Source organism: Thermobia domestica, chromosome 17 (genome assembly GCF_964235325.1).
Source record: "Thermobia domestica chromosome 17, izTheDome1.hap1.1, whole genome shotgun sequence".
Taxonomy (NCBI): domain Eukaryota; kingdom Metazoa; phylum Arthropoda; class Insecta; order Zygentoma; family Lepismatidae; genus Thermobia; species Thermobia domestica.
Window position 1 is genome coordinate 146193484 of NC_137470.1, and position 131367 is coordinate 146324850.

At 35.8% G+C, this 131367-nt stretch overlaps 1 protein-coding gene across 3 annotated transcripts; it reads right to left on the bottom strand.

The window, feature by feature from the left end:
• Positions 1-7086: 7086 nt before the first annotated feature.
• Positions 7087-97858, bottom strand: LOC145674391 (uncharacterized). 3 transcript variants are annotated; one of them, XM_081744381.1, is made up of 6 exons: positions 97734-97858; positions 93222-93409; positions 41547-43346; positions 35450-35618; positions 30103-30301; positions 7087-25684 (listed from the first exon to the last, which is right to left on the bottom strand). In XM_081744381.1, exons 2-6 carry the CDS (start codon positions 93351-93353, stop codon positions 25462-25464), a joined length of 2523 nt encoding a protein of 840 aa, XP_081600507.1. In that variant the 5' UTR covers positions 93354-93409; positions 97734-97858; the 3' UTR covers positions 7087-25461. The 3 variants fall into 3 exon arrangements, with proteins under 3 accessions (XP_081600507.1, XP_081600506.1, XP_081600508.1); XM_081744380.1 differs by lacking the exon at positions 97734-97858 and adding an exon at positions 97568-97723; XM_081744382.1 differs by lacking the exons at positions 93222-93409; positions 97734-97858 and adding an exon at positions 67733-68915.
• Between the last annotated feature and the right edge of the window lie 33509 nt (positions 97859-131367).

Sequence of the window (131367 nt, forward strand, 5' to 3'; positions counted from 1 at the left end):
TTTCTGTGAAAAGTTCCTCTAAAACCAGCTTTTTCTGTAAAAAGCATAAATTGACTGTGAGCTGCAGCACTACTGTTTTCCATTAGTATGCTGATAGGTGTTGTTGTGGGAGAAGTGCTTAAGTTTGTGTCTATGATTTAGAGAATTTAAAATTAAGATAGCCCTGTATTCGTTTTTATTTGTTTCTTTGAAATAGTAATACAGTGTATGTGTGATATTCGAGTATCGCATATGTAAGGAAACCGTATATGTAAGGGAAATATGAAGCAGAACTACTTTATACTTTTTCTTGCATTGTATGAAAAATCTATTGCATGAATTAGCATTTTTCTGTCAAACATTACAGCCAGGTCCGTAGTCAGAACACTAAGACTTGATCGTTTAAATAAGAGCGAGATAGTTTCTTTTTTTTTTTTTTGGGGGGGGGGCGCAACTTGAATTCACTTTACAATCATATATACATACAACAAACAATTGCAAGTTACAGGGGACTTTGCCCCTCCTAGCCACCCTCTAGCTACGAATCTAATTTCAGCCTACCTATTTCAAAACTTCACGCTACGTTACTGTGCATATCCTAAATGTTTATTTACTTACAATATGTCTTATGCGAGCAAATATGTTGGAAAAATATTTACTATAGAGAGCCCACATACTTTTACACCGCTAAACTGTTTACATTTATATGTTAGTGAATTTTCTAAACTTGGTCCTAGTACTGATATTATAAACATATTAATTATTTAAATGTTATAAAGAAATTAAGTAACTGCCAGAAAATATACGTAGTCTATCGAAAAATTCGCAAGGTTGCCAGTGTATGGAAGGGCATATATCGTGTGATTTGAGATACACTGTGCTTTGTTGCTGTGTTCTTATTGTGTTATTAAATCTCTAATTTAAGAAGATAGGCTACTTCGAACAATATTTAGAGTATTACAAAAATTCTCCAACAACGCTTGGTATATGCACACACACGTAGAAAGAAGCAAACAAATCCTAATTAACACAGGTCCGGAAGGACCAGTACAAATGAAACATCGTGAGAAGGAACCCTAATTTTGATACATAAATATTACATTTTAAATGTAAATGTATTTACAACTACATACATTCCTTTATTCAATGTCTGATTCTTCCTTACAGAGCGAAATTCGAGTCTGAGACAACAAATAGACTAACATCTATTACTAACGGTAGTTCGGGGTGTATTGATAATACTTCACCTCTATGTCTACATAATTTCTAGATTACTTTAAAAACTGATTCCTTTTCATCATTTGTAAATTAGTACTTTACTACTTTTTAGTGCAAATGGAAATGGAACTTAAAAAATCATATCATTATTTATATAAAGTACAGTCAATGAATTTTATTCTTTGTAAGTGGATATTTTCGATCCACTTACTTGTAATAAATTAACTATGTAAAAGTATCTGGTTTATAGTTTTTAAGTTCATTAAATTCCAGGCCTGGATAATTATTTAAGTGCTTATATATTTATATAGTTTATAAGGAGTTCTAATGTTTATATAATTTGTATAACTTATCTGTATATAATTTGTATCATAATTATATATATATATATATATATATATATATATATATATATATATATATATATATATATATATATATATATATATTTAATATTTCATATAACCTTAGAGAGATTGCCTTTAAAGATTTACTTCTTAGATAGAAACACTGTTACATTTGCTTCCATAGTTTAAGAATCGGATACGTGCTTCTTAACTGTTAGAACTTCACGGGGGGAGGTTGGTAGCGTCGGTTTTTTCAAATTGGTAACGAACTTTCTTTATTTTAGCTGGAGATCTTTTCGTTCTTGGATGCTGTCACTTGTGAGCCGAACCGTATATATACCGAGTTGTTTCGCTTGGTAGGGGTTCTTCTGACGCTCTGGACCACATGGTTACGTTCGACCGACGGTCCTAATGTTTGTTGGATCAACCACTTTTTTTTTTTTTTTTTTTTTTTTTTTTTTGCTATGTTGTTTAGGGCTGGCAGGATAGTAGGCCTATGGTCTCCTCGGAATGACCAAGGATAGGAAATAGGAGTTTTTTTCGTAAATAACTAAAGAAGTTTTCTGGGGAGAATTCTTTTTTGTTTGATAGGTTAATTTTAATCACGCCGAGGACGTGGGGATATGTATTAAATAGGTTTTTATATTTTGAGATATGTTTTAATCTCTTGGACAGGCCTGTTAAGGAATTCTAATTTTGAACTACAATGGTGTTGGGTTCGAGGCCCCTCTGGATTGAGAACTTTGTTTCTCGAGTTAAAGTTTATTGTTTTCTTTTTGCTTCCCTGATCCTAATCCTGTGTTAGTGATTATCTCTTGTAAAAGAGATAAGTTCCTGGTCTCTATTAGAGCGAGACCTTTATTAGGGCAAGGCCTAATTTTTGGTGGCCAGTTTATTGTCTCGAAGAGAGAGACTTGGTTAGGGCAAGGTCTAATTTTTGGTGGCCAGTTTATTGTCTCGAAGAGAGAGACTTTGTTAGGGCAAGAACCATAATAAGGGCCAGTTTATAGTCTCGAGAAAGAGACTTGTTTCATACCTTAACTTAGCCTTTTACCTTTATTGTTATTTAGCCAGGGTTTCCTTTTCGCAGGTTCTCTAGATTAAAAAAAAAACTGCACTTTAGATTGAAAACATCATATTTGGAGATGGTTTTCCCTCTTACATTTTGTTTTACCTCTGATAATAACAGAGTTACCCAATGTCAGGGGACTTTTGAGGCATCCTGTATATGTATATTGTGGGTTTGCACGCATAGCCTACATGGTGCACCGATTTTAATCTTTTTCCCTTTATCGAAAATGTTCATAGCCACAATACAAAACGAGGCAATGACATGTTTGCGATGCATCGAAAATATGCTAAATTAAGCAAAACCGTGTGTATGTGAATTGTGTTAGGTTATATAATAAACTTCCTATGTACTTAAAGAATATGACTAATGTTTCCGCTTTTCATACGAAGTTATTTAACCTACTTGCTGTAAAGTGCTATTATACTATTAAGAAATGTTTAAATGATTCATTAAATGAAGAATTGGCAACAGAACCCTACTCAGTATGTTCTCGGAATTCGTTGGAATGCTTAGTTATTAAGTCTTGAGGAACGCCAGTGAGTTCTTTTTCTAATTCCAAGTTTCAGTTTGCAGGACCTAAACAAAGGCTTCTCAATGTTGTGTTTTCGGTTCCAAACAAATGCCGGTCATACAGTGTTGTTAATTCTATATTCAAAATTTTCCATTTCCCTGCGCCACCCTGTATTATTCCTAGCACTTCAGTATACTAATCAAGTATTTAAGAGCCGCGGTAGCGCTGTCAGTAAGGCTTCTATCTGTCAACTGGGCGGGCCGGGTTTGATCCTCGGTAGAGATTTTTTTCCTTCCCTCGTTCCAATGTGGGTTTGTGGTTCACCCGGGCGCTCTGAAATTTGTACCGGGTGCAACCTACGGAAGTAAACGGGACGGCCCGTGATGCACACTACATACTTCCACGAGTATCGAAGTCAAAGTGCAGAGAATTAACCTGCTCGTGCAGTCCTTGGGTCTTCATGTCCTGTTCCAAAAGACAAGGGAAGGGGAATGACCTTTACTTTATAATTGTTTAACACCTTTGCTCCTGGGCTTTTATAGCAAATACCATCTTCCTCTCAATTTAATTCATACATATCAGGCAACACAAAAAGGTACACATGCGAAATACATGGCGAATGAATCTTTAAACACAATTTTAAGCTGAATGCAACATTTATTAGTATTGTTGGGTAGTATTGCCATGAGCGTCAATACCAACGGGACATGTCCCCCCAATATTTGTAAAATGGTTATCGTCCCCCCTCCCATATTACAAGTATCTTAGGTCAACTGTGACTCAAAAGAGGCCCAACCATGTAGCAGTTTTCTACGTTCATAAAACAGTTAGACAAAGTGGGTATGAAAAAAAAATGAAATGAAATCTTTGAGTTTTACGTCCCGCGATTATGCCGGTGAGGCTAAAGGAGACGATGATTATGAGAAATGAATGAAAATGGTGGAATGAAGAATGTGGGAGGAAACGGGAGATCCCCGAGAAAACCCACGCACACAGTGTTTGTCCACCACAAAGTTCACTTGGCAGAGGCTGGGATTTATGCCGGTTAGGCTAAAGGAGACTGTGATGATGAGTAATGAGTGAAATGGTGGAATGAACAAAGTGGGAGGAAACGGGAGAACCCCGAGAAAACCTACGCACATGGTATTTGTCCACCACAAAGTTCACGTGGCGGGGGCTGGGATCGAACCCGGGACCACAAGCACCAGAGGTGAACGCTCTACCACTGAGCCACAGCGGCCCTGGTATGAAAAAATGTAGCCAATTGTGGAAAAAAGGCCGTGTTTTTTTGGACCTATGAAGCTGAAGCTGAAGGTGAAGTAAAATGTAAAGTAACGAACTGCTTTTGTTTAGATAGCGAGCAGCAAAGCAAGTTCAGTTTAGCTAAAGAAACATATTTTTGATCCCCATTATTATTAGTTCTAGGCTTGTGGGCCTGAAACCTGTTTCCAAAATTTTATCGTTTCTGAGTATTTACTTCAGACTATCCTTTATCATTATTTTGTTTTTTACATACTTGGTATCATTTAACTAAAATTGTTTGAATAAAAACCAAACTGTACAAAAAACTGGACTATCAAAGGTAAAAATAAAACACATTTTTAAAGTTTTTGAGTACAAAATGTTTTAAAACGCAATGTACGAAGACTATATATATTTTTTTTTCGGGGAAGGTATTCTAGCGGGTATTCCATATACCTCAGTCAATCTGCTAGTCTGTTCACCCCAAAGTTTATATGCTGCTGACGCCAATGAGTATTGCTACAACATTACTAAACTCATCAGTTTGGCCGGGCTTAGGACCGAAAGTATTAAGGAAAGTTTGCATTTATACTCTTGAGTATTTAACCAACTTCTGGAAAGCCCAAGAATGTAATTTATAGTAGTTCTATCCGCTCGAATTGATGAAAATGATTTTTTAAATTTTAAGGTCGCACGTTTTGGCCTTTAGGCTAAAGGAGACGGAAGATTAATGAAAGAAAATGAATAAGAACGAATTAATGGAATGAGAATGTGGAAGGAAACTTGAGAGCTCCGAGGAGACTCATGGATATGGTGTTGTCCACTACAAGCGCAGTGGCTGGGGTCGTACTAGGGACCCCTCCCACCACAGATGAACGCTTTACTACTGAACCAACGAGACGCCCTCATTCGAATTGATAATACTAGGAATACCTACTAGAGCTTTTCTATTTCAAGTGTGCCCTCGGAAAATATATGAAACATACTTCGGCCCCACCTCCGCCGCCCTTCTATGTAGGAAATCTTCCCTTTGCTTTGGGGAAAGAAGTGAATGTTACCTCGGCTGTGTTGCCAATTCGTGATTCAGTTGTTTGGTCTTGACGAGTGAAGATCGTAGGCAACTTAGAATGCTTAACAAGACAGTGCACAGAGAAGTCTGTGAAATAACGTATTGTGGGAACCTTGTCCGCATCCAACAATAGAAAGATCTCGGCCACAGGATTTGTCCCTCCCCTTTCGAAGCAAGTAACGGAAAACACATCGACAGAGGCACACTTGAAATATTGTATTTGTGTTTTGAGTGTAACGTTCCTTTCAGCAGCGAGGCTATAGGAGACGTGGACCTACTGATTAACTTGAAATCCGAACCACATGTGCTCCCGCCGGGAATTGAATCCGGGTCTCCCAAGCCAAAGGCGCGTATGCTAACCGCTTAGCCACGAAGGAGCTTCCAATTGAAATAGAAAGACTCTAGTTACACTGAAAACTAGATATAAACAGAACGAAAAGACTGGACTATTTCTGAATATGCCTTATGATAAATATTATTTTCACAATGGCTTTGAGAACCGTGAGATCTTCTCTCAGACAAGGAAAATATATAGTTTGTCTTTTTAATAAAATCTTCGAAGTTGAACGTTAAGTCCTTTAGACTAAAGGAGACGATGCTTAAATGATTGTGAAAGAATTAATGGAATGACAACGTAGGAGAAAATGGGAGAACCCACCGATACAATGTTTACTGTCAACTGAAACAGCCTGGAATCGTACCAGGGACAACTTACATCAGAAATGAGCGCACTACCATCACTGAGCGACTGTTACCGTCTGTCTTTTCAATGTACGAGGCGCGTTCGGAAAGTAACCTTCGATTGGTCATTGTGCGTGAAGTAGAAGGGACAGTGCTACCAACTTTGCACAGACGTGTGCGGTACATCAGTCTGCATCCAGCCGTGGTAGAATGAAGATTGTCTGATCACTAGTTCCACTTTTGTAGCGTCTCAAAACGTGAGCTGCAAAAGAAAACCCCGTCAAGTGCGAGGTGTGAGTGTTATACGTTTTCTTACGGCAAAACAATATTCGGCAGCAAGCTATTCATCGGGAACTTTGTACCACGTATGGACCAAGTGTGAGGGGTGACGGAGTTGGCTGTGAATGGATTCGTTCATTTAAAAGTGGACGAAAAAACATTCATGACGAAGAGAGGAGGGGTAGGCCATCGGTGGTCACTGATGAACTTGGTCAAAAAATTGATGGAAAAGTTCGTGAAAACCGACGTTTCACAATCTCAGAGTTTTCCGATGAATTTCCACAAATTTCCAGGTCCTCGTCATTACAGATCTCAGCGTTTTGATGATGACGAGGAGCTGAAAGATGCGGTCAAATGCTAGCTCCAGGCACAAGCGGCAGATTTTTATGCTGATGGAATTTCTAAACCAGTACAGAGATATGATATGTGCTTGAATGTTTACGGAAATTATGTTGAAAAATAGAGCACAGAAGTAGTTTTCAGATGTATATAATAAGTTCTTCTTACTTACTTTGGTGTTTCTTTTTTAACCAATCGGAGGTTACTTTCCGAACGGCCCTCGTACTATAATTAGTTACTTCTAAAATTATAGCAAAGAGAACGTTAACTATACACATTAAATCGAAAACACATTTCAGACACGAATTTAATAATGAGACAAGGGATCTCGAAATAAAAAGACCATAACTTGTTTTTAACATGCTTTATCAAAACATTAGTGTATTTTTCATAGGGTTATGTACAACTGTCAAGACATTATTTTTAAAAATATCTAGAACTGTTTTTATCTTTTATGTCTGGTTTGTTATTTCTACATGGAGCTTGAAATGAAGTTCAAATCAGAAATATGGAACAGTGAATATGAATCTGTTCAAGTACTGGTTGTGTCAATATATTGAATTGAATTACATGCAGGAATATCAGACTATGTTAGGATGCTGAATTCTATGGAAATTACACAGAAAAAACGATTACTATGAAACGTTCTTATGCAAGTAAGCTCTTCAGTCAGTATATTATCACATTAGTTCCTTTGCTCTTTTTTAAAAAATGTTTTTTTTTTTAAACCTTTTTTTATTTCTAAAGCATGTTGTTCTTATCACTGTGTTCTCTATTGGGCTAAATACCCCATACCACCACACACATTTCACAGATTCACCTCTCACAATCACATGCACATCTTTTCTAGAAATTTATTTACCGATTATGAGAAATCTAAAAGGTGTATTTTGGAGCCAGCTCCGTTACAGATTTCTTTAAATGTTGATGATGAATTAAATACAAAAATCTTAACTTCGTTAGTTCACAAAAATCAGAAATCTATTCTTGATATCTCAAGATGATATTAACTGTATATTCTGGTTAGCTTTTAAACTTTAAGCTAAGTATGCTGAGACATGTTTCGTCAGTTGAATGCGATCATTACATTTCATTATCTTTACAACTAGCAGTGCAACATTCTAATACAGCTTGTAACTTGTTGTCTGTATATTTTGTGCGAAGTTCAACCTGCACCACTTTATTTTTTAGTTGAAAACTATGTAAGTCTTTAGTTTCAACATATTTCAGTGACTTACATCACAGAGAAACTCGAGACATAAAGTCCATTGGGGAAAAGTTCGATACCTTCAAACAGTATAATAAATAAAACAGATAGCGAGAGTGAAATAAATATCACATGCCGTAACACTGTCGCCATCTATTGTTCATTAACAGAGACATTTTGGTGGTAGCAAACTTTATTCCCTGACCAAAATCGTATTATGTCCTTGTTTTCTTTGTGTTATGATTTCATTCGTGTGTTCTATTGCTAAAAAAAGTGTACGTTACGCTTTTGTAGTTTCGTTTATCATGATACCCTCTCAGCTAATGAAATCCATAACAAACGCTCACTGCAAAAATACACCTGCAATAACCAATTCTTTGTAATGCGGAAAGTAAGAACTACACATTTTTCTTCATAAAGTACTCTCTCTGTGATATTAAGAATGTCTCTTTTTTTTTGTTTTTAGAAAATTATTTTTAAGGCATTAACCTTACATTTCTTTTTTTACACATACAAATTATATTTGATAATTCAATATTACATAAGAATACCTGCGTTCAATTTTCAGTAATCTAGAACGTATTTCAAATACTCAATACCCTTCTCTTAGCTTAGATGGTGTGGTGGTCAAAAACAAGTGAATACAAACCGAAATAATCATAAAGTTTATTTAAAAATAAATATATAATTACTAATGACTGAAAAAAATAACACATGTTCTATACAAGAAAACAATTATTAGCGTAATGAAAGTAAACTGATGCACTATACAGTACTTTTTTAAATTACATTAACAATGTGAAATACAAATATAACTAACACACGCCTTAAAATACAATTTTAACTGCTCTAAGATTTACTGAACATCAATGAGTCATTATGTTCAAGTAAAAAAAAAAAAAAAAAAAAAAAAAAAAAAAAAAAAAAAAAAAAAAAAAAAAAAAAAAACGCAAGGTGGCACAAAAATTTGTCACAATACTTTGCGAATAGATTCCTCACATCAAAATAAGAAAAAAAAAAACTTCATATGGGCTTGTGGTCGGTAATGCATAGCTTCGTAATTGTAGGGTGCCGAAAACATGAAAAAATGAACTTTAAAGGTCCATAGTTCCACTATTATAGGATCACTGAAGAACTAGTACGTGAACTATCAAATTTATCCAACTTTCAGAACCTCCGGTACTTGCACAATCATTTTTAGAGAGTCTGTTTGGTTCAGGAGTACTTGTTCACTCCACCTACCTCTCTACAAATTGGTGTGGAAATGCTGGAGCAGTCTTAAACATGGATATATGGATAGTTCACATATCCAGTTCCTCAGTGATGTCTTGATCTGACTACGATAGGTCCTATAGTAGTGGAACTATGGACCTTTAAAGTTCATTTTTTCACGTTTTCGGCACCCTTTAATTACGAAACTATCCACTTTTGAGCACTGGTTCATATAAACATTTTTTTCTTATTTTGATGTAAGGAATCTGTTCTCAAAGTATTCTGATACATTTCTGTAACACCCTGTATTTTTTTAAGATGTTATTTTACAAGTGCTAACAATGGGAAGCTACATTGAAAATAATTTAATTTTTCTAAGTACTTCCGAATTACTGAGCCGATTTCTGCAGTTTTCTGTAATTTACAAACAAACTGATGACGCACAATGTTATATTCTGCTTTCACTTGCCAATTAATTTTTGAGTTATTGACAGAAAAATTATTCATTAAAATTTTTTTTTTAAAAATTGAATGCGTCTGTACATCACAATACTGCTAAAATGTTCCAACAAAAGTAAATATCGAAATTAAATAGTACAGCAGCTAACAAAAGTATTTTCGCACCTCTAGATTTCCTTGTCGGCCAGTCTTCCACATGACAGAAAAAATTACATTGCCTGTGCAGTAGTCAAATTGACGTTAACAGCTCCAAAGCTATTGACAAAGCATAAGCATGTATTTTTTTATTGGCCAAAGGAAACTACTGCATCTCTTTCTTTTTTTTTCTGGCGATTGTACATAATTCTTGGGTTAAAGAAAACAGAGTCTGTTAGACATCAATCTCTACCAATATAATCGGCTCAAAATTTTAACTGAGATATAATAATACCAAATGGTAATTAGTTCCCATTTAACAACATCCCAGACTGGAATTTTTGTAAGTTATCACAAATAACAAGGTTAAAACAGAATACAAGAATATCCAAGCATAATAGGACTGAAAATGTGAATTTTATAACACTTATTGATACTGTGGTTTGCTTAACATTTTCAAATCAAATATTAGGAGAACTTATGACGTCAAATTTTCTTTTTTTTTGACACTGATAAGTACTGCATAGTACACACATTACTTTCAAAACTGGGAAACAATGTGTGTTCAAAACTAATTATTATGCAAAATTCCCTACAGAGTTAATGTACACTACAAACAAGCTTCAAATATGTTAATGATGATTTAAGGAACATGCCACCTTATACTATATAATTAAAACATGAGCGATATTTTCATTAACTTCGTAATGCAGTATTAAATAAAGATATTAAAATAACATTATAAACATTTTTATATATATAATTAAACATATTCTACGATATACGTACAAAGATAAAACAAAATATCTCAATTCAAACTTGCACCGACTTTGGTAAATCCACGACTTAAACCACGAAATATTTAGAAAATATCATAAAATCTATTATGACTATATCACCACACGTACAGATATTATCAGTGCCGCATCATACACTCATCTCAGATATACAGACCACATACTCACACGAATCAACACAGTCACACAAAGCAACATCTCAAGAGTTAACTTTTTATTACTCAGACACTCTTGCAAAGGTAATTCTATTAACTGCCGGAAGCATTACTCAATTTGAGCACTCCAGTCTCATAGAAGATTCCTGAGCCAATTAAATTAAGTTTACTCTCTTCGTTCACTGGTCCACTTTCATGAAACATCCATTACTAACCCGAAATATTACACATCGGTGATTACAACGAAAAGGATTCCGTTATGCAGGAACTAACAGCAAGGATCACCAATTCTACAGCTGTAGCACCATTTCTCAACCGAAGTTATAAAGATCCGCGAATAACTTAGATTTAAATTTATACAAAATAAACTTGTAGAATAGATATACATTCTTTCCTATATTCCCAATAGTATTTACCGTATTAACTCACCTCATAACATCTTTCTGTACAATAAATAGGCTCTGCTTAAATTTTGAAATTTAAAAAAAAGATAAATTTTATAGTTCCAATGATGTTATCATAACTAGTATTTTTTTAAAATTTTTTTCGTGAGTCACGTTTGCGTAGGTAAGTGTGTGTTTAAAAGCTAAGCAATTTCATTAAACGTCAGAGTGAGACGCGGATATTCGCAAACAAACTGGGAAAAAATATATGAGCATATATTATATCAGGTTCAAACTTATTATTATTATTATTATTATTATTATTATTATTATTATTATTGAGAATACTGAGGGGGAAAAATACCAGCTTACAGAGTTAAATTGCTACGAAATTCTGCGAAGTTATAAAACAAATAAGAAGAAAAGTATTTTTTTCACAGTTCATATTCCGTATTTTCTTCTTCCATTGCTATCGACTCGAACAGTTGAAGAAAATGAATTTTTAGTACATTTGGATACACTACAATTGTAAAACTAGGCCATATTGGGAAATGAGGTTATAGAAAAATCTATTACACTATTAATTTTTTTTCACTTTCTCTCTCTCTCAACTTGCGGAGCACGGCGGGAGAGCGCTTACCTCTCGTGCGTGGGTTTCCTGATTCAATCCCCGGCCAAGTAAGTTTGTGGCTACTGCTCTTCCTCAGGCCTTCTTACTCCAGCAATTCTTCCATCATCATTCACTTGCTTTAATCATCTGCCTCCCTTAGTTTAACGGCCATGATCGTCACTCGTTAAACTGGAAGGTTTCAGTTTTCTCTCTGAACAAAGAGGTGCTAGAGTTGACTAGAGTTGAAAGGCTTTTTAGTCAATAAAAATGGAAGAAATATTTGAGTTTTACGTCCCATGGTTATGCAGGCTAGGCTAAAGGAGACGGTGATAATGGGAAATGAATAAAATGGTAGAATGAAGGAGTGGAAGGAAACGGGAGAACCCCGAGAAAAAACACGCACACGGTGTTTGTCCACCACAAAGTTCACTTGACGCGAGCTGGAGTCGAATCAAGACCCAAAGCACGACAGGTGAACGCTCTATCACTGAACCACCGCGGCCCCTTTTTAGTCAGCCGATCAACTAATCCGCTGTTTAAAAAAAAAGCGTGGTAGAAGGTCTCACTGGATTATTATTTACCATAAAGACCTTATAAAGCTAAAAGAAGTTAAATGTCAACTGTTGTTCAAATATCGTGTCTAATACTGCCCTTGAATCAAGAATCAAAAAATTAAATTTCTCGCTAGTTATCACGAAATCATCTTCAGACTTGTTCTAACTATGCTTGAGAAATCGTGCTACAGTGATCACAACTTTATTAGATCCTGCATAAGTCCTATATACATACAATTATACATGATACAGAAGCTCTAAATCAAGCATGTCCATATTTGGGAACAAAATTTTTTGTTTAAAAAATATTCTAGGCATTATTAGTGCATTTTACATTACAATGTTCTTGATGCTATTGTTAAGTTCCATTTTAAACAAACGGAGCATTTTTTGTTTTACTACATTCAATGATTACATGTAAAGCTATGTTTAAGCATGTATACAGCTTGTGTTTTCTCTTGTCCAAGATTTCGACTATTTCCAAACTATCATTTACAGAAATATCTAAGTTATCAACATTTCCACAAAATTTGAACCAGTGGTTCAAAAAATTCTTTTCTTGGAAAATATACACATTGATAATGCTTTTCATGTTTATAATATTATTTATTATTATTATTATTAGTTACAAAAAATACAGAGCTGTGCTTACGATATGTGCATTCGAAAACAGGCAGCAATAGCGTTCGTTGATGGAACAACATATGTTTCAAGCAACATGAGAAAAGCATTAAGAGAAGTGACACAATAAATACAGGATTTTTTTCACTCTTAATTATCTGAGCAATCTGAATCTCTGCCCGAGTTACAAATATCGATGTGAATTCCTTAAAAAATCAGATTTTTAACACTTCCCGTGCCCTAATCTTACAACTACGAGTTTATACGATTTATCCAATTCTTGCCAAAGCAGTAACCCTCATTTGTATTAATACAGGGTGTTTCAAATCAACACCGACAACGTCTAGGAGGTGATTCCTGACACCAAGATAAGACAAAAATTAAAGACTAACCTGGGTGCACAAATGCCTCCTTTCGGAGTTATAAGCTGCCGAAAACATTAAAAAAAAAAAAAAAAAAAAAAAAAAAAAAAAAAAAAAAAAAAAAAGTCCACAACTCCGAAACAATAGGACCTACCGTAGTCGGGTAAAGACTTCACTTAAGAACTGATATGTGCCCTATCCAAATATCCAAGTTTCAGAATTCTAAGATACTCACGCAACGATTTTTAAACAGGAGGTTTGCCTATAGGCATTTAATTTGAAGTACTCACCAAATACCCCTATACAAATTGTTGCGTGAGAACCACAGAATTCTGAAACATGGATATTTGGATAGGACACATATTAGTTCCTACCTGAAGTCTTAACCCGACTACGGTAGGTCCATAGTTTTGGAGCGATGGGACTTTAAAGTTCATTTTTTCATGTTTTCGACAGCCTATAACTGGGAAGGGAAGCATTTAAGCACCCATGTAGTTCTATAGTTTTTGTCTTATCTTGGTGTCAGGAATCACCTCCTAAAAGTTGTCGGTGTTGTTTTGAAACACCCTGTGTTACTTGTTTCGTATATCGTTTGGCCTTGAATATTCATTCCTACTACTGATAATCATGAATAGGATTCCGTTTATGTTCCTATGTATGCACGTACGACCCACGTACCTTTCAGTACGAAATAACGCCACCATGTAGCGTTATCGATATATACATATACATTAAAAAAAGATACGTAAGAAAACGGCAGTAATACACTCCAAGTTATAGATATTAACAGATTTCTATTTATTTATTTATTTTTAATTGTCAGAAAACAAGATAAAACTATTGCATTAATCCACAAAGAACAGTGGATTTTAAAAAGAAGATTTGGTTCTTTGAGATCAAATTTACAACCGTAATTTCAGCGGAAGCCATGGAAAGTTTGACAAGTGAAGAAATGTTCTGTATTGGGGAAAAGATGTTTTCTAACTTTTGGTACGGAAAGTGTTAAAAAGATAATAACTGTCCCATCTATTCATATTTTTTTTTCTTTTAAAACCGGGATATAGATTTGTTCTTTGTATCCATCGGTAAGATTTCTTTTCGTTTAAGGCCTTGTTATTAAAGCATTTTCACTTCAAAAATTAAACCCAACTAGATAAGGAAACTCCGTTAAATTAAAAATCTCTTAATTTCCGATTCCCAATCTTACCAGATCACAGACCACTGCTGCGAATCAGTGCTGTGATTACTTAATTAAACCTGTAACATTAAAAAAAGTACGAGTGGAGTGTTTCAAGAATTGTTGAAGCAACTTCCTGGTAAATATGCCTAATATTCGCAAAAGTTATTATAATCTTTCATGGCATTATTACTCAAGATTAATTTACTTAAAGTACTGGCCCGAACATCACACAGCCTGAAATATAAATCGTCCACGAATTTCTTAAGGTAGTTTACACAACATCTTCAAAATAACAGACAATACTATGTTACTGATGTTCGACAATAAAAACCAATTAATTGACCTAAACATTATTTTTTTCAGATAAAACTAAACAAACAAGTTTTTTTTTCTTCTGACGTAAATGTTAGGGTATAAATTACATTAAGGTTATATTAGAAACACATATTTTTTTTTAATATATTAGGCTGGATAAGACGAATATTGTTTTCTGAAGATGTTAACGAAATAAATATAAATAAAAAAAAGTTAAATTCGGACCAATATAATAACTACAACTAATTAAACCAGATAAAAGTTTCAAGATGCATTGTGAACATCAGTTTTGAAATACATTTGAGAAAAAGTTGTCACAAAATTAAAGTTGGAAATTATTATTTATCATTGCACGGTACTAATATTTGTTTCTAGATAGTAATAACTGGGTAGGAATACGTTCGTACACGATTAAGAACACAACTGTAAGGCTTATTCGCAAGTAAAAGGAAAGATCTGGGTCAGATAATTCGACACAAAGCAATTTGCAACAAGCTTCAGCAAATGTTATAAAACGAAGGAAGTATTTTTTATTTTATTTTGGAACGTATTTTTTTTGCTTTTTCCTTAAAGCCTGGTTCAAATAGGCCTCTAAAACCAAGACGGTCATATGTGGACGGATAGACTTGATAAGAAAAAAAAAAAGTGTTACGAAAGGTCTGAAAAAGATAAGATTCCTCAATTTCAGTGTACAGTCGAGATTTATATAGTTTTCCGTAAAATGCGTACAGCAACAATCCCTAAAAGCGAGTTTATGACGTATATTACCTTCAGGCTAACATCTTTTAACCTTCTGTGATCAGAGTGTGTTAATCTTCATTTTCAACGTAGCAATAATCGTTATTCCCAAGCAACCGTGTGCCATGTTTTATGTTTCGCAGAGAAGCCACCTCTACTAGAATTTACACTCAATTTTATTGAATTCATGTCCATTGGTGGCTCAAGTGGCTTAGAAGAGTAAGGTGCGTATACCACGAGTAGCATAAGTGGCCCACAAGAGGTTCGGTGTATCCATCGGTGGTACATGCGGCAACGAGTGTTAGTGTACTGTGTTTACTTTTGTACAATTGTTAGCAAAACACAATTACCACCTTTAATATGTTCTGTCACTAACTTCGGAACGAATGGTCCAATTTGGGCAATTTCCGGCAGCTTACAGAAAGTTAGGTTCTGTCATCAGCATGAAAAACTGTACCCACGTTAGCACATTCATTTCAAAGATATTGACAAAGAGAGCATATATGGGGTGATAATGAGCGGTTGCTAACGATTGGACATTAGTGCAAAATCTTGTACGAACATAAAATGAACCTGAGAATCATTTTAAAAGTCCAGTTAATACATCAAGAAATTCTCGTTAAATCCAGCGAGACTACACATGGAATGCAAAATAAGGCAATTATTATTATAATTATTTTAGTTCAGGCTTCTTTTTCTATATTCCCAAATTACGAAGCTTGATAATAATAATAATAATAATAATAATAATAATAATAATAATAATAATAATAATAATAATAATAATAATAATAATAATAATAATAATAATAATAATAATAATGAGCTTAGATGGAAATGAATAAACGCCTTCAGCAAGGTTTCAACTTTAAGTTTCGAGTTCGATTAGAGTTCACCCTTTAAACAAAATGAACAAAACGCCACAACGCTGGGTCAAACTGTTAATGTTTATAAAGTTTGAGCAAGGATCACTGTGCTACTACGATAAAAGGAAAAATAAAAGTAAAAAAAAAGTATTTATAAAACTCCTACAACGTACAGAAGTACTAAACAAACAAACAAACAAACACAAAGGGCAAAAATTTGGGTGCATTGCAGTCTTACATTCAGTATCACTACGACCTGTATAAATGGATATCTCCATTCGATGCCCCCAGCACTACAAGACTTATTTTAATATGACGCAAGTGATTTCAACGTTGCCTTCTGTGATCACAGAAAGCTTCGTTCCTATCTTTCCTACCATACTATTAACACTAATCTTGCTCAACTGGAAGCGTCGAATAGACTCATGCAGTCAAATATAGTGGAAGCCATATTCAATGCATTATCTATGTGCTTAATTCTGTTGATATATTTTAAGATATGTATAAAAGAATATAACAAGGTTATGCAGTGTAGGAATAACTAAACGGCATGTTATACAGGGTGTTCCAAAATTTGTCACAAAATTTTGGGAATAAATCCCTCACATCAAAATAAGAAAAAAAAGCTCATATGAACCTGTGGTCGGAAGTGCATAGTTTTGTAGTTAAAGGGTGCCGAAAATGTGAAAAAAAAGAAATTTAAAGGTAAATAGTTTCACTCCTATAGGGCCGATGAATTTTTTTCTTATTTTGATGTGAGGAATCTATTCCCAAAATATTGTGAAAATTTTTTGTAATAACCTGTATATTCATTTTTTAAAAAATAAAAAATAATTATTTTTTTATTTTACTTATTTCTTTTTATTTTCTTTTTCCCTAAAAACTTTTATAGTACGAGGGCAAGATTTAGGCCTAGGCAAGTAATGAACGGGCAAACATTTCATTTTCAAGCAAATTCAAACCATATTTTTTAAGTTTCTGGTAAAATGTCTGTAAAGTTATCGTTTAACGTTATTTTGGGGCCGAATTTCTTTATTTTTTTTTATCTCGTCGTCTTAATTCAGAATTGGATGATGTTATACTTCCAGTAAATTTAATGAACTCTGTAAGAATTTTCAATTTTGTGTAAATTTGTGCTACATACTGTGTAATTACAAGAGACAAAGGAAAATTAAAGAGAATAATTACCTTTTCCGAATTGAAAATTATTTCCGGTTAAATAAGAGAACCCGAAAGGCAATATACTTTGTTAACAAATGTTAAAGTTTTGTTCTTTGGCTATCTACGTGATCAACTGCGAAATTTGCTCAAGACTTGTAATTAGGAGCGAAACCTGCTTGGGACCAAACTTCTATTACAAAATGGCAAGACTGAAGATTGGATGTAAACCTCCGCTTTCAGCAAATTCATGTAACGGTCCCAAGTTTGCTGCAAATTGGAAGTTCTCCACTTTTGGCAATTCTGCCATGCAAGGACTTGCCGGGACATATTTGCCCGTTTTATCCAGAATAATTAAGAAACATCTTGACTCTTTTGACAACCCCACATTTCTGGAACGAACAGTAATACAAGAACGTACTACATCTCAATGCAAAAATTCCTGCCACAAGGCACAACTCGGTAACTGAATCAATTGGCAACATCGACAGGTGCTCGGGCAACTCAAAAACTTTTTTATTCCAAAACGCGTTCTTCACCTGCATCATTTAGTGGTATTTCCTCGAATTTTCAGCCACAAGCAACACGAAATGACAGTTACTTCCACTCAAGAGTCAGTGCGTTTCTTTACTACCATTTATTACAAAAATATGACATTGCAAAAGCATGAAGATATTTTAGAATCAACCTGGATAATTATGTACAAGTAGCCAGCAAAACTGCCATCCTCCTCAAGCATATTATGTTGCCACTACTTTGCAAACAAAGAAAGCAATTTCACTACGGTTTCCTATTATTGCAGAGGTGTGTCTGGACATACCTGCGTCTTTTACGTCAGACACACCTGCGTTCAAATTGTACGGGAAATACATGATTTAGGAAGGAAAAAAAATAAAAAAGGAGAGAGGGAGAGTTTGGGTATCATACTTGGGCTTCTCTTTTGGTTCAAAAGTTTTGAAGTCATAAAAAAAAAAAAAAAAAAAGAAAAAGGACGTATGCACCTTCGCTGGGAACTGTACCATTTTCTAACACTGCAGATTCTGCTCCTAACAACTGCATAAATTTATCAACTTCATGTAGATTTTTTTTTTTTTTTTTTTAAATCAGCAAGCTCATTTGTATCATTTAAAGACAAGAAAAGCACAGTGATACTTGCTTAAGATGCAATTGATTGGACCAATACTCTACTACTTACTGTGCAAGGTTTGATTTTATGCAACTTCTATTCAACTTCTGTTTATATTTAATTCCTCCTTACACAATTACTGTGTTGGAAAGATTAGCCTATGTTATATAAGTAAAAGGAACAGTGTTGCGAAGAATAACGCAATGCAAAAAACTTCTGTTTTGACATTTCTGCTTTTAACGAATTTATAGTAACAAAACCATTAGCTCTGTCTCCCCTCGAACTTGTTTGTTGAATACGCTTTCCTGTATTATGTAATTAACAAGAATTTTAGGAATGATCGAAAAAAATGGAACAAAAGATTGCGATCTTGGCCAATAATTAGTTTTTTTGACCAGGGGCCACAAAATGTTTGAACGGTTCCTAAATCGAGTTTTTGTATTTTCTACGGAATAAGCACATCATACTGAGTTAAGTGATAGTTTGGGTTTGGCTACATTATATGTAGTTCTCCACACATAGCCTACAAGAAAGGTTTTGATTGAAATATATTGGATCTTTAGATCCTAAAGAGAGAGAGAGAGAAAAAAAGAACTTAACTGAAGGCGTAATATGCTGGACTCAAAATACTGCTAGTATCAGAAATTAACAGCCAAATTCCACTTGAAGCAAATCTATCTCAAAATGGCGAATGAGTTGCTGGGACATGAAAATTTCCATTTTCAGACAAGTTACGCTGTATTTTTACAAGTGATCTGACTGGTGTGCATCCAGATACACGTTCTGAACTGGTAAGTTACTCTGTTTGAATACGACTGTACAAGAGTAGAGAAATATCCAGAATTGTGGCTGAAGACTCAACATATTGGTCACCAACAGTTAAAATATTTTTTTAGGTAGTCCTTCAGCGCTCGACAACCCAACACCAAGGAGTTTCTATTATTTTTATTGCTGCCAGGCTCTGTGTCTAAAGAGCTTACGAAATACCGGTTTATTCGTACAAAAACAGACACGAAGACACGAATCCACGTACTGGATAAAAATACAATAAAAAAGGTAATATTTATTGTGTCACTAACAGCGACGATGCAACACTGTACAATGTTAGTCTCAATGATCATTACTTATCTTTTTAAAGTACACATTACATGCTCGAAACTGCGATGCTGCAGACCGGTTACACTAGGTATCAAAAGCCATTTTTGAGTTATTAAAAAAGTGTTTGCTACACACAATTTGAAACCATGACACTTGTGAGACCTGTCCATGCTTGTCACATACCTTTCACATTTAAAATAAATAAATAAATGTTAGTGCCGTTAAAAAAGTGAGCAGATAATGTACTTTTCCTTTCGACTCGGCTCACCTACAGAAAACAGCCACATGAAGAAGAAATTACAGAGAAAATATATTGTGCATTTGGACGGAGCTGGAAACAAGTCGCAACATGCCCAATCAAGTAAAACAGAATAATTTCTTTAGAAAGGCCACTCTGGAAAACTTTCACAAAAACAAAGATGGAACACAAGTAGTAATTAAGACTGATGTCATTGAAAACTTCGAACAAATTGGATGATTTCTATTCATTTTGGAGAATATCAGATTTAATTTTGTAAGTAATAAAATAAGTTTCCACTTAACGCTCCGTGGAAAAAGGCTAAGGGTTAAATAGTGACACATAAAAATTTCGGAAATGACCGGTATTAGTGTTAAATCATTGGTGGTAGTCCTGGTGCCTTTTAAGTCCAAGCTCAGCCTCCATTAGCACCAAGAAGGTCGAGGAAGGGGGGGGGGGGGTTAAATTGTGTCAAGTAAAAATAACTTGAAAATGACAAATATTATTAATGTCAAATTCATAGTTTTCGCTGTCGTTGAAATGAATAGTGACGCTCCAAATGGGTGGTTTTAAGTCCAAGTTTATCCCCATTTACAGAGAGTAGGCGAGGGAGGTGAAAATGTCAAAAATGACTGAGGTTTTTGTCAAATTCATACTTGTCCGGGTCGGGAAAACGTCTGCCTTGTTTGGAATGACTTTTGGCAGAGAGTTTAGTATCCATTTCAAGCTGGCTATTTTAATTATATCAATTTGATTAGAGACGCATTCTGTGGAGTTAGAGTGTTTTAATATGTACGCCAAAAGTAGAGTATCTTCTGTGTTTTATCATTTCATTTTCATTGCAAGAAATGTTCTGAGGAGGAAGAAAATTCAAATATTTCAAATAAACCTATTCTCCCTGTGCGAAGAACGGGAATTTCAGTTGGTTGTTTTTATTGAAACGAAATACTTTTTTATATAATTACTAGCGTCATGGGTTAAAATAATAAAAAATTAGTAAAATGTTCCGTTAGTCAGTAACTTTTTACTATTACTGAAGCGCGCTCAAATCCATAGAAACAAAGAAAATATAATGAAAAATCAGAAAATAATACGTAATCTTTATAAATAAAACTTAAAAATTACTATTGTGGGCTGAATTTGGATTTAAACGGCATCGGAAGTGTCACTGTTTAATCTTAACGACCTCGAAAACTATGGATTCAGCACTAATATCGGTCATTTTCGATCATTTATATAGGTATATCTCCTCCTCCCCTAAGTTGCACCGTCGAAGTGCAATGACAAAAACCATTTCAGGCCAGAGCCTCATCTATGTTGAAAATTTGTTCGAGATCGGTTGGTTGGTTTAAGAGGTATGATGTCACAAACATAGTGACTTTCCTTTTTATTTATATAGGTTATTACATTTGGATGTAGGAAGAAACTTATACTTAGAAAGCACGATACAGTCCTAATCGTTAAACTTACCCCTATTTTTTTTTTTTCAGAATTATAGTGAATAACTTGAAAAAATAATTTTTTTAAAAAAATAAGTGAGCAGACAGTGGTATCTACAAAATGGTATTTACAATCCCTATAGAACAGCAATTCGGATGCGCAGTTTATGGCATGATTCTTGGGAACCCAAATACTATACGAAAGGCCTTTAGTGGCCCCGCGTAGCATAGTCGTTAACGCCCTCGTCTTTGGTGCGAGCGGTCCCGGGTTCGATTCCCGTTGGGGACACTTGGTCGAAAAACTGTAAAAGCTTTTTCAGAGCAGCCATCCTGAGTGAGGTTTTTCTGAGTTTTCCCTCATTCACACCACGCAAATGCCGGGATGGTACCTAACATATAGGTCCCAGGCCGCTTCTTTCTCCAATCCTTTCTTTCCTCCCTTTCCTCAGGAAGTGTGATCGCCGAGGGATGTCATCCCTCAAACGTAACGGGCTAACATGGCCACACACACGATCAGGAATATTACTAATCATCTCGTTTCTAATTTTAAGGATTATTCAGGAATTAAACTTTCACGTACTTTCAAGTAATCCATATTGTAGACATTTCATTTTAGGTATAGCTAAGGTAACAATTTATTATACTACTTTCGTAATTCTGTAAATTCATGGATTAAGTCAACCACTTTGAGTTTTCAACGTCAGTGCCTCTAGTTGCTTTACGCAAAGTTTAACTTCCCTTTTCAGGAACAAGACTATATGAGACGTAAACCCCACAGCTTAATGTGGGAATCGAATACTTATCTCCCGCGTCGAAGACTTCTATACTGACCACATAACCACGGAAAAACTTGTTAATATCTGAATAAAGTTCCTTGACCTACGCTTACTAAGATTCTTGTTCTTTTCCTTTTGCTGATTTTGGTATGAGCTACTCACTCATCCATTTTCAAACATCACCGTGTAAACATCCTATACAATAATGTAATACAAATAACTTATTGAAAACCATTGATATATATATATATATATATATATATATATATATATTTTAATTCTACAGAAATAAGCGACATTAACCAATACTTGTGAAAGATAGTGTGTAACAGGAATGTCAGGTCTCACCGTGCCATAATCTCTTTCTAAACGATGCTCTCTTAACATTAGGTTTGTTCAACGGAATGCTGATTGTCCCGGTTCCCTTAAATTTTACATGTACACCAGCACAATTATTTTCAGTACAAAACTAAATGTCTTTACTCTGCTTCAAGATTTCAAAACTAGATATGAAGACTTTTTTTTTTTATTAATGATTTTTTTCTCTTTAATTACATACAAATTGGTACTCCAAATAGTAATTGCGAATACGTCAATTAATTTCTTCTGCCATTAAAAATATTGCGATTAATACATTTTTAATCTTTTTTACTTTTAAATGCAATTCTCAAAAGGCAATAAATCTTAATTTCTAAATTCACCCTCGTCACTTTCTGTCTAATGATATATAATATATATATTTATATATGTCTATAAATAAAGTTTTGTCAAACGTTATTAATATTTACATAACATGTAGATTATATATGTTGAGAGCAACTTCTACATCTTCGAAAGTAGATTACATGAACTGAATGTGAATGTCCAACAAAACATAAATGATAAAGTTTTTAATTTACTACATTAGAAAGTAAATAAGAATACTACTATAAAAAGCTTGTACAGGATAACTAAAGTAAATGGTCTAGTGCAAGTTGGAACAGGGAGTGGGCCAACCACATACGACTTACCGGCATCGGAGGCCATACGAAACAATGTACATTTTTCACAAGAATTGAATAGCAATATCCTAACTATATATAAAACTACACGAACTGACATAAATTAAAGGAGTACTTCCAGTTGACGTGGAAATTTGGCATGATTGTAGTTTTCCGGGACTAACCCACAGGAAAATTGCCAAAAGTGAATATTTTTAATTTTTAGGGGGTCTAAAAGGGAATGAAGAGATTTCCCATGTTATTTCAATGAGTTTTGTTTGGACCTATAGTCTCATATTTTAGGTATTTGTAAAAGGAATAAAAACTTGAAATTCGGTATGCTTGTACGTTTTCGTTAGCTTTACCTCAGTAAATCACAAAATAAATAAATAAATAAAATTTAAAAAAAAAATCGAAATTTAGTGTGGTTTTATAGAGAACTGAAAAATCTTTCTCATGTTATTTATATGGGACATCTACACGCCAAAATGTTTAGGCACTTCCGGCAGGATCAAAACGATGAAATTTGACATGACTGTAGCCTTCTGGTACTAATCCACAGGAAAATTGCCAAAAGTGAAACTTTTTAGTTTTTAAGAGGTCTATAGAGGGGATGAAGAAATTCTCATGTTATTTAATTGGGCGTTTTCTTGGGATACAAGATCTTATCTTTTTGTAATCAAAATATTTACTTACTAAAGAAAAGCAGAAAAATCTATTTATTTACCATTTTAGTGGAATACTTGACCAGTCTGCCAATGTTCAGTGGTACATTCTGCATTGGTTTTTCCAACGCGGAGAATATTTTCAAAGCCACTTCGAGGACAATCAGTTATGCATGTAAAAGTTTCAGCTCAGTTTAAGAGATTACGTAAGGAATTCACTTTCAATAATGGGTAAGGCGGGCCGGATTAAAGGGCTCAGTGGGCCGGCTGTTGCAAATGGCTGGTCTAGCTTCTATCACTGGAAGAATATATCCAACTTGATACAACATTCACTTGGAATATCAACCCTATACTGCCAAGATCCGATCAGATGCGACGTTATATTATACATATAAGCTTCAAGTATGAGGTAAGTGGAATTTCAACTTGAAAGCATAAGGATTAACCTTTGTTCTCTGAAGAGTTGATGGCGTTAAGAGGATTGTAGAGAAAATGTTTAGTAGGTGGTCATATTGCATATTTTCAAGGTAGGTGAACTTGTTACACAAGTATTATTAATATATATTTGGTGCTTTGGCCAGTATTGTTTTATTAATACTGTGAATATCTCGAAAACTGTAACAAACAAGATACAAATCTAATAGCCTTTTTGATTTTCGATTCATGGTGCTGAATTTTTAAAGGGTGAAAATGTATCAACATTTTTGACTGTTTTGTAAGAACGCCTGGCCTGCACACAATCAACATTACATTTTGGTGTTGCGTGCTTGCATAACAACAGGATAAAAACTCGGGGAATGGAATAGTTTATGAATTAAGACGGAGAAACGACAGGTGATTACATCCAGTAAATAAAGTAATTTTGCAACACAAAATTCTGCATAACGCTTAACAAATGAAAATATCTTAATTCGGGTTTTCTCTCAGACAAATCATATTCAGTTCATGTTCTCTACTAATGGCATCAAGGCATTCTGAGCATCTGCCAAAAATTAACACCATTATCCATGTTCTTAAAACATTTCGGTGCAGCAGCTGATTTACATTAAAAAGAACAATCTTAATGGCTTACTACGGATAATGTCCTTAGAATGAATGCACTAGGAATAGTGTATTATCTTTTCAACGTTATTGGATATTAGTAACTTCTTTTTTAATATGTATTATACACATTTAGTGACTACCAGATTGATAAAACACGGATTGACAAAAGAACAGTTTGATGTAAAACAGATCATCTCATTTCACAACGATATGCAATTCCTGTTGTACAATCAATTCAGAAAAATGCCTACCCTGTGACGCAATTTCTTCTTGCATTTTCGGAACTGATTCCAACAAATTTACCAATTACTTACGATAGCAACGAGGCATTTAATTTTTAAATCCCAGGGAAAGCCGTTTCTGATGTTACTGTACAAACGCTACACGACCAGTATAAACTAATGCTTGACTGCGACGACAGACTTACCCCAATCTTCTCTTCCTATTTTTCCATTTCCCCAACTGAACTTTTCCACTACCTTCCACATACAAAGAAGATTTATCGTTGGTTAAGGAATGCAGTGGACTTTGTTCGCAACAGGGTGAATGGCAAAAGCTCGATGATGGTCCTAGAAATTTTAAAACAGCTCCTAGCGTGTGTATTTCTCAGGATAATGTATCCTGGTTATGAGTAACAACTGCCTCTACATGTTCGGAATGCCTGCTGTTATGACTGCTTGCTTGCGAATGAGAAGGACTGGATGAACTTCTTTCTTCCTCGATTACGTGCTCCAGGTAGTAATGTGGAGTGCTCAAGTAGTCGATCAGTCGGCGGGGTAGAGGAAGGGTTGAAATTAAGTCGCGGCGAACCAACTTGAGAATTACAAACCTGCAAAACAAAGTTCAGTAAAAACATGGTGCCACTGTCTTTTTTATTATTATTATTTATTTTTATTTTAGGTGTTCTGTGCCAAAATAATATACTAGTATAACTGAAATTTGAAGGGCCTCCAAAAATACTTGTTATGGCCAAATTTCGTTATAAAAAAAAGTCGATTCTCAAGAACTCACCTCTTGTTATATCTACTGAAAGATACTTCAACATGAATTTACAGAAAAAAAATAATATTTATTAAACGAAAGAAAAACTAGTATAGGGTGGACACAAAGTTCCTTTCCCCAAAACAAGTATTTCTTCACATATTGGAGAAAGTGACTTTGTGCCCTATATATATATTTCAGTATATCAAATTTAAAAACCTCGAAATAATTGAAAATATTTAAACTTTTGTAAAAATCTATGTAAACAATTCAAGACTGGCTTGAGTACAAAATATCAACTGTCTGAGTTGAATAAATTAAGCCAGGATTGTTTCCAAAATCTAATCCGGTTTGTTGAAATGAGCCCAAAACTTATTTTATTCTATCATACATACACGTGGAATTTTCCAAACACGGAAATATGATAGACATGCGGATTGCATTCCCTAATTTTATATAAAAGAACCATCTATGTTCACTCAACACACACTTCAAGTCTACACTTCAGCTCTAGACTAGACTTGCCATTCGCCTACAAGTCACATAAGTTACGTACGTCAAGAAGAGGCGGAGCCTTCGAATTTTACTCCAAATACCATAACGAACACAATGTAAGTGCCTTTTCATATGAACGTTTGCTGATAGTTTTAGATTCCTTGCTTCGTATCACAGGTACAGCCTTTGTACAGGTTATGAACAAGTAATGAAATTAAAAACTATCATTCAAGTATCAGTTTCATATTGTCTTATTCATGTTTCTCTCTATCTCTTGCAATATTCTGTGAGAAATCAGCTTAAGATTTAGATAGAGCCCACGATCAAAAGTCCCCTGACATAGGGCAACTCTGTAATTATCAGTTACAACAAAATGTAAGAGGGGAAACCGTCTCCAAATATGATGTTTTCAATCTCAAGTGAAGGAATTGTTTAAATCTGACGAGCCGTTTGGGCTGTACACTCTTTATGCGCCCAATGTTAAATGAAAATGCAACATTGCCATTCACCTGGACCCACAATGTAAGTGAATTAAATTACTGTTTGAAATGGGGCCTGGCCACCGACACGCTAGCGTAAAAGACAGTAAATTTATTCATTTATGTTGTTGGTCCAGGTAAATGGCAACGTAGCATGTTCATTATATCGCGGTTTCGGATTCTACGTCAAAGAATTGTAAAGTTTTTTTCTGAAACATTTTTGTTAAAAAAAAAATCGACTGCTTCCTGATTCGACTTTTTTAAAAACATTTTTTTTTTTAAGGTAAAAGTTACTAGCTGTTCCGCCAGAGCTTTTGTCTTGCTCTATATTAGAAGTTAAAAGAGTTAAAATTACGTTTACATAAAAGCTGTAATTGTTTACATGTCATTTGTTAAAAAGTGTAATTTTCCCAGTTCCAATTACTCAAGGACTGTTGCATTCAACATTGTGTTGAGGTAAATAATATAACGGATAATACATTTTAATGTTGTCTAGAGGTGTATATTGAGAGTTTTCAATAAACGAACACAGCATTTAACAAATTAACACCAACGTGCTCAATATTTGTCGTTATGCTTTGTTAATTGTCATAGCAAACTATGTTGAACTCCAAATACAAATTGCTGAGCAAAGCAACATTTATTTGAAAATAATTAATGTGCAACAGTTTCGCCAACTAACTGAACATATTGGCTTCATCAGACACTGTAAAAAGAAGTGGGAGTTGCATCGAAATATAACAATCCGAGAAAGTGGTTCCGAACGCTGATTGGCTGATCAGAACGGATTCAACCAATCATAACACAAGTTGACAAAGTGAAACTAAACACCACAAGTCCCTTTACCTCCCTGATCCGGCAGAAAACTAAGCTACAAATTAAGTCTTTCCAATAATTTGCCCCATTGTTCGTCGTCAATTTTAAGTCCTGCATTCCAATTCATAACACAGCTTTCCTCTTTCTCAATGAATCTGGCCTCCTTCCACTTTCTTATTAACGTCCTTTGTTCCCGTGCTAACACTTCAATCTCGCACCAATTAATATTATGTCCCCTGTCTCTCACTTGTTTAAAAATGACATTTCTTTCTCTTTGTAATCTTGCATCGTCTTTGTGTTGTTTTAACCGTTCTTTTAGGTTTTTCTCCGTTTTTGGAATCCTGTTATATTTAGATGCAACTCCCTCTTGTTTTTACAATGTCTGATGAAGGCAATATGTTCAGTTATGTGGCGGAACTGTTGCACATTTATTATTTTATAATATACGAGGGTCATTCGGAAAGTAAAGAACGTTTTGCGCTAGCGCGTGTTCCCCCACCCCCGCTGCCGCTGAGTTATTGACCTGGGCATGCTTTAGCCTCAGTCTGACACCAGCTGCGATCCGCTACGGTCCGTTATTGCTTCGCTGTGCGACTGTAAAATGTGCGATACAATTACTGATCCCGCCAAGTGTGAGGTTCGTAGTGTGATAAGATTTTTGAATGCAAGAAAAGTGCGTCCGATAGAAATTTATAGACAAATCACTGAGGTGTATGGAAATGTAATGAATGAAGCATCAGTTCGTAAGTAGTGCATTATGTTTAATGACGGACGGACGAATGTGCACGATGAGGAACGCTCGGGCCGGCTTTCTGTTTTGACTGACGAACTCAAAGGAAGAATTGAGCGGAAAATTCAAGAGGATAGGCGATTCACTATTGATGGGCTGCACGAATTCTTTCCTGAAATTTCAAGAACTTAAAGAAGCTGTTAGTGATTGGTTCAACAGTTTGGCGGCAACTGTGTATGCCGAAGGCATAGAAAAACTTGTACCACGGTATGACAAGTGTTTAAATTTACACGGCGACTATGCCGAAAAGTAACTTAAGTATCACATAGTATGTAACACAAATTTCGCCTTTGTATATCAGTTATTAAAGTGTTTATACAAAAACGTTCTTTACTTTCCGAATGATCCTCGTACGTTGCTTTCGTCAGTGATCTGTAAGACTAGTTTAAGTTATTTAAGCCAACCAAGTTAATATGAACCAGTGAGCAAACAGGTGGCTTGAAGGAAAATTGTAATCGTTTAAAATGAGAAAGGTACTGTACACTAAATGGCATCAATGTAGAGTAAATTCGATTGCCAAACAGTTCCTGTCTTTTTTTGAGCTTCAATTGAGCGGAGATTAAAATGCTTTTATAATTAATCTTGTTACGTAACAAAGATCAAATGACGGATTAAGATTCCTTAACAACAAATAATAAAGCCGGTCTAGCGTAAACTATGACCCCAAATAATAAACTGAGAGCCACAATGATGTTCAATATCGCCATTATCCAGTTTGAAATAATTTAATTAAAAGAACAAAGAGGTCATAAATCCCGCCAACCCCTGCCAGATTCTCACGAAATTAAGGTGCACAAATACATAACAATGATGATTTATGACGTTTGTTTGTGTTAGCTTTTGTTAGGTTAGATTTCGTTTACCGTGGTGGCGTTTAACAGAATTTAACCCGAACACAGTTTAAGTAAATATAAATTGTTACAAGTAGCAACGTGTAACAGGCGGCCCGCGGGTGGACCCCATCCCACTATACCCTTTCTTCCGATGCGCCTAACTGGTTATTGAAAATATATTTCTTACACAATCTCTTAAACTGAATTGAAAATAGCGGCGTACGACCCTCTAAGCCAGAACGTCCTCTGTGACTGGTTCACCTCCTATTCCAACTTAGACATTCACCGCACACCACAGAAGAACGCTCTATCACTGAGGCACCGCGGACCCGATATTTTACTTGAAAAAGTACCAAATGTGTATACGTAGATATTTGCCTCCCCCTCCTCAGTAGCATAAGCACCAGTGCTACAAAAGCCCAATGAGAAAGAAAATAGAGAATTTTTCACCGCCCCCCCCCCCAATGTTGTTAATGAGGAACACTGCTCTTACATGGTCAATTATAATTAGGAGTATTTCTCGGAAAGACTAATTTGTAGTAGTTGCGTTGAAATATCTTCCAACAGACCAAGAAACCACAAAGAAAACTAACTTTCGCAGAACTAGGGAAATAAATCTAAATTTCACTGTCCCCTGTTGACGAAGATCCCAACTATCTACACAAGTAATCCGCAAGTCACATATATGAATACTGTACGAAAGCAGTAATGCCGATTAAACCATCACCGAAGTTATCGTTCGTTCGTGCGTATAACGCAATAGAAACCGGTGCTGATTGTAAGCAGCAAGGCCAAATAAAGGGTTAAAGTCACTTACTGTATATTTGGAAAGTATAAAACGTGATCACCATACCTGCACATATGTTGTAAACTTTGAACTTGCTTAAAGCGAGAAACTGGATGTAAAAGTTGCACTCTCATTGGCCCAAGGACAGGACGTCGATGAAGAAAGAAGAGATATCTTCCACTGCGAGAATGTTCAACTGCATTTTCTATGAATTCGACAATGGTGTGACTCTTAAATTTTGTGCAGCTTCCAAAACTAAAATTACCTAGATGAGTAGATAATAAAACAAGCATAAGTGAACATAGTACTACGACTAAAGTATAATTAGCAATAATAATAATAATAAAGAAAGTAGAAACTATTCTACTAGTATAAACAGTCACTCAACGGTTATGGACTACCAAAAAGCTTTTCGATGGGTGATGGTGGTCAGTACATCTGCTTCCATCGCCTTAATTCTGGCTCTGTACGAATATTTACAAGGTAAGACCAAAAAGTACGATGAATGTAGTCGCACAGTGCCATCTATCGATGTTATATCCATTTCAACTACTAAGCCCAGTAGCCTGAACCTTTGGTACAGTCAATGTCGAGTTTGAACGAGTTGTGACATGTTAAGTTGGCTTCCATAGGCAGAAGAGTAAGGACGTGTTAAAGAGTGTCTGTGGCGCGCCAACATTAAGTTTTATAACTTGCAAAAAAGTACCAAAACAGCTCATGAAATGTCAAAATCAGTGTATGGCGATGAAGCGGTGGTATTAAAGACTGTTTACAAGTGGTATTAGCAATTCAAAAGCGGCAAGGAGTCAGTTCAAAACGAGCAACGATCAAGATGTCCTTCGACGTCAAAAACACATGAAAACGTGCACAAAGCGTCACAAATGATTTGTTCAAACAGGCGAATGACTATTAGAGAGCTTTCCGAAGAATTAAATATCTCGTATGGGTTCGTTAAAAGCATTTTAACCGCCGACTAAATGGGCAAATGGCTTCCTTCTTCACCATGGAAACGTGCTGTGCCACACCTTGCTTTTGATCCGCGAGTTTTTGGCTGAAAAAATATTCTTGTCTGTCCACATTCGTCGTACTCTTCAGACATAGCACCATATGACTTCTGGCTCTTCCCAAAAATTAAAACAATGCTTAAAGGAAAACTCTTTTGACACCATTCCTGACATTAAGAGGACCACGATTGAGCAGCTGAACGCCCTTCCAAGAGAAGTCTTCCAGATATGCTTTCAGTCATGGATCCAACGTTGGGATAAGTGCATTGATAGCCAAGGACAGTACTTTGAACGAGATTAAATCAAATTTCATATAAGCTTAATTACTTTGTTTTCAATAAAATTATTCACTGTATTCTTTCATCACACACCTTTAAGCTCCCCAATTGCCCTATAACGTTCAATCAACACCAAAAACTATGCAACGTCACCGGAAATCGAACCCTAGATTATGCACCCTGAGCAAAGTTGTCAAGGAGACAATAGACTCATTTTCTATAACGCTTAAAGCTACATAAACTAAATGACTCACAGACATAAAATCATAGATAGGTGCTTTCGTGGAAAGTTGAAATTTGACATGCTTATAGCCATTTAGGAGATAAAACCAACAGAAAAACTGTTAAAAGTATATATATATATATATATATATATATATATATATATATATATATATATATATATATATTACATGTTCAAGAAGTGAAAAGGAGGATGACGACATTCCCATGTTATGTAAATTAGCGTTAGTCTGAACGTTAAACGTCATGTTTACGGTAAATGACACTGGAAGAACAACTTGAAATTTGGTATGTTTGTACGTTTCTGATAGCGTTATGTAAGTAAATCACAATAAATAAATAAAAATGAAAATCTAACTTTGGTGGGGTTTTACTCTAGTCTGAAAAATCTACCCCACGTTATTTATTCGGTACACCTTTCACACTGCATAATTATTAGACGCTTCCAGTAGGCTATAAGGATGATATCTGTCATATTTGAAGCCTCACGGGACTAATCCACATAAAAACTGCCAAAAGTGAATATTTTTAGATTCTAGGGGTTCTAAAAGGAAGAAGAAAAAATTCCCCATGTTATTCATTTAAATGGATTAATTTTAGAATGGAAAAGTTAAAAGTTTGGGCATTTCTACTTGGAATAGAAAACTCAAAACTTGATATGTTAGTAGGTTTTTGAAACTAATAAACAAGAAAATCGTAAAAAATAAAAGAAGTCTGTTTTCAGGGATTTCTATGGAGGTATCACAATTCGACCCCATGTATTTTAAATGGGTCTACTTCCACACTTCAAAATGTGTATATACTTCCCGCAGCTGCAGTATCTTGAAATTTTGTGGAGTTTTAGGCTTTATGGTGTAACCAACAAGAAAAGCCCGAATTATCAGAGTTTTGGTATATAAGGAGGGAGGGGAATGTGATAGAAAATTCACTAAAACAGACTAAATACACTAACAGGGAAATTACAGTCAAATATAAATAAATGTAGCTATGAGTACGCTCGAACCTGCATTTCCCCCTCTTGCGCTCGAGGCAATATTAACAGAAACGGCGTTGTATACGAAGTCAAATAACAACATTGTGGACAAAATACAATGGCTAATCTTTTTCAAAATATTTGGCAAGTATCATTTGTGACTTACACACAAAGAACGACGCCGTCTAAAATGGGTGAGGCTAACAGATTTATAACTCTAGTGAAAATTTTAATCTTTTCATAAGCGAAAAGCGCTCTCTGGCGTCCTTAGGTTGTGCTTAGCCGGCCCTGACCGTATATATGGGTATAATGAATCTTCTTGACACGCTAGCGTTTGCAATTTTGATCATACCCAGATTATACATTTTACGTATTTACTTGGTTTCAATTAGGGTCAGCTACATCCGTTATCTTGATTCAAAATGGCGGGCATCTGAAAATATAAAAGGTCCGTAACAGGGATCTCTACAACTCTTATTTCGATCATTTTTTCATACGCCATCTTGTTTCAAAATGGCGGCAGTTTTAAAATTTAAAACATTTATAACTTCCTTATTATTTATCGTAGAGAAAACATGAAAAAGTGTTTTTAACAAAAAGCAGAAATGAAAAAAAAAAAAAAAAAAAAAGTGCGAAGCCCCCAGCTAGCCGAAAACAAATCTTAAACTTGCAGAATGACGAGGATATTATCAAGGCATTACACAGCGCGTAACAAAATACACATTACAACGCTTGGGAGATTCTATACATGAAATCAGAGAAATATGTTTATGCGACACACGGTGAAAGTAGGTGTCATGCCCGAGTTACAAGATGTCGCAAACGTAGGAAAGTGACATGTGTGACATCGAATTACGGACAAACGAGAAGCGCGACATGAAGCGGTCTCAAACATTTTGAAGGAAGTAATACCTGAAGACGTAATGGTGTCGGAAACAATGTGATAGGGACAAGGCGCAAGAAATTTCACACAGGGAGGACAGAGGTCCAAAATCTCTGTGCACTGACGTGGACAGACTGGTATCCAAGAAGTGGACAAAAAAACATGCAAGCGCAGCATATAACGATCGAACATGTTGCTTGGCGCTATTACAGGATGAAAGGACCGTTCATGGTGCATTTTCCACACCTAGGCTCGAAATAAGCACTAAGTTATTCCAACCGACATTTCGTCCTCGAATGTGGCCGCGCGTAGCGTAGTCGCTAACGCTCTCGCCTTTGGTGCCAGCAGTCCTAGGTTCGATTCCCGGTGGGAACACTATCCTGACTGAGGTTTTCCTCATACATACCACGAAAATGCTGGGATGGTATCTTACACAATAACTTCAAGCCGTTTTCTTCCTTCCCCACTCTTTTCTTCCTCTCCAATTCCCTGGGCAGTGCGATCGCCGAGGGACATCATCCCTCATATGTGTGACGGGTTACCATGGCCATAGATACCAAAAGCCCAGAAATCTAACTCTTAATCCTTATCGAGTTATGACCATTTTGTCGTTCTGCTTAATCTTCGATGGACTATAGCTCCGGAATGACGCATTTATGCACCAATATTGGTCTATATTTCTTTCATGCTTTCGTGTAAGGATTCCTTTGGTGATCTTTCCCAACACTCTCTACATTCAACTACTTTCAACATTTTGTTAGCAGTGGAGCCATACCGTGTTTTTCTCAAAAGTAAGACCAAGTTTTATATTAACTTTTTTTTTCCTTCAAGAGAGGCTCTTATTTTATCAAGTACAACAATCTACAAATTGCTCTGTACTGGTAACAATGAATTTCTTACATTTTAATCAAGGATTATTCGTCATTCCATGTCACTCAAAGCGAAACGCGGATTTAACCTGCAAAATGCGACACATTTGGCAACTTGGAGCGCAACCGCTATTAATATGCTCTCTGACTGTAACGAAAAGATGCAAAGTAAGTTTTGTTGAAAGGTTAATCGGGATAATAACAATGAAAGTATGGTATAACCAATAGTAACATACAGATAAAAATGTGACTTTGTAGTAGCTAACTCCACATAGAAAAAGAACTAACGTACTATTAGGTAATTCAATTTGAGCCCTTCAACCACTGGGTGTTTCCGGGATAGGGCTTATATTAGTAAAATTATGCTAGGGCTTATTTTCAGAGATACACGGTATTACTCCTATACAGCAGTTTGGGCTAATTTACGGAGTAACACAGTACTACACAGCCTGCATACACCAATTTGGGGAAACTATAGAAAAAGTCGAAAGTTAATACAGATACTGTATGTAACGGAACACGCCAATTTTGTTGTATCTGTGAGCCATAGAAAACTGTTTCACAAAACAAAGAGGAAGGGGACGCGTTTCTGTATCATACTAGGACAGGAGATGAAACGTGGGTTTATCACAGCAAGACAGAATTGAATCAAGAATCACTTCAATGTAGCACACGCTTTCTCCCCTCAATCAAAAAATTCAAAATAAGCATGATACAGGATTCGGACACTGGTACAGATATTGAATAAAATGTGGATGCTGGCGACGACTATGTGAAAAAAAAAAAAAAAAATGTCCTACATTCTGTATCCTTACACATATTGTTGAAAAATAAATAATTGGTACATATTGTATGAACGATCGGGAGAAACTTAACTACCGAACATGTCTCGCATTTTACTTGAAGAAATATTTATAACACTTGCAATTTCTACAAAACGGGCCTCTGAGAACCAACAGATCAAATGTTTGGCACAAAACACACACACACACATGACATTCCGTAGATGATTTTCAGTAATTTTTAAACCAACCAAATTATGATCCTGTTAATAAAATATGAAATAATGTATTCGAGAAGAATTTTTCCACCTGAAACAAATGCCAGAGTGAAAAACAAAACAATCATGGTCTGGCTAAACGTATGAAATAAAATGCTCTTACCCTGATCATGTTCAATTCTCACATGTCTCACACATCCATTTAATTTAAACGTGAGAGAAAATATATAATGGTCATCACTGCTATCACGAACAATAAAAGAACCATCTGGCTCATTGGACAGAACCTTCTCTGCGGCTTCTCCTGATATTGGACCCCAGTACCAGCCATACTAGAACACAAAGTACAATGCATTCGTTAGTACGCAAATAAGTTCTAAATACTTCAATCTATTAAAAATATGTTTACATTTGGATTTGTATGTAGTGTCGGGTCCAATTATGCTAGTTTAGAAGTGACAGAATACATTAGTTAAAAAAAAAAAAAAAAAAAAAAAATTACTCGAATGACTAGAAAGTGCTTCAACTAACAACAGTGTGGACTACACTGTTGGGGAACAGGTAGAATTTTAAAGACACTACTTAAAGGCATTTGCCAAAAAGAAATACAGTATCTTTCTTTATCCATAAGATACTGCTACCGTAAAGTATTGAGGAAAAAAAAACTGCATTTGAAAACTCTAATTAGGTTTGACAAAGTACTGCTACAGCAATATTTTTTCCTAGTGAGTTTGAGGACTCCCTTGTGGTCATGCAAGGCGCATTCAAGTTACAATACCTCCATTTCCTTTTTCTTACGACTGGTAACAGATAGAGACGTGCTGTTTGTTTTAAAATACACGAGCTCTAGTTGTCAATGCGTGACAGAGATGGCAACACCGTACAGCACACAGAACTCTAGCGGCAGCAGTGAGAGTGATGACTGTTTTTGATACTCGTAAAATGGCGACGTTTTCATTACAAGAACAGCGTACAATCATTTGTTTTCTCCATTTACGTGGTGTGACACCGCTTGAAATTCATCGCCAGTTGAGTGGAACATGTGATGATAGTGTCATGGATGTTTCTAATGTGCGTTCGTGTGTGCGACAGTTCAAAGAAGGTAGAACGTCGAACGTCGTACGACAACGAACCAGGACAATCTCGACCTCGCACAAGCCGGTCTGACGACGTGATCGAACAAGTGGAGAAAGTTGTTTTGGAGGATCGCCGAGTGAGCGTGGAACACGTCGACTCCAAAGTTTCCGTGGGATCTGTACACACTGTCGTTAGATCGGCTTGTGCAAGGCCAGGATTGTCTTGGATTGTAGTCACACGACGTTCTGCCTTCTTTGAACTGTCGCACCCACGAACGCACATTAGACACATCCATGACACTATCATCACATGTTCCACTCAACTGGCGATGAATTTCTAACGGTGTCACACCACGTAAATGGAGAAAACAAATGATTGTACGCTGTTCTTGTAATGAAAACGTCGCCATTTTACGAGTATCAAAAACAGTCATCACTCTCACTGCTGCCGCTAGAGTTCTGTGTGCTGTACGGTGTTGCCATCTCTGTCATGCATTGACAACGAGCGCTCGCATATTTTAAAATAAACAGCACATTTCTATATGTTACCAGTCTTTAAAAAAAAAAAAAAAAAAAGTTGGAGATATTATACCTTGAATGGACCTCGTATTGTTACCTTACACGTCTCTGAGGCGGAAGACCCGAGTTCGATTCCCGGTAGGAGCTCATGTAGTTCGGACCCCATGTTAAGCTGTAGGTCCAAGTCTCATATAGTCTCGCTATTAAAAGTATTATACATATAACACTACATTCAAATCCAACAAATCCAATGAGCTTATGACCTTCTCCCTTCTTACTTCTTATTCAAATTAATTTCATTACTAGGCTTGTAAATAATTCATTTTATAAATAATGATTAATCAGTTAAATTTTTTTTTAAAAAAGGATTAATTACTGTAAGAAATGCTCCATATTTATGTATATTGTAATAGTACCAATCTTAAATTTTATTTTCAAATTAAATCTAATTCTCATTTTTAGTTTATAAAATTAAAAAAAATACAAAAATAAGTTCACTTATAAACAACTGTATCTAAAAAAATTAGATCACCATGTAAAATCTGTTATACAATCATGTCTGTGAATTTGTGTTATGCGCTCTACTTACATAATTTAACTTACAAAGAAAGGCACAAACATACTTCTATCTTTTTAAATTCCAAAATTTGTTCTAAAACTTTTGGAACCCGAACTCAAAATACTTTTATTACTGCACCTGGTTTTACGTCACGTCCACGAGCTTTTAAATTATAAATTTCAGCAAAGGTCCTAATATAAAATATTAGGTAATTTCAAAAAAAAAGGCAGTGCAATTTAAATATTCATGCAATTTAAAAACAATCATAGAGTTAGTTCAGCACAGGAATACTTAAATATAAAATCTCTGTCCATGGTCATCATGGACGTAACAAAAAACGTCTCTACTCCTTACAAGTTTGACATCGCCGAAACAGTAAGTGTTCAGCATAACCACTATACGACTAGTAAAAAATTACTAGTCATCAGTACTCTGTCTTCGAGGTAATAATTCACCACCAACTAAAACTATATCAAGGCCAATCATCATCATCATCATCATCATAGGTATTCTGCCTTTATTGGCAGGTCACTTGCCGCAGCTGAGAAGCTTCCATGCTCCACGGTCCTCCGCTAACTTCTTCGTCTTCGCGTATGATCTTTCTGCTTTTATATCATCCATTAATTATAGTCTCCTTCGCCCCCTCCCTCTCTTTCCCGCCAACATACCCTCTAGGACGTCTCTCATGATACAATCTCTTCTTAGGCAATGTCCCAACCAGTTTACTTCCTCTTCCTAATAATATCTAAAAGTTTCTTTTTTCACCCACCATTTCTAACACTCTCTCATTCGTTTTCCGCTCGACCTAACTAATTCTTTCCATTCTTCTCCACACCCACATTTCGAAGGCTTCCAGTCGATTTTCATCACCTTTACGTAATGTCCACGTTTCCGCCCCGTACAGTACAACACTCCACACGAAGCATTTTATGAGTCTTTTTCTCAACTCTTTATTCAGGGTCCCACAAAAGAGACTTTTCTTCCTCCTAAAGGCTTCTTTCGCCATTCCTATCCTTGCTTTTATTTCACGTTCGCACTTCATGTTATTACTAAGAATACTACCCAAATATCGAAAACTATTCACTTGTTCTATTTTCTCCCCTCCTACTTTCATATTTGACACAGACCAAATCAAGGCCAAAGTTAAGCAATAATCAAAAACATAAAATTAAAAAATTCAACCTCATTAAAACTTACCAGGTATGTGTCAAAAAAATCTGTTTGTGCTAAGCTTTCCAAGTGCATAAAACAATTCGTTAACAAACACAAACAGTAAATTCACACTCTAAATTAAGCTGTCAAAACTCTTTTAATTCATAAAATTTAATTATTAAATCTCTCGCAATGCGCCCCCAAATTAAAACCTTAAAAATTAAAATAATCTCATATATCAACATGGTGCATCAAAAATATGATGTTTCACAGACTCTGGTAATGAAACTAGCAACGTAACTTGAACGTAAAATTCAACATAAGCACATTACTCTTACACCTTTCCTTACAAGGATTTTAGTCTCTGTTTTCCATGGCATAGAAAAATGGAAAGAGGAGAAAGTTGTTGGAAAATAAGTTGCTTTCAATCTAAAATGGTGGATTTATTCCAATCGTACCAGCCGTTTGGGCTCTACACTGGTAAGGTGCCATATGGTAAATAACAATAATAATAATAATAATAAAAAAAATAAATTTAAAAAATTGCGAGTTTATCAGGCTATTCCCTTGGGCCCTTACCATACCAACAACACAGCATTGCTGGGATGCGGATTTCAAGTTTCCTAGGATCCCAGACACAACAATGAGCATGTTCACCGTGTTATTTTTGGGTGCACTTACGTTCGGTTCAAACAGCCTCTTAAGCTGGAAACGTTGCTTTTTCATTAAACGTAGAGTGTCTTACCAGTGTGGAACCCAAATAGGAAATGCGATTAGAAAAATTCCGACCTCTTAGATTAAAAACCATCTATTTCCTACAATTTTCTCTCTTTGTATTTTCTCGTATCTTTATTTGTGAGCAAATTGCTCTATTGCCCCGGACTTTTGATACGCCCTGTATGAGATGCACCCCATACTCTGTATTCAATTTTAAGGAAAAAATATTTTAACTGCATCTTATAAACTATTTTTTGTGAATATTTGTAACAAATAATCGTTACAACATTCACAATAGCATTTTGTACATTCTTGTATATTTCTGTGTAATCTCTGGTATACGTTGCCTTCTGAGTCATCGTCGTCTTCTTTTTGAAAGCAAGCGACTTTTTTTTTTTTTTTTTTTTTTTTTAAAGCAGAATACTCACCCCCTGCACGCAGTAGGGAAACAAGGAATACATCAAACAACACAGAATCGGGAACATTATTGAAATTGAAATAATTAATATCTGTGTATCTGTACTTAAGACGCATCCCACTTTCATACTTATTCTCAACAGAAAAAATTGTCATGAATATACCAGGGGTCATAGTGGTTTGGTCTCTTCTAATAGTTGAAAAGTGACCAAAGACATAAAAAAGTGACCAAAATCTCATCAAAAAGTAAATTTTTATGCCAAACTTGGACATAAATTGAATATTATACTTTTCTTTCAACCAAAATAGGGCTGGATCATAGCTGAAATAAGTAATGTTTTAACATGTTAAGATTAAAAGTTATTTTACTTAAGTTTGTCAGCTAATAAAAAAACTGAATTACTTGTGTTTTGATACATACTTTGCACGGTTTTGTATTTCAACTTGATCTGGATGGGGTAAGGCAAATTTCTATATTTTCATTATGTCCAAAAAGTAAAACAAAATTAAAGTAATGTAATTAATATGTAGCATCTACATTACCATTAACAGGTAATAAAATATTGGCTTGTAAATTGGTTTGTTACAAATTCTGTCTTGGAACCACATGATTGGTTGGCCTTCTTCCAACATTCCGCATACAATGAAAAGTAAACTTTGAACAGGTAGACAGAAAGGGAAGTGTAAAAAGGGATAAAAGTAAACTGTAAACAGAAGGGCTTTCAAACCCACCTTGAGAGCTTAAGCACCCACCAACAACCCACTGGGCTTTAGAAAGAATAAAAGGCTGAAGTGAGAATAAAACTGACTTGGTTTACATGTGGGAGCGCAACTGCACATGGCACGTACTGACGTTTTCAAAAGAGTAATAAGTTTCTGCCTTTTTCCATTTTTATAATATATTTCTTAGAAAATTGCCAATGTAAAACACAAATCACATGAAAAAAATGACTTTAACCCCCCAAAAAGTAACTTTTAGTGACAAACTTAAAAAAAGAACTTTCAGTTAAAAAAAATGACACTATGAACCCTGATATACGGAATTACGATAATTAAATTTAAACTTTGGTATATGCCAATACTTTTATATAATTTCCAGAATTTTCAATGGAAACTTTCATCGTCATCAGTGGTGATATTCTTTTCTCAAAACATCTACTGCTGTATTAATCCTATCACAATGATAATTATATTCTGAGAACTACCGATACAAATTAAACAACGTAATTGCCTCAATGGATGGTTTCTAACAAATATAAAAATTAAGAATATTTGAATGTTTGATAATATTGTACCCTTTTCTTGAGAGTTAGAAATAGCGTTCAACTTGAAATTGCTGGTAACTTAAACAAAATGGTGCAGATTTACTGAGCTGTAACCTTTTTTATGTAATGTTTAAGATGACATGCACAATTCAATTTGTTTTTGTTTATGGCAGAATGCTCCCGGTAAGTATTTCTATACTAGTAAGGTTTTCAAACTTAATGGCATGAGACGTGATTAATACTGCAGTGGATGTTCTGAGAGAAGAATCGCTGCTGTTGATGATAGCCGTTTCTCTTGAAAGTTTATTTATTTATTTTTTAATGAACATATTGACTTATACTAAACTTTATATTAATATTTTTAATCATGTCAATTTAGTTACCGAAATGAATCAGCTTGGCCCTCCGAGACTTGCCAGTAATATGATACCCCACCTACACTCGCAAAAAGCTCAACCAGTAAACGCCGACTACTGGATAGTCCAAATTTTATACAGAAAGTACTACGTATACAGCATTTGTTTACAGTTCCTACTCATAGGTGAAGGTACTTACATCTTTCACCTTCTGAATGCTGGAGGCAAAAGCTCTGTTCGTTTCTTCTTCCTGAGGTTCCTCAATCTCTTCGCTCTGCGTACCACACACTTCCACAGGAGGTGCGGCAGCAGAATCCCCACTCAACGGCCCCACTTCACTTACCGGTGGTGGGGGAAGCGGCGGAGGTGGTGGGGTGGGTGCTGGATCAGGAGGCAATGGTGGAAGGGCGCGATTAGAGAACGGTGGCTTACTACTACTGCTAGGGTGGGAGACAGATTCTTCGATATGGGACAGCGCTGTGCCTGCAGCTCCGTTGGGTAAGTTAGACGCACCAGTACAGGAAACCGAAATACCTGTACTCTTGGACTGCTCGTCAGACGGTTTAGAGTCATGTTTCCCGTACACAGGATCTGGTGATGGAGTTTTTCGGAACCGGAAGATGTTACACAAAGTTTGCTTTAAGTTTGACGAGAAACTGTGATGACGTCCTTGCGATTTTTTATGCCGTTCTTTATCCACTGAGCTACTGTCCGCTGTTTCCTTCGTTTGTTCAACTTCTTTGGCTTTTTTGCTTTTCGCACTACTAATTATTCGTGAGCTACACTTCCCGCTGAAATCTTCATCAAGAACATTTCGTGCAATATTAGCATCACCATTTTCCGTTGTTTTCTCCGCTCGAATATGAACTTCGTGAACGGGTGTCTTCTTATCTGCAGAGGAATCACTAGAACTTGAATATAGATTTTGTAAATACTGTCTTACTTCCTGCAAAGTCATGTGAATCGGTTCCCCACTGCCTGAACATTCTGTGCTTGGCCTCACCTGACCGGAATGACGAGCAGTAGTTGTGGCAGGTACACTGTGACGCTTAGCTATCTCGGAAACTTCGGACGCTGCACTTGACAAACGCACTGGAAGAATATTATGTGACTTGACCTGACCGTGACTAGATACTAAAGCTCCCTGGCTAGCTTTGTTTGACAGTATGCCGCTTGACTGTTGGGACGCGATAAATTTCTCCATTTCCGACTGAGAACTACTAGAGGCATGTCGTCGTCGCTTTCGATGGTGGCGTCGTTTGGGCCTCTGTGGGGGAGGAGGGGGGTTCTTTGGTATACAGCTGTTCCTATCCTCTGGTCTCACAACATCAATTGGGACAGCGTAAATATCACTATCGAATGGGACATTGTATATATCACTTATTTCACTTGTAGTAAGTTCACTCGCTGAAGTCAGCAGTATATCATGCGATACTGCCGATGTGATAAAACTGGAATCATCGACTTTGGTGGGGACTGCTAATGAACTATGGGAAATTGACAGCCTAGAGGTGAGAGAGTTTCTGGAACAGGGGCGATGACACGGACTAAACGGTAGTTCTGGAGTCCAACACAGTTGCGGACTGTCGCCACAACTGCGCAAGTCACAGCCCAGCATATGCGGGTGACAGTCTTGCGAGCATTGGATGGACCAAGTAACTTTACACGATATGGATAATGCCTCCTCCAGAATCACAGCTACTAATTTCGACGCAAACTTCTCAATATATAAATATTCGAGCACTGATTTGCCTTTGGACTGAAGTTTGCAGCCATTTTTGGAATCCAGAGACGTGATCGTATTCACTGGCGACGGTGGACTGTCTTGAAACTCTGGCGGAGGGTCTATTGGGATTATGTGCTTGTTGTCACAGCCACTGCTGACATCCGACCATCCAGGCCCTTTCTTCAATGTGTTGAAGTTCTCACCATACATGCCGTCCGAGTCCTCCATCGATTCATCCTCAGACAACGACTGGTCTATCTCGCCTTCTTGGACCTACAAGAAACAAAATATCTGATATTAGTCCAAGTGAGGAAAAAAAAACTACACCAAAGTAAAAGTATTACATAAGAGCACTGAAAAAAAAAGAGAGAAAAGGCGTAAAATTAGGAGAAACATAGTAAATGTAAGTACTACAAGTAATAACAACAGCTATATTGGGGGAGGTCTTTCTTTCTCTACTCGAGATGCAAAAGTGCCGGCTGTTTGAAGAAAGGAAAAGAAATTTTGTCTATTTTATGATTTTTCTCTCTTTACTTTTGAGTGTCGATAAAAGAAAAGAAAGTATGGTAATCATGAAAAAACCTAAATTCGAGATTTCAGCGGATTTACAAGTTTTATGGCTCTACATGCCCAAAAAGCGGATTTCTGGATGTCTGTTCGTCCGTCCGTTTGTCTCGATGTAAAGATGTTCACTCGTCTAGCAGCCATACCGTTCAATGTATTGAGATCAAATTTAAAACATACGGTGTTTATAAGATTTTCTAGGGACATTTTCTAATTCTCTTCCTATTCCCGAAAATAAGGATAGTTTACTGAAAATAAAAATTTGCAATTTTCTCGAAAACGGTTCTCATAATTTTGTTCATATTTCATACACAGTCTGTCCCTACAAAGAGGTTTACACTGTTTGAATGTTGATAACAGAGAAGGTATGAAAGATAACTAGATCAAATTGTTATTATTTGGCGCTCTCATGACTAGTGTGTTTAGCCATTATAATTTGCTTTATTTTTCTTTTATTTTCAGTTCCGTTGCAGTAGCGACAAGTAATTGGCAAGATGGCTGAGAGCTTTTTCTTTGATCAACGAGAGTAGATTTTAACGTGTTTCTGGAAATGTGAAAACATGAAAAAAAAAAAAAAAATGAAGAGACGATGGCGGGGAGAATTTGATACTGAGCCACCATCACGTGTAACAATTATGAAATTACGCGACATGTTTGAGAGGGAAGTAATTGTGTGTGATCTGAAGAAGGGATGGAGTGGCAGGGAGAAATCAGTAGCGGACGAAAGAGGGTTGAAGCAGTATTAGAAACTTTCACAAGGTCCCCTCAGAAGTCCACAGAGCAAGCTACGCGTGCACCATGTACAAGCAAATCAAGCGGGGGCACTGCATTTTAAAGCAAGCAAATGGAAACCCTACATTTCCAGATTGCTTTACGCAATCAATGAGGACGATCCGGAAAGGCGTATCCAACTTTGTGAACGGATTTCCGATAATAAACAGTTGACTGGTTTTCAGTCTTTTGGTCTGATGAGAAGGCTTTTAAATTGAATGGAACTATCAATCGTCACAACTGTGTGTACTGGGCAAGTGAGAATTCCCATGTTATGGAAGAACGAGCTGTTACTCTTCTGGGCTACAGTGTGGTGTGGTTTGTCTGTCAGAGGCCTTGTCAGGCCATTATTTTTTCAAAGAACAGTGACAGGTATAGAGTACCTTAACATGTTGCAGAAAAAAAAATGTGCCAGCTGTTTATCAACTTTACAGGGATGAAGATTTTCTTTTTAACAAGACAGCGCACTACCACATTACCATCTAGTTAAAATATTTAAGAGGTGGATAGGCAGACGAGGAAGTGTCTAACATCCCCCAGAACTCTCGATCTAACGCCGTTAGACTTCTTTCTGTGGGGAACTCAGAAGAACATTTTCTACGCCACAAAACCACGTATGCTGGATTCCATGAGAGAGGCGATTGAGACTGCCTGTGAATCCATTCCAATGGAAACCAAATCACATGTCTGTCGGTCTGTTTCACAGCACTGCCGACGACATATTGCTACCAATGGAGGACATCGTAAACATATTCCACACATTACAATATTATCAGTATTGTTTTGAACACCTTTGTGACTAAAAAAAAATCATGTTTTGTTTATTTTGGTTCGAGTTATTAAAATTCAAAGTGTAAACCCCTTTGTGGGACACCCTGTATATCAATGTTCTACTAACAACCATATTACATGATATATATATCATGTATGTATATATATATATATATATATATATATATATATATATATATATATATATATATATATATCATGATAGTTTATTCTTGGGAGTGAGCTTTTCGAACGATTTTCTTAAAAACGACCCTGGCAATTTTATACATATTTCATTAATAATCTGACAATATTGTATAACTCATTAGTAAAAAAAAAAAAAAAAAAAAAAAAAAAAAAATCCAGGAGGAGTACTTTATTCTTGAGTGTGAGCTCTTTCCGAACGATTTTCTCAAAAACGACTAAGGTGATTTTGTTCATATTTCATAAATAAATATTTCATTAATATCCTGACAATATGGCATAACTCATTTGTCCTGAAAAAACTCACAAGTGGTCATTTATTCTTGGGGGTTATTTTCTTTACGGAACATTTTTCCAAAAACTACTCAGGTTATTTTTGTTTATATATCATAAGTAACTCAGTTTATATATAGTAGTCTATTTCACTAAAAAGTTCACAAACGGTAGTTTACTTTTGGGACTGATTTTTCTTCAAAATGAAGTTTTCTGGAAACATAATTTTGTTCGTATTTTACAAATAAATGCTACAGAGCTTAAGAAATTGGAGCGTGAAAGTTTAGAGCGGTGGTACACATTTTCGTTTCTTTTTTGCTGACTTTCGAGCTATGACACGAGTATGGCGATGATGAGAAAGATCGTATTCGAGATTCTAACGGTTTAATCATCTCACGGTCACTACATGCCAAAAGGGCATTTTTTGAATGTATGTTTGTCTCAATGTAGACAAATACTCCTCCTTTATTTCTTTTATATCGATTATCTGCGGCATTAAGGCCTAATTTAATGGTTATCAAAAAGAAAAAAAATCGACACATGTAAAATTTCACTATGCCTTAGTCTCTTTCAATAATCAGATGGTATTCTGTCATACCAAGTAAACATCGGACTATGAAATTTATTTGGACTGGATATCATATTCCCTTGTATGAAAAAACATTTTGGGGATTTCTTTTTATACTTTGCAGCGACAACAGAAGAGAAGAAAGTATTGTAATCGCGAAAAAAGAAGAAAGATAAAACACTCGCCTAGAGGACACACCATTCAACGTATCCGAAACCAATTTTTAAACTTCAGTTTTTTTAAGATTTCTCTAAACGGACGATGCTCGAATTTTCTTCCTACCCCGAAAGATAAGAGTAGTTTATTGGAGAGTGAAAATAATAATAATAATAATAATAATAATAATAATAATAATAATAATAATAATAATAATAATAATAATAAAAAATGGATTTTTCAGAAACGGTTCTAACAATTTTGTTTATATCATAAATCAGTATTTCATTAAGAACTCTATACTAAGGTACAAGTTACGAGGTGAATAATTACAGTGAATAATTTTATTAAAAACAAAGTTATAGTCTTGCATGGAATTTGTTTTAATCTGCTTCAAAGTACTCTCCTTGGCTAGCAATCCACCTATTCCAACGTTGAATCATGACTGGAAGCATTTCTGGAAGACTTCTTTTGGAAGGGCGTTCAGCTGCTCTGTCGTGGCCCTCTTAGTGTTAGGAATGGTATCAAAACGTTTTCCTCTAAGCACGGTTTTAAGTTTTGGGAAGAGCCAGAAGTCGCATGGTGAGTAATGCGGATGTGGACAGACAGGAACACTTTTTCCGCTCAAAAACTCACGGATCGAAAGGAAGGCGTGTCACGGCTTGTTTTCGTGGTGAAGAAGGAAGCCATTTGCGCAGTTAATCGGCGGTTAAAATCCGTTTCATGGACCCATAAGTTATGTTTAGTTCTTTGGAAAGCACTCGAATAGTCATTCGCCTGTTTGAACAAATCATTTGTGTCACTTTGTGCACGTTTTCCTTTGTTTTTGACGTCGAAGGACGTCTCGATCGTTGTTCGTTTTCAACCAACTCCTTGCTGCTTTTGAATCACTCATACAACTTGTAAACAGTCTTCAATGCCACCGCCTTATCACCATACACTGACTTTGACATTACGTGAGCTTCTTGGGAGCTTTTTTTGCAGCTTAGAACAAAACTTAATGTTGGCGCGCGGCAGACACTCTTACCACGTCCTAACTATTCTGCCTCTGGAAGCCAACTAACATGTCACAAGTCGTTCGAATTCCACACTGACTGTACCAAAGGTTTAGAGTACCGGGATTACTAGTTGAAATCGATTCAACCTCGACAAATGGCACTATGCAACTACATTCATTGTACTTTTTGATCATACCTTGTATTTTCCTGAGAAAAATCCAGAAGGGGTACTTTACTGGTGGGAGTGAGATCTTTCCAGATAATTTTCTCAGAAACGGTTCACAAAATGTTGTTCATATTTACAACGACTCACCAAAGGTAGTCGTCAACCCTGGTTCGGCTAATAATATAAGTAAATCTTTAGTGGCAATAATTGTTTACACCTTAAAATATCTTCCGTAACTATATTCACTAGTATTATCACCTTTTATACTGAAATTACAAGTCTATGATAAGTATTAGATAATTTATTCGTTGATTCCTTTTTAACGTATATTCACACAAACTAACTTGCAATCAAAACATGTCCATTGAGTATCTATAAACAACTACATAGCAACCAACTATACAATAATAATGTATATTTCTTACATATATTAAAACATTCTTCTTTTGTTATTTTTAGTTAACACTATATCAGGTATAGTGCTTGTGTAGAAGCACTTTCTGCCCAAGATACAAGTAATTATCAACCGATACAAAGTATCTCGTTGTATAAAATGTCGCCCAATGATGGGACTAGATATAAAAGTTACAAGGTAGCTTGACTTTTATATTTAAGAACTACTGGTCCGTTTATAATGATGATATTATATTAATTATGTACTTTACATTTTGATCGACCCTCGTATCTAACTTCATTAAGTTTCCTTCATATAAATACATTTATAATAAGTCTTTTATTTCATTAATATTTATCTTTTATTATAAAAACGTCGTCGCTTACTAATATAATCAACGAAGGGTGCGAAGTCAAAAACGTAAGAGGTAATTACATTTTAAAACACATTACAATGATCAACAGTTTCAGTCATTATTAAAAACGGTGATGTTAACAATGTTTGATCTTTCTAGGGCGCATTATATAGTAATTACTTTAGATGATATTTTTAATGTATACATCGTATCAATGAGGCGTCAGAATACAGAAGAATCTTATTCGAGTAACATATAAGGTGGCGCATGTAGACAGTCGTCGGATAATTAGCTTAATAGAATGAACCTTATACTTAACATAATCCTTGATAATTAAGTTTCAACACAAATCAATATAATATAAATAACCCTTGCTTTTAATCAATTATGAATCGAACTATAATTCTTCACATTAACAAGAAAGAATTAAAATCATTTGAAAATTATCATTTATTGAAACAGAAGTAATAAAGTATCTAAAAGTCATAAGGGTTGTTTTCATTATTGACATTAACACATAAATTTGAAGATAAATGTTCATAAGAATCTATAACTGATATGGGTTTAACCCTTACTACATCAACTGCAGTCAGTTTAAATTCGTACTTGCATATGGTTCTAATAAAGTACATTGTACTGCACAATCGTGATTATGTTCCGCATTATTTTGTACATGAATTGCGTCATTGTTTTGATTTTGATATGAAGTGCCATCTCTTGAATTACGATTACGTCTATCCACGTAGTTTACTGTATTTCTGGAATTTCGCCATGTATTTCGTCTATTTCTGAATCTACTTTGGTTATATGGTCTGACATAAGGATTGTCACGATTAATTAGGTTAGGTGGATTCCCAACATATCTTTGCCTATTTTGCTCGTTCTGATTGTTTAAATTTGCTCGAATTAGGTTATGTTCCGTATTGTCTGCATTACGGATATTTAGATTCCGAACAGGTACAAGGTGATCTGAATTGTTTTTAATTTTACCTATTCCCGCTTGATGATTCTGTGCATGGTATTGAGTTTCATAACATTGGACAAGCATTAATAAGTGATTAAAACTCATGCACTGCGTAGAAAACAGGATCTGTTGTAATTTAAACGATAGTAGATTTCGAATAGATGCAATCACTCTAGATTCCGATTGCAGTGGATTTACGACTTTTAATTCGTTATACGTATTTACAACAAAATCAACAACAGATTTGTGCAAGCGAGGATTAAAAGGTTGGTTTCTAATCGTGGCATCTCTGTTTGCAAGTAAAAAGTCGTTTTCGTAATTTGCAATCAGCGCGGCTTTGAATTCCTCATATGTATTGACATGATCCCGTACTGCTTTAAACCATAAAGAACATGGTGGGAGTAATAAATGAGGGATTAGTTTCATATATTGAGATTTATCTATACACATTATACTGCATTCGTCCTGAAATTTTTCTAGGAAAGAAGTAGCATTTTCATTACATCTACCACTAAACTTACTCATAGCACGTATTTCGCTCATTTTTACACTTAACTTTACATTTCCTTCACCATTTCGTGTTCGTGTTGAGTGACAATTTCTACCTACTGCGTTATGCGTGGTTCCACCATCTCTTTTCCGCCCATCTGTATTCCTTGGATGAATTCTTTCCAAAATAATGTCCTCATCGGATGGATTATTTGAAGAAGAGATAACGTAAGGTCCACGTCGATCTGCTGTGGGTGAATGCGAGGTCATCTCTTGTGAACAAGGGAACTCCAAACGATCATTAACCATGTTGTTGTGGTATGCGTTGTCCTTAATCTGTAACGTCCTAATTTCCTCTTGTAAGGTAGATATCAATTGAGTATTTGCACGTATTTGGTTAGAATTATCAGTGACCTGAATCTTTTGCTGACGAACAGAAGATTCTATTACTTCCAAATCCTTTTTTACGCAATTGACTTCTTGGATTACATGGTTGTAATTATCCTGGCAATCTTCAGATAATCTTTTTAGCTTTTCATCAAACTGTAATGTGATGTCTCTCACCGCCTGGATAACAGATTGTTTCGTCTCTTCTGATTTTTGATCTATTTGTTCCAATCCTCTACTCAATTCTTCTGACTTTTGATCTATGTGCTCCAATCGTCTACTTAATTCTTCATATTGTCTACTTGATTCTTCGGATTTTTGCTGGACCGTTTGTTTTAATTCGTTAGACATCTGAGTTAACTTTTGTTTCAGTCGTTGTTTTTGTCGCTGTAATGCCATTAAAATTTTGTTTTCTAATGTCAACATTTCGGGTGTAATGGGAGCTATATTTTGCTCGTTGTTAACACTGTCAACAGTTTCATTTTCTACTATCTCACCGATCATAATTTTTCTTGTGATTACTCTGCCACTTCTGAGAATAGTTGAGTTCGTATTCATGAACCTTCTTACTGAGGTAAATTCACCCTTACTTTAAACTTCGGGATATGAATTTACAAGAATCCCGGGTTTCGGCACCAAAAATTTTACAACGACTCACCAAAGGTAGTCGTCAACCCTGGTTCGGCTAATAATATAAGTAAATCTTTAGTGGCAATAATTGTTTACACCTTAAAATATCTTCCGTAACTATATTCACTAGTATTATCACATTTTATACTGAAATTACAAGTCTATGATAAGTATTAGATAATTTATTCGTTGATTCCTTTTTAACGTATATTCACACAAACTAACTTGCAATCAAAACATGTCCATTGAGTATCTATAAACAACTACATAGCAACCAACTATACAATAATAATGTATATTTCTTACATATATTAAAACATTCTTCTTTTGTTATTTTTAGTTAACACTATATCAGGTATAGTGCTTGTGTAGAAGTACTTTCTGCCCAAGATACAAGTAATTATCAACCGATACAAAGTATCTCGTTGTATATTTCATTACTAACTCTATAATAATATGTAAATAACTTCTTATGAAAGAAGTTTATAAGTAATAGTTTAGTTGCGAAGTGAGTTTTCTTCGAATGAAGTTGTCGGAAAATGCCTTATATTCATATTTCAGAAATAAATGTTTCCAGTACTAATTGCAGCGTAATACGATTTAACTTAAGAAACTGGAGCGAGAAAGTTTAGTGCGGTAACCTGTACCTGTTATTTTCTTGTGAGCGACACTTAACACGAATTGAATGATAAATACGGTAATTTAAAAGATACTAGGTGAATTACATTTGCAATCTACGAATCTGAGGCGTAGTAATATTTACAACCGATTTTGCACTTTTTTTTTCTAATATGAACAAAGTAGACATGGTACAAACTAACTTTGCACTTTGAAAACGAGAGGTAATGGTTCATACTACGCATGCGCAAGATCTGTTGCCAACCGCGATTATTCAAACTTCTCAGAGTAGATGCTAGTCATTTATTAAATATATATATATATATATATATATATATATATATATATATATATATATATATATACTACTGAATGTTTGCCTATTTGCAAAGCATCACACATCCTCTCCACTACTTTCACAATTGGGGCAATTCATAATAATGGGCCATCGTTTGATCTTTGTTTCTCAAAATAAGCTCTGACATATACCATTTCCCTACTTTGATTTCTGATTATAGTACCGCTCCTGAATTTTTAAAGAATATTTTTTATCTTCTGTAGTCATAACATTAATTAACAAAAGTACAAGAGAATCTGAAGTCAATTATTAAGAATAACTGAATATATCATACACCTGAACGTGCCGGTGTAAAAAAAACTGCACACAATCCCAGATATTAACACACAAAATAATAGATACACACGATATTTTAAAGTAGTTTTACTAAACAAAAATTCAGTTTTATATACAACACAAGCACAATGCTAAGTAATACTGAGTGGAAAACATTATTTCACAGTTCTTATTTTTGACCTTTGGGTTAAAAGATTTTTTTTTCCCACACAGCTGTTGGTCAACAGAACACATGGTACATTTTGGCAATCGTAGCATTCCATTCGCTTAGAACAAGAGACATGGCTCACTCACCCCTCGTAAAAAGATATTTCCGATGCTTGCCGAGGTTTGTTCTTTGGTTGGGTTTCGTGTAGTGTGCTGGTAGATTGAAAATAAGGTGTTTGTGGTTACGAGGGTGTTATTATCGTACTCTATCTGGTCCAGTGTAGTGTGAATAGAGTAGTGCAACGTCTACTAGTAATGCTTTAGATATACATAGATGAAAAGGTACAACGTACGAATTACGAATAATATCACACATTTTAGATTCATGGCGAATATTTATTTCAGTTGGCAACGCTGATAACTTGACTTCCCTGCTTCTCAAATCACGGTCAAATGGCGGCCAAATCGAGAAGAGCATTACGTCACTCAAGTGCGAAGTTGTGGTGTGCCGTGTCTATGGGATTCATGATGCGACTGTTTCCTGGGTACAATAGTACTGATTGTCTATCATTGAACTGTGACAAATAATTCGAAAGGCATTGGGTCCTGATATTATTTTAGAAGCGCACTGCTCAGATATTGGTCATGTTTTCCGGTAAACACCACCTCCTACAGATCATAACTTTGAAAGAAATCTTTCAGTTTAACGTACCACGATTATGTCTGTTACGCTAAGGGAGACGATGATTAACCCTTATCCGGGCAAGCGGGGCCTCCCAGGCCCAGTAGCTTCATATTGTTTTTCGAATTTCTCAATAACCATAAATATTTCGATGACATAGTCGAAGTTAAAGTCATGAACATATCAAGTTGGTAAGGCTAATAGAGTTGGTAAGGCCCCAGTTGCCGTCTACGTTACAAAAATAGCTTGCCCGGACAAGGGTTAAGAAAGTGAATGATGATGATAATGGATGGATTGGTGGAATAATAAAGCGGGAGGAAACTGGAGTGCCGGGAGAAAAAACTCATGGACATGATGTTTTCCACTATAAACTGACTTGACCGGTATAGAACCAGGGACCCCACGCACCAGAGGTAAGCACTCTATCACTAAGCCACTATGCCCCCTTAATTTTGAAAAGAATTCGTAGCGAGAGGTAACATTTTGTATTAAAACCTTTGAAATGTTTTAATACCATGACAAATTTTAACCAACTCCACGTCTATGACCCATAAACTTCGCGGAAATTGATCAAATTGATATGACAATGTCCAGTTATCAACGGTAATAGACTATTTTTAATGAGATACACTAAATAAACCTATTTTTGCTTCCTATTACACAGACTACTTGTGATAGTAGTAACCTTTTAACGAACCACACAGATACATATTTTTGGAATAGCTTTTTTTTTCTTTTTTTTTTTACGAAACATGTAACTGAACTTCTAATTATACGTAAATAATGTTTTAGTAGATGTGGCATTCGTCACCCTATCATTTTGTAGGGATATCGGTACGGTAAAACCACACAAACCTGCGCAAGAGCGTGTTCTCACGAAAATCACAACACACTATTTCAACAACACAAATAACTTGAGATATACTTACAAAACTGATTTTAAAACACCTCTACTCTAACACATACATAGAATCACGAACTGTAAAATATTCACGCACACCCTTCTACCATTTCATAAAAGCACATAAATTTGACCAAATATCTTTATCACAAACGTGAATCTGCCCAACACTTTCTTCTTGCATCTGTTAATCACACGACTCTCACCGAATTTAACAATATAAGTTTCATGAATTCCTGCAATATTTATCATTACGTAACCTTGAAACAATCCCAGCAGAAACGGCTTATCATTTAATGGCGTAAGATAAGATAAATTGTTGACGTCAGTTTATCATACGCCGATAATCTAAAAACACAGGAAATAAATGTTTGGACTCTGGTAACTTCACAAACTGAGATGAAATTGAAACAGTATTAATGGCTTAAGACTTTTGGTAATTAGCGTCAGGCACATGAAGTCCCAAGTTCGACACCCAGTGTTGATCTAGCATCTTAAATTGATTTTCAATTTAGCGTCCCTTTCAGCAGTGAGGTTATATGAGAGAAGAACCTACAACTTAACGCGGAATCCGAACCACATGAATTCCCGCCGGGAATCGAACCCAGGTCTCCCATGCCAAAGGCGCGTACGCTAACCGCTTAGCTACGAGGGAGCTCACATCTTGAATTGAGAACTTTGATTAAGAGGTAGTGAATTCCTGGCAACTTATCTAATTAAATGCAACCTGGCCGGCTACATCCCTTCATAACATCAGAGAGCATAAGTTTATAACCTGCTAAAAAGGATGCACTATCAAAAACTGGAATATCGTTGGATTGATGCATAATTAATGCAGGACTTTGGATACCTTAAGCTAGGTTGTCATGCTGCAAGTTCTTGCAGCAGTCATTAAAAAAATCTTGCAACCCTACAATATTTCTCCATGTAAACATAATCTTGAAAGGGACATGCAACAATTTTTTCGTCTTGCAAGGAGTTGAGTTGATTTTGAGTTCAACGTCCCTTTCAGCAGCGAGGCTGTATGAGACGGGGCCTACTGATTAACGTGGAATCCGAACCACATGAGCTCCTACTGGGAATCGAACCCGGACCTTCCACGCCAAAGGCGTGTATGCTAACCGCTTAGCCACGAAGGAACTCTAATCTCGCAAGGAGTAAAACCATGTGCAACTTTCTGGGTCGTCTTGCTTGCTACCTGCTATCACTCTCCCACTGACATAAAGAAAGAAACAGTTTCGCCGCTTCCGAAAAGACGGATTCTTTTGGACGGGGAGGGGAAGCGCGCCAAAATACACGGTTTTAATAAGGAGGTTCACTATTTGTCCACTAGAGTGCAGTGCTGCATGGGTGGAGATATCTTTCTTGCTTTCAGAAAGTTGTAATGTGTAAATAGTAAACAGAAAGATGGGGTTGCAAGATTTTTTAAGGACAGCTATAAGGTTCTTGAAGCATGGCAACCCAGCTTTAACTTTGACACATTGTTCTGTTCATAAAACATGATGTCTAAATGCTGTTTTGGAAAGCTTCTGTTCTGCTCTTTCTAACTGAATACACCATAGCATTTATTATCGTACTCTCGCCTATATAGGGAGGCACGGTAGCTAAGTGGTATAATCGCTTACTTGTGGTGCGTGGGGTCCCTAGCCGCGGCCAAGTTTGTGGTGGAAAACATCGTGTCTGTGGGTTTTCTCGGGGTACTCCCATTTCCTCCCACTTTTTCATTCCACCAATTCTTTCATTATTATTGCTTTAATCATCACCTTCCGTGGTCTAAAGGGCACAATCGTGGAACGTTAAATTGAAAGATTTCATTTTTTCGTCGCCTATATAGTGTAGTACGCCAAGATATGTCCGAGGATTAAGAGTTGATTCTTCTAAAAACAGGCAACAAAAACGTCTGTATGAGTACATGGGTAATACCGCACCGTTATGGAGATATAGAGAGTGAATCGAAAGACACGACACAGGAGTGAACAAGCCATCCCTAGATGTATTGAAGTGGTGGAAACAGTTACCAGCGTAGTGCAGGCGCAGTTAAGGAGACAAGTAGAATGACATACGTCTCTCGTAAAGAGGCAAGGGCATGATCTCACACTAGGCGTAGCGTTGTTAGAGGGAGTGTTCAAAATTATCACGCTCTGTGCAGAAAAGCATTAACACGACACGTCATGGATGCGCACAAATATCCAAAACATCTGGCGCTGTTTGAATAGAATGCATTCTCATTCTCAAACAATGTTTTTCCAGATCGTGAACATCCACGACAGGCAACAAATAAACATGAGTTTTAAAATACCGGAAAGGTAAAATTCTTCCATGTTTCCTTCATTATTAGTGTTTTGCCATTTACTAAGCATATTCACGAACATTCTGTATATCATCTATGTAGTAGGGTATCATGTATATTCATATAGTATGTTTCATTGCCTGTCCTTAGAAAAATCAGCTGCTAATCTTTGGACATACATTTGCGTCCACTCTGTATTTTAAGAATTGAGATGATTTAAAAAGTTGAGAATGCTCCAAGAGTATTCTAGAACGAACTTAAAAAGAATGGAAAAGTGAAGCGGAAACGATAACTGTGATTATTCCTACATGTAAATCTTTCTATCCGCACCTTCTGTTTCACGCAAAAAATCATCTCTCTATGACTTACGGTTCCCGAAATATGGCTCCTTAAATCTCTCGAAATCGGAACTATTTTTGGGCCAATATGTCGGGAACGGTAAGCCATAGAGAGATGATATTTGTGTTGATCAATACCTAAGAGGATGGTGAACATTTTGGTATCAATATTTTAAATTTAGGATACTCTAGAATTTTAAGGATACTGTAGAACTTTCTAGAATTATCCAGGACGTTCTAGGATGTTCCAAAATGTTCGAAATTGTTGTAGAATGTACCAGCATGTTATATTATTTTCCTATAGGTTTGAAAATGTTCTAGAATGCGCACCAGTAGGACGGTACACATTAGGAATACGGGGTGAGTTTTTATTAAAGTTTACAGGTATCACTATAATTATGCTCAGGTTCTTCTTAACCTATTTAATGTTCTGAAACGAAAATGGTGGGGCTATGTCTAGATGATGGGAGCCAGACAATAGAACCTACCTTAACCTAACTCAATCGAATCCGAGCTACTACTATTATTTGTACTACTACTAGCACTACTTACTACTACTACCAACTACTGTTTCTACTACTACTACTACTACTACTAGTTTTACTGTTACCACTGCTATCACTATTACTATTACTATTTGTACTACTACTACTAAAGGCTGCCTCCCTTATCTAAACACAATTATCTCTGTGGCGCTCCTGAAGCTTACCTGTTCCAGGTTGAGTATCGCCATGCGCCAACACAAGAAGAATCTATATAGGGTACTGACACTATTTCCACAAAGAAATGTGTTTCAGAGTTACGGTAAGAATTACTTATTCAGAAGCATAATCAGGGTTTGCCCAAGTGGGCCCAGCCCGAAAAAACCCGGTGGGTTTTTTCGGGTTGGACCCACCTGAAAAACCCACTTTAAACCCCAGCTGGGTTTTTGACCTATTTGTTAGTATATTATTGATACAACTAAGGTGATCACATTGTAAGTGATTTTTATCAGATTTTAGACTTTCCTTGGGCGAATTAGAGGTTTTCACGTTAAGGTATAAAACAACTTTCAACATAAGACCTTTATAAAGTTCTGAATGCATTAAATGAATTAAAAAAAAAAAAAAAAAAACTTATCTTAGCTTGAGATAGTTATAGAACAAATTAATGTATGGATTATGCTGAAAGCCTATTTGAAGTACAATAAGCAATTTTGTACTTTAGAAAATATTTTCCATGAATAGTATGCTCGTCGACTTGGCGACACCGAGGGACATTATCACACATACGTTTGACGGGTTTAAGGTCATAGGTGCCGGTACTAATAGTACATATGTAAATACATTACTAAAACTATTAGTATTATTTCTTACCTTTGATGTAAAACACAAGGTTCTTCAACTAAAATTTGGTTTTCCAACAATAACAGTTTAATTCAGTCATTTGTTGCTACTCTTCAAATAAGCATTCTGTAGAATCAACACCAGCAATAGCGTAAAAATTCTTGTCAAATTCTGTAAGAAGCTTAATGCTCGGGGTTCCGAAGACTATGTAACGCTTACTATTTCAAGTGCTGAGTTCAAAATTCCGTACTAGTGGAAGTTTTGATGTACACGCCGTGAAAGAAGTGCTCGGGAAATTCCCAAATTAAACGCAGAAAGATCGGAAATGAATACTTGAACAATAAAACTATTTTTATTTTACGCTTAAGCCTGCCATACGTCCCGTAAAAAACGGGAGTGTCCCGTTTTTGGGCCCGAGTGTTCCGCGTCCCCGCAAATTTAGTCGGGACAGGGAAATATCCCATATTTTATCTCCGTTCCATTTCTGCTATCAATATCAGCTTATTCGAAAAGTGAAAAACAAAAAATTCTGACATTGGCTGGGAATCCTGTAATTAGTGAATGAACAGTACACTGTTGCATGTAAGAGTTTCGAGGAAGTTATAACACCACCCTGTTCGACTTGATAGCGAGCGAAATTTGCAATGCTACTTTTTCCATTGCACTTGATGGAAACTCGGATACTCTCCGGAACATAAAAAAAAAAAAAAGAAAGAAAGAAAAAAAAGATGGCTTTGAGTGTTTCTACATTTACAAACACAGGGAAGATGACTAACCTTTCCTTCAGCAACACATTATATGTTAACAAGAATTATAATCTTTTTCAGAGGCTAGGGGCACAGAATTGTTCTTTGGTCCAGGTCTTAGAAAAATGTAAATCCGGTCCTGACAATTACACACGACACAAGGAGAAAAATAAGCTTTTCATCAGATTAAACTGACGAACGTAATTTTGGCAGACACAGCCATGTAAATAAATATTGTTAAACGCGCGAAAAATATTGAAAGTAGATTGTACCACTGATTTAAATAATTTGTATATTGTTTTCCTGTAAAGCATTTTTATAGCACATGAACTTTCGCCTATTATATTATTGAAAAAAATAAATAAATAAAATGAAATCTTTTAGTTTTAGTCTCACGGTTATGCCTGCTATGCTCAAGATGACGGTGATGATGAGAAATGAATGAAATGACAGAATAAAGAAATTGGGAGGAAACGTGAGAATCTCGAGAAAACCCACGCACAAGGTGTTTGTCCACCACAAAGCTCACTTGGCGCGAGCTAAGATCGACCTAGGAACCCCATGCACTAGAGGTGAGCGCTCTACCACTGAGCCACCGCGGCCTATTATACTTTTGTTCATAACCAGACTACAGTTCATTGCACTGTGTTGGAAAGTTGAGAAGAAAATATGGCAGGTTTATTTACGCTGGAAGATGTTAATTTCATATAAGACATTTTTAAACATTTATTTATTTCATAAAACATGAATTGTATCTTTGTTTTAAATTAATAGACCCCTTTTGGTATTCATATTTGGCGAAAGTCAGTCAGGCTTCTAGATGACTTGATCTACATTTGTTCCTTTGTCTGCCCCGAGCTCCTTCATGGCTATGCGGTTAGTGTACGTGTCTTCGGCGTGGGATCCGGGTTTGCCTCCCGGAGCGAGCTCATGTGGTTCGGATTAAACGTTAATCAGTAGGTCCCATCTCATATAGCCTCGCTGCTGAAAGGGACGTTAAACACAAAATCAACTCAACTCGTTTGTCTGCCTCTACCACAAACACTACAGGGTACAACTTTTGGCTTTTTAAGTTAAAATTTTCAGAATACAAGCACGAGACACTCTAAATTTCATGTATAGATTTTGGCGGCATACCAACGTAAAATATCAAAATGGCGGCCATTTTTTCAAAACAGCGAATATCCACGCTACAAAGCGCAATTTTCAGTCTTTTCAGTTGAAATGTTGACGGTGGAAGCAGGAGATATGCTAAATTTGCTGTATAGATTTTCTCGGCAATCGAATATAAAATTTCAAAATGGCGGCCATTTTTGCTAAACAGCAGTGAGTAGAAAATTGTTGCAAATTGTGACAATGACAATCTTGAAATATAAATCACATTTTGACACTTTTACCCCAAAGACATTGAAATACTTCGAAAAAACCCGATTAAACCCGAAAAAACCCAATTAAACCCGAAAATACCCGAAAAAACCCATATGGGCCCAGGTGGGTTGGGCTTTTTTAAAAAAAGCCGGGTTTTTTCAAACCTTGAGCATAATTAACTAAAATTATAGATTACTGAGAAACAACTTTTCTGGGAGGTACATTGACAGAAAGTTAAATAGATGTCAGTTCCATCTTCAAATTACTTACTTTTTGTCACCAGTGTGCTCAAATAGCACCAAAGAAAGTTAACAGGCAACGATGGACCAGAGTCTGAGCCATTACATTTATTTACAAGTTTGTTTATAAGAAGAATATATGTCTATAGACATCATTGTAAATACAATGATGGTTTCAGAATTATCACAAAGTACCTAAAATGCCCATTCTTCGCACATGGAAAATACGTTTATAGGAAATGAATTACTCTCTATAAATTGGAAATTAAATATATGCCACGGAAACTTTTAAAATATAAGATCGGATCAAAAAAAAGTGAAAGTAAATTGCTAAAGGTAAAACTTAGTCTAATATAAATAGAATGAAGAGTTTGTTTGTGTGTCTGTCTCTGTCTGTCTGTGTGCGGCCTGGTGACCAGACGAGTAGACCGAGAGTTATCAAATGTGGGTCACGGGTGCCTTGGTCCAGGCCCTAGACCAAGACGAAGTGTTTTTTTTTCTTTCTTTCTTGAAATTTCGAACCAGGAGGAGGGGGGCGTTTATCGGGACATGTAAAAGAAGTAGAAAATGACCGAAATTAGTGTGTAATTCATAGTTTTCGCAGTCGATGAAATCAATGGTGAAACTAAGATCGCATTAACACTGGAACTTGGTGCGAGGTGTCAAGGAAAATGATGTTAAGGAGCTTCAGGAATAGTGGTGGTGAGCATGGTGGGTTTGGGGCCACCACCAGCCTTAGAAATATCAACTTCGCTAGTGGGCTAAAACACGTATATACTGCAGTAAAATTGGTGGTTCGAAACCCAGACAAAAAAAATTATAATCCTCCATGGGGTGTTAAGCAAAATTATGTTGACGAGCCTTAAGAATGGTGCTTGTGAGCGTAGTGGATTTGGGGCCACAACGAGCCTTAGGGCTGAAATGTCCCAACTGTGAAACTAGGAACGGACATCTTGGTGTATTCGAATAAGTTAGAAAAAAAATGAAATGAAATCTTTAAGTTTTACGTCCCACGGTTATGCCGGTTAGGCTAAAGGAGACGGTGATTATGAGAGATGAATGAAATGGTGGAATGAAGAAAGTGGGGGGAAACGGGAGAACCCCGAAAAAACCCACGAGCACGGTGTTTGTCCACCACAAAGTTCACTTGGCGGGGGCTGGGATCGAACCCGGGACCCCAAGCACCAGAGGTGAACGCTCTACCACTGAGCCACCGCGCCCCCCACGAATAAGTTAGACACTTCGCGCCTAGTTCCAGTGTGTGTTTAACATGCAGTGGCCAAGGAACTCATCTCAACACTTCTTGAGGCTGACGGACTTGGCTGCACTTTTTGCACCTCTGGTGTTTTTGTTCAGATCTACATTACGTAAGATGTAATGGAGAGAGATAAGAAAAAGCAGCATAACAATGCTGCAAAAATCTAAAGACCACACGATAAGTTTCAAAGATTCTCTGCAGTGAAGCGTCCCAACGGTTACGGCCCTACAATCTATAGAAATTATGGTAGTAAGATTGTACAAAACACTCTACGGAAATTATGTCAAAACTTAACTAGTAGCATAATACACCAATCATTAAACAACAATAAATAAGTAAAAGAATAAATAAATAAATAAATAAATAAAACTTGAATATCTACTTTTTGTTTAGAGTCTCTTAACTCGCTACTCTGACTTGCGTTTTTCACACAAACGCTTGAAAAACACTTCAAACCCGAAGGTCGAAAACTGCAAAAGTCGGAGTGATGTGTCTATATTTGCTGCAACCTACTAGAGATGAACAGTATGGACTATATGAAAAAGTTCTTTAAACATACGTGTCAGTGGGCACCAAAAGGTAAAATTTCGTTCAATTCGCAATCAAGTAGAACAAAAAGGTTTACCAAAAAGAATGTCAGAACTTTAAAATGAGATAAAATTAAAACTATACTTATGTATATATTAGTGGTGGGCACAAAAACCGGTTTTTCGGTTTTTAGGAAAACCGAAACCGGTTTTTGAAATAAAGTTTCGGTGAAAAACCGAAACCGGTTATCGGTTTTCTCCAAAACCGGTTCGGTTTTTCACCTGGTCCGGTTTCGGTTTTCTTCAAAACCGATTCCGGTTTTTTTTTCCAAAATTGGTTCTATTTCTCACCAGAATGGTGTTTCGTTGTTCTCCGGAAACCGAATCCATTTCCACAGAAATAGTTTTGTGTGTTTTCGAAAAGTTTTCACCGAAACCAGTTTCGGTGAAAACCGAACCGGTTCTGGAGAAAACCGAAACCGCTTTTGGAGAAAACCGAAATGTCGGTTTTTCGGGTTTCGGTTTTTATAGAAACCGGTTTTCGGTTTTTTTTTATAAAAAACCGGTTTTGCCCATCCCTAGTATATATATACTAGCTGAAATGTCCGTTCTTCGCACAGGGAGAATAACTTTATGGGAAATATTTGAATCCTCTTTCTCCTTAGAGCATTTATTTCAATTAAAGTGTAATGATAAAAATACAGAAGATTTTCTATTTTTGGCATAAATATTGAAACACCCTACCCCCACAGAATACACCGTCATTCAAATTGATATGATTAAAAACCTAGCTTGAAGTCGGTACTAACTATATTGATATGACAATAAATAAATAAATAAATAAAAATAAATAAATAAATAAAAGATAAAATAAGAAAAACTTGAAGTGAGTACTAACTTCCAAAAGTTATTTCGAACATGTCAGATGTTTTCCCGGCACCGAAAGCTATAAATCCGGCACAAATGTTAATCATTTTTGACATTTAACTGTTCAGTTTCTCACCCACCCTCCACAACCTTCTACCGATGGCAGGGTGTCTACTAAAATTCTAAAATGAAATTTCGTGACTTTTTCGTTACCTTTTCTTTACCAAACCATAAAATTTCGTAACATTCTCAAGAACCAATTTGGGTGCGAATCGGATCGAATTTTCATGAATGCGATAGAAGCGTGCTCTGCTCGCGATTTGGTAGCGTCTAGAGCTGACCACAGACATTTTTGATGGTGAATTTTGACGTTCTATAGAACAAAATTTTACAGTCTGTATTTATAGTTAGTTGTACAGATAAAACAATCGTGACCCAAAAGCTAAATTTCTTGACTTTCATCACCGTTTTCTGATTCCGTGTTATTTTCGTGACTTTCGTGACCGATAGACACCCTAGATGGGAATGAACTTGGACTTAAACGGCATTGGGAGCGTCACTACCGACCCCAAAAACTACGGACTGCACACTAATATTAGTCGTTTTGCATTATTTTTTCATATCACTCCTTCCAACCTCCACAGTATTCTTTCCAGATAAAGTCATACGTCCACCAAAATTGGTTAAAATTGCTTCAGACGTTCCGGATTTACGCTGGAATATACATTCATGTACATATGTCCAAATATATACAGATGTGCAAGAAACGCCTTCAGCGTTTCCCCTGTAAATTCCCAATCCAGCTGACATGTTCGTCAGACTGTCATCGCGATTATTACCTAATGGCGTGACGAACCCAAACTATGGGTTCAACACTAATCTCAGAAATTTCAGAGATTTTATTTTATTTATTACGTCTTCTCACCCCTATGCCAATGGGGGCTCAGCTTGGACTTTAACGCTATCAGGAGAGTAATTATTCTCAGCGACATTAAGAACTAAGGATTCGACACTAATATCGGTCGTTTTCGATTATTTTTACGTGTCAGTCCCTTCCTATCACCCTAGCGGTGCTAATGGGGGTTCAACCTAGACTTAAATGGTATATGAAATGCCACCAATCAACTTATGGACCCCAAAAACCAAGAATTCGACACTAATATAGGTCATTTTCAATTTTTTTTATTTACATGTCACAATTTCACCCCCCCCCCCCCTCCCGAGTGCTAATGAGACCTTTAATTAAATGGCATCTGAAGTGTCACTCTTTATCTAAGTGACCCCGAAAACTATGGATTCGACACTAATATCGGTCATTTTCAATTCTTTTTTACATGTCAACATCCCCTTCCCCTCAGGAGTATTAATGGGGCAGAATTTGGGTTTAAATAGCGTCGAAAGTATCACTGTTCATCTTAGCGACCCCGAAAAATATGGATTCGACCCTATATCGGCCGTTTTCGATCACTTTTATGTGTCACCCCCTCCTACTTTCCTAGGTGTGATAGGAGGTCCTACCCTCACTGGGAGCTGAACTTGGATTTTAGGGGCATCGGAACTGTCACCAATCTCATGGACCCCGAAAACTATAGATTCGATCCTACTATCGGCGTTTTCCATCATTTTTATGTCTTCCCCCCTCCACTCCCGCCTACAGTGCTCGAGTGGTCTTACCCCCGCAGTACTTTTTTCTAGACTGTAAGTAATATGTGCACCAAGTTTGCTTAAAATTGCTCTAGACGTTCCAGAGGTATACAGGAACACAAACGCACACATACATCTATATGCATACATAAACCAATGGCATTGTTTTGAAGGTAAAGCTCGCATGTCCTCCTCTGCTTAGGTAAGTGAAATGGATTCTGAAGGTCCACTTTTGTACTCATATTGCACGGTAAATTCGCAACAGTGTGTTCAATGATTCATTTTAGTTCACAAACTGTTTGTACCTTATTCTCATAGACAAGGTTGGCAAAAACCATGGTTTTTATTGAAAAAACCCAAAAAACCCTTTTTTTGGTTTAAACCAGATTTTTCTGGTTTAAATAATTTGCTCTATGTATTTATATCACATGTGGACAGAAGTAAGTTTGTTTCGCCTTGGTGTTACTATGCAACAACCGGGTTATGCTGGAATGAGTCACATAAGCTTAAAGCGGAATCCAAACCATTCTCGGCTTATATCCGAGAGAAAATGTCCTCCATTTGAACTCGAAACCGGGACTAATTGGCTACAAATGCGATAAGTCTGCCGATTCACTCACGAAGGACTCCTGATAAAAATACGTTGTACTGATCTTTACATACTTGTTAATATAATTGTCAACAGTCATTTTAGAAGGACAAAAAGATAAACAAATGCACAAGTGAAACCATTATACAGGATTGCATATGGACAATTTCAAAGTACTGCAGAGTACAGAAGAATTAGTTTAGTCCAAGTTACTCCACTACGACTTTTATTAGTCCAAGTTAAAGAAATACGACGACTTACTTTGTATATCAGTAAGAAAAATGGATCAAGATACGAATTATTTGAGTCCATTCTGACTCATATATACATAAATAGATGCCAAAGATACTTCTAATTTCAATAAATGCCTCTCTTGAGGTTTGTAAGACCCCCCTCCCAAAAAGCACGGCATTTCAATGTATTATATCAATAGTAAACATTATTAAAACAAAACAATATTTAGAATTTTCTTTTGATTGCAATTGCATAACAATAATAACAAACTATAAAAAAAAAGTCACAAAAGAAACATTCACAAGCTTATTAAAAAAAAAGTTGCTTTTGTAGTATAATCTCTGAGTAATTAATGGGGAATTAGGTTTGAATACCATACGAATAATATAAGGGAGTGAAACGTGATAACCCACAAATGTGTGTTCATCAAGATTTTAGGAATAGTTACACTTTTACGAACATTTTTCGTTTTTTGGTTTAAACCAATCGTTTAAAAAAAAAAAAAAAAAAAAAAAAAAAAAAAAAAAAAAAAAAAAAAAAGCTGGTTTAAACCAGCCAACCCTGCTCATAGACGAGTGACTTGAGATAATCTAACAGGAAATAATCCAGTGGACAGAAGCCACATGATCTGGGCGACCATTTCACGTCAGCACGCCTCGATGGAACGCGTACGGGGAACTTTACGTGCGATAAGTCTAGAGTAATTGGGTAAATTAGAATAATTTGTATGCGTTGTTGGATTGTGTACCTCTCCATGCTATTCTGCCACAAACTACTGCAGGAAGCTGTCACATTTTAATCTCGCCAATCCAGTCATTGTTATCGGAACACAATTTCAAAATTCTGATGTTCTTGTTGGTAAACACTCTGTATTAAGTGTAAGTGTTAAAAGAAACATACGCAAGAAATAATACTTTCTATGGACGTGCACCATATAACAATTTGAAAGATGGCTGTGAAAGTTTTTAAGGTAATTTCTATCAAACGCGATAAATTAAATGTTGAAGACGAAACCATTTTCTAATAGCGATGACGGTTCATTTCAAACAGGTTTGGCTGCAATGATCACTTATTCACTTAACGTAATTTTCCTCATTTAACACATTGACTGCCCAAGCCGAATTTCGACTTGTACCTAGGGCGCCTACAAATATTTTGTAATATGGTCACTGGAGGCCACTCGTAAATTTTGTGCTAACTGTTGTCTACTGGCTTCAATGATAGTAAAAAATAGTAGAATTTTTTTTTTTTTTTTTTTTTTTTTTTTTTTTTTTTTTTTTTTTTTTTTTTTTTTTTTTTTTTTTTTTTTACATTTCGTCGCCAGAAAGTGCTTGAGCCATATGTGGCTCACGAAGCCGAAGAACTACACATTTACCTCTAGGCCCCGTGAACCATCCGTGGTACACAAGTAAAGAACGACAATATAATTCAAACAAAAAGTTAATTGTTCTCTAAAGAACATACAAACATCACAACCACTTTACACAGAAATACGTAAACAAACAACAGCCTGCTGAGTGACACCAAGTTGAGCGTCGTTTTTGAATTGCTCAATGTAGCCAAGTACTGAATTCTGAATTTATTCTACGTTGCGGGAAAAATTGTGGATTGTGTTATGACTTCCCTAATGCATAGATGAAAAAGTATGTGAAAGGACGAAAATCTGCATGAAATATTCCTTTATACCAAATAAAACACAGTTCTGACCAGAGCAGAATGAAATATATTAAAAACTATACTTACAATGTGTTACAGTTTCAAGGACCTAACGTCCTCTTCATCAGACACAAACACATCAGACACAACTGTAACATATTGTAAGTATAGTTTTTAATATATTTCATTCTGCTCTGGTCAGAACTGTGTTTTATTTGTTACTCTACTTATCCAGAGCCATGGAGTTTGTTCCTTTATACCAGGATCTTCACGTAAAGCCACATCTCTCCTCCCTCTTATATATAAACATGTAAAATAACGATTTATAAAATAGCCTATGCACCCACTTAGGATCGATCTCGATATACCTTGTGCGTTGTATGTCAATCACTCCATCCAGCGGGCAATGGGGCAGCTGGTAGCATTATGCTTATTTCAGTGCAATATATCTCCTAATTCTTCCTCCGAAGTCGAATAAGTGCAGGATTCATTCTAGAAAACTAAGCAATTGAGTACCGCTTTTCAACTGTTCTCAGTGTGGCCAAGAACGGATTTTTGGAAATCTAAGTAATAAGCACTAACAATCAAGACATAATTCATAATCTCCCATACACAAAAATTGCCTACATGAATCATAGGGTTTCTACAAATATCTATCTATCTATCTATATATATATATATCTATATATCTATATATCTATATATATCTATATCTATATCTATATATACATATATAAAAACCTCAACGCGTGAACCATATAAGGCTCACGTGGCCTCAAGGACCATTTCATTGTGAACCATATATGGCTTACTTGGCGGTCAATGGTGGTGATTAACAAGCTTGTTTCAACCGGACTACATGATAAAGGAAGTCGATAAGCTATCCACAAAAATAGAACAACTTACCAGTAATGTCCGAGATATAAGACAAAATAGGAGAAAGTCTCTTTGAACACATTTCTGATACGGCTTAAACGAATGTAACCGAACTTGATAGATATACTTAAGACATTCGATACGGATGATGTATACGAGTATTTGGAAGTTCTGAGTTGTAGTCAAGCAAGATGAACTGTTTTAGTGACTTCTAAATTCCATCCAAATTTCATTTAAAAAATGTGGGAAATGTGTCCAAAGGAACATTTCTCCTATTTTGCCCTACATCACGGTAACCTTCCTAACTTCACGCCACACACACAAAAAGTGATTTTAGCTTATTATATTAAGCTGATAAGACAAGCGGTACCATTTCATGTTTAACTCACGTATTTCTTAAGCACGTGGAAAACAATAAGTTATTTTAATAACAAACAGTACTTTATACAATAGTCAGAAAGAACAATAGGAATAAACAATTTCTCATTACATTGTATGATATACAACGAACACACGCGTCAGCATACAAAGTTTAAGACGCCAAAATTAATGCTTGAGTTATATCAGAAATGCAAGGCTTTTTTGAAGGACGAAGAAAAAAAAATTTCGACAGCCTTTTGCCTGGAAAATTTTAGGCTTTATTAAAAGACCAGCATCAAATACCCGTTTCACTGGGTTAAAATAAGAAAAATTAGTAATACGTTCCGACAGTCACTCAATTTTTACTATTAGTGAAGCGCTCTCTGATGTCGGTCATTTTCGATAATAATATCGGTCATCTTCTATCATTTATATATAAATATATATCCGCCTCCCCATTACCTAAGTTGCACCGTCAAAGTAAAATGATAAAAACCATTGCATGCCCGAACCTCATCTATGTTGGAAATTTGATAAAGATCGTTCGGGTGCTTTAAGAGTTATTAAGTCACAAACATAGTAACTTTCATTTATATATATACAGGGTGGTAGGTAACTCCACCGACAAACTTTGGAAGGTGATTCCTTATATGAAATGAAAGAAAAAAGTTCTAATAAACATGGGACGAAAAACGTTTTCTTTCAGAGTTTTGAACCGCCGAAAATTTGAAAATTCACGTTTCGAAACGCTCTGCCTTAGGAACTACAGGACCGATCCCAAGCGATTTAAGGAATCACAAAGGAACTAGTATGCGAACTATCTAATATATCAATGTTTTACCATCCTCCGTTATCGGCGAAACGAACTGTGAAAAGGAAATTGAGATATAGGGATAGTCCTTTAAGTACTAATAACGCGTTCGTTTCGCCGATAACGGACGATAGTAAAACATGGATATATTAGATAGTTCGCATACTAGTTCCTGTGTAATTCCTTAAACCGCTTGTTATAGGTCTTATAGTTTCTAAGGCAGGGCGTTTCGAAACATGATTTTTCGAATTTTCGGCGGTTCATAACTCTGAAATGAGACGTTTTTCGACCTATGTTTATAAGAACTTTTTTCTTTCATTTCATATAAGGAATCACCTCCCAAAGTTTGTCGGTGGAGCTAGCTACCACCCTGTATATATATATATTAATAGATTTCAATTTCAATGAAGAAATAACTTCATATTCAACCTTTCCATTCCCATAGTAATAATAATAACTGTATCCTGAAGAAAAAGTACGAAAAATTATCAACAAGGGAAGAAAATCGGTCATTCGGCAGAAAGAAAAATGTCCAAATCTGTGAACAAAACGGGATCTTTAGTTCCAACGAATTGTTTCTAGCGTTATTAATATTCAACGATAAAAATCTTTTATTAAATAGATTAATAATCTTAGCACTAACTGTACTGAAAATATAATGGCTCGATTTTGTTTCAGAGCTACCATTTACAATTTATGTATAAACTTCACCTAGTAACATCTTAAATCATGCATTTATGTGGGAGTACAGGCCGATCCGTATGAGTCATTCCAGGTCAAGTCAACACAATTTGAAAACAAAATGTGGGGCCGCGGTGGCTCAGTGGCAGAGCGTTCACCTCTGGAGCTTTGGGTCCCGGGTTCGATCCCAACCCCCGCCAAGTGAACTTTATGGTGAACAAACACCGTGTGCGTGGGTTTCCTCGGGGTTCTCCCGTTTCCTCCCACTTTCTTCATTCCACCATTTCATTCATTACTCATCATCACCGTCTTCTTTAGCCTAACCGGCATAACTGTGTGACGTAAAACTCAAAGAGTTCAATTTTTGAAAACAAAATTTACCTTATCATCTGAGATTTTAATGAAATTTGATACATAGATCCCTCTAGATAGATTAAGAAAAATACCAAATTTCAAGTTTATATATCAACTAGTATTGAAGATAGGGCTATGTAAAGTTTTAAAAAGTCCCCAAAATAGCATGTCCAATGAATTTTGAAATTGGACTTGTAGCTCTCCTTAGCTAGAGAGCTGGTTGAGGTCTCATTTTGCAGCATTTTTCATGCCCTTTCCTGTAGTATAAAACATCATATGGCTAATACAGAATTGTTTTTTCAAAATCAAAACTTTACTTCAATTTTTTTTCAAAAATACATATTTGGTCTAGGAATTAATTCGTGCGGTTGGTACGCACACATTGAAGCTGTAGTACAAACACAAAATACATAAATACCTTAAGAAAAATATTGTCCATCGCTAGCCACCACTTTCGCCCATCTGTCAGGCAATGTACGGATTCCGTGGCGAAAGAAGTCCTCATCCTTGGAAGCGATCCAGTCAGAGACCCATGTTTCGATATCTTCTGAAGAAGTAAACCGCTGTCCAATCAAATCGTTGTTCATGCAATCGAACAAGTAGTAGTCCAAAGGAGCAACGTCTGGTGAATACGGCGGGTGGGGTAAAACTTCCCATCCGACATTTTCTAAATAGGTTTTGACCGGTTTTGCGACATGTGGGCGAGCGTTATCATGTTGAACAATAAGTTTGTCATGTCTGTTCTCCCATTCTGGTCGTGTTCTGGCCAGAGCTTGCTTCAAACGCATTAATTGTCGTCGATAACGTTCTCCATTCATAGTTTCACCCGGTTGCAGCAGCTCATAGTACACCACACCTTTCATATCCCACCATATGCACAGCATAACCTTTGCACAGTGAATATCTCGTTTTGGTTGTGATGGACCTGGTTCACCTGGTTTCACCCAGGCCTTTTTTCGTTTAGGGTTCTCGTAATGGATCCACTTCTCATCACCCGTAATAATTCGATGCAGAAACCCCTTTCTGCTCTGTCGTTGAAGCAGCAATTCGCAAATGGTTTTTCGTCTTTCAACGTCTCTGTCTTTCAATTCATGTGGAACCCAATGTGACATCTTTTGAATCATTCCCATGGCTTTCAAGCGTTTGGAGACTGTTGTTTGATCAACGCCTAATGCTGCTGCAAGTTGTTCCTGCGTTTGACACGAATCCTGCTCGAGCAATGCTGTCAATTCTTCGTCTTGAAATTTTTTGGCTGTCCAGCTCGCTCTTGGTCTGCCAAGCCGAAATCACCACTTCTAAACCGTGCAAACCACTTCTGACACGTTCGCTCAGCTAGAGCATGGTCACCATACACTTCCACCAAAATACGATGACTTTCAGTCGCACTTTTCTGCATGTTAAAGTAATGCAGCAGGACACCCCGCAAAAACACTTTATCAGGCACAAATTGCGCCATGTTCACTTAACTACAAACTGGTGTTGTTGACGCTTTAATCCACTGCCCTATACTACGAACGATACGCGATGACAGGGGTTTGCAACACATGTGTGGATACACGGAACTGTGGGACGCTCCGTTCGTTGCGCCATCTCTTGTCCACCCGCACGAATTAATTCCTAGACCAAATATTTTAAAATTAATTCCATGAATAGATAGTATTGTTGTAAAGCATCCAGCAACGTATGAATTTGGGATGATAATGGAGTCATTGTTAAAAAAAATTCAAAACTAACACTATACTTTTCATTAATACCCTGTATCTAGCTGAAAAATGCAAATATGCAATGTTTTTTTTTTTTTTTATTTTACTTATGGGAATAACTATGAAGAGTACAGTACAGTAATGGGTCTAAAACATATCACAAAGAGTTGTAATCTGCTGGTAATACTTATTAGCTCATACGTTTGAACTTTAGTTTTATAAAAGTTAATGAAATTATACTAATACAAGTTTCACAAAAAAATTACTGTAAATAAATGTGGTTTGTAAAAACTATACATCCAGCACTGGTACAACAGCAGGGTTGTCTGGTTTAAACCAGGTTTAAAACAAAGTGTAAAAAAAATGCAAAAATGCCACAAATCGTGTGAAATTCATACTGACGTTTTCACATATCTCGAATCATCTGTGTTAGCTGAATCTAATTTTCGCCTTGTAATTAAGGGGTCCCGGTGAGCCCATAAAATTTCTCCCAGTTGGAAACCGAGTAGTGTTTCAGATGACATTTAAGTAATATATCCAATCCTTCATAACCTCGCTGTTACATAAGGAAGTTAATCCTAAACAAATCAAACGAACTGAAACAGCTTTGACGGGTAGGCCCGGGCCTAACCCAAAATTTTGCAAACTATAAACGTCTAAAAGATAATAAATATATATTTACTGCAAAGGTACAAATCCTATATATATTTATATTTTAGAAAATAAAATTTTAAAAAATGGCCTACTCAAAATTAAAATCCTGAAGCCGCCTCTGCTAACGAAACAAATTCTATCTTATCTATCTGCTTGCCTCAATGTCTGCTTCACAGTTATTAACATATTTAACTTTGCTTCAATATATTGATAAAAAATAGGCAAACTTGATCAAGGCTACATCTGTAGCTTTCCAATTGGACTTTTTAAAATTTTCTTGTATGATATACTTAATTTTTAAAATTCCGGCATTTATTGTTTGTATAAACGCCATTTTAGCGCACTGGTTATCAGGGACGTACGCAAGAATTTATTTCGGGGATCCACAGATTTTCAGAGAGGGTTCAAATTCAACATGAGGGCAAATTGTATTAAAATTTTCAGATGGTTTGCAGGGTTGGGAAAAGAAAGTGTCAGAATTTCTAAATAAACTTCAATTGGAAGACATATCAGGCTATGTCACCGCTGTCTCTGAAGAAAATTGGTGGCTCGGGCATGTTTTGCAGAAAAATGAAGATGAAGTAAAAATAACTTCTTTATCCACCTAAGCCATCTCCGTCATACTCATATCCAAGAAACGCCGATGTTCTGTGGATGTCTGTAGTGGACGTTCTGACAAAAGTGAATCCTGTAACTCCCGATGGAGGAAGTTATGTTCTCCTTGAAAGTGATGTATTCCCAACAAATGTGGCTTTTTCAAACTTCAAATGCTAAACATATCCTACTACTTATTGAAAAGTTTTACTATGGGATCATCTATACTCTTCCTTCAGGTTAATGTTCATTTTTATTTTCAGAGAAGTAAAACTTAGTATTCTTGTGTTATTACCCTACGGATACAATATTATTGAAAAATCAAGTGTTAGTTTTGAATTTTTTTAACAATGAACCAATTATCATCCCAAATTCATATTTTGCCAGGTGCTTTACAACAATATTATCTATTCGTGAAATTAATTTCAAAATTTTAAAATGCGTACATTTTTAAAAAAAATTGATTTTGATTTTGAAAAAAAAAAAATCTGCATTAGCCATATGATGATGTACACCACAGGAAAGGGCATGGAAAATGCTGCAAAATGATATGTCAACTATGTACCAAATTTCATGAAAATCTGAGATGGTGAGGGTAAGTCACTGTGTTGAATTGATATGGAATGACCCGTGTATATATATATATAGGGTGTTAATGAACTAGACTGACAAACTGAAACAGGTGATTCCTCACATCAAAATAAGGGAAAAAAGTTCAAATGGAACCATGGTTAAAAGTGCATAGTTTCAGTGCTAGGACTGTTCGAAACCGTGGGAAAATGAACTTTGGGGGTGAATATCTCCCAAACTATTAGCCATTGAGCTGAGGCGGCATGTTGTCTTAGGTTTGTAATCTGCTCTATCCGAAAATGCATGATTCTGATTCGTTCAGTGACGGCCCAAGGGGGTTCCCCACAGGAAGTCGGGGGTTCCCGGATATTCCGTTAGAACAGATGGGTCCGATTCATACCATGAATATTTTGAACAAAATCAAGATGTCGAAGGATTTTTGGTGTGTTGTGCGTGGTTGCATAACTATAGTTGGGTCTGAATTTAGCGGATAAAAGGAACCAGATGGGTCCTGAACTTGCAGATGTAATGATGTTTGCTTAATTTCATTTTATCCTCTAAATTCAACCCCAATTGTAGTTATGCAACCACGCACAACACACCAAAAATCCTTCGCCATCTTGATTTTGTTCAAAATATTGATGGTCTTTCAACGATTTTCTGTTACTTGGTGGTACGTTGTCTATCTGTCGTGAATCGGACCCATCTGTTCTAATGGAATATCTGGGACTCCCCCACTTCCTGTGGTGGACTCCCTTGCGTCGCCAGTGAACGATTTAGAATCATGCATTTTTGGATAGAGCAGATTACAAATCAAGACATGCAGACAAAGACAATAACATGCAGCCTCAGCTCAATAGCTAATAGTTTTGGAGATATTGTTCCCGAAGTTCATTTTCCACGGTTTTGGACATTCCTAACTTTGAAACTATGCACTTTTGACCACGGGGCCATATGAACTTTTTTCCTTATTTTGATGTGAGGAATCATCTGTTTCAGTTTGTCGAATTTACAGGGTGTTTCAAAACAACGCCGACAACGTTTGGGAGGTGATTCTTGACACAAAGATAAGACAAAAAGTATAGACCAACCTGGGTGCACAAGTGCTTCCTTTCGGTGTTATAGGCTGCCAAAAACATAAAAAAAGAAAGAAATTTAAAGGTCCATAGCTCCAAAACTATGGGACCTACCGTAGTCGGGTCAAGACTTCACTCAGTAACTAATATATGCCCTACCCAAACATTCAAGTTTCAGAATCCTCCGGTATTTCCGCAACAATTTTATAGAGGTAGTTGGTGAGTACTTCAAATTATATGCCCGTACCCACACTCCCTTTATAAAAATTGCTTCGTGAGTACCTTAGGATTCTGAAACATCTACTTTTGGATAGTGAACATATTAGTAGGTCCCATAGTTTTGAAGCAATGGGCCTTTAAAGTTTTTTTTTTTTTTTTCGGCAGCCTATAACTCTGAAAGGAAGCATTTGTGGGTCCCAGTTGGTCTATATTTTTTGTCTTATCTTGGTGTCAGGAATCACCTCCCAAACTTTGTCGGTGTTGTTCTGAAACACCCTGTATATATATCCTAACTATATATAAAACTACATGAACTGACATAAAATAAGGGGGTACTTCCAGTTGACGTGGAAAGTTGAAATGTGGCATGATTGTAGCTTTCCAGTATTAACCCACAGGAAAATTGAATACTTTTACTATTGAATATTTTACTATTGAATTGAATATTTTACTGCCAAAAGTGAATATTTTTACTATTTAGAGGGTCTAAATGGAGATGAAGAAATTCTCTATGTTATTTAAAAGGCCGTTTTTTCTTTCGTCTTATAATCTCATGTTTTAGGTGCTTGGTATTAGAATAAAAACTTGAAATTATGTATGCTTGTACGTTTTCGTTAGCGTTACCTAAGTAAATCACCAAAACTAAAAATTTCCATTTTTAGAGTGTTTTTATGGGGAACTGAAATATCTTTCCCATGTTATGTATATGGGACATCTTCTACACCTCAAAATGTTTAGACACTTCCGGCAGGATTAGAATGATGAAATTTGGCATGATTGTAGTCTTTCGGGACTAACCCACAGGAAAATTGCCAGAAGTGAATATTTTTAGTTTTTAAGGGGTCTAAATGGGGGATGAAATAATTCTCATGTTATTTAAATGGGTGTTTTCATGGGATACAAAATCTTATCTTTTATATAGTTGAAATATGAAAAGAAACTTGGAATTTGGTAGAATTGTGGGTTTAAGAGGTGCGAGACCGTAGGTCGAGCAAATGCGGGGATGTGGGTGCGGAGCCCCCAGCTAGGCAAAGGCTAGTATATATATAAAAGAGTAAATCCACTGGCTCACTCATTAATAGATCTCCGAAAGTATTAGGCATACCATCTTGCAATTTTGTGTAAATGTTTTCTTTGCAGTTTAAGCTATAGATAAGATGGAATGCTACTCCTACTGAGGGATAACGGGACTTGGATAATTTTTTGCCGTTCGCCAGATCTCTCAAACTATTATAAGTAGAATCTTGAAAATTTGCAAATACGCTTTCCTTGCACTGTAGACTGTACTTAAGATGGGGATTTTTCGAAATGCGGCCCTAAAAGCGGGATAACGGGACTTGGGAATTTTTTTTGCCATTCTCCAGATCTCCGAAGCTATTAGGCGTAGAATCTTGAAATTCTGAATAAACGTTCTTTTTGTGCTGTAGATTGTATACTCATGTCCAAAATGATTGTCGCATATCTATAACTGTCTTCTTGTAAGAATATAATATGATAATGATTTTGCAGGGTACTTTTAATACTGATGCTATGTGTATAATCGGGAAATGTATATTTGTGGTAAATTTCATAGAAAAAGAATTATAAATACGAAAACTAGAATGAGTAAAACAGAATGTTGTTAAATGGACAAGAACGTTTTATTTTTGTTTTATTGTTCTTTATTGCTTTCTTGACATGAAATTTGCCACATACACGTCCTTGCCGATTATACACATACTAACATTATAAGAAATACCGGGCGAATTCGTTATCAAATTATATTCCTACAACAACATATTTATAGACATGCGAAAATAATTTTGGGCATGAGTGTACATTAAGATTTCTTTTAATGCGGATCCTATGAGTGGATAAGAGGGCTTCAATGATTTTTTGCTGTTTGCCACATCTCTGAATTATTACGCGTACAATCTTGAAATTTCGTATAAATGCTTTCCTTACACTCAAGGTTACAAACGAGACAGGATTTTTTTGAAAGGTGACCTGTAAGGGAGGGGGGACAGAAAACTTAATTTGTTTCTTCCGTTCCCAAAATACCCAATACTATTAGGCGTAGGACTCTGAAATTTTTGGATATATTCTCCTTTTACTATATGCTGCAGATAAGACAGGTTTTTCGATCCCGTCGACCCCGATACGGCCCTTAATGGGGGATAGTGGAAATTGAATTATTCTTTTTGCCGTCTGCCAGATATCTGAAACTATTACGCGTAGAACTTTAAAATTTTGTATATAATATACTCCATTTCCCATGTACTTTATAAGTAGGAAGTAAAGACGTTCTACGAAATACTGCTTCTACAGGATAGAAGGGGGCCTTAAACATTTTTTTCAACTTTTACCAGATTTCTGGAACTCTTGGATACAAGAAATTGAAATTTTGTACAAATGTTCTTCCTGAATTCTAGGCCAAGGGTGAGGTAGAGCATTACTAAATGACAATTGATTTCGATTGATTTTGAGTTTTACGTCCCGTTCAGCAGCGAGGCTATCTGAGACGTAGACCTACTGATTAACGTGGAATCCGAACCACATGAGCTCCCGCCGGGAATCGAACCCGGGTCTCCCGCGCCAAAGGCACGTACACTAACCGATTAGGCACGGAGGAGCTCCATTACTAAATGACACTTATACAGAGCAGAGGGGAGACTAAACTTTTCCTTCAATTTTTGTCAGATCTTTGGAAATTTTGAATTTAGAGTAAAACGGAGTTTCAGGGAGAAAGCAAGCCTGGGCTGTCTTCCAAACTTCACCAGATCTCCAAAACAGCTCCGCGTAGGTAACTGAAATTTTCAGAAATGTTTTCCTTAACCCTTTACTATAGATGAGAGAGAAATTTCTGAAATTCAAGATTTAAGAGGGCGGAAACAGGGCCTGATATATTTTCAAACTAGGAAGTTGAATTATGTAACACGGAGTTTTGGACCAAATTTTTTATAGCAAATTAGCGATGGGTAGTAATTCGGCGATGATTCGTTCCAAAAAAAACGAATTCTTCAGTGGAATGAAAACATCGTAATTCTGAAAGGAATACGATTAACTCTGGTGGAACCAAAAGACGAATTCACTTTCGAGCATAAAAAGATCGATTCACTCAGTGTAGTTGACGGATTGGATCAGTGGATTCGGTTGACGAAACCAAACAACAGACAACTGGATCCATTTCATGGATTGTATGGATAGAAGCGGATAAAAGCAATACTTCAGAATGGAGGGACATTACATGACAGAGAAAACAATTAATGAACCTACTGCACATGTCTAGAAACAACCAAATCTCCCTACTTCATTTTTGTGTCCCTTCTTTGTATATAGTGAACAAGAAATAGAAATTAGGAACAAATGGAACTTCTACACATGTCTCGAAATGTAGCAATCCTTCCTTATACGCTTCTTATACTTATTTGCTCCTCCACTACCAAAACCAACTTTGTAATAGTACATCTTTATATATAAAATGAAAATGACTATGTTTGTGATTTCGTACCTCTTGAACCACCCGACCTCAATCAAATATTCACCATAGATGAAGGTTCAGGCTTAGGATGGTTTTTATCATTTCATTTTGACAGTACGACTTAGGGGAGAGGAGGGGGAGATATTTAAAAATGATCGATATTAGTGTCGAATCCATAGTTTTCGGGGACGCTGAGATGAAGAGTGACACTTCCGATGCCGTTTAAATCTAAATTTAGGGCACAATAGTAACATCTAAGTTTTACTGTCATTTTTTCCAAACACATGACATAAGAAGTTGTTCATTTAAGGTTTTTATTTCAACATCGATGCTAGTAACTTGATAAAAATGATTTGACAACTTTGAAACGGGAAATACTGAACAGCCATATGGGAACTCGAAATTATTCAATTCATCGGAACCAAAGAACTCGATCTAGAGGAAGGACTGAACCCTTGTTTGGAGGAATCAAATGAGAAAACCAAAGAATTGTTGTTGGTAGTGAGACCGGAGTACCCCGACAAAACCTACGGACGCGATGATGTCACCACAAACCCACTTGGCTTGGGAACGAACCAGGAACCCCTAACACCAGAGATGAGCGTTGTACCGCTGAGCTACAGTGCCCGCTGAAATGCCAGTTATAGTAAAACCACAGTGAGTGCATAGTGAAGAAGAATGCGGAAAGACACGAGCTGTTACAATAGTGTAGTGATCGTAGAAGAAACCTTTAACAGAGAAAGGAACTGAAGAAAATATAATGCAGCCCTGAATTCTGATAAGAATAGAACAAAATTCCTCTGTACGAAGAAATGGACATAACTATTTCTATATGAACATTGTAATTTGCATTTGAAAAAAAATCTATATATGTATGTATGCATGTGTGTGTTGGGTTGTGCTAGAAACAGAGACAGATAACAAACAAGAAATTAAGAAAAGCAAGTGTACGATTCGGAATTAATTAGAATAGTCACACTTCAAATGATGGGGTACCATATGTTGAAAAGAAAAAGAAGTTACCGAAATTGACAAGATAGTGAAGAAAGACTATGAGCAAAATGCAAAGTCGTACAGAATGAAAGGTATTTTTATTTTTAAAAAATTCCTTGAACATTGCAATTGAAGTATCAGAAATGTTCGTATCATACGCTGTACACTGTTCACTCCACTGAACAGATGCCATTTTGAAAACAAGCTATTCCGTAACACAAAAAATCCTGCAGCCTAGAACATAGTCTTGCACGTTGCAAATATCTTAGTGGCTTAGGACAGATTTTAAAAGTTCTTCCAACTGAAGGGGTCACATTTTTACGGTGCTATAGCTCTATAAAATCAAGTACGACTTTACTCAACATCTTAAGGACATATGTCAAAGTTTACACAATGATACAGTCTCCTATAATATATATTAAAGAAAGTTACCTACACAGTTAGATGTAAAGGAATTATAAGAAAGGAAAGGATAGAAATTCACTGGCATGACCTAGGTTGACGCTTTACTTGTATGCTTACGGCAGCGTAGGTTTTGCCTCTTAGGTACGTAGAAACGACACCGGATGGTAAATGTTGTTCACTGAAACAAACTTTATATTCGACTACAACGAGCGGGTATTTCTACTCTACTAGAAATGACATGGTGCGCTCGTTCTTCCTTCCCCATATTTCCATTAAAGATGAGCAAAACCGAACCGAACGAAGTAGCTCAAGTGGTAGAGCATTGGCTTCGCATTCGGAAGGACGTGTGTTCGATTCCCGCTGCCGACCATTCTGACTGAGGTTTTCCTCAGTCCTACCAGGCAAATGCCGGGATGGTACCTACTAAACAGGCCCTGGCCGATACCTTCCCAAATCCTTTCCATTGTTATTGTTCTAGATATCCAGTATAAAATGGCCTCTGACCTGTATCTGGTGGTGGTTAAATAAATAAATAAATAAAAACCGAAAACTGAGATTTCGGTTCTCACCAAAACCGGTTTGATAGAAAACCATTTTTTTTTAAATAAAGGTTTCAAGCACCGATTTTGGATTTCTAAAACCCAAACAGCCAGTTTTTTTATGCCCACCACTAGTTTCGACACAATATATGTAAATAACCTCGTAAATTGTAGTGCAAATGAAAATGACATGAAATTTTTCAGTTTTACGTCCCACGGTTATGCCGGTTAGGCTTAAGGAGACGGTGATGATGTGAGATGAATGAAATGGTGGAATGAAGTAATTGGGAGGAAACGGGAGAACCCCAAGAAAACCCACGCACACGGTGTTTGTCCACTGTAAATTGTAGTGCTTATAATTGGTGAAGTTAACTTGTTTAAAGAAAGCAATGTTCAAGAGAAGCAGTTATAATAAATAGCGGAATAATAAAATTTAATAGGTAAGAAATAATACACAGGGGCAGTTATAAAAGATGATATGCAGTGACCAGGATTGCAGCTTGGACATTTCTCTACTATTGATTGTAAATTTGTACTTAGCAATGCTGTTGCTGTTTAAACATTGAAAATTTCAGTGCGAATACTGAAGATTTAAGTAAAACTATTAACGACTTGTATGTAATTACACCTTAATTGTTGTAGTTGTGAAGAACTTCATTAATCTCTCATTAATTGATAATATCCCCCCTTTCGGAATGATTTCTACATTAACGACATCATTAATTGATTCTTAATAAAAGGTGCGGGTCACCGCATTAAGAAAATCGAATTTATACCATATTATCGTGTTATTAATGAAATATTTATTTTTGAAATGTGAACAAAATACTTTCAGTCGTTTTCCTGAAAATGATTCGAAAAAACCTACCCTTAAGAATAAACTAACTCTTGTAGATTTTTTCAGGCCAAATGAGTTATGCTACACCATCAGGTTGGTAATGGAATATTTATTTATGAAATGTCAGCAAAATCGTCTGAGTCCTTTTTAAGAAGATCGTCCAAAAAGCCCACTCCTCAGAACAAACTATTCATTGTAGGTTTTTTCAGGGCAAATGAGTTATGCCATATTGTCAAATTATTCATGGAATATTTATTTATGAAATATGAGCATAATCACCTGAGTCGTTTATGAGAAAATAGCCCCAAAAACTCACTCCCTTATAAATTTGTTCAGCACAAATGAGTTATGGCATGTTGTCAGGTTATTAATTAAATATTTATAGAAGATGACCAAAATCTCCTGATTTAATTTTTTTTTATATATAACTCATCCAGGAAAAACACCGCCAAAAGTAAATTATTCCTTGAAGATTTTCCCGAAGAAATGACTTATAGGCCTACCATAACAAAACCTTTAAAGCTGTTTGAGGAAAATGCATACTTTTATTCTCACTCCGGTAAAATACCTTTATTTTTAGAGGTAGGAAGAAAGTTCGAGAAAAAAAACAATGGAGAATCATTTAAAAACTTCCAGTTTAAAATTTGGTGCAGATACGTTGAGCGGTGTGGCTTTTAGATGGCTGTATACATCACCATGAACGGAAGGATAAATGTGGAAAAATCGATTTTTCGGTATCGATGGGCCATGAAATCACATGAAATCACGAAAGGTGTGCACAATATATTACAAAAACAACAAAAGACCAAACTTCATTGTGGTTGGTGAATCAGGTGGTATGTTTGCTAAACAGTTCCCTAACGAGAAAGTGGCTCCAAATCATTACCTGTGCTCCAAACGCTACACTAGATTGCTAATCAGGAATATAAGCTACCTACTCTGAGCGTGTTAGATGAAGGTTGTGACGGTGATACACATTTTATCCCTGAAAGTGAAAAACTGCAACTGCTAAATAAAACAGCAGCCGCAGTTGGCGTTTCACCTGTGAAAAAGCCTTGTTATGTGAAATGCAATCCAGAAACATATGTAACACAAAAACGAAAAGAACTTGTAACAGCAGTAGAAGAGTCAACTGGAAGTAGGCCAAGCAGAATTTTTCACACTGAATCAACTTCTTCTTTGGAAGAGCATAATGTTATTCCGCAATGTAGGTCTTGAAAACTGTGGTTCAATAATACAAATACAGCCCTTGCGTCTTGCACATCTTACAATCAAAAAGTTCACGTTCTATCCATTGTTCCAAGATCGATTACCAAACGGAAGATATCCCACATTTTACCAAACACATGGTTGACAAATCACGAAGACTGGTGGCAGATAAAGAAATTTTTGGCTTGCCGGACTCCGACTGCTGACATGCCATCAAGGAAAAGGATTTGCAAATAGCATTATCATTTTATACCGATGATAAATGGGACCGTACAAAGCAAAGTGCTAATAAAAAAAGGATATTGCTAATGTACTGTAAAAGGGTTAAATAATTCTTAAAGTAAAGCGCTATATGACAAGGACCATCTCTAAATCATTGACCCTTTTTAAAAATGAGTACCCACAAACGAAGATAGGCTCAACAAAATTCATCTCTTTGCGTCCTAAGTGGGTAATACCACATCCAACAAGTGAGGTTTGTGTTTATTGTGCAAACTTCAATCTCTGTATAGTTACTCTGAACAACCTGTTGTAAGGAAGCGATTGCCTGGACAGTCTAACATGTCAGGTATTGTCATTAGTTGTGTGCCACATGGAGACTGAACCATGCTTATCTCAAGAATGTAGACAGGATGGACTCCATCTACAAACACTTCAACTTGAAGAAGCAGCAGTAGAGAATGATGGAGTAAGCTATGCAACATGGAAAGCCTATAAACTTGTGAAAAATACAGTGCCTATCGATTATTTCATTGACGAACTGTCTACATGGACTGTAAAGGTTGTACATCCTCATATTAAGAATGTGAAAACAAACCATATTTTCCATACCAAAGATCAAGCAAAAACATCTACCCAAAAGTTAGTCATTCATTGTGATTTCGCAGAGAATTGGTCTGTTGTTCTACCAGGAGAAGTATAGGGATACCACTGGCAAAATGACCAAATATACATTTTTACGGCAGTTGCGTATTTTAACGAGATAATTAATTTTTCCATTGCCAGTGATGACACAGGACATGATTCTTCCCATACTTTATTGGCAATTCATAAGATAATAATAATAATAATAATAATAATAATAATAATAATAATAATAATAATAATAATAATAATAATAATAAAACAACTTAGTGTTAAGCCAAGTAGAACTAGCATAATATCCGATGGGGCTGCCAGTCAATTTAGAAAAACGCTTTCAACTTTATGAACTTTCTGAATCATCAGGTCCCTCAAAATGGATTTTCAGTGCAACTGGGCATGGAAAATGGCCATGTGATGGGATCGGAGGTCTAGTGAAACATCATGTCACTAAACACAACATATCTAAGCCTACAGTACAGGCTATTCAACGTGCAGTAGACTGTCCAAACAGTTTCAGAGTACACTGCTGCAATAAGATTGATACTTTTACACAAAGAAAAAGTAGAAGAATTTCGAGTTAGAAAACTGAAAGAGTGGGCATACGATTGACACAATCTCTCCATTGCAAGGACAGCGAAAGGCCCCATTGAAAAGGTATCATTTGGCCACAGTGAGTGCTTACCAGCCATTAAAGTGCAAAGTCTGCAAAGTTTAAAGCCTAGCATGTTTGTTGCCTGTATGAATGAGGGTGACTGGTGGGTGGCAGAGGTCACACAGTTTAGCAATGAGTTACAGGAAGTTACTGTGAACTTCATGTTGCCTCATGGCTCATCCACTGGGTACCGCTTTCCTGACAAAAAACAGCAAGCTTATTACACATGTTCTATTCCATTACGTAATATTCTCAAGATAGTTGATTCTCCTATACCTGCTGGCGCATCAGCTCGACTTCATTCAATACTGGATGCTGATACTATATGTATTGAGCAACTGTTTAGTGTGTATTCTGGACGCGGTTAATACATGTCTGTATTTGTTACATTACATGTCTATTGTTTGTTTGTAAATTCCTTTACCATTCACTAACAAGTGTCTCATGCAACAAATGTTGTTATGTAGTATTACGATACAACAAACTTGTATGCTTTACATAGTTCATTCCATTATTTGCTATCCTTAATACTGATTCTATTGGTTTAAAAATGAAATTTTACAAAATAATTTCTAACCCTATTCAGAAACAAAGTGTTTTTTTTTTTTTTTCCTTTTCAGGATATGTAGTACTACTAGGTATACAACGTCTGTAAAAGTTTTTGTGATTGGTGTTTTTGAGAAATAGAACTTTTTATTATTTTTTTTTCTTCTTATTAAAATTGCTCTAGTACGGTTGGTTTTGAGGATAGGTTCTGCTTTTCTTGTTTATATGATTTAACACTGCTCCCTCATCAATATCAAAAAATAAATCATAGCTACCACTTTGTTGATACTGAAAAAAAATCAATTGTTTTGAAACTCTAACATTTGTAACCGGGATCCGCAGAGTCAATTTTGAAGAGCTGTATCTTGGGTAATATTTTTTTTAGAAGCGAAAGCAAATATACATTTCACTCCTATTACGTCATAGTTCGACATGTGAAATTTCAGGAACATCTAGACTATGATTTCCTCAGTTTTCTTCTCATTGCCTGAATTGAGATGGACATGACCCTGCAAACTTTTGAGAGGATCTTGCTGACTGATTGATTGTAGGGTGTCTTGTGGAAAGGACTGAATTTGAAATGTCTTCTGACTGGGCCACAGGAGAGTGAAGTATGCTGACTATTTGCATATCCATAAAAGACTGATATATAAGACTAGCACAGAAACAGACTTTCTTCAGGCTGAGAACAAGAGTGCTCAGTTGAAGACTGTTTTAAAGTCAAGATGTTTCCAGTGATGACTTTCTGTGTTCTAAGTGCTTTGACAGAATATCAACAATGACACTAAACTGAATAAGAAGAAAGTCTCCCACTGTACGGATGATGAAGCTTTAGTATCTGTAGAAGAATAATTACATTCCCTAAATCAGTTAGTTATGGGAGGTTGTGTTAGCCTTGTTAAGAAACCATGGTGAGTGAAGTCAAGAAGTCGTAAGGTGTATGCATAAAGAAGACAACGAAATTACTGCAGCGGTGAGTGAGTATACCAAATCAAAACTGACCAATCTCTTCCAAGTAGAAAATCCCTCTTCCGAAGAAAATTACACGCCCCCCCCCCCAAAAAAAAAAGTGTACAACATGCTGAGCTGCTGAATCGTGTAAATCTTACAACGGAAAGGTGCAAGTTCTCACAGTGATCGCAGTCTCTCTTTCAAAGGCACACGTTTTGCACTACATCCAGCTGCAACAAACAAGACTGATTTTGATTTAAATTGATTTTCGTGTCTCTTTCAGTAACGAGGCTATATGAGACGTGGACCTACAGCTTAATGTGGGATCTGAACTACATGAGCTCCTGGCGGGGATCGAACCCGGGTCTCCCACGTGGACAAAACAAAATGTGAGGTCTGCAAAAGTAGTGTTTAGAAAATTCGTTCCCTATTATGGTCACCCTGCAAATGAAGCACATGTTCAAATTGCACATATGTGGAAGAAAAATGAGACTGTTTTCGACAGGGCGTCAACAAAAAAGACGCTAACAGCTGTAGGAGAAAAAGTGAAAAGATACATGATCAGTAGTTTTAAGAACTTTCGTCATATATATATATATATATATAACTTCCTGACATTTGGGCGCAGACACTTGGACGCGGCCGTTTGGGCACAAAACCTTTTATCCGAATAGTTTTACCTACCTATATATGTTATAATGTATTTCATAACTAGAGCCCGGACGTTTTAAGCACTAAAATATGAAAATAGGCATTGAAAACTTCGAAAAACTTTCACAAATAATTTTGCAAAAAATTAAAATAACACCTTGAACACATCAAAGTTTCTGCACATCATACACAACTTGTCTTTACCAGTTGAAAAGAAATGGGAAGGAACTGCACCAGACCCGCGAGTATCCGGTCTCCGAACTATGCGGCTTAGTTTTAAAACAATACTTATTTTTAATAAAAGATATGTAATTTGTGTAAAAATACGTACGTTTTTCGTTAATGTTTAGTGATTTTAAAGTTGTGACTAACTTATGTATTCATACTGCATTGTGTATTTGATTTTTTGAGTCAGACATTGTTAAATTTATCTTAAAATGCGTAAAATACTGTACAAATTTTCATTTTCTATAATAAATTATTAAAATGCGAGGTACAAAACAAAAGAACTCTATTAAGTACTGACCTGTACCAAGTGGTCAGAAGAAACGAATAAGAGCTTGTTTTGGAATAAAAATGGTGTTTTTAATGCTACGGATGGTTCAGGAAGTACTATGTAAGTATTTATTGAATGCTTTTTGTTATTTGATCTGCCCATTAGGCCGGATAGTTGATGCTCTATTGTATTAATAAAAAGTTATTTCAGATTTCATAAAAATAGGCACTTAGGCCAAAATAAAATTTATTGTACGCAGCCTGTGACACCCCAAAACAAATTTCTGTTCTTTGTAATATATCTAACGTAAAGGAACGATACGATTAGGCGGCATAAGGAGAACAGCATTATTTCCAAGGACATGGAATATGGAATCTATGACAATATTGCAGAGTTCTCAATGACCAGTCAAAAACGAACTACTACGCCGAAGTAGCTCATCGTGGACTGCTTTGCGTCCAAACGTCCTGCTCCGCCTACGGATGTCTGTTTGTGTGTGTATTGTGCCAATCTTGAACTCTGCATGGTAACTTTGAAGACCTTACTTGAAAGCGTAACATATGACATCTTGGACGTGTAAAATCGTTAGTAATCTGTCATGTATGAGAGACCTGTTTGTTTCCGAGATATGATGAATGCCCCGGAGACAGAGGACTCACTTTACAAACACTTGGTTTGGAAAACATAGTAAGTGACCCTTCTGAGGTTACATATAAAACATGAGAGGAAAGTAAGCTGAATAAGAAGACTGCTGCGATTAATACTTTCGCTAACGAACTTGGCAAATGGACAGTGAAAGCAGTGACACACCAACATTTGAAGAAATTGCACCCACACATTGTAGAAGTGAATGTACGTAGAGGGTGAAATATTATGTTTAGGTGCCTTCCATCTCAATTCAGGCAGAGCATGTACCATCACCATCTCAGATATTGTTGAAACTTTTTTTTGCAGCAACTAGACATGTTTTTAAGAGACCTTTTTTTAGTTTTGTCGAAAAAATTTTCCCGTCAACAAATGGGCCATCAAAGACGGGGAGTACAATTTATGAAGTGTAGAAGACATGGAAAATGGTCAACTTCGGAGCCCCACCATTCAGCTATGGAGACAGGTAGTTATAATTCTTGTTGTGGTATTTACAAAGGTATATAAATAAACTATATTTTAATATAGTTTGTTTTGCGCATGCGTATCTTTTTGTACATAAATTAACAAATGAACGTCAGTTTATCTAAAAAGTCGAAGTTTGCGAATTTTTTTGGAACACTTCCGGTTCGAATTTTAAAATTCTGTTTTCACGGTTGATAAGACCTAGTTACCCGCTTTCCGAAAAAAAAAAGTTGTATCGCTTCTGTGTGCAACCGTTTTGTCGCAAAAAATTCAAGAAATTGTCAAATTTTCAAAAATCGCCATTTTCTCGAAAACACCATCTTTTAAAATTCTGAAATTTTGTCAGATAGTTCAACTTTACATGAATAATAAGCACACCATATACCATTCTCGACCAATGCTTCATGAATTAACTACAGCCTTTTGAAGTTAGCGAAGTTTCGTTAACTTTGATGTTACAGTTAGCAACATTGGAAACAATAAAGGTGCAATGATTTGATGATGTTTGTGGTTCACATTAATTAAATGAAGAATAAAAGGTTTTCCTCACTGTTTTTTTTTTTATTATTATTATTTTGATCAAAAAAGCTCTCTGGAATAGTAAAATGAGCCTCCCCCATACTCCTCCGTTTTCTTAAACCGAAGTAACCTGAGATGTAAATTACGATTACGAAACACACTAATTTTATTTCAAATGGCTTCCAATAAATTCTGATGATCTATAAAAAGCCTGAACTAGTACCTCAGTGATGATTTGGAATGCTCCAGACAAAGTCACAATTAAGTGCGATGTCATTACAGAGTTCGGAAAAAAAAAAAAAAAAAAAAAAAACGAAACATTTTCTTACGCGATCCATCAAAGAAATTTACGGACTTTTTAAACAGAACAATTCCAGCATAAGAATGGGTCACTCGGAATTTTATAGTATTCGACTAAAGTGGGTCAGTCCGCAACCTGCGAGGGAAGTGCGTATTGTACAAATTTTAATTTAGCTGCTACTGCGTTGCAACAAATCAAAGGTGCATGCAACCTGTATTGAAGCTGTCATGAGTGACCTATTTCCTTTAGTATAATCCGTAGAAAATGACAGCTATCTTCTTCAAGAATGTGGTGAATGGCCTGAAGTGGAAGGAATAAGTGTGGAGGAAAACAATGATCTCGTTAAAATAAACTGTGACACTTTCTGTTTTCGTATCGTACATTGCTCGTTTAACTGTAAGAATTTTAATTCATGACTACATCCAAAGAGAATTAATTGCTACCGAAAAGCATTGTATAAAATTTCAAGATACAAATTCTATTTTACTTCATGTGGACTTCGTTGAAAACTGGACTGTTATTCTGCAAAGTGAAATTAAGAGTTATCATCGGAATATGGAACAACTGACAGTTTTGTTGTAATAAGCAACGACAAACACACGATTCGATTCATGTACTCATAGCCATAGACAAGATTCTAAAAATACTCGAAGAAAAGCGAAAATGTAGGTTATAGAAAAAGGTTCGAATACGTGAATATAAGTGTCTACAATTTCCCAAACCGTGTCAGTGATTTCTGATGGTGCATCCCACTTTAAAAATCGCTTTCAGATGTTCGAGATGCAGACATGTCCGATAAAGCAGTGGTTTTGCAGTGAAACCGGCCATGCTAGGGTCTCTGCAACAGTATTGGTTGGAAAGGGGGGGGGGGTTGTAAAGAATGTGGAAACGCGGCATAATCTTAGGCAAAAACAGGTACACAGTATTAAAACCGCAGAAGAATTCGTGAGTATAGTGCAAGTACAAACTCCGGGTATTACTCTCGTTTTGTTGCCTGGAACTGAATTCGACAACTTCCGAAATAAAGAAAGAAGAAAAAAAAAGCAAGAATGGGAAAGAGTGCGACCGCTAACTGGTATTCAACGAAGTCACCTTTGGCTTTCGGAAAATGCCGAAGTTTTTATGGCAGTAACGGGTCACCATAAACTAACTTCATGCTTTCCCCAAAATTGTATACCAAATATTGTATATTCATAAATACAATAAGGGGCCCACATCAGCTTTGAGGGGCCCGCCCTCTTCAGGATCGGTGCCCTTGCATATACGTATGATAACCAGTGACGCGTAGCAGAATTTTGAATAAATCATGAATTACGTAAAATTGAAGTGCGGTTTATGCTTCCACATGGACCTTCAGCAGAGTACAGGTTTCCAGAAGAGCATAAGAGAAGTGAAAATAAGTGTTTTGTGATTATCGACAATGTGCTACGCAGGGGAGGATCCAGGACGGACTTCGGGGGGGGGGGGGTGTAATACTTCTACTTAGAGATACTTTTAAGAGCTCCAAACTCTGGGATGGGTTTTATTTATATATAAAATAAGAAAATTTCTTCTTCTTGGAGGGCGATCGCCTCCCTAGATCCACCTCTGAACGAGTTGTGAGTGTACTAACACCCTTTGGAGCATCTGCACGGTTACATGCTATTAGCGAAGAAGTCACCAAGCAAGCCAATGATTGGTCCATACGAAAAAGAAAATCAGTGAAATTTTGTTTCCGAAGACTATTTTAAGTAAGTGAACTTAAAATTTGTGTTCCGTAATCGTGATTTCCATCTCAGAGTACTTCGCTTTTAAAAAAACGGAGAAGAAGGGGGAGGCTCATTTTACTATTTCAAAGAGCTTTTTTGATCAAAATAATAAAAAGCAGTCAGGAAAACCTTTTATTCTTCATTTAATTAATGTGAACTACAAACATCATCAAATCATTGCACTTTTATTGTTTCCAGTGTTGCTAACTGTGACATCAAAGTTAATGAAACTTCGCTAACTTCAAAAGACTGTAGTTAATTCACGAAGCATTGGTCGAGAATAGTACTTGGTGTGTTTATTATTCATGTAAAGTTGAACCATCTGACAAAATTTCAGAATTTTAAAAGATGGTGTTTTCGAGAAAATGGCGATTTTTGAAAATTTGACAGTTTCTCGAATTTTTTGCGACAAAACGGTTGCACACAGAAGCGACACATTTTTTCTTCCCCGGAAAGCAGGTAACTAAGTCTTACCAACCGTGAAAACAGAATTTTAAAATTCGAACCGGAATTGCTCCAAAAAAAATTCGCGAACTTCGACTTTTCAGATAAATTGACGTTCATTTGTTAATTTATGTACAAAAAGATACGTATGCGCAAACCAAACTATAATAAAATATAGTATATTTATATCCCTATGTACATACCACAACAAGAATTATAACTCTACCTGTCTCCATAGCTTAATGGTGAGGCCCCGAAGTTGACCATTTTCCATGTTTTCTACAATTCATAAATTGTATTCCCCGTCTTTGATGGCCCATTACTTGGCGGGAAAATTTTTTCGACAAAAAGCCTCTTTAAAACGTCTAGTTGTTATAAAAAAAAAAGTTTCAACAATATCTGAGATGGTGATGGTACATGCTCTGCCTGAATTGAAATGGAAGGCACCAGTGAGCAAGTTTAAATTTTTCCAGGAGTCTTACATTTTCGAAACAAAACTACAAGTAATGACAGGTGATATGACTCAGTACACGCATTGTTGGCAATATGCTAAATTCTTGAACAGCTGCAATCACAGGCAGAAAAGATCATTTCTAACGGTGCCCCTAGCCGCTTCAAAAATCATCAGCAACTGTTTGAATTCACAAAGTCACTCGTGCTAATGGAATGAGTATACAGTACTGTTGGTCATGGGAAGATATCTTGCGATTGTGTAAGGAATCTGCTGAAGCACCATGCTACAAAATATAATCTTTCCAGCCCAAGCAGTTGCCATTCAGAAAGCCGAAGATTTTACTATTTCGTTTGTCTGACTAAGAACTCAGAAACGGGGAGAATATTCAGATTCCCAACCGACAAGGGATGTTTGTGGCCTGTGCATATGAATGTGACTGGTGGCTTCCAGAGGTTATAGATATCAGCTGTGAATTAGACGAAATTGTCATGAACTTAATGCTACCACATGGACTGGCTATCGAATACAGATTTCCACCTGCAAGATAGCAACATCACCGCCAGTGCACAGTTCTTATTAATTCAACAGGAAGGCATCACTCAATATCAAAAGAAGATAGTGATGAAGTTCAACACTTCATTTTAGTTCACTGAGTTAATAATATAAGTTCTAAGCATCGTGCATAAAAGTGGCATGCTTCGGAACCCGTAGTATCTTCTGGAAATTGCACGTTTATTTTGGAAGCTTTAATATGTTTGAAAGCTGTGTCTATTACTTATCTTTATACAGACTTAAAATGCCATGTCAAGTAAGAGTAGATTTTGGTTTTCTGAGACCAATATGTGAGAGTTAAGCAACGGACACTGGTTTAATGTATAGCAAAATTTTCAATTTCTTTCATGGATCCTGGTCAACACAAAAAGTGGAAGTTCTCAGGACATGTATAAGTAATGATCAGCAGTCACAAAATCAAAATTTTGGGAATTGACATTTCTTTTAAAAGAAATTATTTTTATTATAAAATAAAAAGTAAGAAGAGAACTCGCGGACACATATTTCCAACGGGAGGACATCATTTATATCAGTAAATTATTATCTTTAAAATATTTTGAACCCAGAGATACAGCATTTTAATATTATTTAAATTTGTACGTGAGAAATGGCGCCCAAGGCGTCATCTCTGGCTAAGATTTTTTTTTTACACGAAAAAAGTGGGTTTCTTACTTTGTCCTCAGTTTTAACATCTGAAACTCTCAACGTAAGATTTTTTCTTTGCCTGAATTGATCTAGACCATGCCCCTTATACCTATACACACACACCTTAATAAGCATAGGGCCGCGGTGGCTCAGTGATAGAGCGTTCGCCACTGATGAGTGGGGACCCTGGCCTAACTCGCGCCAATTGGACTTTGTGGTGGACAAACACCGTGTGGGTGGGTTTTCTCGGGGTTCTCCCGTCTCCTCCTACTTGCTTCATTCCACCGTTTCAATCATTTCTCATCATCACGGTCTCTTTTCGCCCACACAACATAGAAGTGCGACGTAAAACTCAAAGATCTCATTTCTTAATAAGCATGAACCGGTAACTTATGTAGCTAAGTAATAAAAATTAAAGAAACATTGCTTTGAAGTCTCACTTATTTCAACTATGCTTCGTCTGAATACCAATAAACATCGGAGAAAAGTCAAATTCATGAAAGATACAAGAAAAATGGTATGAAAGACTACTGAATTGAGTTATGATATTAGGAAGATAAGCAACGAGATGTAGTTCCACAGACATTAGTTTGCTGAGAGGATCTAAGCCGACAAAAGCAATAATATTTCGACGAAACGTTCACAGTTGAATGATTCTGGGTGCTTTACGAATAAGTACTTTTCTATAAATATTGGATGGTTTCTTATTATATCAAATAGCAAGAAACTGTATTGTGTTAAAAGTTAATCGGCTTCCGTAAACAGCATTACTTAGATTAGTGGTTCAAATTATGTCTGTTTAAGTATTGTGCCTACTGACTGTGCTACCTGAATGTGTTACAGTCCAGGGCACATTCGGATGAAAAGATCTTACCCTACGTTGTTAAAAATATATGTCATGCAGAAAGTGAATACAACCGGATGGGCTTTATCTCTCTCTATTCCAGTCCGGCCATGCTTCACTACTTAAAAATTAAACTGATCACCCTATTATTTACTTCTTCCTGTTGTACGTTTAAAACATAATCTTCTAATCTTATTTAAAAGCATCTTCTTGTTAGATCCACACTAAACATTTTTCACTTCACAACAAAAGGCTGCCTCTTGCTGGCACACTTACTTCCATTGGAAGCGCACACTGCCCACTATCACTGGAGATGGAGCCACTTTGCCCACTGGTCAACAGCAACCCGCTGTCATCACTCAAAGGAAACGCTTCCGACCAGGTAGAGCCTGAAGGCGGGGACTCCATCCTCGGCGCTCATCTCACGGCATTCTCAACGGATATCAGACACACGCACACGAAATCTGAAATAACACACAATTTTATTTAGCAGGAATAACATGATAGGAAATAAGTAAGGCATAGAAAAGCAACATACTTTGGCCAATTAAGAAATAAAACTATTTTACCTTATAGTTACGTTTTTTTTTTTTTTATTAATATTATTTTCAGACCAATTTATGTTATATTACATCCGCTAAATCTTCCGAGCACTCCTGGAAATACAGCTTTTTATGGCAGGTAAGTACGACTTTCCTGGTAATGGTGCTGGTAAATACCAAAACCGTCTTTGTTCAGCCTCTACTACGAGAATGTGCTTGTCATTTAATGTGGGGATGCAATTTAAGTGCTTCCATAATTTTGGTGTTGGGGTTTAGACGTTTTAACAAAAAATTAAAATAAGACGACGGAAATTCGTACTGCCCTGCCATAAGAAGCTGTAAGCCTAAACGAAATATACATAAGATGAAGAGGAATATACGCAATATAAGTTGTCCAAATAGCGAAAGAATACGCAACTCAAAAGTAAGAGTTCATTTTACAATGGTATAAGCTACGTAAGAGAAAACACTAAGGATGTTTTATACTTTGCCTAAATTAAGACGACTCAAGCAAGACATTTAATTAAAGATGAATTTTCAATCTAGCATCCTTCCGACTTTGCACAGTCATATTTACAAAATAAATAACTCAAAGTTCTATATTTGCACTTGTGCTATGTTTAAATACATGGGGCTGCGAGAAAGATTTCAGTGAAGTAAAAATATATACGCATTCCTTTACAGTAATCCACTCTGAAGTAAAAATCAAAAGCTTTAAAACTGATGGGCGTTCAAGTTATTTCGAACATTAAGAACGATGGCCTGTTAACACACACAATTCTAGTTTGATAACCTGTAACCGTTCAGAATGAAACTGCGAGGCCTCATAAATAAACAAATAGCATTATAAACATATGTAACTTTCAAAGTCTGCTTTAACCTACAACGATGGCGTTTATGCGAAAACGCTTAATGCAAGTTTTTTTTCTAAACTAAAATATTAAACAAGCAGAACCCAATGGTTTCTGTTACGTGTTTCTCAGTCCGCTCGGAAACGACATATTAGATTTGAACTAAGTTTCAAGTTACATGAACCATCTAAAACAAGTGTTAATCATTCCAATTTTAAAGAATTTCCTGCATATAAAAAGCCTGCTTTTTAAGGGTTAAAGCTACCGAATAATAATACTTTCAATACTTCCACAAGTACTTTATCTCACAAAAGATATAGAACCACGAAAAACTTACAATTTCCGTAAAGAAATAAATAGCTTCTAATCAGTTAGCCTTCTAATTCATGTTGAAAATTGCAAGTGTGAGGTACAAATAAATAAATAAATAAGCTATCACTGCTCTCAGGTTGCCGTACCTTCGATCCACTTGTGTAGTTCGGCAAAATAAGGAGAAAGCTTTCCTTCATATTTTCAGTTAACAACAAAAATTATATAATAAAAAAAAAAACTAGGAAAAAGGAAAAGGAATCGAGGCAACGTTGGTTTTTAGTCAGAAGGGATCATAAGTCTGTACCACGTGTCACGGAGACTAGTTAGCGGAAGGTTTAGAAGAGTGGACAGGGTTTTCAGAATTCTTGGAGAAAAAGCTCTCTAAGTACGACCCAAAGTTTACTGTTTAATTACTAAAGTGAATAGAGACTTATTAACCCCCGGTAGTAAAGCATTAGTTTAATATTTCACGATAATGTTATTTAAGCTTACGGAACTGGATGGTTAATGATTCGATTGGCTTTAAGTTTAGCGTCCCGTTTGACAGCGACGCTATATGACACGTGGACCTACAGCTTAACGTGGAATCCGAACCATGTAATTTCTCACCGGGAAACGGACTCGCGATAGACGGCTAATGAATGAAGAAGGATTATGAAAGAACTGGCGGAATGAGAATGTGTGAGGCAAACCACAGAAACACCTAGAAAACACATGGACACAACGCTGTCCACCAGAAACTCATGTGGCCTGGCATCAGACCAGGGAATACTCACATTAGAGGCAAGCATTCTAACACTACGTCACCGCTCTCTCTGTTCGTACAATGCTCGAAAAAGTAAAAAGCTAAAGCTATTAATATCCGACTACACATACAAGTGTCTGCTATCACTATTACTCCCTTTCTTCTTGATTTGGGCTCCTTCATGTTTGGCTTTGTAATAATCCTACCGTTAGTCATTTTCAACTTTGAAATATCGTTTGCTTACGAGGTAAACAAAAAAGCACTAATGTTTCCAAGAAAAAAAGAAGTGACCGCTTTTCAAAAGATGAATATTTTCTGTTAATTATACTGAATATCATATTCAACTAGATATTAGATACTCAATGTTCGCACCCGTTACCAGAGTATTTTAATCACCTATGCCTAATACTAAACACAGAGAAAACACCATTCTGACACCTTTATTGAAGTTTCTAAACAAAAACGTTTAATACGTAATACTTGCCACTCGAAATGGAGACAACAGGCGTTAATCTGGCCTCAGGGAAAATAAAAGCTCAGCTAATTGAGTAACAAACGTTCACGAGCCACCTTAATCTAACCAAACGAAAACTGTCTCCAATTCAAGATCCTACAGAAAACTGTACTAAGAATTACAAGTTAATGTAGCCAATCAACAAGATTTTCGTAGTTCTTCGTGTGCAACCTTTATTTCTTTTCCTTTACTAAACGCAGTGGACACTTTTAGATAAACTTCCGTACGTGGTATCCGTGTTAAGTAACTTCCTTTAATTCTAACCCAAATAAACAACTACTGAAACCTTCCACCTCAACACCACGGGCAAGGCACCAGACCGGTACTTCCTTCCAATATGATCGTTTTAATATATACATTCCTTGTTAAACACTGTAACTAATCCCAATAGATACTATCAGCGGCGTATTTACGATTTAGTTTCGGGGGGGGGGGGGAGGATTTGCCTGAAATGTGAAAATTCTGCAAGATACTTCATATATTTTACTATGGTAAATAAGATTTCGAAGGGGGGTTAAGCCCGGAAGCCCTCCCCTAAATACGCCATTGGATACTATATAGCTTTGTCTCCGATTTTCTTATTCCTGTTTCTAACAATTCGTTTTTTTTTTTTTTTAAATAATCTTTACAAAATTAGTTTAACATGCTTAGCAAGTGTGCACTTTAAAAATATACTCACAATACAACAGGGTTTGGCTCATCGAAAATTATTATCGGTCTAGCAGTTCTTTTAACTTTTTGAAACAAAACATTCGATCCGTAAATAGAAGGTAGTACATATTAAAAAGATTCTGGAACACAGGTCCCCCATATAGGCTGGTTCCTTTCTGTAGCAAAGTTTAGTATTTAATTTAAATAGTAAAACGTAAATGAATGACCTATACCACAGGGTGAAAAAGTATCAGTAAAAATAGTAGTAATATTAAAATATTTATAGTCTAATTTTTATTAGTATGTTGTAATAGTAACACTTGCCGAATAACCTCTTCTTACCAAATATACTACGTAACTGAAATAACTGACTGTTTCTTTTAGGTTTTGTTTAGTATAGAATAGAGCAGACTAAACATTTAAAATTAAACTAATAATTCAGTTTTTTTAATTCCACAGAACGCCGTTTAGCTACGAAATAAAATTAACAAAAATAAACTTGACTCTACAAAATTAAAAAGAAAAAATGTAGAAGTTATAATAAACCTGCTCCTGTTATTACATTTAAAAAGGAAAACAAATGTGTTGTGTTCAACCATCCATTTAACATAAACAGATGTAATTTACTGAATCAATACTCACTTATAAACATTTGAAACTGGTGTCCTTAAAATTGCTTGAAATATTATAGAAGTATCATCTTCGTCTTAAAATGTGTACACAAAGTAAAAGGAAGTAAGGAAACTTCAAAGGCAAATCTAATCCTAATATTAGTCTAAAAGCAGACGTAATCAACGAAACATAAGCTCCGATTTTCAATGTCTGTAAACTCGCATTAATTATACCACACATCTATGAGTTTTACCTCCCAATTTTTGTCTATTACATATTTCTTTTTCCCTTGTTTTCTACACTCATACACAATAATGAAACGGAAAATTATCACGAAACATTCTATTTTGATGCTCTATAAACAATACTCACGTATACAGTTTCTATTTACTTACTAATTGTACAAGGTCTCCCTTGTTTCGCAACCTTTATTTTACATAACTTTGCATTTCACATGCTTGTAAACACATTAAATCAATCACATTGTTTCACATCAACTACTAGATCCTGTCGTAAATCAATAATAAAAAAAATGATGATATCGCTTCCTACTTTCCTTACCTTCAATTCGCCATATTGAATCTCTCCATCCCATTTCCTATCCTGAGAGATTGGAAACGGAACGTTGAACATCTGACAATTCTCGCAGGCCACATTCATCAAAGCCGCCATCATAGTCACCATCAAACTTAAAGTTCTTTAAATTTGCGGCATATTTACTGCTATACCGTAATTTACTTATCCTCTACAGTTAATTTAATTTTAAAAAGTGTTATGTTCAATATTTGTACTGTATTTCACGACATGCAAAACACATAGGCTCTTTGAAACAACTACTTCGTTAGGGACACAAACTCAGGACAAGAAATCTATCCTATAAATTTTGACTCATCAGTCGTTCTATATCAAGGATGTTATAATATAGCCTATATCCTAGAACATTTACATAACCGCCTTGTTCTATATCCTAGAAAAAATACATAACCACCATTTAGTTAGTTAGGGCCTTATTCCGTAGCGGTATTCATTATCCCAATGCAAATTTGCATATAACTACTATACCAATTATACCGAACTACTTGCGTTGAATTTATGCAAACCGTTCAGGCAAACAACCCTGTAGAGGATTGTAATAAAGACCTAATGCAGAGTCGTTCTGACACGTGAGTAGAGCTATACTAAAGAGTTCGACTAACATATGTTTCCTGCAAAAGTCAGGCCTTGAGTATGAATCCAATCATACGTCAAAATGACTTTGCATAACGTGGTAAATTCAGGATTCGAAGTGGAAAAAAAGCAGAGGCGGTATGTTTTATTATGATTTTGACACAACATGCCTGTTATTTAAATATTGTCTTGATCACTGAAAAAGCAGAGATGGTATGTCCTCATTACTGAAAAACCAGAGGCGGTATGGCATACCACCGCATACCATCTCACTTCGACCACTGGGTAAATTACTAATTTTCGGCGTTATCCAAAATAGTTTGCGTTGAAGAATCAAAAATCTACGTTTCAGAGATAACAGGCATAACAGTTATATTATATTTTTGGTATATTTTACGTTGCCTCATTATCTCCAAGTTTTGCGAAGGTTGGCACATGATAAGGCCACAACGTTGCAAATAGTAAGGATAAAGTCGAGAGAGAAGTTCAGACAATGGAAGAGCGCTTAATACCCAGGTGGATAGGGCTAAAAAATTGGAGAAAAGGGGGAAATGTATGATAAAAAAGGAAAAGTGTAAGGAAAGGAAATAGATGCAGAGCCCTACCCTGGGGGTGCAAGCGAGGTGATCACCCAGGTCACTAATAGCAAGAGGGTGCAGAATGAGGAAGAACAAAGAAAAAGTGTTGGAAATGAGTGAACGACTTGGCGTCCTGAAAGAATATTGGTGCCCTATTAAATCAATATTGTTGTCGGTTTGCAATGATTTGTCAAATTTTTCTTGCTCGCTGAGCTTGCAATTCATACGTTTCAATAAGAGACACAACAAGTTTTTACTTATTACTTAAAGTTATTATATATGATTTCTTAATGACCATGTAATACATACCGCCAAGTAGTGTTCGCAGGAGCGTTTTCAAAATCAGAAACAATCGAAATCTGAAATACGTTTTCGGGGTTTCGATGACGATGAGTTTTGTTAATCGTGCTTTTCTTCCCAATCGGAGTACTCACGACAGTTAGAATGAAGGTATGAAAAATAAGAAGAGTGAAGAGACACCCAAGTTTTTCTTTGCGCCAGGATATTAGAAATGAAGCTAAGCAAAGAGAATAATTACATTTTCGAACTTGAAGCAGTTGTAAAATAAGAGCTTGAAGGATCAGCACTTAATTAAACGAATTTCGTCTTTTTCAAAGACTGATCACTACCAGTGAATTTTTAAATTCCATTGACAAATGCAAAGTTCCAATTTGAGGGAATGTATTGGGATCACTTCTGCATGAACTACTTGTATTGCCAGAATATTTTTGTGCATATAAATTATTTTCGTGTGATATTTTTATCTATCTATCTATCTACATACAAAAGATATACATACATTAGACACACAGACACACACAGACACACACACACACACACACACACACACACACATATATATATATATATATATATATATATATATATATATATATATACACCCGCGGATCCAGTATATGACCAAGGGAGGGGCTAAATCATAGTTGGTCGCTTTATAGAGTGTAAAGACAGTACGATTGAAGGCCCATTTTATCTTATCCAGTGTATACCTGAGCGTCATGGGGGCTATGGCCCTCCCCTTGGATCTGCACTATATATATATATATATATATATATATATATATATATATATATATATATATATATATATATATATATATACGTGTGCGTATGTGAGTTAGTATATTTTTAATATGTTAACTAGCTGAACCTGCACTATCTACACAGCGGTATATCTGGTGTTCGTTGGGCAAAACACTTCAAACGATAAAGATTCATCTTAGCCTGGAGAAATGGTTATCTTTTGTTTTTCATTATCGTTTGGACATGAAACGAACGCCTGAGAGAGATACGACCCCTGTATATATCTATGTTGTCTTGGAATGTATAACTTATGGGATAAGCTGCTTTCCTACATTTCAACACTTCCAATGTGCCCGTAGAAATGTAATAAAGATATAATGGCCACGTTTCTAAATATTGAGTTATATCTAGACAATCTACGCAAAATGTGGAATCGACCAGCTAAAATTACACGTTTCTAGCACTTGTGATTTTCGAGATCTCATTGTCGAAAGGATTGGAGACAACCATAGAAACTTTTCTTTGTAGAGAAACATATAAACCTAGCATTTTAATATATAGATTAATAATAAGTAACCTTAAATTCAGAACTTTCATTCATTAAGGAATTAAGTAATTTCTAAAATTTCAAACACATGTAGTAGCCAAACTATATCTTGGATTTTAAATACTAACATTAATCATACTCTTTAACCCCAACTATCAATATTAAGAAATTCATAAAAAAGGCTGTTTCTGAACTTCTGTTACATTTCACAATATATATATATATATTTTTTTTTTACCGTAAAATAATCAAAATTAAAATGCTATTTTTGTGGCCACTTACAGAATAAAATTACAAAAGTTCACAATTATTACTACAAATTGATGCTGTTACCCATTTCGAACATTTTGAAAACACATACCGCTATATGCAGAGTCGTTTTGCCGTATGATTAGCATTATACTAAAGGCCTGGCTACTGCAGGAATCATACGTTAATCGGACTCTTTAGTATGGGACTAGCCACGCGTCAGAACGACTCTGCATACGGCCAACAATTTCTAATGTATTGAAATTTCATTTCTTATCGATACTATGACACGTTGTTAATAGCTGTAAATTTGCATAACTCTTCTCCAAGTGGAATTGTATAGTACAACCAAAGGTAGTTTTGTCAAGTCTAATAAGTCCAAAATAAGTCTCTTGAAACAAGCTCTTACACATAATGATCAGTTTTGGTTGTTGCAATGGTCTGCCCAAGCAGCTTGATAAACATTCAGCGTAGCATAACAACAAAAGCTGCTTCTCTTTGTAAAAAAAGTAAGGTAAGTGTAGGGAGCGCCGAGTTCTACTTCGCCCCGGGCGCCGAAATCTCTAGCTACGGCTCTGAGTGGATATAAGAACGGGTACATGTAAGTGTCATGTATGTGTGAAGAAAGTCACACTTCACCCTTCCTGCACACAGCAGCCGGGGAATACAATGTGCACTCCACGGCTACCATTGACGAACTGTTCTGTACTTCCAACCATTAATCATTCCTATCAACGAACGTACAATGTTGCAACAAAGTACCCACAATAACTACGAACAAAATAAAAAAAAAATAATAAACAACCAGAAAAATAACAAAAAATGTTTAGAAATGTATACATTTAAAAAAAGCAAACTTTAAAAAAGTAATTTAGTATAATGTATTGACGATGATTATAGGATTGCTGTAAAAACTTTATTATTGGTTTCCAAAGCTAATTACTATTCAGATCCAACTACTATTTGTTCGAGTTCAATGCCGCAAAGGGCCTTATTCTCTATCGATCTCCAAAAATTTTGCAGACGGCAAAGCTACGCAAAATATGCGTTAATATTTGGTGGTAGGTTTGAGAATAATTGCTGAAGGTAGATGATTTGAAAATGCAAATGTTGCGTTTCTGACGTTGTGTCCCAAATTGGTGCCTGTAGTTGATACTGAAAACCGAAAACTAAAATTCTTCTTTTATGTTGTGTTTAAATAAACTGATAAGGGAAACAGATTTGATTCCTATTGAATGACTTCGGTGTACGATGGTTTTTTTTGTGAATATAAACCTGATGATTTCAAAGTCATTAACTTGGAAACCAAAGTCCTGTAGAGTAGAATACTTCATGGTCTTAAACATCATCTCAAGTTAGATCTAGATGGCATGATATCAGTATATGACTTTTTGATTCGAAATTATGATTCAAATAACTCGAAATCAATGACCCAGAGAACATAATATTCATATGTTCACGATTTTATCTCATAATTCTCAGTTTTAGAAAGGAAGTGTCTAAAGATCGGGTTTTTTGCCTATGATATTCACAGCTAGTAAGTTAATAAAAGCCAGTGTATCGTGTGAATAATAATAAGTTCAAGCTTAAACATTAAAAGTCTTATGCAGAGTTGTTTTGACCTATGATTAGAGTCATACTGCATTAGAGGCCTGACTAGTACAGGGAACATGTTAGTCGAACTCTTTAGTATGGCTCTAATCAGGCGTAAGAACTACTCTACATAAAGCCTTAAATCTCTATCAGATGCATTTAAAAATTTGTGTAGTAAGTTCCATAAAGAACCTCAGAAAGAAAGCATGGTTGTTGATATTCTGCCAGTTTAGACGTTTTTAAAAATGAAATTTGGAACACTAATTTCAGTATGAGGCGCTTCATGAATAACCCTAAACGAATGATTTTTGATAAACCTATTAACTGGAGTCTTCACGAGAACAAGAAGTATAAGTGTTCATTGTATGTCTCACACTAAAAGTATTGTTGTAACGTCTAGACTAACGGGATGTCTAAACTGACAGAATATCAACGACTGTGCTTTGTTCCCGTTTTTTATGTGAATTGTGACATGTTTCATATGCATCTTACATCAGGGTGATTCTTATTTCCGAGGGCTTTTGAGCTCACTCCTTAAAATGTTTATGTTTACCAAGGATATGGTCTCCATGCAGAGACTGCATGGATGGAAAAAATGTTTTTAGTTAAAGGTCTATGTGCAAAATAGACTTGAAAAAACAGGTGCATAGGGTGGCACACATAGGTTGAACAGGACCTGGACAGAAAAGTTGAAATGATTGGCAATGCCTCAGTGTCAGAGGAAGAAAAGAAGTTTTTAAGGTTAGGACATAAATTCAAAATTAAAGACAATGTAGAAGATGTGATTTATTCTGTTGAATAGGCCATTAGCCAGCTTGAAGCTAAAGAGAAGAGAGACAAAATTAGGAGAAAGGTTACGGTGATGATTAAAAACATGGAAATGAAACGGAAAACATTGCGAAAGAAGAGGAGGCGACACTTAATGACAATGACAAATTTTCAGTGTTACCTCTTTCAAAATTATATTCGCAGAAAGTATTAACATATGTTAAAAAGAATAGAAACAAATGAGACGGAATAAAACACGTACATAACCAGAAATATGACAAACAAAAATTTAAAAATTAAAGCAACGAGTAAATCTATAACTCAATATTAAACAAGTAGTAGAAAATGGATCGATCTGGAACAACCTGGAACAACGTAGAACAACTCACAAGCCCCTGAGAAATTGAGCACCGTACACCGTGAGCCCACGGTCTTTTACGACCTCCATTTTAGGGGTGAATTTATTCCCTTTTATGAGCACTTTTTAGGGGGTGTACTCGTTCCCTTTTATGAGCACTTTTTAGGGGTGAACTCGTTCCCTTTTATGGGCATATATTCCAACCCCTATTAACACATAGCAGATCAGATAACAGATAAGAATATGAAACACACAGCAGAACAGATAACACATAAGAGTACGTAACATAACAAGGGTGTACTCGTTCTCTTTTATGAGCATATTTTTCAACCCCTATTTTAACATAGCAGATAACACATAAAATTACGAACACATAGCAAAGCATATAACACACAAGACTACGTAACACACAGCAGAGCAGATAACACATAAGAGTACGTAACATAACAAGGGTGTATTCATTCCCTTTTATGAGCATATTTTTCAACCCTTATTTTAACATAGCAGAAATTACACTGAGACTATGAACACACAGCATTTTAGGGGTGGACTCGTTCTCTTTTATGAGCATATTTTCCAACATAGCATAAGACTACGAACACATAGCAGAGGTGTATTCGTTTTCAACCCCTTAGCATAAGAGTATGTAACATAGCAGTTACGAACACATAGCAGAGCAGATAATAAACACAACAACCTCCATTTTAGGGGTGAATTTATTCCCTTTCATGAGCATTTTTTTTCAACCCCTTATTATAACATAGCACAGATTACATAGCAGATCTAATACGGCTTATTTTCCAACCCTTATTTTACCATAACAGAGACTACGAAACATAGCGGACATAGCACAGGGGGTGTATTCATTTTCTCCACCCCTAATTGAACATAACAGAAATTACACTGAGACTACGAACACACAGCAGACCAGAGAATACATTTTAAGAGGTGTACTCGTTCTCTTTTATAATTGCTTTTGCAACCCCTATTTTACCATAGCAGGAATTACATAAGATTTTTTTTTCAACCCCTATTTTAAGACAATAAATACCTATGTAACATAGTGATTCGATACGCTCTTTGAACCGATTTGGATGAAACTCGGCGTATGGGGGTTTTCGACCATGCTGAGTACCAATATCATACCTATTTTTACCTGGGTCCTATAGTTTATGTGGCATACGCCCTTTCTATGACAATTTTAACCAATTTGGGTGAAACTCGGTATATGGGGGTTTTCGGACATGCTGATTACGAATATCATACCTATTTTTACCTGGGTCTTATAGTTTATGTTGGATACGCCCTTTGTATGACACTTAAAACCCAATCACTCGTAAACAAAGCAACATATTGAGGTGCTGTTTCCACATTTAGCAATTGGTCATCAACTACTACAAGTTCCAAAAATAATGACCATCGAGGTCGAAGGTCAGCATACTTAAAACGTAATAGCCTGGAAACGGAGTCAAATATTGAGGTGGTGTTTCCACACTTAGTAATAGTTCATCAATCACTGCAAGTTTCAAAATAATGACCATCGAGGTCAAAGGTCAAAATACTTAAACCTAATAACTCGAAAACGGAGCCAAGTATTGAAGTGGTGTTTCCACATTTAGTAATTGGTCATCAACCACTGCAAGTTCCAAAATAATGACCATCGAGGTCAAAGGTCAAAAACTCGAAAATGGATCCACATATTGAGGTGCTGTTTCCACATTTAGCAAGAGGTCATCAACTAGTACAAGTTCCAAAATAATGACCATCGAGGTCAAAGGTCAAAAACTCGAAAACGAAGCAACGTATTGAGGTGCTGTTTCCACATTTAGTAATAGTTCATCAACTACTACAAGTTCCAAAATAATGACCATCGAGGTCAAAGGTCAAAATACTTAAAACCTAATAGTTTGTAAACGGAGCCACATATTGAGATGCTCTTTACACATTTAGTAATTGGTCATTAACTACTACAAGTTCCAAAATAATGACCATCGAGGTCAAAGGTCAATATATTTAAAACCTAATAACTCGAAAACGGAGCCAAATATTGAAGTGGTGTTTCCAGATTTAGTAATTGGTCATCAACCACTGCAAGTTCCAAAATAATGACCATCGAGGTCAAAGGTCAAAATACTTAAAACCTAATAGTTTGTAAACGGAGCCACATATTGAGATGCTCTTTACACATTTAGTAATTGGTCATTAACTACTACAAGTTCCAAAATAATGACCATCGAGGTCAAAGGTCAATATATTTAAAACCTAATAACTCGAAAACGGAGCCAAATATTGAAGTGGTGTTTCCAGATTTAGTAATTGGTCATCAACCACTGCAAGTTCCAAAATAATGACCATCGAGGTCAAAGGTCAAAGTACTTAAAACCTAATAACTCGAAAACGGAGCCAAATATTGAGGTGCTGTTTCCACATTTAGCAAGAGGTCATCAACTAGTACAAGTTCCAAAATAATGACCATCGAGGTCAAAGGTCAAAAACTCGAATACGGAGCCAAATATTGAGGTGCTGTTTCCACAATTAGCAAGAGGTCATCAACTAGTACAAGTTCCAAAAATAATGGTCATCGAGGTCAAAGGTCAATCTCATAAATGAAACCACATATTGAGATAACAATTCCTCAATTAGTAAATTTGTGTGATCTATTCAATTTTGTACAAAGCAGAAAAAAAGTGAAGAAGGAATAAATTTGAGTGGCTTATTTACTTTTGTATTAACAAGAAAGAAAGCAAAGATATGCCATTTTAACTAGCTGAGAATTATAGGTCTTCTTGTACTAATTAAATAAACGAAGGAATATTGTACCAATGAGAAATGTCATTTTTCTAGACCATGTTCTAATATTTAAACAAACGAAGGGGTGAATTTGAGTGACCTATTCAATTTTGCACCAACGAGAAATAACTGCGTATTTTAAATCATTTTGTACTATTTAAAGAAACAAACAATCGGATAAATTTAACCGGCTCAGAAATTCAAAACTATTTTGTACTCTTGAGTGAGCTTTCCAATTTTGTAGCAATAAGGGCCACTTTTAAACTAACTCAGAATTTCATTTCATTTTTGTTATACTCAAATTTGGATGGAGTGTTTAGTTTTGTACGAACCACAAAACTTTGATTGGATTATTTCCTTAGGTACCAACTGGAAAAAGTGAAGGGCCGTTATTCAAATAAACGAAGGAATAGAGTATTTAGTTTTGTACCAACTAGAAAAAAAGAAGTGAAGTATAAATAAAATTTAGGTGGACTATTTTCTTTTGTACCAACTGGAAAAGAGAAGAAGAGCTACTTTAACTAGCTCATAATGTACTGTTTAAAGAAACGAAAATTGACCATTATGTAACTTTTGAACTACTGAAATGTTCTATTTTTGTATCAATCAGAAAAAAACGAAGAAGGACCATTTTAACAAGTTCATAATTTCTGTAACGAAAGAATAATTTCGATGTTCTACTTTTTATACCAACGAGAAAAAATGAACTAGCTGAATATTTAAATATACGAAAGAATAAATTTAAGTGACCAATTCAATTTTGTACCAATGAGAAATGGCTCAGCAAAAGGCGAAGAATTTTACTACTCAAATAAACAATGGAGTATTTAGTTTTGTACCACCAAGAAAAAAAGAAATTGCACCATTTTGGAGTATTCAAATAAACAAAGGAATAAATTTGAGTGACATAATTTGTGTCAACTCAAAAATCAATTAAACGAAGTAATGCATTTGAGTGAGGTATTTAATTTAAAAACCGAAGTTGAGTATTTTATACCATTTTGTATTATTTCAACAAACAAAGGAATAAGCAAAAAAAGGATCATTTTATATCATTTTAAACTATTCTAATAAACATAAATATGAAGGCATAAATATGAGTGGGCTATTTAATTTTGTAGCTGAGTATTTTCACGAAAGAACAAAATTGTACTAATCAGAAAAAGCGAAGAAGACCCATTTTAACTAACTGAGAATTTCTGTACCTTTTTGTACTATTTAAACAAACGATGGGATAAATTTTAGTGACCTGTTTTTTGTACTAACCAGAAAAATCGAACAAGGTCCAATTTAGCTAACTCAGAATTTATATACCTTTATACTAGCTCAATGAACGAAAGAACAAATTTGGGTGTTCTACTTTTTTATACCAAACAAATAAGAACCATTTTGTACTACTCAAATAAACGAAAGAAAAAGCGAAAAAAGACCTTTTTAACTAGCGCAGAATTTGTGTAACGCAAAAATTAATTTGGATGGAGTAACAAGAAAGAAAGCAAAGATATGCCATATTAACTATTTAAATAAACGAAGGGATAAATTTAAGTGATCTATTCCATTTTGTACCAAGGAGAAATGCTATTTTTATCTAGCTTAGAATTTCTAGTGCATGTTGTATTATTTAAACAAAACGAAGGGCTAAATTTGAGAAAGCGAACATGAACCATTTTACTCAAATTGGATGGAGTATTTAGCTTTGTATGAACCAGAAAAAAAGTGAAGAAGGACCATTTTAACTAGTTCAATATTTCTGTACAATTTTGTACTACCCAAATAAACGAAATTTTATTTTTGTACCCATCAGAAGAAAATCAAAGAAGGGTCATTTTAAATAGCCAAGCAGAAAAAAGGAAAGAATTAACACTTTGTACTAATCAAGTAAACGAAGGTATAAATTTGTACTAACCAGAAAAGGAGAAGAAGGACCAGCATTCTATACTTTTTGTGCCATTTATTGGGGTGTCCTATTTCCTTTTGTACCAACGAGAACCATTTTTAACTGGCTTAGAATTTTATGCCTTTTTGTAAAATTTGTATCAAACCGCAAAAAGCAAGGAAATACCATTTTAAATAGCTCAGCATGTTATAACTTTTTGTGTTTTTGGTCTACCCAATTTCTTGACCATATTGTACTATTTAAACAAACAAAGGAATAAATTGGTGTGACCTATTCACTTTTGTTACAAGCAGAAAACGGAGAGAACTAACATTTTGTACTAATCAAATAAGCGAAGGAATAAATTTGAGTGGCTTAAGCAAAGAAGGTCAATGGTAACTAGCCTTTTTGTGCTATTAATTTTGAGTGACCTATTGAGGAATGAATAAATTTTGTTTGCAATTAAAAAAGCGGAGAAGGTCTACTTTCTGTACCAACCATAGAAAAACAAATTTGTTTGACCTATTCACTTTTATAGCAAGCAGAAAAAGCACGAAAAAAGGGAAGATGGTTCTACATTTTGTATTATTTTTGTGTCATCCTGAGAACAATTTAAATTGACTCTCACTGACAATTCAGTTGCCGGTAATTCAGTATTTACATATGCTAGTCCAATGTTTGTAATATTACAATACTACAAATTGATTCATTTAACAGTTCAAGTTCTTCTATTCATACACAATCAAATGCATTTGCTAGTGTCTCAGTGTTCATTTACAGAATTAAATAATTGTTCATCTTTCTCTAAAAACATTTCTACTAATTCTTTGATATAATAATCTCACTCTGTAATGTATTCATATACCAGATTAAATTTTTTCTCCAAAGTATAAGTGTTCTTAATATTACAACCTTTAAAATGCTTCTTTAAATAAAGTTTATAGATTTTCTCTCTCATTTCACGTTTAATTAAGATTGTCCACACCTTTTGTAATAATTCGTAATCATACTGCAGCAAACAGTTGTGATCTTTTTCATTTTCATTATGTTTAGAACATGCTTCACATAATAATACTGAATTTGGTGTATACTCATTAAATAATTGTATAACACATGTATTACTAATACTTTCACTAGTACACCCGCATTCATTAGCTTCCACTTCAAAACAGGTAATATTTGAAATACTGTCATCATCACTTTCTGGGAGTATTTCATCATTATACCTATTATACCGTCTAAAATAATACACTTCTTCTATTTCCTGTGTTGGATATATGATTCTTACTTTATCACGTAATTCATCTGGCAAATCGGGGTCAGATGGGTGAATTAACAGTATAGGTTTTTCGTTGAATTTCTTTTTCTCTAGGTGAAACATAAACAATTTCCATGCTCTTCAGCAAAAACAAATCAAGTGTGATACATCTATTTATATACCTAGAACAAAAGCATTCTATGCATTCTCCGTGTTTAATAATATGTTTCAAGGCAATACAAAATAATTCGTTAATATAACATCATGATGTATGTTCTATTATTTTCCAAATATACTCCATAGATTTTTATTCCAATAAAATACATAAATGCAAAAATATATATATTTGTCTTTTTGGACTTAGACGAGGAAAGAAAATTTAAAATAATAATTGAATCGTTGAGCAATAGGCAGTATACTAGCAATACAAATGTTAGGTAACGCATTCGTAACGTTGCTTAAATATCTGCATGGAACTTTGAAAACTTTTCTTACTTTGATATAATCTCTTCTTCTGCTGTGATTCAAATTGGCCAAGTATGCTGTTTCTTCTTTTTTCTTTAGAACGCTAATATCTATGGATTAATTTATAATTGAATTATGACGCAATTCTGGTTTGTTATATCTCACGTTCAAATATTTTATGAGCCTTACTTAGTGACGGTAGAGTCAATTTAAATTGTTCTCTGGATGACACAAAAATAATACAAAATGTAGCACCACAAAGATAAAAATACCGAGCTTGTTATAATGGACCTCCGTGGTTGGTATAAAACTAAAAGGGGCTTTTTCTGCTTGCTATAAAAGTGAATAGGTCACACAAATTTATTCCTTTGTTTGTTTAAATAGTACAATATGGTCAAGAAATTGGGTAGACCAAAAACACAAAAAGTTATAACATGCTGAGCTATTTAAAATGGTATTTCCTTGCTTTTTTCGGTTTGATACAAATTTTACAAAAAGGCATAAAATTTTAAGCCAGTTAAAATGGTTCTCGTTGGTACAAAAGGAAATAGGACACCCCAATAAATGGCACAAAAAGTATAGAATGCTGATCCTTCTTCTCCTTTTCTGATTAGTACAAATTTATACCTTTGTTTTTCGTTTTTCTGCTTGGCTATTTAAAATGACCCTTCTTTGATTTTCTTCTGATTGGTACAAAGAGTAGTACAAAATGGTATAAAGATCTGAGTTAGTTAAAATGGTTCTTCTTCACTTTTTTTCTGGTTCATACAAAGCTAAATACTCCATCCAAATTTGAGTAAAATGGTTCATGTTCGCTTTCTCAAATTTAGCCCTTCGTTTTGTTTAAATAATACAACATGCACTAGAAATTCTAAGCTAGATAAAAATGGCATTTCTCCTTGGTACAAAATGGAATAGATCACTTAAATTTATCCCTTCGTTTATTTAAATAGTTAATATGGCATATCTTTGCTTTCTTTCTTGTTACTCCATCCAAATTAATTTTTGCGTTACACAAATTCTGCGCTAGTTACAAAGGTCTTTTTTTTCGCTTTTTCTTTCGTTTATTTGAGTAGTACAAAATGGTTCTTCCTTGTTTGGTATAAAAAAGTAGAACACCCAAATTTGTTCTTTCGTTCATTGAGCTAGTATAAAGGTATATAAATTCTGAGTTAGCTAAATTGGACCTTGTTCGATTTTTTTGGTTAGTACAAAAAACAGGTCACTAAAATTTATCCCATCGTTTGTTTAAATAGTACAAAAAGGTACGGAAATTCTCAGTTAGTTAAAATGGGTCTTCTTCGCTTTTTCTGATTAGTACAATTTTGTTCTTTCGTGAAAATACTCAGCTACAAAATTAAATAGCCCACTCATATTTATGCCTTCATATTTATGTTTATTAGAATAGTTTAAAATGATATAAAATGATCCTTTTTTGCTTATTCCTTTGTGTGTTGAAATAATACAAAATGGTATAAAATACTCAACTTCGGTTTTTCAAATTAAATAGCTCACTCAAATGCATTACTTCGTTTAATTGATTTTAGAGTTGACACAAATTATAAGTCACTCAAATTTATTCCTTTGTTTATTTGAATACTCCAAAATGGTGCAATTTCTTTTTTTCTTGGTGGTACAAAACTAAATACTCCATTGTTTATTTGAGTAGTAAAATTCTTCGCCTTTTGCTGAGCCATTTCTCATTGGTACAAAATTGAATCAGCTTTTTATAAAACAAAAAGGAAATGAATGTTTGTGTCGTTATGAAGAGTGTTTTATCTGCTGAACTCGTGTCTCTGTATTTTCTTTCTTCTTAGTGGTGAGTACTGCATTTTTTTTCGCTCGTGTAGAAAATAAAATGAAGTTATTTATTCTTGTTCTATATGATCTCTATATTCATGAAATGGCTTGATCCGGTCCACTGAAATCTTCTGTATTGTTTGACGATATGAATTTGGAAATTTGATCTTATAAAGATTAGGATTAACTCTTTCGATAATTTCTAGAGGTCCTACATATTTGGATGAAAATGATTCTGGTATCCCAACTTGACGATTGGGAAAGAATACAAGTACTTTCTGTCCCTTATCAAAATTAGTTTGTTGATGTCTGCTGTCAAAATATTTTTTCTGTTTATTATAACTTGCGATTAAATTATCCTGAACGATCCCTCGTATCTTATTCAAATGTTCTTTGTTGACACATAATGTTGGAGTTGACGCTAATGCAATATCAGAGATGGTCTTAGGTTCGTATCCATACATGAGGAAAAAAGATGAGTATTTAGTTCCGGCTTGCACAAATGTATTAATTGCGAATGTTATGTATGGAATTAGTTTTGGCCATTGATTTTGATTCTCCTGTACAAAAAATTTAAGAGCGTTCTGTATTATTCTGTGGAATGTTTCCACTACACCCATACAACTTCTTTATTCTTTGAGCTAAATAGTGCCACCAACATAGAATATAAATATTCTACAGGACGTTCCAAAAGTTATGACCACTTCTACATTATACAGGATGATCAGGAATTCAGGACCATCATTATTATCGTCATTGACATTTAAAATTGGATTACTTTTTTGAAACACATATGTTTACTGCTAGAACTTTTCATAAAGTGTCATTATCTTTCTAATTCTAAATTAAAGTAACTATTAAATGTGAAAAAAATGCAATACAATATAATTAATAAGCATGCATAATACTCACCTAATACACGCTGAACTTCAGTTTCCTTTTCCCCTTATCGTTCACCCACTTCTCAAAGCGTATAATAACCTCCCCATTCCTTTGGTGGACTTCCGAATATGCGTCGGCTATCCCCCGCACCTGCCTCCACAACTTTTCCTCTTTTACACGATCTAGATATCGATAGGCTTTAATTACCTTCCTCCTATCCTTCCCTAAAACACCCTTCTCTTTCAAAATTAGGTTGATTTCTTGGAGCACCTTACTAGTAATATGCATGCTGTTCAACTGAATAATTATTACTTGACTGCTATTTAATATTAAATTTGCTACTCAGCATTTTTTTCTTCTCTTTTGTAGGGAGTACGCGTATTCAGTAGCAGAATGCTGATCCTTTTCATTTATCAATTCCTAGTACTGCTTGTAGACGGCGTAAGAGGCAATGAACTTGTATTCGCACAATATGGGATTTCTATAGCTAAGTTCAAGCCCGTAATCAGTTACGACAATATAGAATTCTTACCTTATAGGCTCCATTTAGACTTTTCGGCAGTACACCTTCCGAATGATTCTTGTACTGGATATGAACAAATAGTATCACTTATGCACGACAAAGAGCGTCAATTCATTAATAAAATTAAAGATATCATACCCTGCGATTTTAAAACAGGGTGTTCCAAAAGACCGCGGTGAATGATCTTTAACCTATTACTTGGACTCGCAAATTTTGGACTTAGTGGATATAGTCTATATGAGGTTCATAAATTAAAATCAGCCATTAGTCAAATGCGCGCACAGAATGAATACCTAAACTCTCAGATACAGGAAATTAAGAAAAGTAATTTTGAACTCACACATTTGGTGACGAACTTTTCAGTAGCTGTAGAAAAATTGATAAGCGAAACTCATCATAGTATATTGAAATTGATATGTACAACAGCCACAAACGAACGCTACCTGATCGCTCTTCTTAATTTTCAAAATGTAGAACAACACTTTGATACTATCATACAAAGAATTCTTCAAAATAAAGTTAACGACGCTTTAATAAAACCTGCTTTAGCTAAAGAAATGATTAGACAAAATATAAACTTAAGAGGAACATTAATGGAAAGAGATCTTGGATTATTTTATCAGTGTTCAAAGGCATTTTTAATCTCATTTGACCCAGAATCTGCCAATTTAGACATTATAATACAAACACCAATTGTGCACACTAATGATTATCACATTTTATATAAAATTTATAACAATGGATTTCTCACTAAGACACCTCATATACGTATTCAGACACCTGAATATGCAATTTGGACAGACCAAGGAATCTATGAGTTAGACTTATCACTATGCCAATCACATAATATGTTCTCTATATGTAAATTACAGGCACAACCCCGCTCTCAACAAACAGGCTGTCTATTTAATTTAGTTTTCCGAAATACAACCGATAGCTGCCATCTGAAACCTACTTTGTCACAAACAGAAGAATTTTATCTATATACGCCTATGGGACTTCATCTTACTACGCGTAAATCTGTTAAAATAGCACTCCAAAGAAACCACATGTTAGCCGCTGATGCAGTTAATCGCTCATCAACTTACTTTTTTAAGTATGAAGAATTTCAACGCATAATTACCGATACTTTGAATCTTCCTACTAGGACCTCAGCTAACTTCACGTTAATATATAGAAATTTGCCAAAAAATCCAAATTTGAATTTTACTCATAACCTTCAAAATTTACAACGCACCATAACTTCAATGCACTCCTTACTACAGCACGAACAAAATTCTTTGTTGGATAAGATGCCGCAACTACACCTTTCCACTGCATTCCCGTGGACTATAATTGCTATAGCCATTCTTATTTTCATATTATTGATTGGTCTTGGCATATTCTTATATTTTATTTATAAACGCATTATTAATAACAATGCCTCATAGACATTTTACATTGTATCGCCACTAATTATCAATTGTAATAAATTTTTTCTCTCTCTCCTTCCAGTATGGAGCATCTTTATATAACCGTATTAATTGCAACTTTTTTAGTACTCCTAAGTCTTATTATTTTATACATATTATATCGTCGTCTTCGCTCGTTACCAAACAAATCTAGAACGAACCGCATAGAAATTTCATCTCCTATTCCCTTGGAAACATTTAATACCAATAATACAACTAAGGAGCAACAGCTAACACAGACTCCAACCCCACTTACTATAAGTGAATTAATATATATTTATTGACGCCAAGCCAAAAACAATCCTACCTCGAGGGAAATGAAGTGACATATTAAAATGCGCCGATCCTGCCTGTGATTAGGGACTAACTGTTTAGTGCTTTCTTCCGCTACCTTATTACTGCTCCGAAAAGTGATTTTTTTGTGTGTTGCAAGTGTTATTAATGTTTTAGTGCTTTTTTGTGTGTGTGATACCTCAGTGTTGCCAACCCTCATATAAAGAAAAATAACCCTTCGGCTTATTTTTTAAACAAGCCAGGGGGTTGTAATATCCTATGTGATGTCGTAAAAAAAAGCAGTTCCACGCTTCAATGTTTACAAACAACACCACATGGTTCAGCAAGAGGATATTCCACCAGAGGGACCTGTAATCACATGCAGACGACGGCTTCTGGCCCCTCCCACGGAGCAGAAGACGACATCGGAGCAACAGCGCCACCGCCACCCAAAAGGACCCTATAAATTGGATGGACGAAGGCAACTCGACACCAGTTTTCTGGTGACCCTCCTCTAGCCTGCTACGGGGCTCTGTCTGGGTATCCCAACCTCAGCCGCTTAGCCTGCTACGGGGCTCTGTTGGCAACTTAACCTGCCTCTGCTTTGGTTCCTTAACTCCACTCCTCTTAGCCTGCTACGGGGCTCTGTTTGAGATCCTGTCTGCGACCACTCGGTCAAAGACTACCTTTTACTCACCCTTTTTAATAGAGACCAAATTGTATAGTATTTTGTACAAATACTCATATTTTTATAATAAAACTGGTAGTGGGAGTCGATTCCGGACACTCTTTTTATTATCTGCTCTACCTCTTTCTTATATGAGACGAATTTACACAAAGTTTTACAATATGCTGCGACTCAATGACAGATCTCAAGCAGATGTTGCCAAAACGACTACCAATATGCACCACTACACAGATCATATTAAACAAGGATCTATCTAATAAATTATGTGTAATAAAATCATCAATGGTTTTAAAAGAAAACGAACGGCTACACTTTTTATCAACACATGTAGTGCTCATCAATGTCTTTCTCTATACATTCATGGTAGACATATCTAAGGCACACTAGACATACAACATGTTCCCGCTCCCCACGTTCATTTCCGGTTTGAGCATGACCTCTACGTCATAGACAATATATGAAACCTCTTGATATGAGTTGGTTTCAGTTTCTTCACATAACATGAGTGACCTTGCTATACATGTTCATGACATATACTGCAAAAGTATTCAACACATCTATGATCCGATTTCCGTCTTCTTAAATCATAGATTGCATTACAGTTGGTGCAAACTTTAACATATTCACACACACTCTTGTCAATTTGATTACCTTTTAAATGGTTATCAAAACATTCACTCCTAGTGAAATATCTGTTGCATGCATTGCATTTCTTCTTATACATTTTAATATCCACTGCATAAAAATGTTTGCAAGATGAATACATTAATTCACACTTATGCGATAGATTACAACATTAAACCCCATTAAGGGGCGCGGTGGCTCAGTGCTAGAGCATTCACCTCCGGTGCTTGGGGTCCCTGGTTCGATCCCATCTCGCGCCGTGTGGACTTTGTGGTGGACAAACATCGTGCTCGTGGATTTCTTCGGGGTTCTCCCGTTTCCTCAAACATTCTTCATTCCACCATTTCATTCATTTCTCATCACCGTCTCCTTTAGCCTAACCGGCATAATCGTGGGACGTAAAACTTTAAAAAAATTAAACAATTTAACGATAACTTCTATTTCTAAACAATTAAGTAATGGTTCTAATTCCAATAGTTCTCCTTTCATCATAATATATATAAATGGGTTTTGCTCCCTGCAAATCTGATCGTTGTACTCCTGATTCTGGTTAATGCACTCTAAATTCGCGTTTCGTTTCCGTAACTTTTTCATACATAATAATTTGTTAGTAGGGACTCAAATGTTTCAAAATAAATCACAACATTTTTTCCCTTTAACGTTAACACCTGCGCGTCTACAGAGGACAATAGCTCTATGTTTCAATGTATCATGATCTGGGCGTGTTAAATTACTCAAATTAAAACGAGATTCACTATGCTTAGCTATGCCCCAAGCGATACGCTTAGGCAAACAAAGTTTGTCAGTATCGCCTTCCGGAAGATCTACCAAATATTGTAGCAAAAATTCATTCATTGATAAATATTTGTTTAGTGACGAATTGTTACTCCAACTTCTTCCAGCACCAAACATCAAATTTACTAGTTGGAAACGAAAGAGGATGTTATCACCTAAGAGGCAGTCTTCATTACTATTTAAAACTCTCGTAATATAATCTCATATGGATTTTGCAGAAATATCTTTGCAGCGTCTCCATGAAACATAGACTGCTTTCTTATCCTTCCTATTCTAGGAATCAATATACATTCCAATAAAATCATTAGGTCTCGCATTCCTAAGTGCATTATTCAATGCGAAGTTCATCAAGTTTTCAATATAGGCCGCAGGATTTCTGATTTCTTCATTTCACCTTGGCATTACAGCAATTTCACGTTCCACTAAGTTAAACTTAGTGAAACCCTTTCTGCTTTCACGTACAACTTCGAAGTTACCTTCCCCTGTATCATGAACATCTCTCTGGCCGCTACATTCACTCATAGGGACGTAGCCGGATGTGCCAGGTCGTGGAGACCCCATCCCGTAACCCCGAGAATTCCGTGAACGTTGTAAGTTTGATGGTTCTACTTCTTCAGTTACAAAATCCACAGAATTTTGTCCATTTTCACAAAGTTCATTAAATAAGGCCTCCACACAATCAGATGTTCCAAATTCGTTGCTATTAACTACAACTGTGAAATTTTGAATCATGTGCGTACCATCTGCTTCGCCAAGTAATTGTTCATTATTAATTTCATCAATTAAATTAAAAACTTCTTCTTGAAGTGTATTTTCCAAGGTTTCAAGTTCTTTGTGGACAGAGGTAACGGAATTCTTACCAACAGATGGCACCACATTATTATTAATCGGAATAAAACGAGATCCATAGTTGCAAAATTCGGTTAATTCCGCAGCATTGATCCTATCAATCTGCCCTTGATTAAAATAATTTAAGTGAACAAACTTGTCATGAGCCCACTGATACAGAACTTACTCACGAAAAAATCCGTGTGTAAACAAGACCACAATGGCTGCACTCGACATTCCATATTGTAAGATTAATGATTGATTCTCTTCATAAAAACGGGAAAGAGTAGATAGATAGATCATTTCCGCGTAGTGACTGGTGTTGCTTATCCTCCACTGATCCGCCACAAGGTCTCCAACACGCATTCCTTAATGTTGAGCCCCTCAATGACTGCAGCCACGTAAATCTCGTCGACTTCGTTAAACTCACTGACAAGTGATTCTCCAAGCAATTCCATCTGTAAATATAAAAAAGAAAATAGCTTTAAGTGTTTTACAAGGAAAATAAATACAACCTATACCATAGAATGCAATGATATTATTTTAACAATTCAACAGAACAGCTTTCCTGTGCTTATTTTAACTGGATCGTTTTACTACGTGAACTCCTAAAACCAACTGTCATTTGTGAAGAAAAGAAAAATTGCATGGCAAACTGAGAACGATCTTTGATTGTGACTTTACTAAAAAATGCTCGTAATAATTTACCTGATGAACAATCTAAGATTGCGAAAATATTAAGAAATGTAAACATATTAAAATTAACAAGAGCAAATTTCATTTGTGAAAAAACAAAATTTGTTACTGCAAGTATATTTTCATCAAGCACATGAATGAAATAGCAAACTGTTAAATAATTGCATGTATATAACTATTCATTACATTTTTTTCAAAAACAAAACTTAGTATTCCAATACGATCTAAATTATTTCTTTAAAAACTTTCAAATTATAAAACATTAAAAATTTCATTAATACAAATTATAAATAAATAAATATGTATAGTATAAATACGCTTACGATCTTTTTCTAATTTAAGCTGGAAACTCCAATGCAAATCTCAGAAAAATATTGATGTCTTCTTTTGAGGATTTACACGTCTAGTTTTTCTGACGCTGATTCTTTCGCTTTCTGCTGTCCTAAAAATCTTTAAGTAATCCCAAATGAAAAATACAAATATTATTCTTACTAATTTTCTTTTTACGATACTTTAGTTTTTAATAATAATAGTTTTAACTCTGGTATCTTCTACTGTAATCGTTTAAATTTGCACAATCAATAAATCACGTCCTGCAGGTATCGTCACCAGCAAACATAGGTATCCGGTCAAAACAGCGCATGGACAAAAAACTCGCAAGGACTAAAACCGCGCATGCAAATACCGCGTGGACAAAAATCGCGCAAGGACAAAAATCGAACAAGCAAATACCGCGTGAACAAAAACCGCGCATGCAAATACCGCATGGACAAAAACCGCGCATGAACAAATACCGCGTGAACAAAGCCGCGCATGAACAAAAACCGCGCAAGGACAAAAACAGCACATGCAAATATCGCGTGAGCGAAAACAGAAAACACCCATGGACAAAAGCCATAGATCAACATTTTGCACTAACCTCGCTCGCACTCGAGCTCACTCCTTTCAACTGGGCTCGCGCTGACTCAGGCTTGCGATCACTTACCTCAATTTTGCTCGCGCTTCCGACCATTTCCCTCGACTTTTCTCGCAATCACTCGCGCTCGCCGTCACTTGAGCTCGCTCTCACGTCTCTCGACTGGGCTCGTACTCACTCGGGCTTGCATTCACACGATCGGGTCAAGATAGAAATTTGGTTGAGAATCACTGCCACAAACTTTACAATTTTTATGGACATCCTTAGGAAAGAGGAGTCAGGAACAATTACAGCATAAGTCCCATACGTTTGACAACCCAAGTGTCTTTACTGTATTTTAGATGGCATAATGGACAGGCACTCTTCCTAGTTAAATTGTTATAAGGACAAAAACAGTGCATAAACAAACACCACTCAAGGACAAAAATAGCACATGCAAATACCGCGTGAGTGAAAACAGCCCATGGACAAAAACCACAGATGAACATTTTGTACAAGGCTCGCTCGCACTCCAGCTCACTTTTTCAATTGGGTTCGCGCTGACTTGGGCTTGAGATCACTTACCTCAATTGGGCTTGCGCTTCCGATCACTTTCCTCGACTGTTTCACAATCACTCGTGCTCGCGGTCAATGCGGCTCGCGCTCACCTCTCTTGACTGGGCTCGTACTTACTCGGACTTCCACTCACATGAGCGGGTCAAGATAGAAATTAGGTTGAGAAAAATTGCCACAGACTGTTTACGATTTTATAGACATCCTTAGCAAGAGGAGCCAGGAACAATTACAGCAGAAAAATGAAGAATTTTTATTTTATTTATTTAAAGAAAGAAGAAAATTTAATATAGTGTGTGTATCCAATATATTAAAGCATATACTTAAAAATACATAAACATATTAAATTAAAAATAACAATATACAAAATATTAATAGAATGAAGTAAAAAAAATAAGGAAAAGTAAACTGCTACAGAAATTAACAAGTCAAATTTCCTACTTCTAAATGCTATTAATTCTCCAAAGGAAATCGGACTCCCTAGATTCCCTTTATTAATAGAGTTTAACGTACCCGGCATCAGGGCCGGATCTACGGGGGCAATTCGGGGCATTTGCCCCGGGGCGCAGCTGGTTGAGAGTATGTAGGGGGCGCCATTTCGAGACAAGATTAATGCTGGCAAGTTTGGAAGGTCGCATGGACGATGATGGGATGGTTGATGGAATGAAGAAAGTGGGAGGAAATCTAAGCTGAAAACTGGTCTCGTAGAATTTGATGAAATTATGAACTTCCTCTAATTCAGAAGTCAAATCAGTTGCCAAATACTTAATGGAATCAATCAAAAATCTGAAATTTGTAATTCATTCAGTATTTTGGGACTCAAATTTGCATGAAATGTCTCCTGATTTGTTATCTGATCTTTTGAACACAATCTCCAGGTTTAGAATTATGGATTTGACAGATGGCTATCGGAAGCGAATGTTACTGTTAATTTGATAGATGTGGAAGATCAGTTCTGAGAAAAGTGTATCTTGAAGAAGAACAGAATGTCGGGAGAGGATGAAGCAAGACTTTTTACTTAGAGGATCGCCTTACACAGGGGTGTAGCCACGGGGGGCCATCGGAGCCAGGCCCCTTCAAATGATTTCCTGCCTCCCCCCAAATGACCAGCTTTTAAAACAGCATTGTAAGATTACCTCGCTTCAGTCACTTGAAAATAACAAAGTTTACATATAATTAGTAATTTACGGTAAAATAGTATGGAAAAATACTATTTTACTGTACCAATCGAAAAATAGTATGGTATCTCCTCCTTATCCCAATCGGAAAAGAGTATGGTTTATTTATTTTATTTATTTACTTTATTTTTTACAGCAGATTACACAATTTACTGCGATTTAAATTTGACACTTTGAAGACAAACGTTTCAACAATTTACTGTAAATACTACCATAAAACAATGGTACTAAACTGATTTGTAAGTAGGCCTGCATTACATTTTTATATGCTGTAACTAGTATTTAAAAAAACATATTTATATCAGATGAAAAATTTGGTGAAAAACGTTTTTCAGTATGGATTTCAATTAATCGATAATTTTCAATTATTTTTACAAGTCACCACCCCCCTTAGGAGTACTAATGGGGACTGAATTTGTACTTAAACGGCATCGGAAGTGGCACTGTTCATAGCCACTCTGAAAACTATGATTCAACATTAATATATATATATATAAGGTGAATGGTAACTACGTGAACAAATTTGGGCAGATGATAGTACATCTAACAAGAAGCAAAAGAAAGTCGTAGTGAACATGGGAATTTTCGGCCCGTTTAGCAGTCACAGAGTGTCGAAAGCGTGAGAACGTGAACTTCAGAGGTCAACAGCTTAAAAACAATACATCATAGAGAGTGCGGTTAAAAATGTCACTTAGAAAGTCATACCTACTCTGTTGAAAAATGCATGTTTGGAAACGCAGCTATGCGTGCGTACGGAATTCCCCAAAGGAACAGAGGGATTCCCGGACATGCTGTAAAGGAAAGAAGTGTCACACGTTGTTAATGCCGTGCGTCCACGTAGTTACCGTTCACCCTGTATATATATATATATATATATATATATATATATACAGGGTGGGCCATTTTAATTAATCCACGGAAATATCTGAAAAATGATAAAACATAGAAGAAATGTTTGAAGTACACGTTATATATTGCTAAGGGGGAAAACCAATTCTCCCAAAAGTACCCCTCCTCGCCCCCCGTAAATGGGGGTAACGGGGGGTAACTTTGAAATGTCAAATGGGAACATGGGTCGAGTAATACCTCGTTCGAAAGGTCTTGGAAAACTAAGTAACGCTGTACCAAAAGATGTTTCATATTGTGCACCAGTTTCAAAATGGCCGCCATGATATGGTTCGGAAACTCCAGTACCCGTAGTATTAAAACCATGGAAGGTAAATGAATGGAACAAAATTGAAATACGTAAATATCATAGGATGATTCCTGTGATCCCAGTGGCCTCCCTGAAGGGGTCTTGGGAGCTAACTTCAAAATTTCAAACATGAGTCGAGTGGTACCTCGTTCGATAAATCTTGCAAAATCAAACATCTTGCAGGAGAAAACGATTGAGGTGAAATGGCAGTGTTCTCAAAAGGCCGCTAATAGTTACTCAAAATGTAACTGTGGCCATCCGCATTAACTCAGTGCACCAATTTGGAAGTCTGCCTTCCAAACAGCATTGGGTAGGTCAAGCGTACGCCCGAACCGTTGTCCGGTCGGACATTGAAATTTTGAAGTTAGCCCCCAAGACCCCTTCAGGGAGGCCACTGAGATCACAGGGATCATCCTATGATATTTACGTATTTCAATTTTGTTCCATTCATTTACCTTCCATGGTTTTAATACTACGGGTACTGGAGTTTCCGAACCATATCATGGCGGCCATTTTGAAACTGGTGCACAATATGAAACATCTTTTGGTACAGCGTTACTTAGTTTTCCAAGACCTTTCGAACGAGGTATTACTCGACCCATGTTCCCATTTGACATTTCAAAGTTACCCCCCGTTACCCCCATTTACGGGGGGCGAAGAGGGGTACTTTTGGGAGAATTGGTTTTCCCCCTTAGCAATATATAACGTGTACTTCAAACATTTCTTCTATGTTTTATCATTTTTCAGATATTTCCGTGGATTAATTAAAATGGCCCACCCTGTATATATATATATAGATAGATAGATAGATAGATATGCACAAATCGAATATGAAAGAGAATTAATTTTATTCCACTGGCCACGACGCACAAAACATTGCGATAACTTGGGTCTGGGGACGTTTAGATAACGAACTGGTAAAACGATGTGGCTGGCGTCAGTTTGTCCCTCAGGCACCTGATGTGCTCTGGATCGCAGTATTTCCATAAATGAGTGCAAGATACACTTAATTCAGTTCCAAATGACCATAGAACATAGTCTTTACATATTAATAAGTCAGGGAGAAAACTGAAAACCTTCGTCGCTCACTAAAATGTTATCACCACAAAGCAACGTTTTGAATATATATATGAATAGACGATCAAGACTTCTTTGTCCTGTTTCGTGGGAAGAAATACAGTTCCCATCGAAAAAAGAACTTATTTGCGTTGCAGAATAAAGTAAATAGAAAAATAATTAGTCTTTATGAAATATACAAAGCGTCCACACAAAAATACTTCTATAACCTGTGTCGGTTATAAGTTCTAAAGAGTCCTGACATTTTCTCATGTACGAGGGGCAAATTGTTATTTTAAATACTCCTTCTTACATAACTATATTTAAAGCATATTCACCTAACTTTACCTAGGCTGTAGTGAGTAAAATGAATACGTAACCTTTGCCGGCAGAGACATTACGAAAGTCCGGGAGACGATCTTCGAAGGAATCGTATTACCTTGGTCGCGGCAGTAATGCAATATAGTGTAAAATTGATACATTTAGGTGCATTATGGACACGACAGGGGGCCTATGATTGCTCATCAGATGATCTTATAAACTTTACATTAGATCTTATAAACTTTATAATAATTGTAATCCTAACTAGAAGCAAGTAAGAGTTCATGCGAACTGTCCATTTGAAACACTCATCTGCCGGTTGCTCGTTCTCCTTCGTCTGCTACCAAGCACTCGAGCAGTAAATCGAGATCTTCTCAGGGTCAATCAGATTCTGACATTCTCTCCTTTCAAACATAACTTTCTTCTGAAACGGCGTCCTCCAAAGAGCAAAGGCAAACATCAATTTCCACCAAGAAAATTACGACCGAAGGCAACTCCTCAGGTCAGTGAGAAAGTAGTGTACGAGTGTCCATTATGCAATATCATGTACAGCGATCTCCTAACAGATGACCAGATCCAGTGTGCAAGGTGCAATAAATGGTAACATGAATAATGCACATATGAAGGAGTGGGCACCTTCGTATGTGACAATTTTTAATGCTCCTTTGGGTGCTTATTCTTGCCCGTTTGATTTCGTAGTTTTGTCCCATATATATCTAGGCAGGGGAAAAGAGTACGAATTTGTCTATTTTCATTGTATGAGTTCTAGTTCCTCCAAGGACAGACTATATAAAAGTTGAGTTCACATTTCGTAAAGCAGAGTTCAAGTTTTGTGTTACATGTAGAAGTTATCTACTTTTTTTTTTACCAAAATATATAAGTTTAATTGAAATTTGCGTACTCCTGCCCCCTTTTCCTCTATGCATTGCGCACCAGTTTGTTTTGAGCATCTTCCCCATGCTCCGTACATTCCTGATCTAGTGTCATCGTAGTTATTACCTGAGCTTCGGTGCTCTGAAGGAAGCGTTGTTGATCGTCGGTTCACGTCAGACGACGAGAGCCAGCAGACGCTGGAGACGGGACTTTGTGAGCAACCAGAAATCATCTTCAGAGACGGAATTCAGAAGCTGATGGCATGATTAGTGATGGGCAGTGGGAATATTTCCGGTGGGAAGGAAAATAAAAAATGGGAATATTCCCAGTTTTTTCCCTGGCATATAAATTCCCGGGAAGGAATTTATTTCCATTTTTTTATTTTATCTTCAAAATTCTAAGAGGCGTATGACTACTTTATTTTCATTTATTATGATTTACTTCTAGCCTTTAAATAATTTCGAGGTTAAAAAAATAAAATTCCTTGTCCGTGTCCTTTAGCCTAGTCGGTATAACCGTGGGTCGTAAAGCTTAAAGATTTGATCTCAAATAATTCCAACCCAAACAGTTGCAGGAAGTATGTCATTTCGAATAAAACAAACTACTCTATAAAATTCTGAGTATTATTATTTTTTAAATATACAATTCTAGCGGACCTTATTTCTAAATCGAAGGGTAAGAAGACTTGAGTTGAGTTGATTTTGAGTTTAACGTCCCGTTCAGCAGCGAGGCTATATGAGACGTGGACCTACTGATTAACGTGGAATCCGAACCACATGAGCTCCCGCCGGGAATCGAACCCGGGTCTCCCACGCCAGGTAAGAAGACTAAATTCACTCTTATTATTATAGATTAATTTCAATTGAAGCAGTTAAAATAGTTGGGGAAAAATTAGAAAGTCATACCCTATATTCCAGTGTGCCACAACCGGATAACAGGCACACTGGCGTGCCCAGCAAATTATAAGAATATTTGTCGAGTTTATTTTATTTATTATTATCAACGATTCTCCCATGGATCAGCTGTCTGTATACAGTTAAACAAACAAGTATCACGTTGAGGGAATGAGTGTAATTATTTACTTTAATAGTAATAGAAAGGTGTATTTTCTTGTATTTTCTACCGGGAATAACTGTATACGGTCTAGAAGGCTGGGGCTAACAACGAAGGAACCCGATGTGCCAAACACACACCACTCTATAGTCAAGAGTGCCACAAGTCCTTTTCTACGTCTTGGCACCCTAATGGTTGTTGCCTTCAAAGAGAGAGAGAGAGATATAACTTAAGTCTATTGCACTTCCATGCTTAAATAAATACATTATGTAAATAACTGTTTCGTTTTCTGTTTTTATTATTATTATTATTATTATTATTATTATTATTATTATTATTATTATTACTATAAATTTCTTAGGAAGTTGACTGTCATATGTATGCACACTGCTCTCCCGTGCAGCGCCTCGTGTAGGATTTTCCATACATAAACTATATATTCCAAGTTTGTTGTGTTCATTCTATAGGTGTGTTTGTAATTAGATGCATATGGCGTAGAAGTCAAAATTTAATGTCCACGCTACGTATATGCAAAACCATAGACAAAGAAATTTATGAACAAAGACATTTATGGCGCTAAAACAAAGGGCAAAAATAAAGAATTACTGGTGGATTGTTGCCCGTAGTGCACAGGTATTAACGGTTAACAGTGTTAAATTTAAACACATAGTTTTAATTAAGCACGAATTTAACTTATAGAGTACAGTGCGGAAAGGCTGAGGAGCTTGCTAGGATCGTTACAATATCGAACCCCGTAAAATGTACTGCAAACCTGTCCGCAAGCCCCCCGTAATGTTCAACAGATGTTGTGTATTAATGCTCATTTCAATGCAAACCTATATAGACCTACGCACTTCAATATTCAACGAAGGTGCAGAGACTATTCATGAGTTCCAGTATTAAACTCTCTCACCCAATGTATTCTCCTAACATGTCTCCCAGCGATTACAATATTTTTTGGTATCTCAATCACTTCCTAGTAGAATAGCTTTAACTAGAGACCACTGATTAACCTGGTATTGGATGTTTCACTTTCTTACCTTTGGAGTTGACAGTCATGGGTTGGACATTTTACACGCAAATATCTAATATTAACAACGTTTCTTCTATAATTTCGTAATATTGTATTATTTCTTTGTATTATTCATTAGCTTGGTTAGACTTGTTTAAACACTTTTCTCTTTGCACCTATTCCTTAACGTTGGATAAAAATACACTAGCTCTCACCGGGAATCAAATCCAGAACCAATGCACTTGAACCATTTGGCCACAATAAGGCACATTTAAAAAGAAGTTTCGATTTTATTAGGAAAATTGTGATTGGGTGTAACATTTAAAAATATATTTAAGAATGGGTACGGATGAAACGCACTTAATTTTCTCGCTCGAATTTCTTAAACTGACTCGTGTTAGGCTGCAGCTATTACTGAAACATTTATTTGGGAAATGCGAATAAAATAATGTGTTTTAGAAAACTTTGTTCGAAGCAACTTACGTCCAAAAGTAAAGTACCCATTCGTCATATTTCTGTTAGAAATAACTTATGCCATACATTAGAATTATTAAGGAGATAATTGTATGTGAACTATGAGCAAAAGCGTCTGAGTACTTTCTGAGAAAATCGTTAAAAAAGTCATCCCCAAGAATAAAATATCCCTTGTATATCTTTTCAGGACAAACGAGTTATGCTATTTATGAAATACGAACAAAATTGCCATAGTAATTATCGACAAAAATCGTAGGGTAAAACTTGCTCCGAAAAGTAATATACCACTTCTAGCTTTTTAGGATGATGGAATTATACCATATCATTAGGTTATTTATGTAACATTTATTTATGAAATATGAACAAAATTGGGTCATGCGTTAATGGGAAAATCGTCGAAGAGTAGGCTAAACTACCTCTTCTGAATGTTTACAGGACGAACGAGTTGTGTCATATTGTCATGTTATTAATGATACATTTATTTATAAAATGTGATTGAGAAAATTGTTAAAAAAAATGCATCCCATACAGTAAATTACACCTTACGTATTTTTTCAGAGCAATGATTCATGCTATATTTGTTAAAATACAAGCAAAATCTTTACAGCCGTTTTTGAGACAATTTAATGATTTTAAATTTTCATCCTTCAGTAAACTACCCTTATTTTTAGGTGTCGGAGGATATAGAATTCGAAAAGATAAAGTGTTATAAACACAAATATCCGGGTGTAGATGAAATTCCGGCTGAGTTAATTTTAGCTGGAGGCGAAAATTGTGGAACAAGATACACAAACTCATTCTCCTTATATGGAACAAGGAAGAATTGCCACAAGGGTGGAAAGAATCAATCATTGTTCCAATTTACAAGAAAGGCGACAAAACTGACTTTAATAATTATCGAGGCATTTCTCTTCTGTCAACATCCTATAAAATCCTTTCAAATATTCTGTTAGCAAGACTGACCCCATACGCAGATGAAATTATTGGAGATTATCAGTGCGGATTTAGACGAAATCGATCAATTATCGACCAAATATTTACCATTCGCCAAATACTCGGAAAAAAGTGGGAATACAATACCCCGGTACATCAATTATTTATTGATTTTAGAAAGGCGTACGACTCGGTTAGGAGAGAAACATTATACAACGTTCTTACAGAACTTGGAATACCGAGAAAGCTAATTAGATTAATTAAGATATGTTTCAATGAATCCCAAAGTAAAGTCCGGGTAGGAAAATTTTTGTCGACGAGCTTTCACGTCGAAACTTTCCTGAAACAAGGAGATGCGTTGTCGCCATTATTATTTAACTTCGTTCTGGAATATGCTATAAGGAAAATCAAAGATAGCAACCAGGGCCTACAGTTGAACGGTATTGACCAGGTTATGGCATATGCTGATGATGTAAATTTAATAGGAGATGATAGGAGAATAATAGAAAGAAATGCAGAGATCTTATTAAACTCTTGCAGGGACATGGGTTTAGAAGTAAATGCAGAGAAAACTAAATACATGGAAGTGCGTCGGGACCGGAATACAGCAAATTATGGATGCGTTAAAATATTAAATAATACTTTTGGTAAAGTGGATAGTTTCAAATATCTAGGATCAATATTAAGAGAGGAAAATCAAATTCACGAAGAAATTAAATGTCGACTCAAAGCAGGGAATTCGTGTTACTATTTGGTTCAAAATCTCTTGTTGTCGCGAATTCTGTCTAGGAATTTGAAGCTTAAAATATACAAAACGATAATTATGCCTGTTGTTCTGTATGGCTGCGAAACATGGTCACTTACTCTGAGGGAAGAACATAGACTGAAAGTATTTGAGAACAAGATCCTGAGACGAATATTCGGACCATACAGGAACGGGAATAGGGAATGGCGGAAACTTCATAACGAGGAACTACACAATTTATATGGTCTACCCAACATTGTTAGGGTCGTCAAGTCTAGGAGGCTTAGGTGGGCGGAAGCTAGAATGGAAGAAAGTAGAAATGCTTTCAAAGTCTTGAGTGAAAGACCAATCGGAAAACGACCATTAGGAAGACCTAGGCGCAGATGGGAGGACAATATTAAGATGGATCTCGCAGAGATTGGAATACAAAGTAGAAACTGGATGCAGTTAGCTAAGAATAGAAGTCAGTGGAGAGCTTTTGTGAACGTGGCATTGAACCTCCGGGTTCCATAGGCCATAGAGTTAGTTAGTTTTTTTAAAGTGTTATAAAAACTTCATGTCTAGAATTCGGTCCAGATACGTCGAACAGTATGGCGTCTATTTGAATACGTGAAAAAGCGTGACGAACCGACAGACGAACAGATGGACAGACATCAGAATTACTTTTTCGATATGTGGGGGCGTGAAACTTGAATTCACTGAAATCTCGAATTCGATTTTTATCACTATTACTACAATTTCTTCTTTCGTCGCTCGAACGTGAAAACGAATAGGAATACAACGACACGTAAGGTGATAATTTGTAATTCCCAAAATTTAATGAGTTAAGTTTAATGTGTTGCCGTGCTGGAAAAAAAAAGCTTACCTGTTTGTTATATCATTTTAACATCAGTTTTTCACGCTACTATATAATGTAGAAATATGGTATGATTATCGTTCATATTCATGCTATATTTTGGAAATATTCGTGTTCCGCATACATAGATCTGTATAATTTAGCTTCGTTCAACGAAAACATTCCTTACACAGACTTATGATTGCATTTTGAAATCGTGTTTTTGTCGTCGTTAGAATTTAGTAAATATAAGCATTTACTAAATTAGTTTTTGACTTTTACAGAAAACCAAATTTCTGTAAAAAAAAAAAGCCCAAAAGAAAACAACTGCGGCTGACTTAATCCCACCCTCCTTGTGCAGTGCATAATAAAACGCAAGTGTTATATAAATTATCCCCTACTCTCATTCGTTGCCGCTAGCGCAAATTATAAATAATTTTTTTAAAAAAATCATTCCTATAAATCAAAAAGGCCATCTAATCAAAGTAAATAATTTAAAAAAAATAAAAATTAAAAATGAAGTAATTGTTTTTAAGCACTCAGGTTGTTAAATATATAATTTGCTTGTAGTTTACTTATTGTATATTATTTGTTTAATCATAATACATAATACTCGTAATTTTAATCTCACGTTAAATTCTTAGCCGTAATCGCTCGTAACTTTACAGTGTATTATAAAGATTTATAAATTATTTGTTTTAATTTGTTTTTTTTATTCATTATCTTTACGGCAAGCACTTTTCTCTTCCCCAATATCTTTTCAGCGGCCGGTGAAAACGGGAACTGCTTATATAGTTTATAATGACCTTTCGTGGGTGCTAAGAGCCACAAAGCCAAAGTTTAAAGCAAATGGTTTAAAAAAAATGTCGTCTGTTAGCAATCCAAAATAAATCGTCCTATTCCCAATAAACCCACAAAGGTCGGTCATAATTTCTTGCAATTGTGGATATGAAAAAAAGAGAGAGGGGGAGAAAGTCAATACTCTAAAAAGAAAAAAAACACAAGCACACACACACACACACACAAACGATAATTTGACATCAGCTTTTTCCTTTCTTCCTTTTTTTTCACGACAAGCATCATTCGATGTAACGTCATGTCGATATAACAAGGGGTAAACTTGGGAAGACTGTCAAGATCGCGTATGTTATTTTTCCTGTTCTTGACACAGAAATCCGAAGTGAGTTGTCTGCTGTTCAAGAACGGGCAGGTAACATACAAGACCATAAACTGAAAACAATAACTGTTTCCAATAGTACACGCATTCTAATACTGAATAAATACGTCGATTAAAGGATAATATCAATAAGTTATTTCCTTATTATACTGTTTCGGTTCTATTAACATCAAAGTTATACACTTCCAATAATGTTTTGTTTAAAAAAAATGGGATCCGATAGGATGGGATTCGATGTGGTGTCAAAATAATAAAATATCTACGAGTCCGCCACTCTATCCACCTAACCACAGAGGCTACGTTGTGTTTGTTCTTTTTTCTTAAGAAATAATCTTCATAACCATGGTGCGTATCGTTTCGAACCTTAACATAAGAGTTTTTCTGTTTAATTCTATATTTTCGTACGACATCTTAGTTACAGAAGCTAATTTATATTTGGCAGGCAATCTACACACTAGGTTTTAACCAATAAATGTAACATTTTAGTCCACTATCCAGTTCCTTGATCCACCTCCTCGACTCCCCTACTGAATTCCCTCCGCAATCGTGCTGTGCTACTGAAAAAAATCCCTAGAAATCATCGTTGCCAGTATACACAAAACCGAGCATAATTTTGTTTTTT

Coding starts and splice junctions, on each gene's coding strand:
- LOC145674391 (XM_081744381.1), bottom strand. CDS start 93,353: ATGGAGTCCCCGCCTTCAGGCTCTACCTGGTCGGAAGCGTTTCCTTTG. Junction 43,347..93,221: donor AGTGTGCGCTTCCAATGGAA/GTAAGTGTGCCA, acceptor TGTTTCTTGTAG/GTCCAAGAAGGCGAGATAGA. Junction 25,685..30,102: donor AGTTTACAACATATGTGCAG/GTATGGTGATCA, acceptor TTTGTTTTGCAG/GTTTGTAATTCTCAAGTTGG.